The 144,179-nt window shown below is 46.6% G+C and overlaps 1 protein-coding gene across 1 annotated transcript; it reads left to right on the plus strand.

The window, feature by feature from the left end:
* Positions 1 to 49,216: 49,216 nt before the first annotated feature.
* On the plus strand, positions 49,217 to 106,601 carry DENR (density regulated re-initiation and release factor). Its single transcript, XM_069214957.1, has 8 exons — positions 49,217 to 49,476; positions 69,653 to 69,773; positions 78,981 to 79,000; positions 79,985 to 80,069; positions 90,644 to 90,727; positions 104,453 to 104,569; positions 106,082 to 106,221; positions 106,310 to 106,601. The coding sequence occupies exons 2-8, from the start codon at positions 69,653 to 69,655 to the stop codon at positions 106,352 to 106,354; spliced, it is 612 nt and encodes a 203-aa protein (XP_069071058.1). The 5' UTR covers positions 49,217 to 49,476; the 3' UTR covers positions 106,355 to 106,601.
* The last annotated feature ends 37,578 nt before the right edge of the window (positions 106,602 to 144,179 follow it).

Consider the following 144,179-nt stretch of genomic DNA (forward strand, 5'->3'; position numbering starts at 1 on the left):
AATTTGTTCTCACTAATACTTGAAAAAATATTACCAGAACGCCATGTCAAAGACCCTTTTAGTATCCAGTGTGGCCAGCACTAACTCCAAATCTACTTTTTTTTTTTTTCATCGCATGAGCTACTCTCCACAAATTCAGCTCTGACCTTCTATTGGGACAAAGCTGCCCATGGCCGGACCAGCTACAACATTGCTCAGCCTGCTTGCCATATCCTTCCCAAGGACTTTAGAGTCAACAGTTAGCATAGATAATTGCCTACATGCTTTATAATCTTGTGGATTCTTGTTAACTTTTAAAGGCCTTATGCATTACCTTGGTTGTTTTCCCTGTCAAGGCTTCATCTACTATGATGAGTAGGTTAGCTAATGGTATTCCTCCTAATGACTTGTACATTTTTACCTGAATGCCATCGCCATTCCTGAGCTTAGGTTCGCATCTGCATTTGATAATTCTATATTCAGCAGGGTTTTGAATGTGTAATTCTGTTTTAATGTGAGTATGGATAAGTGCATGTTGTCAAGCATGCTCTATATTCATCTATCAGGATGGTGTTTGACCTTAATATTGTTTTAAAAATATTGCTGGCCTTTAATATCATTGCAGAAATATACAGATGTCCGGAATATCATGGAACATAACATTGCAGGTAAGAATATATTTTTTTCTTACTTTCTTAAAAATATTAAAGTATTTGATTTTGTTTGATTTAATATAATACTATAAAATAAATTGGATTTTTGTAAATATTTTATTTGAGTGTTACAAGTTATTAGCATTTTATTGTTAATTATATTTGAATATTTGGATATATATTTTATTTAACTTATTTGTTTTAGTTCTTGGCAGGTTGTTGGATCTTTAGGGTAACATGGTGGTAATAATATATAAATATATATATATACATATATATATATATATATATATATATATATATATATATATATATTATATTTATTAAATATGTAAAGTATTGCAATTATTTTTAAAGCACTTAGGCCCTCATTATGATATTGGCGGTAAATCCCACTTACCGTCATGCTGACTGCTGCCAACATACCACCGCCGCGGATATCCATTCACCATAATATGACACACACACACCAATCCGTCACTATTCAGCCACACACACAAGTCCACCACACCAAAAGTCAGTGATAAACTGGCGGTATCAAAACCCACACCATACGCCAACAGAACTACATCCACCATATTATGACCCACGAATCACCACAGCGGACATTCAATGGCGGTAAACCATTGGTGGTACATACCGCCACGATCAAAATACACACACACATACAAAACAACACTGCATTGGCCAATACCAAATACACACTCCTGACACCCATACACACACCACACCCACACACCCACACCACTATAAAACACACACCCACATTACCCACAACCCCTTATGAATACAAACCATTGGCAAGAGACAGACACCACGACTACAGACAAAACCAGAGCCACACAGCACCTACACCTATACACCACCCACGCACCCCACATCACACACCCCAACACATCACCCTACACACCCTCACCTACACAACTCACACAACACCCATGGCACCACAAAGACACCCCAGATTCTCAGAGGAGGAGCTAAGGGTCATGGTGGAGGAAATCATCCGGGTAGAGCCTAGGCTATTTGGAGCACAGGTGCAGCAGATATCCATTGCTAGGAAGATGGAGCTATGGCGGAGGATCGTGGACAGCACCCAAGAACAAGGGACGACATCAAGAAGAGATGGACCGACCTACAGGGGAAGGTGCGTTCCATAGCAGCAAGACACCAAATCGCTGTATAGAGGACTGGCGGTGGACCCCCACCTTCTCCCCCACAACTAACAACATTGGAGGAGCAAGTCTTGGCAATCATGCATCCTGAGGGCCTGGCCGGAGTAGCTGGAGGACTGGACTCTTGTAAGTCAACTCTATACTACTATCACCCCTCTACCTGCATGCCATCACATACCCCCACCCTCACTCCCATCACTTCACCACCTCTCACACCCCCCACCATCACATCTCACTCATCCCAATGCCAAGCCCTGCATGCCATACCAATGCATGGACATCACCCACAGCCCTGCATGGACACCTATCACTAAAGCATGTACACTAGAGAGAACTAATCATCCCCCCATACACCAACGTACACAAGTGAAAGCTGCCAGGGCAAATACAACCAAAGAGGGCAAGCCACTGATGCAGAATATGTCACACACAGAAACAATAACACTTCATTTACATCCCCAAAGGTATCCCGGCCAATGGCAGTGGAGAAAAGGTGCCAGCAACATCCAGTCCCCCAACTGAAGAGGCCAACAGTGATGACAGCAACTTTGGTCGTCTGGATCTGGATGACCAACCTGGCCCATCAGGGACCTCTGGACAGTCGGTTATCCAGGCACAGTCACACACCACCACAGAGCCTCCCCCATGAGGAAACACCACCACAGCACCCACCCAGCGTACCCATACCTCTATACCCAGGACACATCAATCAGCAGTGTGTCCACCTCTACAGGGACCCCAAGGCACACTTCATACCCAAGACAATCAGGGACCTGGGGTCAGTGGGCACACGGTTCAGGGACAGAGGCACAGGACAACAGGGAAACTGGGAGGAGTGCTGTGCGCCAGGGGGAGGACAGGCCCAGGAAACAGACTCTCCAGGAGGCACTTGCAGAGATCCTGGGAGCCTACTAACATTCCCAGCATACTGGGAGTGGACAACATGCAGGAGTAACAGTATCAGGGGATCAGGTAGGACTTGCAGGCCATCAACACAACCCTGGTCTCCATAGAAGGGGTGCTAGCAGACGCGGCCAACATTATGAAGGAGGCAGCCTCACAACAGCAGGCACATGCCACTAGCCAGACATCTGAGCTGCCTTCCACCTCTGCTGCCGCTAGTGGACAGGAGGCCCCGCCACAGGACCAACAGGCCACCAGCACCCCTCCCCTGCAGAAGGTGAACCACCACGCAAACGTTCCCTGAGATCAAGGCAGAAGCCAGAGACTATTGCCAAGACTCCCACCAGAAAATGAGACTCTCCTGATTGTCACTCTTGTGTCCCACCCTGTCACCCTGTCCACCTTGAACTGCCATTGCTCCCCTTCCTATGTCCCCTTGGACAATGCACATGTGCACCAAATAGACTGGAACAATACCCTGGACTTTCCTCCATCATCACTCCATCCCAATGCACTTGCCCCTCTACTTCTCAGCACTTAAATAACCACCCTTTGAAAAAAATACAAGTATGGAGTATGTCAAACTTATTTAAGTATGTATTCGTATAACCAGGTTCAAACATTGCAATTCAAATGTACAGTAATGTTCAAATATGAAAGACCTGTAGTTGGCTGCAGTGATCACACCAGGAGCAATAGTGGGTCACCAACATCTGCAAAATGAGTAGCCAAAGGGTACAGAGAGTGGGCATAGAAGTGGGAAATAACAGCATGCCAGTGCCAAAGATAATCTAATTAATGACAATGAAATGTGAAGTAACACTGTCTTACCTGTGTGTCATTGTTAAATCACTGCAGTTCTGTTGTCCTCATCCTCATCCTCTGCCTTCTCATCCTCACTGTCCACAGGGTCCACTGTTGCAACACAGCCATCTCCAGCCTACTCCTCCTGCAGAAAAGGCACATGGCATCTCAAGGCAAGGGTGTGCAACATACAGCATGCCACGATTATCTGGCAGACCTTCTTTGTTGAGTAGCACAGGGATCCCCTAGTAAAAATGGAGGCACCTGAACCTGGCCTTCAAGAGGCCAAAGGTCCATTTGATTATCCTTCTTGTTCGCCCATGTGCCTCATTGTAACATTCTTCTGCCCTTGTCCTGGCAGTCCTTACAAGGATCAGTAGCCATGATAGGTTGGGGTAATCTGAGTCATCTGCAAATATTGAAGGACAACATTTAGCCGCACACTATCCTATATGGCCCACACCATTCCCATACACCAACATCTACTGGGTGGGAACCAGGGCTCACCTATTAGCCACACACGGTGCCTCTGTAGATGGGCCATCACATTTGGGATGATGCTATTCCTCAGGATAAAGGCATCATGCACCAACCCAGGATACTTAGCATTGACATGGGAGATGTACTGGTCCACCAAGCACACCATCTGTACATTCATGGAGTGGAAACTCTTCCGATTTCTGTACACCTGTTCCTTTTGCAATATTTGTTCCATCAATTGCCCCAGTTATGTTGGGGATATGTCCCATTGCATATAAGTCAGCCTTCAGTGTGGCCAAATCCTCCACATGGGGGAGTACAATGTAGTTGCACATGTGTTTAATCAGGGCAGACAACACTCTGGTCAGCACTATTGAGAACATTGGCTGTGACATTCCTGCTGCAAAGCCCGCTGACACTTGGAAAGAACCAGTTGCCAAGAAATGGAGCACAGATAGGACTTGCACAAGAGGGGGGATCCCAGTGGGGTGACAGATAGCAGATATCAGGTCAGGCTCCAGTTGGGCACACAGCTCTGAGATTGTGGCCCTGTCAAGTCTATAGGTGAGGATAATGTGCCTGTCCTCCAGTGTTGCCAAGTCCACCAGGGGTCTGTACACAGGGGTATGTCTCCATCTCCTGTTCATCCGCAGCGGTTGCAGTCTAAGGGACAAAACAGTGAGGAGCCTGTCACAAACTGAACATCAGAACCACAACAGTACAATGCATGATGTTAATTTGTAATGGGTAAGTGGTATTTGTCATGTATGTCCAATTTTTAACCCGTGATACAGTTATTATCAAGGGCCTGCCCACTTGAGATAGCGACCGCCTGTCCTGTGTGGAGGGATAGGTGGAAGTGAGGTAATTCTGCTGACGTTGTGCGCTGTTGTGGTAGGCGGTTGGGAACTACAGTGCAACTCCTCAATGGTTAACATTGGGCCCTATGGGGTACAGTGGCCAATGGTGATGTACGCCGGCAGTGACGGTATGCACCGCCGCGGACGTGACCGCCATTTTATATCTGATCACTCACTTGGTACCTGACCTTCCAAAGGAGAGGACCTATACTGCATGTGCTGCTGTGACCTGTGTCTGGAACCTACCATGGCTCATGTGACTGGGGAAAGGGCCCCATGCCTACACCACGGCGGAGTTGGAGTGACTAGTGGATGGGGTCCTACCCCATTACGGACTGCTGTATGGGCCTCCAGACCAACAGGTGAGTACACTGTGAGCACCATGAATGTGGCGTGAATGCATGGGGTTGGTGGATGTCCTCTGGGCGGCGTACAGCTTGTGTGCTGGGCCATGTGTGTGTAAATGGCGATGTGAAGGGGTATGGTGGGTCATAAGTGTAACAAGCAGGACGGTCTGACTGATACCATTTCTTGTGTGTATTTCTCTGCAGGTCAGCGCCCATCAAAAGAAGGGTATATGGCATGCCATCGCCAAGGACGTGCGGACCCTGGGGGTCTATGGCAGGCAGAGCACTGACTGTCGGAAACTGTGGGAGGACCTGAGACGCTGGGCATGGAAGACGGAGGAGGCCCAGCTTGGGATGGCCTCCCAACGAGGAAGGGGTGCCTGTCGAACCCTGACCCCCCTGATGGCTCGCATACTGGCGGTGGCCTATCCGGAGCTGGATGGGCGTTTGAGGGCATCACAGCAGCCACAAGGGGGTGAGTACAGTGCCCATCATTACACCTTACACATGGTAGGGGGTACACAGGTGGGGGATGTGTGTCAATGGGTGCCCCTAGGCTAGGCCAGGCCTGACATTGCAGAGTGGGTCCCATGTTGACCAGGGTTCTGAAGTGATAATCCTGCTACCTAGCTCGTAGGCATCCACAACTAGTCAGGGCTATGTGGATCCCAGGTGGGTTGCATTTGGCGGTATGTGCCCCTCCCCATGCCTTGGTGGCTAGCATTATAACTGGTAGTGCATTGCATAGTGCGTAGGGCTGTTCCCTGTGTGTGACACCCTGCCCATATGTGCATTAGCATCATCTGGCAGAAGAGCAGAGGCACACCGATGCTGAAGGCACCAGTGGGAAGGAGGGCAAGGGGAGCACCACGGCAGAGACAGGAGGGGACAGTTCAGGCACAGATACCTCCTCTGATGGAAGCTCCCTGGTGGTGGCCGACATCTCTGTGACCACCCCAGCTACAGGTACAGCCGCCACCCCTGTACCAGCACCGCCCTCCCAGCAGCCCCTCATCGAGTTGCCCCTGCCTGCTCACCCAGGAGGGTGGGCATCTCCTTCTCCCCAGGCACCTCAGGCCCTGCCCCCGTTAGCCCTGCTGCCCTCAGTAAGGAGGCTATTGACCTCCTGAGATCCATCTCTGTAGGGCAGTCAACCATTGTGAATGCCATCCAGGGGCTGGCAGCCCAGATGCAACAGGCTAATGCATTCCTGGAGGGCATTCACACTGGCTTGGCGGCCCAACAGAGATCAATCCAGGCTCTGGCCTCCTCTCTGATGGCAGCCATTGTCCCTGTTTCCACCCTCCCCCCTCCAACTTCCTCTTCCCAATCCCATTCCCCTCAACCCCAACCTATCCCAAGCACACAGACAGACGAATATGCACATAAAACAACACACAAGAGTGGTTCAGGCAAAAACAAGCACCACACATCCTCCCACAGGCCCTCACACAAACACCATCCAGATGCAGACATCCCAACATCCACAATTTCCACTGTGTCCCCCTTCTCCTCCTCCTCCTCCACCTTTCTCCCAGTTGCGTCTACACTCACACCTGCATGCACTACACCATCATCCACTACCAGCATCACCACCACACCAAGCAGAACACACACCTCACTGGCAGACACCTCCACAATAGCCATGCACATGTCCCCTGTGTCCTCTCCCACTGTGTCTGTTACCCCCCCAAGGTACACAGATCCAAGCACTCAGACACCCAACAGCCATCCACCTCACGACAGCACCCACCCCATGCACCTGCACCCAAACACAGCAGACCTCCTACAACCACTCCCTCTTCCTCCACTCCCAAACCTTCTCCCGCTTCCCGCCCCAATGTACCTAATAAGTTTTTCCTCTCCACCCTTGACCTCTTCCCTACACCTCCCCCCATCCTTCACGTCTGGCCAGGGTGGCAAAAACCCAGGCAAACACCTCAGCCACCCAGTCAATGGGCCCAGTAGTCTCCACACCCACTTGTGGTGAGAAAGGATCCAGGGCACTAGGCAGCATCAAGGAAAGGGTGCCTTCCCCATCTGCTGCCTGGAAGGGCAAGGAACCATCCCCAGCTGCTGCTAGGAAGGGCAAGGAGCCATCCCCAGCTGCTGCCAGGAAGGGTAAGGAGCCATCCCCAGCTGCTGGAAGGAAGGGCAAGGTGCCTGCCCCAGCTGCTGCCAGGAAGGGCAAGGAGCCAGCACCAGCAGGGAGGAAGGACAAGGGACCTGGTGCAGGGACTCAGACGGAGCCCCCACCACCAACCATGGTTGTGCAGCCGTCCGAGGCTGCAGGGGAGGGGCAGAAGCCTCCCCCCTCCAGCAGCTCCAGCACCGCCACCAGCAGTAGGCAGCCATCCGAGGCTGCAGGGGATGGACTTGAGCTTCCCCCCACCACCACCAGCAGCAGCAGCACCACCACAGCCACCAGTGGCCAGCCATCCGAGGCTGCAGGGGATGGGCTGGAGCCTCCCCCCACCACCACCACCAGCAGCACCTCCAGTGAACTGCCGTCACCGCTGTCGGACGGTATGTAATCCTGCATCCATGGGCTGTTGTGTTGCCTGCCCCTGCAAATCCAGTGGGTATGACAGCCACCTGAGAGACAGTCACCTTGTACTCCCCAGGATCAAGAGCACAGGGCACGATGCCCCCTCCAGAACCAGAGGGGAAGACACTCACCAACCCCAGCCTCCCCAGGATCAGAAGCATAGGGCACGATGCCCCCTCCAGAACCAGTGGGTAAGAAAACCACCAACCCCAGCCTCCCCAGGATCAAGAGCACAGGGCACAATGCCCCCTCCAGAACCAGTGGGTAAGACACTCACCAACCCCAGCCTCCCCAGGATCAGAAGCACAGGGCTCGATGCCCCAAAAATAGAAGGTAAAAGCCCTAGGACAAAAAAAACCTCCTAGTGGCAAGGACTTGGCGCTGGATGTGTTGCCAAACACAGGAGAAGAAGATTGCTGGAATTGAAGAAGTGGAAATAAGAGCACTAAGGAATAGAAAAACAGTAGGATAGGGTCTAAATAGAAACTACACAATCACTGGAGAAGCAGCAGTGAGAACACTATGACTGAAGTACTCAAAGCGTTGCGACGCAGTGTTAACTTGCATTCTGCTCCTTAAGTAATGAAAAAAAAGAAAGTGATTATTACAACATCTATCTTACAGTGGGCAGCTCCCTTCAAACCCATTTGGAGAGAGGCCATCTTGGATTGGAAAGTTTTAAATCTCCCCAGAGGTTTGCGTGAAGCACTCTGGTAAGAGAAAGCACTGAGGAGGGAACTCTGTCCCTAAACATGGCCCCAGGGAGAGAAATGCCAGATAGCACGGCAGCACGGGCAGGCCAGCCACCGTAAGATGAGCCTGTCAGCACGCTTGCTCTCCCCATGGCCCCTGGTAAATGCGATGCGATGCGACCCGCCCACAGCAGGCTCCCTCTACTGATGGCAAAGGGCAAAGCATGATATTTTTGCTTATGTAGTTATAATTTTAAGGTATAGCTATATTTTTTAATTAAGTAGTATTTTGAACTTTAATGCAGTTATTTTGCTTTATATTGTAAATGTATTTTTGTATTGATACTTTTTTATCATTAATTAATGTATATTTATTTGTTTTTAAAGTAATTAATGCATTGTGTCTGGGATAACTTTAGCAGGATTCATTTTTTATATTTTAAATGTTTATATATTATATATATATATATGTCCAATCAATATGCCACTCCACGCCACTCTGCACTGCGGCACTGCACTATACTCTGCACAACTCCACACTATGCCACTCCACTCAATGTACTCTATGATACACCACGTCACTTCACTCTACACCTCTCTACTCTACACAACTCTACTCTATGCCAATGCACTCTACCCCACACTACTCTACTATGCACCACTGCTATCTTCGCCACTGCACTCTACGCCACTCTTATCTACTCTGTACCACTGCACTCAATGAAACTGCACTCTACATCACTCTACTCTATGCCACTGCACTCTACGCCACTTCAGTCCATCTGGAAATAATCTACACTATACCACTCGATTCCACTCTGCATCATTCCACTCAATGTCACTCCACTCTACACCATTGCACTCTACATTACTTTACTCAGCACCACTCTACGCAACTACGTGCTACACTAATGGACTCTACTCCACTCTACTCTACACCATTGCACTCTATGACACTCTACAACACTGCACTCTCAGCCACTCTACTCTGTGCCACTTTACTATGTGCCACTGCACTCTATGTCGCTGCACTCTACACTGCACCACTCTACTCTACACCACTCTGCGGCACTCTACACAATGCACTGTATGCCAATATACAGTACTCTATGCCACTACTCTCTATACCTATCCACTCTACGTCACTGTACTGTGCATCACTGCACTCTATGACACTACACTCTGCGCCTCTCTACTGTACTCTGCACCACTGTACTCTATGCCAGTGCACTGACACCACACTACTATGCTCCAGTAAACTCTTTGCCACTGCAACACTGTACTTTGCAACACTGTACTCTATGACACTCTAGTCTGCAAGACTGCATTCTCCACCATTGAAATCTATGCCACCCTACTTTATGCGACTGCATCTACTTTCCACAACTCAACTCCACTCTACTGCACTCTAGGCAAATGCACTCTAGGCCACTCTGCTCTGCATATTTCCAGTCTATGCCACTCTAAATTTTTTTGCACCACTGCACTTTCCACCATTCTACTCTATGCCACTGCACTCTGAGTCAATCTACTCTACACCTCTGCACTCTAACCTGCACCACTCCACTCTAGTATGCACCACTCCACACTACACCACTTCACTCTACTCTGAAACAATCTACTCTACATCACTGCAATTGACTACACTCTGTGCCACTCCACTCTAAACCATTGCACTCTGTACCACTGCAATCTACTCTGCACCACTGTATACTCTACGTCACTGCACTCCATGCCAATGGACACTACACCACTTTACCCAAAGCCAATGCACTCTACATCAATCTACTCTGCACCACTGTACTTTACGCCACTTCACTCCGGTCCACTCTACCACACTCCACTCTACAACACTCCACTCCATGATACTCCACTCTATGGCACTCTACTCTATCAAACTCTACTCCATTATATGACACTCTGTTCCACTCAATGCTACTCCACTCTACAAAATTGTACTTCACTCAGGGCCACTCTACTACACTACTCCACTCCACAATGCTCAACACAACTCCCTCTACACCACTCCATGCCACTATACTCCACTCTATTCTATGACACCCTACTACACTCCACCACTCTACGTCACACCACTCCACTACATGCACTCCCCTACACTCCTCTACTCTATGCCATTCCACTACTCTGCTCTATGTCACTCTACAACATTCTACTCAACTCTACGCAACACCCTCTACGCCCCTTCAATCTGCACTACACCACTCCACAGCACTTTATGTCACTCCAATCAACAACACTCTACTCCGCTCTGACACTCTACGGTACTCAACTCTACTCCACTTTATGCCCTTCCACTCTATAACACTCTACTCCCACCCTGACACTCCACAACACTCTACACCATGCCACTCTATGCCACTCCACTATATTCTACACCGCTCCACGCCACTGTATGTCACTCCACGACTCTCTACGCCACTCTATAACACTCAACTCTACTCCACTTTATGACACTCCATTCTCCTTTACCTCACCAACTTTTAGCCATGCTGAACAGGAGTCATGCTGGTGCACAACATGGCTAAAACATATTGGCAAAGCCAATAGTTCTTGCATGGGCAAGACCTAGTAGCTTTGCCAATGCTTGTTTTATATCAAACAGTGCTAGTGTATCATTGCGGTATGATACAAAAATAAATGTGCTAAGAGCAAAAATATTATGTGGGATGAACTAACACTGATCTGTATGCGCATAGGCCCTCATTACAAGTGGCTTGGCAGTAGATGCGATAATTATCCCACCTTTTCAAACAACGATACTCTCAGGGATAGGAGCTTCAAAGCTTCAAAATCTGGCATAACACACAGAATTTGGTGCTTTGCATACCAAAATACATATGTACTTTTATTTACCAGCCATTTTCCCCCAGTAAATTTTGGTAGGTTTGACCAGCTGAAGTACACCTGCTGACTACTACAGGAAAGCGATAATTGTCATGAAATTTGTGATTCCAATTGAAAAAAGGGCCCACTTCTAATGAGAGCCATAGACTTCTGTTATTATATTTAGGGGGTCATTCTGACCCTGGCGGTCCATGACCGCCATGGCGGAGGGCGGCGGAAGCACCGCCAACAGGCTGGCGGTGCTTCCTGGGCGATTCTGACCGCGGCGGTAAAGCCGCGGTCAGAAAAGGGGAGCCGCCGGTTTCCCGCCGGTTTCCCGCTGGCCCAGGGAATCCGCCATGGCGGCGCTGCTTGCAGCACCGCCATTGGGATTCCGACCGCCTTCCCGCCAGCCTGTTTCTGGCGGTGTCCACCGCCAGAACCAGGATGGCGGGAACGGGTGCCATGGGGCCCCTGGGGGCCCCTGCACTGCCCATGCCACTGGCATGGGCAGTGCAGGGGCCCCCTAACAGGGCCCCACAAAGATTTTCACTGTCTGCTGTGCAGACAGTGAAAATCGCGACGGGTGTCACTGCACCCGTCGCACCCCTGCAACTCCGCCGGCTCCATTCCGAGCCGGCTTCATTGTTGAAGGGGCTTTCCCGCTGGGCCGGCCGGCGGTCTTCTAGCGGTCGCTCGCCGGCCCAGCGGGAAAGCCGGAATGGCCGCCGCGGTCTTTCGGCGGGAACCGCTTGGCGGGCGGCGACTGCCGACCGCCGCGGTCAGAATAACCGCCTTAGTCTTTTTGCAAGGATCTTAGGGCCAGATGTACTAGGCTTTTTTGTGTTCGCAAATGGTCAGATTCGTAGATTCAGGCTGTTTGCAACTAGAAAAAAGCATTTTAGAATGTATAAATCCCTATTTTGCGATTCCGTAATGTATTACCGAATCACAAAATCCGTAGCAATTCGAAATTAGGTGGAGCTGTGACAAGGGGATCCCTTCCTAATTGCGAGTCACACTGGTATGTAGGAATGTTTTGCAACCTGGAATGCAGTCGCAAAATATTCGCAGTTACCACCAACTTCAAGTTGGTAGTACCCATTTGCAAATGGGGGTGCAATTTTTTTTTCAAAACAGGCAGCAGGCAGTGGCCCCACGAACCACTGCCTACTATTCAAAAATTAAAAGAAAACTTTTCATTTTTCTTTTCGTAATGCATCCTGTTTTCCCTTAAGGAAAATGGTACCTCACTTGTGTGGGTAGGCCTAGTGCCCGCAACAGGAAATGCCCCAAAACACAAAGTGGACATATCACATTTTCCCAAAGAAATCAGAGCTGTTTTTTTGCAAAGTGCCTAGCTGTGGATTTTGGCCTCTAGCTCAGTCAGAACCTAGGGAAACCTACCAAACCTGTGCATTTTTTTAAACTAGACACCTAAGGGGGTCCAAGATAGGGTGACTTGTGGGGCTCTCACCAGGTTCTGTTACCCACAATCCTTTCCAAACCTCAAAATTTGGCAAAACAAACACTTTTTCCTCACATTTCGGTGACAGAAAGTTCTGGAATCTGAGAGTAGCCACAAATGTCCTCCTACCCGGCGTTTCCCCGAGTCTCTCAGTAAAAATGGTACCTCACTTGTGTGGGTAGGCCTGGAGCCCGTGACAGGAAATGACCCAAAACAAAACATGGCCACATCACATTTTCCCAAAGAAATCAGAGCTGTTTGTTGCAAAGTGCCTACCTGTGGATTTTGGCCTTTAGCTCAGCCAGCATGTAGGGAAACCTACCAAACCTGGGCATTTATGAAAACTAGACACCTAGGGGAATCCAAGATGGGGTGACTTGTGGGGCTCTCACCAGGTTCTGTTATCCGCAATCCTTTGCAAACCTCAAAATTTAGCAAAAAATACACTTTTTCCTCACATTTCGGTGACAGGAAGTTCTGGAATCTGAGAGGAGCCACAAATTTCCTTCCACCCAGCGTACCCCCAAGTCTCCCGATAAAAATGATACCTCAGTTGTGTGGGCGGCCCAGGTGCCTGCAACAGAAAAAGACCAAAACCCTGTAGAGATTGAGGGGATAGCACAGCGAGTTGATAAGCACATATTTTTCTTTTATACATCTTTAGGCTGACTCTGCTTTGGGGACCCACACAAGTGAGGTATTATTTTACTTGGGAGACTGAGACTGGGTGGTAGGAAATTTGTGCTGGAGCGGTGAGGAAAATATGCTTTTTTAGCAAATTTTGAGGTTTGCAGAAGAGTCTGGGTAGGAAAATGTTGGGGGGTCCATGCAAGCCACACCTCCCTGGACTCCTTGGGGTGTCTAGTTTTAAATAATGTCTGGGTTTGATAGGTTTCTTTAGATGAAGGCCACACCTAGGACCAAAAACATAGGCCCCCCCCCCAAACACAGGTAGTTTTGTAATAGATCATTTTGATGTGTCCATGTACTTCTGTGATGTTCCAAACACTAAAATTGTGAAAAGAAACGCACTTAGGTTATGTTAAAAAGACCCCTCACCCACCAACCAAGTTGGTGGCATGCTTCATCATCGGGGTCCCAACCGAGACACCTAGCGTGACACGGGTGTGCTGCGACGCCTGATTACAGAGGAGCAGGTTTTGTCATTTTTACCACCCATACTGGTTGGATTTGGTACGAGGGTGAGTGATGGTTCAGTCGATCAAATTTTATTAACAAGAGATTTCACAAAAATGAAATGCACTGTTAATAATAGAAAGGCCAAAAAACTGAACCAATGACTCACAGCTCATGAGCTGTAAAGCCGCGACCAGGCACCAACCGCTTTACAATCCATTCACACACCTTTCATACATGACATGCACAAGAGCATTCACGCTGCCAGCCATGGGCCCAGCACATTACAACACTCTCATCGACAGACAGCGCCACTCAAGGGCCCATCACTTTCATACGCCCACATGCCTGATACAGCAATCACACCAGCTGATGGGAGTGTGTGGACTGGCGTTTGGCTGGCACCACCAGCCAAGCGCCACTCCACACACACCGCCAGCCAAGCGCCACTCCACACACACCACAAGCCAAGCGCCACTCCACACACACTGCCAGACAAGCGCCACTCCATGCACACCGCCAGCCAAGCGCCAGTCCACACACTCCGCTAGCAAAGCGCCACTCCACACACACCGCCAGCCAAGCCCAACTCCACACACACCCCCAGTCAAGCGCCATGCCGGCCAAGTGCCATTCCATGCACACCGTCAGCCAAGCTCCACTCCACACACACCGCCAGCCAAGCGCCACTCCACACACAGCGCCAGCCAAGCGCCACTCCATGTACACCGCCATAACTTTTTTTTGTTTTTAAACAACAAAGAAACCACTAACTAATTATAACTAAGTACAAAACTACAAACACAAAAGCTCTAACTGAATATATGACAGTAATGCCAACAGTGAAGCTGAACATATGAAAATATAAAACGGCAGTTTATGCTCACAGTAGTTCCCAGTATATCTTCTGTGTGTGGTAACTCCTGAAACAGCCTGCCACACACAGCCCAGGCTTTGAAGGACAGTCCCGGCAGTACATCCGGCTTTCCCTCCGGATACCCCTTCGGGCACAGACTCTTCATTTCTTGGCGGGAAAGTCTTTTTTGGGAGTGCAATGCATCTGATCAGGAAAGTGGCGATCTTTCAATCTAGCCACATCCTCCACAACTGCTACTCTAGGAACTCTTGCATGATCCACCATAACAAGGCTCTCTATCACTGACTACTAAAATTTAACAAATTTCATTCTTGACTCGGGCGAACGATCCTTAAACACGATAAAAGCATTAAGAGTTGCTAGATTGAACAAATGAATAGCCAACTTTTTATACCACACGTAAGACTTACGAACAGCAGTGTAGGGTTCCAACCTTTGATCTACTCTATCAACCCCACCCATGTGCTTATTGTAATCTAAAATGCACACAGGTTTGAGCACTTCAGCAACTTGACCCCAAACAGCCACAGGTGAAGTACTCTCATCATGGATGGTAGTTAGCATGCACACAACCCTCCTGTGTACAAATTTCAGAGCTAGCAGCTCATCATTGCGCAAGGCACTGCGCTGTCCCCTCTCAAGTTTTTTACAGACAAGGTCCCTTGGATAGCCTTTCCGGTTAGAGCTGATTGTGCCACAAGCAACAGTGTCCACTCTGAACAACAACTTTACTTAAACAACTGAACTCCAGTTTAGAAGTTATCTACATACAAATGGTGACCTTTGTTAAATAGTCGTCTACCAAGTTCCCACACAATTTTCTCGCTAACTCCAAAAGTGGGCGGACAACTAGCCAGGGGGGGGGGTCAATACTGGAATCCAGTGTAGACCCGGAAACTATAAACATATCCTGTACTACTTTCAGATAACATATACAATTTAATTCCATACCGTGCCCTCTTGCTAGGAATGTACTGCCTAAAAACAAACAACCCTTGAACAGGACCAAAGACTCATCCACACTTATTTCTTTGCCTGGCACATAGACCTCTGAAAACCGATCTACAACATGATCAAGGACAGGCCTAATCTTAAAATGACAGTCACAATCGGGGTGATCTCGTGATAAGGCTAAAGCATTGTCAACAAAATGCAGCATCTGTAGAAGAAGAAAATACCGATTACGAGTCATTGTTGCAGGAAATATAGCGGTTGTCATCAAGGGACTAGTAGACCAATAAGAAGCCAGTGACGGCTTCCTTATCAACCCCATCAAAAAAGTCAAACCCAAAAACTTTTTCATCTCTTCGAAATTTGTGGGGATCCAATGGGTAGCTCTAGACTGAGGCCTAAGTCTGGAAACGTTGTCTCTCAAATACTGCTCCACATACAAGTTAGTCCGCTCAACAATCTCTTCCAAAATACATCATCCATAAACAACTCAGAGAAATTGACAGGCAAAAAGTTTTCCGTATTTACTCTACACCCTGGGAGACTAGTAAAGGCAGGCAACTGTGGCTGCTCCATGTTTGGGGCAATCCAGGTGTCAGGTCTTTCAATGAGAAGCCTTTCAGCCTTTGGCTGCTGCACCATTGGCACATCGATGTCCTCCTCGAAAGCAGGCCCTTCATCTGCACTTAGAGTGGCTTCCTGTAGGAAAGTACCATCTTGCCTGGCATGTTACCCCCATATTTCACTGTATATATGTTTTTTTAGTCTATGTGTCACTGGGACCCTGCCAGGCAGGGCCCCAGTGCTCATAAGTATGTGCCCTGTATGTGTTCCCTGTGTGATGCCTAACTGTCTCACTGAGGCTCTGCTAACCAGAACCTCAGTGGTTATCCTCTCTCTGCTTTCCAAATTTGTCACTAACAGGCTAGTGACTAAATTTACCAATTCACATTGGCATACTGGTACACCCATATAATTCCCTTGTATATGGTACTGAGGTACCCAGGGTATTGGGGTTCCAGGAGATCCCTATGGGCTGCAGCATTTCTTTTGCCATCCATATGGAGCTCTGACAATTCTTACACAGGCCTGCCACTGCAGCCTGCGTGAAATAACGTCCACGTTATTTCACAGCCATTTACCACTGCACATAAGTAACTTATAAGTCACATATATGTCTAACCTTCACCTGGTGAAGGTTAGGTGCAAAGTTACTTAGTGTGTGGGCACCCTGGCACTAGCATTCTCCGGACTTTGTGAGTGCGGGGACACCATTCCACGCATGCACTATGCATAGGTCACTACCTATGTATAGCGTCACAATGATAACTCCGAACATGGCCATGTAACATGTCTAAGATCATGGAATTGTCACACCAATACCATTCTGGTATTGGGGGGACAATTCCATGATCCCCTGGGTCTCTAGCACAGAACCCGGGTACTGCCAAACTGCCTTTCCGGGGTCTCCACTGCAGCTGCTGCTGCTGTCAACCCCTCAGATAGGTTTCTGCCCTCCTGTGGTCCAGGCAGCCCTGGCCCAGGAAGGCAGAACAAAGGATTTCCTCTGAGAGAGGGTGTTACACCCTTTCCCTTTGGAAATAGGTGTGAAGGGCTGGGGAGGAGTAGCCTCCCCCAGCCTCTGGAAATGCTTTGATGGGCACAGATGGTACCCATCTCTGCATAAGCCAGTCTACACCGGTTCAGGGATACCCCAGCCCTGCTCTGGTGCGAAACTGGACAAAGGAAAGAGGAGTGACCACTCCCCTGACCAGTACCTCCCAGGGGAGGTGCCCAGAGCTCCTCCAGTGTGTCCCAGACCTCTGCCATCTTGGAAACAGAGGTGTTGGGGGCACACTGGACTGCTCTGAGTGGCCAGTGCCAGCAGGTGACGTCAGAGGCTCCTTCTGATAGGCTCTTACCTATCTTGGTAGCCAATCCTCCTTCCTTGGTAGACAAACCTCCTTTTCTGGCTATTTAGGGTCTCTGCTTTGGGGAATTCTTCAGATAACGAATGCAAGAGCTCACGAGAGTTCCTCTGCATCTCCCTCTTCACCTTCTACCATGGATCGACCGCTGACTGCTCCAGGACGCCTGCAAAACCGCAACAAAGTAGCAAGATGACTACCAGCAACATTGTAGCGCCTAATCCTGCCGGCTTTCTCGACTGTTTCCTCATGGTGCATGCTCTGGGGGTAGTCTGCCTTCACCCTGCACCAGAAGCTCCGAAGAAATCTCCAGTGGGTCGACAGAATGTTCCCCCTGCTAGTGCAGGCGCCAAAAGACTGCAACACTGGTCCTCTGGGTCCCCTCTCATCCTAACGAGCGTGGTCCCTGGAACACAGCAACTCTGTCCAAGTGGCTCCCACAGGCCAGTGACTCTTCAGTCCAAGTTTGGTGGAGGTAAGTCCTTGCCTCCCCACGCTAGACTGCAAAGCTGTGTACCGCGTGATTTGCAGCTGCTCCGGCTCCTGTGAACTCTTCCAGGATTTCCTTCATGCACAGCCAAGCCTGGGTCCCCAGCACTCCGTCCTGCAGTGCACAACCTTCTGAGTTGTCCTCCGGCGTCGTGGGACTCCCTTTTGTAACTTTTTGTGGACTCCGGTTCACTCTTCTTCTAAGTCCCTGTTGGGGTACTTCTGCGGGTGCTGCCTGCTTCTGTGAGGGCTCTCTGAGTTGCTGAGCGCCCCCTCTGTCTCCTCCTCTAAAAGGCAACATCCTGGTCCTTCCTGGTCCTCAGCAGCACCCAAAAACCTCTACTGCGACCCTTGCAGCTAGCAAGGCTTGTTTGTAGTCTTTCTGCGTGGGAACACCTCTGCAAGCTTCATCGCGACGTGGAACATCTGTCTTCCAAAGGAGAAGTTCCTAGTCCTCTTCTTTCTTGCAGAACTTCAAACTTCTTCCAACCATTGGCAGCTTCCTTGCACCTTCAGCTGGGGTTCCCTGGGCTCCTGCCCCCCCGGACACTGTTGCGACTATTGGACTTGGTCCCCTTGTCTTACAGGTGCTCAGGTCCGGAAATCCGTTGTCAGTGCACTGCTGGTGTTTGTTCTTCCTGCAGAATCCCTCTATCACGACTTCTGTGCTCTCTAGGGGTAGTAGGTGTACTTTACTCCTACTTTTCAGGGTCTTGGGGTGGGGTATTTTTCTAACTCTCACTGTTTTCTTACAGTCCCAGCAACCCTCTACAAGCTCACATAGGTTTGGGGTCCATTCGTGGTTCGCATTCCACTTTTGGAGTATATGGTTTGTGTTGCCCCTATTCCTATGTGCTCCTATTGCAACCTACTGTAATTCTACACTGTTTGCATTACTTTTCTTGCTCTTACTTACCTAATTTTTGGTTTGTGTACATATAACTTGTATATAGTACTTACCTTCTTACTGAGGGTACTCATTGAGATACTTTTGGCATATTGTCATAAAAATAAAGTATCTTTATTTTTAGTAACTCTGTATATTGTGTTTTCTTATGATATTGTGCATATGATATAAGTGGTATAGTAGGAGCTTTGCATGTCTCCTAGTTCAGCCTAAGCTGCTTTGCCATAGCTACCTTCTATCAGCCTAAGCTGCTAGAAACACCTCTTCTACACTAATAAGGGATAACTGGACCTGGCACAAGGTATAAGTACCTCTGGTACCCACTACAAGCCAGGCCAGCCTCCTACACTTCCTCATCAGAAGACTCCTCTTGGACAGAAATCTCACTGCCAGAATCTCTCTCTTCCTCCTCTGCCTCAGATGCCGAATCCATCTCATAATCATGGTCAGAAGACGACTCAAAAAGCATGCCAACAACCATCTGAGCAGTCACTCTGTGGCTAGCCATGAATCCATCTCATAATCATGGTCAGAAGACGACTCAAAAAGCATGCCAACAACCTGCTGAGCAGTCACTCTGTGGCTAGCCATGATCCTTTCTAAGAAGTGTAACGTGACAAATGAGCCAACAACAACCAGCACTCTCTAAAATAAGTAATAAACAAAGTGGGGCTTTATCACAAAGAGTTATGTACTCAAAAACTATACCACTCACTTGCCTGAAAAGGCTAGACTCACCAGCAACTAATCTGCACAGACACAGCAACCACCAATGATATCCCACTAAAAAGAAAAAAGAAAATCATATTAGACATAAGACAACACAAATATCATTGTGCACAAATCTAAGGAGAATTTCACACACAATCCTGCATTTAGTACACCACCTACAAACATATCATTCATGCATGGCAACAACACTCCTTTGGAGTAAATTTACTTACCTAAAACATGCAACTACGTAAACCCCAGGTCAACCACTGCCAAAATGAGCCACAGCAAAAGAAGCAAAAGCTTTGAACTAGAACAAGAAAGAGAAATAAACTGTTATAATCACAAATGCAAATACTTCACCAGTTGAGAAACACCCCGCCACCAAACATTTAGAAATTTTCTCTGGTGTCTAGTGGTCTCCGGGCAGATGGGCCTAAAAAAACTAGGCCGATCTGCACCCAAGGGGGCAGAATTGGCCACATGTACTGTGCTGAATCCTTTGCCCAGGGACCACCACCCACCCCCACACAAAGCACACACACAACATCCCTGTTGGGAAGTGGATTCTGCCCCCCTTGGGAGCAGATAGGCAAAAAAAAGGCTGATCTGCCCCAAAGGTGGGCAGAACTGCCCAAAAGTGTTTCTCCCCCTTTGGGGGCAACCCTTGCCCAAGGGGCCACCCCCCCCCCACACAAACAAAAAACACAGAACATCCCTGGTGCCATCGTGGCTTCTACCCCCCAGGGGCAGATCAGATTAAAAATAAAGAGCTGATCTGCCCCCAAGGGGGGGCAGAAACAGAGCAAAATATCATGCCCCATTGGGGGAGCGGCCCTTGCCCAAGGGGCCGCCCCCTGCTCAAAAAACACACACACACAAAGAAAATCCCTGGTGCCTGGTGGATTCTGCTCCCCTTGGGGCCAGATGGGCCAAAAAAACAAGGCCGATCTGCCCCCAAGGGGGGGCAGAACTGCCCAAAAGTGTTTCTCCCCCTTTGTGGGCGACCCTTGCCCAAAGGGCCACCCCCACACATAAAAAAAAAAAACAGCAGCACATCCCTGGTGCCATCGTGGCTTCTACCCCCCGGGGCAGATCGGCTTAAAAATAATGAGCCGATCTGCTCCCCTTGGGGGGGGGGGCAGAAATGGCGTGTAATATTATGCCCCCTTGAGGGAGCGGCCCTTGGCCAAGGGGCCGCCCCCGCACAAAAAACATACACACACACAGAAAATCCCTGGTGCCTAGTGGATTCTGGGCCAAAAAAACAAGGCCGATCTGCGCCCAAGGGAGGCAGAACTGCCTAAAAGTGTTTCTCCCCCTTGGGGGAGTGGCCCTTGCCCAAAGGGCCGCCTCCCTGCACAAAAAACAGACACACACGCACACGAGCAAAATCCCTGGTGCCTAGTGGGCATTCCTGCTGCCCGATCGTCTTGTGATCAGGCAGCAGTAATGCTAAAAGAGGACTCGAGGGAAAGGAAAACCCTTTCCTTTCCCCCGATACCTCTTTGAAGCAACACCCCCCCCCCCACCCCCCAGCTGGAGGAGAAACTTACCTCCTCTTCTGTAGACGCGCTGGAAGCAGATGGCTTCCAGCGCATCGGGCGGCCTCTAATGATGTTAGTGCGCGATTGGGCGCTGACGTCATTAGATGGGGGAGGGGCGGGAGTGAAAGGGGAAGGGGAAGCGAATCCCCTTCCAGCCGTGCCCCGGGGGGTGGGAGGGAGGCCCTTGGGGGGAGCACCAGCGCTCCCCCGAGGGCCGGGAGCAGGATGTAATGGTTACGTCCTGGGCACCCGAGCGGTGCTGCCCAGGACGTAACAGTTACGTCCCAGGCATCCGAGGGGTTAAACATATTGGACAAACACAATCCTATTATGATTGACAGACTGGAGTCTCTTTTATCCCTAGATTCCTTGCTTCGACTTAGTTGTTTGGTGACGGCCTATTTGCTGAGGCCATATTGTTGATGGGTGGTGTTTGATCCATTTACTGCATATGGATGCTTCAGTTTGTGACATGTGTTTTTTGCTGTGGTCAGATATCATCCATTATTTGACTGAGACATTGTCAGGTTGCATATGAATAAAGTCAGATGGGATTTCATAGTTAAGTATGATTTGATTATTACCTGCCTAACAGTAACACTTGAGATTGAAGGAGAAGATTGGGTGCAATAGAGAGCTAAGGTGAATGTTAAAGAGGGGGAAGGATGGTTGGTACATTACTTGTAAAGTGAATGGAGCTGACCTGAAGAGAGGAGTGAGATGATGATCTGTCTTAAAGAAAAGGTGCAATCTGCTTCACTTATGCACCCTGCACTCTGAAGATGTCAAGTCTCTGTAGAAGAGATTGACTTTCTTCTGTTATGCCACTAGTCCCAAACAGGTTACAGTTCTTTTTTCAACTTCCTCGTTGGTGATTCACCAGGATCTTTCTACGTTTAGTAGTTGAAATGATGAACAATATAAAAGCCAAGGGAAAGTTCAAGTAATAGATGTGCCAGTAATCCATTTTTAAGCCACTGTATTTTAAAATCATCCCACATGAAAAGCACTGCTGCTTGTATGCGTCAGCCATTCCAGAATCTGTTTTGGTAGTCTGAAAGCAGGTTATTTTCTTTGAATGTAGGTATATGTTGTGAGGTAGATCTTTCAATTGTTCTATCGTTTTAACTAAAAACAGTCTGTTATTATAAGGGGTTAGAAGGCTCTGTTGGCTCAAAGCCTGTTTGGTTGAGGGATGGTTTTATGTAAGACACTTAGGGGGTCATTCTGACCTTGGCGGTCCATGACCGCCATGGCGGAGGGCGGCGGAAGCACCGCCAACAGGCTGGCGGTGCTTCCTGGGCGATTCTGACCGCGGCTTCAGAAAAGGGGAGCCGGCGGTTTCCCGCCGGTTTCCCGCTGGCCCAGGGAATCCGCCATGGCGGCGCTGCTTGCAGCACCGCCATGGGGATTCCGACCGCCTTCCCGCCAGCCTGTTTCTGGCGGTGTCCACCGCCAGAACCAGGATGGCGGGAACGGGTGCCATGGGGCCCCTGGGGGCCCCTGCACTGCCCATGCCACTGGCATGGGCAGTGCAGGGGCCCCCTAACAGGCAATCGAGGCGGTGCCACTGCACCCGTCGCACCCCTTCAACTCCGCCGGCTCCATTCCGAGCCGGCTTCATTGTTGAAGGGGCTGTCCCGCTGGGCCGGCCGGCGGTCTTCTGGCGGTTGCCCGCCGGCCCAGCGGGAAAGCCGGAATGGCCGCCGCGGTCTTTCGGCGGGAACCGCTTGGCGGGCGCCGACCGCCGCGGTCAGAATGACCGCCTTAGAGTTCCTTCGGGAAAATACCTATATTCAATGAGTTGCCGGCTGTTCTGGTTGGACTGGCTGCAGAGCTAGTCATAAGAACATTGGTCTGCAGGTGATTCTGCTGGCCGACAGGCATTTGCAAAACTGAGGAAGGATTGATAAAGCCTTGATAAGATTAAAGGTGAGTAAATATAGATGTTTGTGTGTTTGTTATATGGTGAACTGTACTGAGCCTCTGGAATTGTGGTTGAGCAGTGGGAAGGGATGCAAGACGAGTAATATTGGTGGATGGGAAGTAATGCAGCCTTGCCTCCAAACAGCTAGAGCCACTTGTGAGGAGGTATTGAGCTGTTCTGCCAAGGAATGGGAATGTCCTAAGATACTACCCCTTCAGATATTATGGCTGGCTGACAATTTTTCCTCTGAAATCTTCTAGCGAGGCTGTTTGTGACCTGGAGGCATCTCATCAGGTCTGAAGGCCTCTCAACAGCCCCCTTTATTCAAATCTTCTGCCCCTGTTAAGGGCTTTTGGCCACTCTCAGCTCTTCAGGGAGAAGGTAAGCTCTCCAGGACACAGGGCATGTCCCTCTTGAGCAAGACAGACACCAAGTCACGAGAATCATTCACTTTACTGGCTCCTGTCAGCTTTCCTTGCTACCACCTCATCAGTCTTGTGAAGAAACAAAAACATCCAAGCTACTCACCATTTAGAGGGTGAGAAGCGGCTACTCCTGATTGCATGCACTGTATTGCTATGAGCAATGATTGGAAATAATGTATATTTATACCAATGATTATACATTGAGACACAAATGTGCACTTGTTTAGTATCCACAATATGGCATATTTTCAGGAGTCAACTAGATATATATGCAGTGAAAAGACCATAAGATAAGCCACGTAATTTAGGAAAAACATAATATTGCCTGAACATGCTGTTAGACTGGGAATGTTCCCTGTGGGGTGAGAAGTCATGGCACAATGTTCTGAGTGCCCGATTGTGACTAATTTGTGTCCTGGTTTTTGCTTTTGGCTCCCACTAATATAACAGGTGCAGAGGCTTACCCCTGTCCCTGACACAAACAAAGTTCTGTAACTGTCCTGTGAGCTAGAGGAGGGTGCCAAGCATGCCCTCATTTTGCTGACAGTGCACTACCACCCCTGGCATGGGTTTAGCATGTACAGTGGTGCTTGCAACATATCGTGTTTTGTGAATCCACAGTCATGATAAGACCACTTATCTGTGTTGCTGACCCCTATTGTGTAAAGTTCTGCATCAATGTGTAACCTAGAGTCTAGTACTAACAACCCAAGTGGATTTTGTATGTTTGTGGCTTGTGTAGTGCATACAGTATGTGCATGAGTGTGCCAGAGTCATGGAGGCCAGCGGGTCCCATTTTGAAAGCCCCTAGCTTGCTCTTGTGCACAAGCTGTAGATGAGATTGTTTTCACAGACAGTGGAAGAGTATTACTGTCAGTCCTTAAAATAAAGGGAGGAGCCAAGGCTCCTTTAGAAATTCACGTAAGCACTTCTGCTGAATGGAGCTGCTGACTAGTGTTCCTATGGTACTGCCATTTGGTAGGTGGTCGGGGTGGGACTCGTGTCTCTGTTGATCAGGATGAGAGAGATCTTTTAGGTAAGTTTAGCTTTTTGTCTTCATCCTGATCACTATTCAGCGTGACTGGTAAAAAGACAGTTTCAGAAACCTCATGCCTCTTTGGGCCTCTGTTGTACATACTCATGGCTGGAGAGTACCCTGCTGTGAAGAGCATCACTGTACACAAAGGCTGTGTCTGAAGAACAGCCTAGAGAGGACACTTCACAGAAGAACCGCCGTAAACCTGTTTTGAGATTGCATACAGAGAATCCACAATCATTATCTGCATTGATTGCATAAAAGTGGGAGCTATGTACATCCTTGTCGCTCCAGTTCCAAGTCCTTTCACCAAAGAAGGGAGTATTACGCAGCATACTCTGAGAACTACAGTACAACCAGAACTGGTGTCTGTGTGACAGTCAGCTTCCCTGAGGAGCGGGTACATCACCTGGAGTCTTTACTTGTTGGAAGAGCTGTTCCCCTGACCTTAAGCACCTGGAGGACAGCCTGCCTGCTTAGAGAGTGAAAGAGCTTGCCAAGCCACTAACACCAGACTCTAGTGTGGAGGGTCTAAGAGGAAAAAGAAGACAGAAGAGATCGATCTGCGAGCCAAAAGAGGGTGGGTGCAGTCTCTTCAAAAGTGAAGATCCAAGAGGGAATCTCAGGAGGACAGTCAACCTTGCCTCCATGCAATAGGATTAAGCATGGTTGACCTCACTGCTTAAATCAAGGGCTGTGCCCATAGTGAATATAGGCACCAAATCCCAGAGCTGTTCCTGTGGCTGACATTGTCACAGAAGTCAGGACATGTGTCCATGGTGAACATCGCTGTCAAAGCCAAGTCTTGGTACAAGGAGGCCACCACTGCAGTATCTACAAAGTACATCCCAAGACTGATACCATGCCGCTGTGAAATCCGTGTAAGTGGCTGTCCATCTGCTGCCCAGTGACCCAGAAATGGGTCTGATGCCTGCCATGAGACCTCACTGACTCCCATTACCTTAATTCACGAAAAGACTTATGGGTCTGGTTCTGGCTGCCCCATCCTGCTACAGGCTACTCAAACTGACGGACACGTCTGCAACCATGCTGTCTCAACCTAGAAGCTCACACAATCATAGACATGTGATGGTGAAACACACAAAGACCTGCATGGTGGTGAGGCTGTATCTAGAAGACTGTACTGAACTGTGCACAACCATAATTGAACTGGGGTAGCTGCACCTGAGACTTGATTAATGTCTCACAAAACTAACCTAACAGGGACCTGCCTACACTCAGAAGAGGAGGGACACACAGAAAAGAGAGAAAAGGAAGATAATAAAGACTGTGGCGCTCATTACAACATTGGTGGGTGGCAACCGCCGCCCGCCAAGCTGTAACCGCCGGATGGCCGCCAATACAGCCGCCCTCCCGTGGTGGCCATTTCGAGATCCCCGCTGGGCCGGCGGGCGGAAACCAAGTTTCCGCCCGCCGGCCCAGGGGGGTCTCGGCTGCAACATAGAAGCCGGCTCCAAATGGAGCCGGTGGTGTTGCGGCGGTGCGACGGGTGCAGTTGCACCCGACGCGATTTTCACTGTCTGCACTTCATGGGGCTGTGCCAGGGGGCCCCTGCATGGGCAGTGCAGGGGCCCCCAGGGGCCCCACGACTCCCCTTCCTGCCAGCCTTTCCATGGCGGTTCCTACCGCCATGAAAAGGCTGGCGGGAAGAGGACTCGTAATCCCCTGGGCAGCGCTGTAAGCAGCGCTGCTCTGGTGGATTACAACCGCCGGGACCACTGTGGCGGAAAACCGCCGGACCCGGCGGTGCGACCGCGGCCTTTGTACCGCCAGCCTGTTGGCGGTACAAACTCTGTAATGAGGCCCTGTATGCATTAGCCCAAGTGGCAGTGCATATTATTGTACCTGCTTCAGTATATTATTTTAAGCATGTCTATTAAAGTATGTTTCTTATCCAAATAAGGCACTGGTTTGGACAAACATATATTGCTCTGCTGGGTGATCTGAGTTTCCGTGCTCCTACACTTCCTCCCTGAGAAGCATGTGACTGCTCCAAAGTGCTAACACTGAGAGTCAAGTGCTGAACGGGTTGTAGTTGCCGAGTTTGTGGAGCCACAGTAGGACAAACTCTGGGTCATCCAAGACAAACCACCCATGCCCTCATGACTGAGGCCCAGTAGCTCCTGCTTGCCCCATGCCCCCTTTACTGGACCTGACACATGCCCTCTGCCAGAAGGTCTATGTATTCAGAGTGTCCAACTATACACTGTATGGCACCTAATTCTACATTACTTAGTTTTCAATGAGAGTCAGGGCACAATGGGTGCGGGTAGGAATGGTGCAAGAGTCTTAGCACTAAAGTCATTAAAGGAAAAGAATAAAAACAGAGTGGTTTTGAATAAAACTAATATTGTTATAAAACCCTCATTACAATCACTGTACCCAACAACACATGACAGAAATCCATTTTTTATTCTTGAAGCGTTGATGTCCTTAAGTTAATGTGTAGTGCTATGATCTGTGTTTTTGAGCAGCGTACAGGATGTGTTCAATACTTCTTTACTTTAGGTCTGGCTTGACTGCCCAGCTGTCGCCATACCTTGTATGATCAACAGAAAAAAAGCTTTAAGAAGCAAAACGGTCAGAGAGATTTTGGCTCTGTCCACGTTTACCCTAATTACAGCATTTGATTGGTTAGAACGTGTGTGGTGCTGCCAAAGAGGAGTGCATTGCTTCTTGCACTCCTATTGACGCCTGATTAGTATTCCCTCTCCTTGCAAGGCTGTGCCATTAAAACACAGTAATGTGGCAGTGTGCAAGAAAAAGACCCTCCACAATGATGTGATAGTACTGGCTAAGAATATTGCTCTGTGAGCAAGCAGAAGTATAATTGGTAGAAATACTGGTGAAAAGAGCTTCCCAATAAGGGATTTCCCCCATCCAAAATGGTTGCTATTTCCACCCTAATGACGCAGTGGCATCTGAGTCTGTTTGTTTTTTCTTCCCCATTTTTATTAGTGACATTCAAAACAAAAAAGTTTGCTTTGCACAACCTTCCTGGCACTCCAGAGGTTCTGCTCACTGCAGCCTTAGACTGTGGCCCTGTGTCGCAACAGCCGCATGCCATTTCCTCCTGCTACACCAACCTACAGCCTCAGTTCACTCTCCCCAACTTCACCTGCTCCCCCACGGACTACTCCCATCTCAAACAACAGCTGTAGCCTAAGTAAGCTCTCCCCTCCGGTACCAGCCCCTCCAGAGCACGGCAGCCATTCAGGCCAAAGGGCCCAGATTTTGGTCTAAATCGTGGCTTCAGAAGAAGCAAAAACAGCATGTCTGGCCAAAGGTGCCCCCCTCCCTTTCTTCATACCAGCTGTGATGAAGGCCAATAGGGCTCAGTGCAGGGCCAACAAGTGACTCTTGAGCTGTAGTTTCTAGCCCCATCTGCACCACACCCTTAGCCTGCATTCCCAGTCAACTCCCACACCAGCTCGCAGCCACAGTTGCAGTGCTTCATCCTTAGCCTGTTGGGTGGATCCCTCTCCTGTTGCCTTCGGCTGCTTTCCGCACTCCCTCTTGGCTGAAACCTACAACCTAAGACCGATCCTGCCGCCCAAACCAGCCTAAGCTGCAGTTTCCCCCCTTGCACTAGACCTGTAGTTACGGATGGAACTGAATAGGCATCTCACACTGCAGGAAGATCGGGTATTCTTTGGGTGCATTTGTGGGCATGTGTGCATGTTCGCGTGTGTTGGGGAGTTTAATGAGTGCTGTGTTGGAGGTGTGGTGTGTACGTGCCGAGTGACGGTGAGTGGTGTAAGTGCAGTGTGAGTGCAGGGTGAAGGGAAGTGCAGAGTGAGAGGTGTGAGGGGTGTGAGAAAATGGTGGCCGGGGTGCCCCTCTGTGTGGATTGGGAGATTAAAAGGTGAGCCCATGTGAGGGCAGGATGACTAGTGGACCTGTGTGAGTATAGTCTGAGCTGTGAGAAATGTAGGATGATTTATCCCTAGACGCTCCAAGTAATTCACTAAGACCCATATTTATACTTTTTTAGCGCCGCTTTCGCGTCAAAATATTTTGCAAATGCGGCGCTAAAAAAGTATAAATATGGGCCTAAGTTTTTGATAGTTGGCAAGTTGGGATTCAGGTGTAATTTGAACTATGATTATCATAGCTAATCCTGCACCAAAATGTCATACTTTGGACATGCGGAACCTTACTTTTCTAGAGAAGAGAGAACCATTGCAGGTCAGAGCCAGATGCTGAGCTCTGGAAAACGTCCTCTTGGAACTTTGAGCCAAGACTTCATGTGCCTTCTGCTACCCACGCCCTTATGTCAGTCATCAATATCCTTCCCCTTCAACTAGAGGCTAAATTATGCATCTAACACCAGGAAACCAGGTTTCAAACACTGTTTACCCGATAGGCAAAATGTATTTTACCCTAGGCAATGACCGTACTTCACAGCGCCTCCATATCTTTTATCATACCTTTTAAGAGTACCTTAAAAAAACCTCAATTTAGGATGTGCTCTCTCTAAAAACGTCACTTTTAGGTTTTAATAGACTTTAATTTTGCTCATATGTTATAAGACTCTAAGCAGGGTTCACGTGACAACCTGCTTTGCTATTGGTTCCCTAACAGCCAGAGCCACTGGAATTATTCGGCAGAGGGAGACCACATTATGCAGCAGTTTGGATTTAAATATGTGGCAAGAAAAGGCAAATTTTGAGGCTTAATGCAGTGCACTTTATGATAGTATTTTTTTGTGATAGTACTACGCCATTATTTTGTCATTTTTACACATGGTTACACTGTCTCTAAAAAGATTTCACCTTTTTGGCACCAACTTAACACCTATTAAAACCATCCTGGGCTACTGCATACTATACGTGAAGGGTTTTCAGATTTCAGTTTGAAACCACTGTTTATATATAAAAAATAAATCAAATTCCTGTTTAATCGACATATACAGCAGTCACCCAACTTCAACACCTGATGGAGCTAGAGCACTATAAATGCAGGCAGCCACGCCACCAATCCACCCGTAAATTCTTGCACATTACTCTGATTAAATAATTGCATTCCTTAAAGTTCTAAATGTCACAAAATGTACGCCCTGCTGTAAATATACTAACTTTAGGTGCTGTCTTTTGTAGTGAACCTCTCTTCAGTCATATAGGGCTGAACTTTAGGAATGCACAACAATTACTCCAAATATATTGTTATATATTGTTAACCACAACATACAGACTATTAGGGCCTGATGTAGGGCTTGGCGGGCGGGTTATTCCGTCAAAAACGTGACCGAAATCCAGTCAGCCTTATTACAATGGCCATAGGATATAATGGAATCGTAACAAGGCGGATGGTATATCCATCACGTTTGTGAAGGAGTAACCGTCCACCAACCTTTAAATTGGGCCATAAGTGAGCAGCGATTTTAGAGCTATAATGTAACATCAATACAGTTGTTTTCGTGGCACACTTTACAGAGTATTCATGGACACCTGCACATAGATGTTGATTCATTCAAATGCCAGGGGTAGTGGAAGTGACATCTCATACCCTTTGGCTTTAATGACATCACAGGAAGTGAAGTCATATGACCCTTGACCCTGTTTATTTCCAGCAAGGCATGTCACAGGCCCCTAGCTATTGACAATACTTAAGTTCTATAATGACTGCATGATTAGCCTAACAACATACCACAAACAAATGTCTATTTTAGATACCACCAATATTATGGTGCTGACTTGATTTGAAAGCTTTGGGGCAAATGACTTGTAACGAGCAACCAAAACCATTTACCTAGGCTTCTCCTCTTGAGAAAAATCTGAAAAGAATGGGGTGAAAAAGTGCGTCTCAAAGCAAAACTTTCATATGAATTTACTAAATGTCATAGGCGCTGAAAGGTCACGCATTAAATATTGAAATCCTTTCATGGTGTACCAAGACAATGAAACCTGACATTCACCAGGCGTTGACCCAGTGATTCTGCAAATGTGGTATGGGTGCCCCCATGTGTCAACAATTGCCTCCATTTTGTCAGGACCATCATTTTGCCATGGGTATTCCCTTATTCCACAAATACCCTCTTACATAACTAAAAGACATAAAATATGCCAGAGCCAGAATTTAGCAATTTATGCAGTCCATATACCATAGGTGAACCTGCTGTATACTTAGGAATGGTAATGGTAGTTATTGAATAGATTGTCTGGAATGTTAGATCTGTATGAGAATGTCACCATTGGTGTTCCATGATGGTTGTTTTTAGAATGTCTTAGTGGCAATTGCTGTCTGGCGCCTGGCCTTGTGTGTCACAGGGTTGTGTTGCTTAACAAACTTTCTCTACAATCAAGATCTGCCTGCATCCTGCCATTTTTTACTACATATATTTGGCAATGAGCTGGTCAGGAAATGAAGCAGTTTAACCCTCATGAAAACTCTCTAATCACTGTAATTTCAGCACCTAGCACAAAACTTCAACAATTTTCAGTTTAAAAGACTTTCAACCCACTTCAAATGCTATTTCCTCTTCTGAGCACCTGTTCCTTGCTCCTTGTGCTACTGCAGCGCTGATGTTTCTGCTCTCGTGTTTTAAAACAGAAAAGGAACTGTAAAAATATTTAGGAACTTATAATTAACACACAGCACAGTATCTTCTGAATACTGTCACTCCTCCTGGGATTTCAAATCACAGAGTTAGCTTCTTTATTGAGGCAGTGTGACCTCTTTTGTTTTTCCTAACTATAGCACCACCTGGTGGACTTATAAATAATTACAGCATTGTTTTCCGTTAACACTGCATGAAATTATGTTTACAATTACAATTGAGATTTTCTTAGCCTTGGTGGCTGAAAGGCTGGATTTTATTAAAGATATGGAGGCGAGTATTATGCTTTCTTTTCCTGCTTTAATTAATACAGCAGCCAAGAAACAACAACACCCAGACACGCCTGGGAGAAAAACTACGACATTGCATCAGAATAGATAAACCAATCATACGTCGAGTAGGAACATAAGTATCTTGACTAAGAGCAGCAAGCCCTCTTTTCTTGCTGCACGCAGTCAAGATAAGTACACTGCTCGGTTTATGCGATTTAATTATTATCTGTATTTCATGTATAAATGTATAATGTATTATTAGTATTGTTGTAGCTTCTTACTAGTTTTATTTGGTGTGCGTCCCTTGCGTGCGTGACACTTCCAACGGTTCTTTCCCTTCAGTTGGCAGCGATACAGCACTGCGTTTCAGGCTTCCTTCAGCTGCCCCCTGCTTCTTCGTTGATGACTGACTTAAACAAGGTGTGACAAAACATGTATTGGCTGTTAGTGTTTATGAATTTGGAAAGAACAGATACTCTCACATGACAATAATGGAGTTGAAACTGATTTGAACCTCTAATTTGATCTTCAACTGTTATTTTGGACTCACATTGAGTGTTGTGGTTCTATTCGTTACATGGTTTCAAGGAATTGCTATGCTATAGGCAAAAGGGCTGGAAGCACTGAAAAAAGGGACACTTTGGCAGAATGTGCAAAGCTGTGAACAAAGGACATGTTTCTGTGGTGAATGAAGTGAAGGAGGATGTGAAACACAAAATATTAAAGGTCGATGCCCGCAAAGTCAGTGAGCTCAGTAAGGGGAAATAGAAAATCCATCCAAGTACCATTTTTAATATCAGTGGCACAGATGTCTCGATGACGGTGGATTTAGGAGCATTATTTGCCATAATACTGAAACAGATCTGGATGTCACCTGGCCTGATGTTGGACTGAACTCAAATGATGTGATTCTGAAAGGCTACCAAAGAGCAGACTTAGGAGTGATAGGTTTTATCCTCACAACAATTAAATTCAAAGGTCCAAGATAGTGGGAAAGGTCTAGGTGGCAGATTCTGGGCCACTGTTTTGACATGGTGAAATCTTGTTGACCGCCAGGGTGGCTGGGAGATTTTGCGTGTAGCTCAGTTAGCCATTTGCTACACCACTGATGTATTAGGAAAGCCTGTGTGGGTTTTTCACAGTATTTCATTAGTGTGGAATGTGGATTGTCTGCTTAGTGGATCTTATCCATTTTTCATTTGGTGTTACGCTTATCCTTATGTTTGGAGTCAGCGTTTTGTGTCTATATTGTAGTTGGGTGTTACTTTTGTTTTCTTGGGGAAGAAGGGTATGTGTTGTAGACTTAGAAATGGTAATAGTTGTTTTGTAATAGATTTTCTGATGGATGCACTTACCTGTGGATTCCTCACCTAAAGAATTTTCCCTCACGCGCCAGCCTCGACGGAAATTTTCTTCTAGCTCTGCACGTCGACGATGACGTCACAATTGCCCGACTCCATGTGATGCCGTATGACGTCATCCAGGCAATAAGAAACCCTCGTCGACGTGCAGACGTCAGTTCCCTTTTTTCTGTGCCTTTGAGTAACGTTTTTTCTTCGAGGCTAACAGGGAGCTACAGTTTCACTTCAGGATTACTATGTCTCAGCCGAGAAAATCAGGCTTTAAACCTTGTAACCAGTGTGGGGGTCGGATGTCGGTCACGGACCCCCATGAAAATTGAATATGGTGCCTTAGTTCCGACCATGAGGTCGAGTTATGCGGCTCATGCCAACGCATGAATCCTAAGGCCCTTAAAGAACGGGAGGCAAAGTTATTTCTGGCCCGTTCAAAGAAAAGGAAGGAGAGGCGTCATCGCAGAGAGTCTTCTTCGCGATCTTCAATGGCTCATTGACGTCATGGAGACTCTCGGCGTCGTCACGAATCACGGCGGGAGGTTAGCCTTACTGTCACGCCTCCGACGACTCTGGCTTCTCCGACATCTCCTTTGTCAGTGTTTGAAGTCAAGCCTCATCAGGAGCCGACGGCTTCTCCGAGGCAGGAGATGCCTGGTCCATCATCGGCTTCTCCTCCGGCGCCGGTTCCACAGACTTATCTGGCAATCCCGGCGCCCGGTACGGATCCCGCTGCATTTTTAAATGCAATGTTTAACATCTCTTCCACAATGGCGCCTGGTGGAGGGCATGCGAGTCCGTCAGGTCCTTTGGCCTTTAACTTGGGTGCTCCGGCTCCTTACAAGCCGACAGCCTTTATGCCCTTCCTTCCTTCTGGAGCCGCTTCGGCGCTGATGCCTTTGGCGTCGCCGAGAAGGCCTGTGATGCCGACGACATCGGCTGTCCCGGCGCCGATGGATTCACCACAGATCCAGTCTACAGTGAAGTTGCCTGTGGTGCCGGAGGGTCCGTCGTCGGATGGATCTGAGGAGCGGCGCCAACGAAGATCTTCGGCGTTGGCCGATGCCTTATCGACACCTGGGCTCGAATCCAGACTCCGATCCAGGAGATTGGCTTTACGGCTCCTGGAGGAAGAGGAGTATAGCAGACAACATTTGGAAGAAGGTGAGATCATGGAGCCTTTGGGAGATCTACAGGGCTTGGACACAGCAAGTGGCCCTTGACACTCCCCCTGAATGGGATCTGGCCTCCCCAGGGGAGTATACAGAGGAGGCTGCGTCATTTCATGCGGTAGTAAGGAAGGCTGCAGACTTTTTAGACCTTCCTCTTCCTGCTGCAGAGGTGAAAACAAACCTTCTGACTGAAGTACTGCATCCGGCGTCGGCGTCGGCGGAGCCTCTCTTGCCCTTCAATGAGGCTCTTTTGAACCCCATTAAAGATATCTGGAAGAAGCCAGTGACTTCGGAAGCCGTCAACAGGGCGGTAGCGAGACGCTATCGTGTGGCTCCAGGTGATCCAGACTTTCTCACCAAACATCCAACTCCGGAGAGTTTGGTTGTTCAGGCGTCGTGCTCCTCCCGGTCAGCTCCTGGTTCGTTCCCTGGGGCCCCTACGGACAGGGAGTCTAAGAAAATGGACCAGGCATCAAAAAAGGCCTTTTCTTCTTGCAGCATGGCCTTGAAGTCGACCAATGCGACTTGCATTTTGGGGCGTTATATTCATGCCCTTATGGAGGAGGCTAAGGGTCACCCTGGTTTGCCACAGGCGGTATTGCACCTATTGTCGGACGCTCAGGAGGCGGCGACCCAGGTGATTCAATCTGGGCTGGACACCTCGGATTCAGTGTCAAGAGCTATGGGCACATCCATAGTGACGAGGCAACAGGCTTGGCTGCGTTCATCAGGTTTCTCCCCAGATGTGCAGACTACTCTTCTGGACCTGCCTTTCGACGGAGATAAACTCTTTGGAGCAAAGGCCGATTCTGCTCTTGAACGCTTTAAAGAGAGTAGAGCCACGGCGAGGTCGTTGGGACTTCAGGCAGCCACTTCCTCTGCTTTTCGATCTTTTAGAAAATTTAGAGTTTTTGGTTGTGGCACCTCCTTTTGTGGCAGGCTCCATGCGACAGGGCAGCAACCTGCAGGAACCCTACCTTACAGATCCTTCAGGGGTACGGGTAGAGTACGAACTAGAGGGGCCACCCAGCAGCACTCTGCCTCTTTCTCTTCCTCAGGAGGGGTGCAGCAGGGAAAGCAGCCTTAGTCCTCCACCACTCCCTGCACACGTTTCTCCGGTAGGGGGGAGACTTGCCCGCTTTCTTCCCATGTGGGAGTCCATAACATCAGACTCCTGGGTCATTGACATCGTGAAGAAGGGGTATGCTCTTCCCTTTCGGGAATTCCCTCCTCCCTTCCCTCTCCGTCCCTCCTTCTGTTCGGATGACCATCTTCTGTTATTGCAACAGGAGGTGATATCCCTTTTGTCGAAAGGCGCAGTGAAGTTGGTTACAGAGCAGGAGAGGGGTCAGGACTGCTATTCAAGGTACTTCCTGATCCCCAAAAAGGATGGTCGGTTACGTCCAATCTTGGACCTGAGGATTTTGAATTGGTTCCTCAAGCAGGAAAAGTTCAAGATGCTGACCCTGTCAGAGGTTCTTTTGGCATTGAACAAAGGAGATTGGATGGTTTCTGTAGATTTGCAGGACCCGTACTTCCATATTCCGATCCTCAAGTCGCATAGGAAGTATCTCCGGTTTGTGGTGGGGTCGCAGCACTATCAGTTTGCGGTCCTCCCGTTTGGTCTTACCTCGGCACCTCGAGTATTCACAAAGGTGATGGTTGCAGCAGAGCTCAGAAGAAGGGGAATAGCGGTATTTCCCTATCTGGACAATTGGGTGATCAAAGCCAAGTCTCCGGAGCTCTTGCGGCGTCACCTGCAGTCGACAACTTATTTGTTGTTCGACCTGGGTTTCTCAGTCAATGTGCCCAAATCTCACCTGGAGCCCTCTCAACGCCTCCTGTTTATAGGGGCAGTACTGGACACAACATTGAATCGGGCCTTTCCTCTGCCCCAGCGGGTTCAGGACATTCAGGCGTCGATTCCAATGTTTTGAAATGGGGCGGTAGTTCCAGTCCTCAAGGTCCTTCGTCTGCTCGGTCTGTTCGCTTCTTGCATTCTGCTGGTCACTCATGCACGCTGGCACATGAGGGCTCTTCAGTGTTGCGTCTGCAGGCAGTGGTTTCAACACAAGGGCGATCTCAAGGATTCGATCAGGATCTCCAGAGACACTGCCGCGGATCTTCAATGGTGGACTGCGGTCGGCAACCTGTCGCAAGGAAGGCCGTTCTCGCTGCCTCCGCCAGTGGCCACAGTTGTGACTGATGCTTTCACTCTAGGGTGGGGAGCTCATCTGGGGGACCTGGAGATCAAAGGTCTTTGGTCTCCAGTGGAACAGAGGTTTAACATCAATCTGTTAGAATTGCGGGTGATACGTCTGGCTCTCAAGGCCTTCCTCCCTTCCCTTCGCAGTCAGTCAGTTCAGGTCCTGACGGACAACACTACCGCAATGTGGTATATAAACAAGCAGGGGGGAGTGGAGGTTGTATCTTCTCTGCAGAGAAGCTCTTCGACTCTGGTCCTGGCTTCAGGACCACGAGATTTGCTTGGTAGCAAATCATTTGGACGGAGTTTTGAACGTACGTGCGGATGTTCTCAGTCAGTGCATCTTGATCGATCACGAGTGGCGTCTTCATCCGGATCTGGTTCTTTACATCTTCCAGATGTGGGGATGCCCGCAGATCGATCTGTTTGCTACTCAGGAGAACGCGCACTGCCTGTTGTTTTACAGCCTCCAGTATCCGGTGCAAGGAGCTTTGGGGGACGCGTTTCAGATGCCCTGGAAGGGTCAGTTGCTTTACGCGTTTCCTCCCATACACTTGATTCCTCGAGTTCTGAGGAAGATCCACCAGGACCGGGCCCAGGTCATCTTGATAGCCCCGGGTTGGCCGAGAAGGGTGTGGTATTCAGACCTTCTCCAACTCTCTCTGTGCCCTCCGCTCTGTCTCCCTTACAGGGCAGACCTCCTCTCGCAGTCGCAGGGGCAGATTCTACACCCCCACCTCCAGAGCCTGCACCTTCATGCCTGGAGATTGAACGGGGCAATCTGAGTGCCTTTTCTTTCCCGCCGGAAGTGGTGGATGTTATTTTATCGGCCAGGCGACACTCCACTAAATCGATCTATGCAAGCAGGTGGGCCAGATTTGTAGGTTGGTGTGGAGAGAACCAAATGAATCCCTTGAAGGCTCACTTGTCTGACATATTGTTATTTGCTCTTTCCTTGGTACAGAAGGGTTGTGCAGTTGCCACGGTTAAGGGCTATTTATCAGCGCTGTCGGCTTTTCTGTGCCTCCCAGACCAACCCTCCTTGTTTAAGTCACCTCTTGTATTGAGGTTCATTAAGGGTCTCACTAATAGGTTTCCGCACACTCCGTTTGTTATGCCACAGTGGGATCTTAATTTAGTATTGACATTTCTAATGGGATCGCCATTTGAGCCGATGCACTCTTGTTCCTTACGTTTGCTGGTCTTAAAGACTGTGGGGGTCATTACAACCCTGGTGGTGTTTTGGCGGATTTCAGGCTGGCGGTGACATCCCTGGTATTATTCCCACCACTTTAGTCCCGGCGGGAGTAATCCTCCAGGGCAGCGCTGCCTAGGGGATTACGAGTCCCCCTCATACCAGCCTTTTCATGGCGGTTTGCACCGCCATGAAAAGGCTGGCGGAAAGGGGAGTGCCGGGCCCCTGGGGGCCCCTGCACTGCCCATGCCACTGGCATGGGCAGCACAGGGGCCCCCCTCCACGGCCCCGTGCAGCTTTTCACTGTCTGCTTTGAAAAGTGCGGTGGGTGCAACTGCTACCGTCGCACGGCCGCAACACCACCGGCTCCATTTGGAGCTGGCTCCTGTGTTGCGGCCGAGATCCCCTCTGGGCTGGCGGGCAGAAACCAGGTTTCCGCCCACCGGCCCAGCAGGGATCTCCTGATGGCTGTGGCGGGAGTGCGGCCGCATTGGCGGCCGCCCCAAGGTCGTAATGACCCCCTGTGTTTCTAGTGGCCATAACATCGGCCAGAAGAGTGAGTGAGCTCCAGGCTCTTAGTGTAGAGTCTCCATACCTTTCCTTTTTTGGAGACAAAGTGGTGTTAAGGACCAAGGCGGCTTTCCTCCCGAAGGTTGTTACACCCTTTCACTTGGGGCAGTCTATTACTCTCTCTTCCTTTTACCCTCTGCCTCATCCATCCAAGGAGGAAGAGAGGCTTCACCGATTGGATCCACGAAGAGCATTGAGCTTCTTTGTCGACAGGAAGAGGGAGTTCAGGCAAGACGATCAGCTCTTCATTGGATACGTGAGGAAGAAGAGAGGCAGAGCAGTCCACAAGAGAACGCTATCCAGGTGGGTCATTCTCTGTATCAAACTTTGTTATTCCTTAGCAAAGAAAGAACCACCTGTGGCGCTTCGAGCTCATTCCACCAGAGCTAGGGCTGCTTCATCGGCCTTGGCTAGGGGTGTTCCTGTGGTTGACATCTGCAAGGCGGCAACTTGGGCATCCCTCCATACTTTTGTCAAACATTATTGTTTGGACTCTGAGATCAGGAGGGATGGCCGTTTTGCACGCTCAGTGCTGCAGTATTTCTTGGTTTGACCATTCAGGCACCCACCTCTGGAGGTAGTACTGCTTTGGGACACTATTCTTTAGGTGAGGAATCCACAGGTAGGTGTATCCATCAGAAGAATAAGTTACTTACCTTCGGTAACGCCTTTTCTGGTCGATATATTAACTACCTGTGGATTCCTTGCGGTCCCACCCGCCTCCCCGTTGCCTGGCTGGTCTTACCACGAAATCCGTGGGTGAGCACCGTCTTCCTGTATATTTGTATATAATGAAGACATGTATATAATGATGGCATGTATATATGTATTTCTTTCTCTATTTGCTATATTTCAAAGGAAACATGGTTGAACTTGACTATGTATATATGTTTCCATGTGACGGTGATGTTGCCATTAGTTTATTTTTATTTTTATTGTAATAAATGTTGCGGTTTCACTTTACTTGATGCGATTATATTTCTCTTCAAGGTCAATGTTCACCTGTTCGCCTCAAAGGCACGTAAAAAATGGTGATAACTGACGTCTGCACGTCGACGAGGGCTTCTTATTGCCTGGATGATGTCGTACAGCGTCGCGTGGAGTCAGGCAATTGTGACGTCATCGTCGACGTGCAGAGGTAGAAGAAGATTTCAGTCGAACCTGGTGCGTGGGGGAAAATTCTTTAAGTGAGAAATCCACAGGTAGTTAATGTATCCACCAGAAAAGGCATTACCGAAGGTAAGTAACTTATTCGTCTAGAATGTTAGCTATGCATTAGAATGCCACCAGTGGTGTTCCATGTTTGTTGCTTTTGGAATGTTTTAGTGGCAGTTGCTGTGTGGTGCCTGGCCTTTGGTGTCGCAGAGTTTTGCTGCTGAATAAACTTTATCTACCTTCAATATCTGTGTGTATCCCGCCATTACTTATTGCAGACCCTTATGTCAGAAATTACCTCAGTGCATCAGAGACAGAATTTGATCATGGTTGCTACCCTCCCATATATCAGGTTGTCCATCTTTATGTGAGGAATTACCTCCATTGCGCTTGTACTGGCATTTTGCCACTGGTGTTCGCATACCAAGAATTTCCACAAATATGCCAGTATTTGTCGAGGGGTCCCTTATACAACATAAATTACCTCTAGCATGCCAGTACCAGTATTTTTCTAGTGGAGCCTTTATGCCAAGAACTAACCCCTGTGTGCTATTGCCAGTAGTTTTGCTATAAGTATGCCAGATCCAGCATTTTGCCCTGGATGTCTCTATAAGAGAATTAGCTTCATTGTATTGGGTCAAATGACAAACATGCAAGCATCACATCGCATTCTGGCTCACACTCTCACTCACATTCACTCACTCACACTCATTTTCTCACACACACTCACTCCCTAATAGCCCTTACAATCATTTTATTAATTATCAGTCAATTGCATTCACTCTTAACCTCTCTCATTCTCACTCATTCATACTTACTGATACTAAGGCCTAGGTTTACTAAAGCTTTGCGCCGGGTTTGCAACACTTAACTAGAGCGAAACTGGTCCTGGGTTGCTTGTGTTCTGGTTCAGGGAGGGCCTGGCCAGACTGTTCCAATTAGAGCCAGGTCAAGAGTGATATGCATATGGCTGGGTCCAAATAACAGACTGTATGTAGGTGGGCCAGCCTCATTGGTAGCCAAATCGTCTTTGTCCAGAGTCATGGCAACTTTCCATGCCAAAGTGGCACGAGGGCATCCTGCCCAGGCTTCAGTTACAAACTTCTTCAGCTTCTTAAAAAAAATGTTTTCCGCAGTCTGTTTTGCAGATAAGCTGCAGTCGTTAGGGATGGCGTCCACTCCAAAGAATGGGTATGAATTATGTTTTAGGGATCAAACATGTCTTCCAGAATGGAAGGAGTGACCTGTGATTTGGATATGCCATCTCCTGTGTCAGGGTTTTCATGTGTCCTTTTCTTGGGCACCAGAAGCCAATCACAGGCATTTTCATCCTCCGAGGCATCAGATTCAAAATCTGCCTCTAAAGTATCAGAGAAAGAGGTTTCACTCTCCGCTACCATTTCCTACCCCCACTCATCTGGGGTCTCAGCCAGCGATTCCAAGTACACTTTTTTTAATTCTCTAAAGCGTCTAAAGCTGTTTCTTTCTTTTTCTCAGGAGCAGGATTGATATCCCTGAACGCAAAGTCAAAGGTGGTTCAGGAAGTCCCATCAAAAATGTTTTTGTTGTTTTGCTAAAAGGCCTAAAGAGGAACTGATATATTTGTATGCATAGTTTTGAAGGATTTGATCCAGTGCCATACGGTCTGAGCCGAGGACATAGTCATGGATATTATCAGCTGTATGATCATCAGGAACATTTATAGGTTTGTCCTGTGATATTAAATCAGGTAGAATCAATTTAGGTCACCAGATGGAATGACACTTTAGTAGTTTAAAGGGTAGTGCTCACTTCTGCATCAGAATGTACTGAATAATCAAGGGGGGGTTTCCCTTAACGGGAACATTAACTACAGAGACATATGAATGCATGTACACATATATAAGAAATATAGATATGTAGAGCTAGTGTTGGTTCAGGTAGTAGGTAGAAAAAGGCAACACATTTGTTAATAATAGCATAGGTATAAGAAACCCCTTCAGGAAAAAAATGGTTTTCAATCATTATTATAACTCAAATAATGTTGGAGCATTCAAGATTCAATAGTTATTGTAACCCATAAAGGATGTCTAAGATATAGGAGAGGAAATGGTTATTGTGAGGGGGGGCGTGAAAAAAGTTTAGGGAGCCACCTCTGAATTAAGAAGCTAGGCCAAGCAGGGATGGCCTTCTGCCGGGGATCCAAACAAGGACCGTCAGAGAGGGCTGGTTGAGAGAGGGAGCAGGGTGGAGTCAGAATGTTGCAGAAGTTTGGGCGGAGAGCGCTCTCCCTGGCACACACACAAAACGGCCAAAGCAGTGGACACAAGCCTTACACTGGACAAAAAAAACATAGCCACTCTGTGTCTGCTGACAAATTCTGTCAAATTGAGAACAAAATGGGGACAGCGCAGAAGCAAATAAACTGCCTCAGGGTCTAAACCACCTGTACCAGCAGCAGTGGCGGCTGATTGCTTTTGTAAATGGTTTGTAAGTGGCCCTTATGTGCAACCCCCAAAGCCACGAGTAAGAGCTCTGTAGTTGAGGCTGAAGGCAGTGCGAGTTTCTCACACTTCCAGGCAGTGTGTTGAAATAAATAAAACAGTATATAAAACTTTAAAAACAATTACTACTCCTCTCCGGTCCAGCAGTCCGTCACAAAAAGACATCAAAGGGTCTCTGAGCCAACTCCACTAACCAATCCAGATGCTGCTCTCATGCTGTTAACCAACATGAGAGAAGCACCAGGATTGGATGGAGTGGGCTGGCTCAGCGCTCCCATAGGCAGTGGTGACCTCTGCCTGCTCTTCACCCAGCTGTCTAAGACAGCTCGGTTTGGAGATGTTTAAAGTGCATGTTAGGCTGGCCGTTGTAAGACAATCGGCCAGTGAAATGCACACTTTAAACTCTAAGTGTGCACCACTCCTCCTCCCATGCTGCCAGTCACCAGTAATGGCCCTGACCCAACACTTGGCTCGATTTTATTACCATTTTATTTTTCTGGTTTGCTGCTCTGGCAGCAGAGTGGGCAGCGCTCCTCCGCCATAATGGAGGCATCGCCGCTGGCGGGGACAACAAAAAAAAGCTGCTGACCAGAGAGTCTGTGCAGCAGAGTTGAAACAGAAAAGCTAAAAAAATGTGATGTCAAGCGTAGATTTTTTGTGATGCATCAATCAAGCTGATTGGCCTATAGTTCCCAGGCTCTTGCTTAGACTGGATACTATAAAATATTGTGAATATTTCTCTGTACATAATATATGAATATGCAGCCACACTATTACCTCATTATGGAACTGTGCCATCTGAAGAGGGTGCCACTTTGCCAAAGATAAATGTGAATACAAAACAAAGATGCAGACAATGGGCACAATGGATATGCAAGGTGCGCTATTTGATGATGCTGACGGGGAGTTATGTTATGAATGGATGAACTCATGCTTGTTCATGTGAAAATGTTGAAATAATTTTAACAGTGTGCAGCAAAACCATAGTTCTCAATTCATTATCAAGTTAAGATTGAGGATAATATGCATAACCAGAATACTAAAGTAAAACAATATGTTGTTCCAATCAGAATATATTGCAGTTTGGGAATAGGAACTCGACTGACATCGCTGTTTCACAGGGCTAAGTTATGTTTCAGGAATATTTTGTATTGTCTGGCAGCTACATAATGTATCACTTTTGTATTTTTTTGTGCTCCAATTAGTTGCATGAATTAGTAGGCCATGAAGCTTTGTTTCCCCTTGACATTTTCTACCATTAAACAATTGGGTATTTATGAGATAGAAGTGTATAACAGCCAGTTTGGTAGGATTTTATTTTGTTATGTTACAATTCCCTGAAAAATGCCAGAGGTATGCTTCCCAATGTTGTACACATGTAAAATGTTTTTGCTTCAGTGTATGAGAAAGAAAAAAGCAAATAATTATGAAAAATGAAATATAACGCTTTTCACATTCCCATCTATACTTGTCTGTTACAAAAGGTGTTTGCTTAAAGGAAATATATATAAGTGCATGAGATTATGATGGGATTTAAATTTGCATTCAGAATGGCAAAGTTCAAAGACATGCATAATTGTGATACAACTTTCTGGGCCATTTTATATGTGATTTAAGAGGAAAATAGGTTTTACAATAACTTCGAGCTGTAACACAATTTTTGGTTGTAGGACAGGTCACAAATACATTAGAAGGGATGAAAACTTGCTTCCAATATATAAACAGTTTGCTATTTCACAGATTTAGTTGGCTTATCAGGCAACAGAAAGTAATAATGATTCTGTTTTTACACTGAGCGAAATATATGAAGAGGTAAGCAGTTCTGTCATTTCTAGAGGAGGAAGGTATGAAATACAAGTAGACATAATGCCTCAGTCACAGTACAATTTTGTCAGTAGCATTGTTATAAAACAGAAATACCTTTCCACAGTACAAGATGGTGTATTACCAGAAAACAAATATGAATTCCTTCACCTGCATTTTTTTTCCTATTGCTTTGTGTACTACATTTGACAATGTGAGTTTCCTTTGGTAATGACAGTTCTAATATAACTTGCGTAAAGAACACAAGAAGCACTGGCAGTAATAATGGGTCAATTGGCGGGAGGCAACAATAGACAAAATGACTATTACACTGTGCACAATGTTAGGTTTTTAAGCAAATGTTTTTTGTTATGGTAGGTGAATGATTCTTTGGGAGAAGAATAGTGTGTTATCCCATTCAATTCTCACCTTCTAGATGTGACACCTTTGAGAAACTACTCCATTTCAAAGAAATACGTGGCCAATGTGGATTTTTTATCCAGGACCTTGTGTGTATAATTAGGCATTTTGAGGTAAAGGTTACCCTGGGTGGAATAACACATTAAAATACCCTGCATCTGATGAGGAGAAAGTGACCGGTTACAGAGTTTCCCCAGGAGCAAGTAATAGTGACCAAGGTAATGCTATCATGTTGCCATGAAGAATAGAGACTTGAGGTTGAAGGAAACCCTCCTTGGATTTCTTTTCCTTTACAGTATTGCATTTTAGCATTTATAATGACTCTAAACGTGATTAGGAATGGTTTCGCCTTTTGCAATTCCCTGTGCTGATTTCCGTTTTTGTGTCAGAGGATATAGAAGAACACTTTGAGGAGATTTGTGGAGAGATAATGGACTTGGAGGTAAATGACAATAAGTAATAAGGAAGGAAAATAATTTGGATAAATACTCACATCTATGTTGACAGCAAAGTGTGCAATGTGCTCAAGTCAAAGACAATGGTTCACCTTTTCAAATGACGTTATGGAACTTTGCGCCTAAAGCTTCAAGTGTAATGATCTGTGATTGACACACATGATTTAATAAGAGAAAACAAGGTGAAAAAAAAGGCAGAAAAAAGTATCTTTACCCAGTGACAGTAACATGACACAGACGGATGCAACAGTGGGAATGACCTTGTGAGCTGTATGGACATGCTTTGAGCTCACAAGAATATTAGGAAAAGTGCAACAAAGATTTTGCAGAGTATGTATGGTGTGCAGTGCTCTAGGTAAGGGACAAGCCACTGTATCTATCACCCAGAAGCAATGGGTGTGGTGGGAAGGAAAAGTAACCTGCTCAGAATTTGAAAGTGTAAAATATGTACAGAAAAATAACTGACATGGATGGACGCTTTGTTACTTGCACTTGTGAGCATGAGAACAACACCCAATGTGAGACAAAACAAAAATTAAGCCCAACGGAGTTGTTGTTGATAGACCAATGGTCGCTTTGCAGAGTGGCAACAAGGAAAATGACAACTGTCATGTCGACGAACTAATGAGAGACTTTTGTTTGCGGTGACTAATATATTTTGCTTCATTAACCCGCAGGTGAAGAGCACTGTTTCCAGAGCCCTGACTGTCTCATGCCCAGGTGAAAGAAACAACTGTATGTCGTGCTGGCCACCCAGACAACTGCGAGATGCACCAACAACAAGAACTGGATTCATGCATCCCATCTGAAGAGGGTGCCACCACAAGTAATGCTGCCACCATCTACCACACCCACAGCAGAGGATTTTCAGCAACACCAACCACCCCTCAGCAACAAAACAGCACCATACAAACTGAGATAATTTAAGAAGAAGAATGACTAAGAGACTTGGATGAAATGTTTGGGCTGAGACAAGGGGACGAGCAATCAACAGGAGAAGACTTAACCCCAGCCCAACAGACATCAGAAACAACAATCTACTCTTTCAATGGGCAGATGCGTACCTGTTCTACACTTACCACAGATGGAATAAAGGTGGTAAATATTCAAGAAAATGATGAAGGTACACTAAGAGAAATACTGGACGCATTGGAGCTAAACACAGTCCTCTGTACTGGCCTAACTGTTACACGTGTAAATATTGATGAAGTAACGGAAAGGAAGTAAAAGCTGCTAAAAGTCCATCTTGGTAGTTCAACCAACAGTGTGGTATCTGCAGCAGTGCCCCTGAATTACTGGTTGGTATGTGCTTGAATCTCTGCCAACCATTGTGATGGTGAAGAAAATGTACTCTCTTTTCAACTCACTAACGTACTCATTGACAGAGCAAGCTTGTTGCGAACCCCAACAGATTGCACCCCAAGCAACCTTCAGTACAAATAACATCCCCAGACCCAACAGCGGTGGACCTGTTACAGGTACTGGGTCTCAATGACAATGGCCTTTAACTGTGTGCCTAAAAAAACTGTCACTGGACATGGTACGCTGAGGAGACGCGCAAAGGATGTTTTGTCTACGAAGAGAGACTCAAGTAGAAGAACATTTTCTGCACCCCACTTGTTTTTGCTCTAACAGGTGTACTAGACAATATTGCCATTTTTGCATGAAATGTTTTATCCATCTGTACAGAGCCATGAATATGGTACAGAAGACAAAAACGAAAGTACACTGTTCCACGTCAGGAGAACTAGGGAGACCTGAACATTCAGGAGCGAATACCCTCAAGCATCACAGTGGATGACTAGCATCATCATCGGGTAATACTCCACGCCAGGCTGGCAGTGCAGTGCCTGACGGGCTCCCCAATAGGGGAGCAGCAAGCCGTTTTGTTCTTGATAGTAACTGGTAAGTTCCAGCTATCTTAAGCGAACGTGTCTGCATTCAGGCACAAACGCGCAAAGGAGAGAACAAAAGAATGAAATAAAATTGGTTGTTCATCACTACATATTTCATAATTTAATCAATAGTCAGGGATGAAACCAAGATTAAAAACAAGGGAAAGTAATCAATTGAGTATCAATGCTCAATTACTTTCAAAAACAGTAAACTCAGAAGGATGTCATTCTGGAAATCCGCTAAACTAGGTCAACATGTTTCGCGTCATGCGGTCCTAACGGATCCAGTGACGCTTCATCAGGACCAAAATATACAAAAAGGTGAGTCAGCTCTTCTCCTAAATCAAAAATATATGACAATGCACAAGTTTAAAAAGGTGTCAGCCGGTCACTTACATTGCAGTATACAAGCTTAGTTGTTGTCAGGTCACCCTAGGAGAAAGAATAAACAATAAAACACAACACCACAATGTACCCAACAGTGGTCACAGGTGTAAACATGCAAGCAGGTGCATCATGAAAAATACTGTGGTGGAAAAAAGGCCAACAATACACATGGGCTTACCGCCCCCAAGTTGAGATCGGGCTCCTTGGTAAGTACGTTCCGAGGACTCGGACGATTACTAAGTGTATGAATGCCAACTAGCTCAGTAAGGTATTGGTGTGATGGATGAAACATGTTGACCAAGGGTACTGATGAATAAACATATGTACTATCTACCTTTTCATAGAGTGTCCTTTTTGCACACAAATCCAATTCCCTCTACATATCTCATTCTTGTCCCAGTCATTATACCTTGAGGTGAGACTCCACCTCCAAACAGAAAAATGCAGGAGAATTCTTGGTACGCCCTCCCACTTTCCTTGGTATTATATATTGGTAGCCTTACACAGAATCCTCCTGCATGTTGTTTGTGCCATAGGACAAAAACGTGGGATGCAGAGGAATTAGGGAGAGGTAGGGGCCGCCTGCTGGGCTTGTTGGCTTTCCCTCTCCCTCACAGGGGATTTCTGAGGGACTTACTACACTGGGTGGCAATGCAGGGCCTTGTCTATGCCTCCCTTTCCATGGGTTTGGATCGTGAGGATCAGGGAGAGGGACATTTGTGTGAGGACTTCAATCTTCATTGTCAGGGCGCTCCGCTGAAACCTGTATAATGGCTATGAGCCCAGGGGCACTGGCACAAGATCTGTGCATGCACACGAACCACTGTTGCTTCTGTGCGTGAGTTGGCGTCCGTTTCTAAGGAGGAGAAAGAGCGCTTATTCTGGCAGGTTATAAATGCCAACCTGACCAATGGTAAGCATTTTGGGCCATATTTAATGAGAGGTTTTGCTTTTGGTTCTGATTTTCTGGCTACTGGGTGAGAGATAGCGTTGAAGGTACCAGCCCCTTATGGGAAAGCTCTAGGACTTGGCGTTTCTGATTCCAAGAAGTTCCTAGCAGAATGGGCAAGCACTCTGTCAAGAGGAGGCTTCTATTTCCCTCCACCTGCCAATGCTCCATTCATTTATTGAGGGGACCCTTCTCCCTCTCCTAAGGGGCATAGGAGGTGAGTATGAGGGGAGAGAACATACAGAATTGTTCTTGAGACACCAGTTGCTTTAAGGACACTCCTGAAAAGGCTTCAGACAAATGATAAGTGAGAAATATCTTTCCTCACCAGACATTTTGTTGAATAGCGATAATCAGTCCTCCCCCAGATTGTAAGGTGTGCTCAAGTCAGTTTTGGAGTAATGTATTTCTAATTTTACGAATGGTTGTGCATTAAAGATTATGGTGTAGGCATACTGGTGTTACAGTGTTGTATTTTGACTCAAAGGTATATGGCTGGGTATACCTTGGGTGTGATGACTGAGACAAGGGACATGGAAGTAATGCCCCAATTACTTACAGGTAATCTTCATTACTCTTAGTCCTACTTCTCCTTACCAGAGTCATTACAAAGCCACTTACCTTGCTTTCTTGCCTTTAATTAGGCTTAAATATTTCTGAAGGATTCTGGGTAAGACTACCAATATATAGTAAGACTTACCAAGAAGTGTTTTCTGTCTGGAGATGGAGTCTCACCTAAAGGTGTAATAACTGTGACGGGTAGGAACAGGACTAAGTGTAAAAAGATTATCGTAAGTAATTGTGGCATTGTAAGTTGTGGTATTTGGAGAGGGTGTGACATTACGGCCAGAGCTGCCAAAATTGGAACTGGGGTACAGTTTTTGAGCCTCTGCGTCGGTTCAACGTCCTGTGATTCTGAGGAAATCACTTAGTCTCCGCGTGCCAAAAAAAATAGAATCTGACCTTGTGTAGTGTAACTGACAGCTTGCAAGAACAAATCCCTGTTAGGTACAAACTACAAGGGGCAAACGCAAAGGAAACGCTGACCCTGACTGTAGTCAAATGTGTTCCCACAGTAATTTAGCGCCCCTTGCTGGTTAAATCTGAAAGTTAGAACTTCTTGCCTTAACGACAGTACGTCCTCTTTTTACTTCAATGAGAGCTCTACAAAACCCATGCCCAAGCAAATGTCGCATTTCTCGAGGTGGTTTTATGTGTAGTAGTTAGGAAAAATAAAAGAGAGACGACAAAACAGATTACAGCAGCATGGCCGTAGGAAGTCCTACCTAAAGTGTGTCGGCCATATTGGAATGGCAATATTTATATATATTTATTAACTAAATACAGATATTTACATATTTAGAACACATTCAGTTTAAAATAGTGTATCACACTAACTTGGAAAAAATATCCATAAAAAGTGACTTACTTTCACATGATAGCTTAGTTTTAATTGAAAAAACTGAAAACAAATTCTTAAATAGCTAAAACGGCGCTAATTTTAGAAAATGAATTTAAAATGCTCATCTATTGTACTGCATTCCAGTAACTGAACGTCATGATAGTGAAACATAGGTATTGGAATATGGCCACCTACTTTGGCTGCTGAATTCCCAACTTCGCACTCCTAGTTTTTCGTCTTCTTTCTGTTTCTATGATAGAGGTCTGGGTACCGGTAGCCCGTGGTCCGAGAATAGAGTGAAGCACATTTGCCCCGTGCGCCTACCGTTCCCACCGGAAGTACCGAATCTTAGCACGTTTAGCTGTCGCGATAGTTGGTAGAAGGCACACGAGGCAGCTGTTCCGTAGCAGCCTTCAATCGTGGGCTCCTGCATGTGCCGGTTGGAGTTCCTGGGACAACATTTTGCAGAAAGCGGAGGCCCTCCACTGCCTACCGGTAAAGTCTACAAATAGTTATGGGTGGGGTAGAGAGTATTAGGAATGGCCTTTTAATCAACCTGTGTTATTATCCCTTAGATAGATAATGGCTATATCATGACGACCTCCTGCTGTTCCCTTCAGGTAGTCATCACCAGGCTGGCTGGGCAGTAGATGTTACAGCACCGCAGTCCCCGCTCCACTTGTGTCACTGGGCATGGTCTGCTTATAAGTGTGTGGGGGCATGCAAGAATGAGAAATGCCACCACCACGGTACTATCAGCTTCTAACCATAGCTGTTAACCTAATTGGTTCGTGGATGAGGGTAAAGTGAAATATCTAAGGGGTGATCACATTAAAGCGAAGGAAGGATTACAAAAAAAATAATTTATAGGAAAATTGTTGTTTTGCTAAGACAGTGAGCATATTGGATACTATGGAGGCATGGCGATCTTTAGGATGAAGCATGCCACTGAAAAAAGGGCCACACCCTTGAAATGAAGGTAAGTTGAGACGGGTATGAAAGACCGTCCTGGGTAGGTAATTATCAAAACCCCGTAGCTCGGGCACATTTGTAATTGGAGACTCGTATAGTAGTTGGTAACTTGCCGATATTTGTCCATCGCGACTTCTGCCAGGGCCTTAGCATCTTACCACTGATGCATGCCCAGCTTATGTTAAGTTAGAGTGCTGATCTTGTGTACTGCCTTTTTAGTCAAGGCTGCCTCGCGTTGTCATGAACCGTTTTAGATTGTGTTCCTGTAAACAATGGCTCGTGGGAAGCATTGGTCAGTGGAAATATTTTCAAGCATTCGGGTCAAGTATTTTCAATTCAATTAAGGCCACAGAGGCGAGGACTTTGCTACTTAATTTTTCCTGCAAAATTTCAGCAGCCAATCAAAACAGTAAAAACATAAACTACATTTCCCATAACTAATCGGGGAACATCACCCCTTATATTAGGGCTAGCACAGAATGACTCCTCTTTATTTGCAAGAACCAGTGACAAAGTTCCTGGTGCAACACTGTTCATGAAACAGAACAAGAGGCCTGACCCAGCCACTAACTCCACTGGAACCAGAAGGTATGCCAACAAATTCAGGAGACTCAACGTGCGGTCCGTCAAACTGCTCCTGGACGGCAACGCAAGCTTGTCAACTAGATGTCCATGAAAGATCAGCCTGTAAGGCGCTCAGCCTTGTTTCTGTTCGGAACTTGCATAATAAGTACAATAAAGGTAACTTCTGCTAGGAAAATACCATCTAAATCATTGGTGTGATTAGTCTTTACACAGTACTTATGAGCAGGTCAATACATGCAGAAATACGAACAGGGTGGATAATCTTCTACTCCGTACCCTTATTAGAATTGAACATTTTTGACACACATGATTTAAAATGTTTCATTAAATGTCAGGACCGGATGATCACATTATGCTTATTTAAAACTTGTCCACCACCACAAAAGCTACACAAGCCACAGGCTTACAAGTGACTCTGATGCAGTAGCTCCCCTCCCCCAACAAAGTGGGTACCAAACACACTTGCATCCACACCAGCCTCAGCCAACAGCCACAAGATCCATCAGGCTAGAGTGACAGCTCCGGCCTGAATAGCTTTTGCAACACAGTTAAAAATTGCCCTACAGAATCACGTCTAACCTGTTAAGTAACCCTTTCGTAAGTTTGATGGCATTGAACCATATAGTTGGGACTTTTCTAGAAAACCTGTAAAAGAAATGCATTTTGAAAAAGTCTTTGTCTATTCATTTGAAAAGAGACTCCATCAGGAGTAAATGCTCTAACTGTGTTGGGATGGAAAAGTCCTCTGCATGATAAGAGACGTGCACTCCTGCCCTGAGTGCCCAACTGTACTGTTGTCTGGATTCCTAATGTGCTTTTTTTTTTTTTGTCATAGACAAACACAGGTCATGCCTTTTCCCCATGATGTAGGCCTGTCTCACGGATTACAGTCTTGTTGGCCCAGGAGGGGCATCCAAAACGCTAACCTTAAAGTAGTGGAAGGCTAGCACCTTCACCAAGAGTTAAGCAGTATCAGTGTGGTGGTGGCAGCATACTGTGTAGTGATCAGTAAGAATGAGCAGGTCCTTCTTACCCTGTCACTGGAGTGAGGCCTACAGACTTGCTCACTTTATTGAAGCGTTGTTTCTGTGTGCTTAACTCACCCTTATTCTACATCAGAATAGTAGTACTTGTGGGATTAGTGCATCTGCTGAGCACATGAGCGATAGCATTGATGTAAGATTTTAAAACACCCATTTTATCTTTTGAAACATTTTAGACTTTGCACTGCACTTTTTGGTATTTTACCTCATTAATCTTGAACCCGCCGCTCTTCGTCGTTAGACTGTGCCGATTGCTTGCTTGGAGAGATGCACCATACTCAAATTCTTTTGGATGTGGGAGGGAATCAGGAGACAAGGGGCAGAGTCAGAGCTCCGAGCCCTTGTAATGTGGCCTGCAGCACGGACGCATGAGAGATACCACTGATGTAAGACTTTAAAACACCTCCTTTACCTTTTGAAATTTGTTTTTTAGTCTTTGCACTGCGCTTTTTGACATTTTATCTTGTGAATCTTGAAGCCGCCACTCTTTCGTATTAGACTGTGGTGACTGCTGCTTGGTTGGAAGGATGTGCTATGCACAAATTCTATTGATTGGGAGGAGAGCTAGTTGGGAGGCAAGGGGCAGAGTCAGAACTCCAAGCCCTTTTAGTGAGGCCTGCAGAGCAGACCAGTGGTGGACATGCACCCTGGGCGTTCCGATGCCAGGCCCAAGACAAGCACATCTGAACCATTCTGCATCCAACTGGGGCTAGGGACCAGGAACCCTGGTCAGACAAAAAGATTGGAGTGCTTTTTTTTGTCAACTACTGGCGCTTCAGCCTGCCTGTCCATCGAATTGCAAGTTATTAGATCTTTGGGTGAGTCAGCCTACATGTGATTTCTGAGATTCATATTCCTCACCAGGCGACATAAGTACTAACATGGGGATAAGCCATGCTGCCCACCATGATCTAACTTCGCACCATCGGACCAGAGGCATGACTGAATTTTACTTTTTCAGCATTTACTGCAGTTCACTTCCGAAGCACCAACAACATGTATTTAACCTGCTGTGGGATCACAGCCCGGACATTCTTCTTCCCTTCTTCCCTTCTTTCTTTTTTTTGTTTTTTGTTTTTTATAGCGTCCTGAATCCACAACAGCTAGCTCTATGCCTGATTCGATCACCTTATTACCAACCTAGCTACTCCATGGTTAGAAGAGGTAGGACAGGTCTGACAGAGGGTAGGGGGGGTGCTATTGTTTTGAAGAAGGGATATAAATGTAACATAAGAATTTTCCTTCCCCGCCTGTGAGGTCTTAATATTTTCCCACTCTGCTTACACCCAAATTTACACTTTCTGGAGCATCGATCTACTGTCTATGCTGGGGATTGGTGCACCACCATTCCTAACTTATTACCCCCCCCCTATGTTTTGCACTTTGCAATTTCATGCTTTTGGGAAATCTCCACGTCCATTTTGATGACCCCCAAGTGCAGCTTAGGATGTGGTCTTGTTGAAGTTATGGGGGTCCTTAATCTGGCCCGCTGCAATACAGCTCCTATTCATGAGGCCAGACATCTTCTGGACACAACTTTTGCCAATGTGAAGGACCTGTCTACAGAGCCCCCTATTCCACTACTTTGGTCATATCACCTAGCAATTCTTTTACTATCAAAATCCCAAAGTGCTCATGGTTTGAATGATCTATATAAGCTAATATGTCTAGGATCTGGTGAAAGGTGAATGTTTCAACCTTAAACCAACAGCTTTTCAATAGTCACCCTGCTCTTAAGCGCACACTTGCGACAGACTCAGGGTTGATAGAGCAATGGATACTGAATGGTTTGGATGTAGCTTTGCTGACTGCGTCCAATTATTTGACTAGATCTATCCCTCAGGCTCCTTGGTTTAAATAAACTCTATGTCTGGAAAACAAAAATATTGCAAGGTCTTGGAAAGACCTTGTAGGAGGTGTTACGATGAGGAAGTCAAAGCTAATTACAAACAAGCAATAAAAAAAAAATCATGAGATTTGTAGGAAAGCACAATTGTTCTCTCATAAAATCATAAATGCCCCAAACTGTCTTGACACTCTACTATGTGGTGGAAGAACTTTCTGACTCTGGCATATTAGCTCCAGCGCCTTTGCTTTCACAGACTCGGTGCGAAGAGGTACCCCTCTTTTTATCAAAAGGTGGCAGATAACTAGGCCCAGTTAACCAAAGACCCTAAGGAAAGTATAATTGCGTCAGATCCTGCTGTTTTTGACTGTATTGTCAAACCCTCCTGTGGGGAGCACAATAGTAGCACTCCTATGTCGGACCTCACCTCTAACTTTAAATCATGACCCCTGTTGGATATCTCTACTTTTCGGGCAGTCCTAAAATCTATGAAATCAGACTCCTCCTGCCCCCCCCTAGATCCCTTACCACCTGCCAAATTTGGCCTAAAGGACCTGAAGCTATTAAATCTTATTTCTTCTCTTGAGAAGGGCATCGTTCTGTGAACTGGAAGCAAGCTATGGTTAAAAAAAAAAAATCTGGACCCAACCATTTGGTCTAATGTCTGTCCTATCTCCCCACTGCCCTGTCTCTCCAAAGTTTTGGTGAAACATTTGAATGCATGCCTCACATCTTAAGTTGAGACCCACAGTTTTTTTTACACTCCTCACAGTATGGTTTCAGGGCCAGGTATAAATCAATCAGAGATTTGTAGAGCGCGGCTAATCACCCATTGAGTCTCAAGGTGCTGTTCGTGTGTGTGTGTGTGTGTGTGCTGCTTAGTTGAAGAGCCAGGTCTTGAGGTCCTTCCTGAATTGCTTCAGTGATGCAGTCAGCTGGAGCTTGAGAGGTAGTTTGTCCAATGTCTGGGCTGCTAGGTAGGAGAAGTATCTTCCTCTTGCTGTGCTTTTCCAGATCTTGGGGACGGTTGCAAGTGCGAGCTGGGAAGAACGGAGATTCCTGTTGGATACATAGAAGGCAAGGTGGTGGTTGAGGTATGCCGGACCTATGTTGTGCATTGCTTTGTAGGTGTGGATCAGGAACTTGTATGTGATGCGCTTGTTGACTGGGACCCAGTATAGGTCTCTGAGGTGGAATGAGATGTGGCTGTCTGGGATGTCCAGGATGTGTCCGGGTGCTGCATTCTGGATCCTTTGTAGTCTTGCTTTAAGTTTCTTGGTGATGCCAGCGTAGAGTGCATTGCCGTAGTCCAGTTTGCTAGTGATGAGCGCATGGGTGACTGTCTTCCTCGCATCAGAGGGAATACATTTGAAAATCTTGCACAGGAGTCCGAGGGTGTGGAAGCATGACGAAGAGACGGCGTTGACTTGGTGGGTCATGGATAGAAAGGAGTCCAGGATGATTCCCAAGTTGCGTGCGTGGTCTGTGGGGGAAGGGTCGTTTCCCAGAGTGGTGGGCCACCAGGAATCGTTTCAGGCGGAAGGGGTGGAGCTTATTACGAGGATCTCTGTCTTCTCCGAGTTGAGTTTGAGGCAGCTGGCTTCCATGCAGGCAGTGACTGCTCTCATCCCATTGTGGAAATTTCTCTTGGCGATTGCAGAGTCCTCAAACAGGAAGAGGATCAGTTGGGTGTCATCGACGTAGGATACTATGTTTAGCCCGTGTTATTTGATGATGTTGGCAAGAGGGGTCATATAGATGTTGAAAAGCGTCGGGCTGAGGGAAGATCCTTGGGGCACTCCGCAGCATGTGTCTTTGGGTTCTGATGTAAATTGCTGTAGTCTGACACTCTGTGTTCTTCAGGTGATCCAATCCAGTGCTTTATCTAGAATGCGTCACATAGTCTATCGCAGATGATGGCATGGGAGACGGTGTCAAACACAGTGAAGAGGTCGAGGAGGATGAGTGCGGCCATGCCTCCCACGGTCCAGTATGATGTGTATGTCGTCAGTGGCCGCTAGGAGTACGGTTTCAGTGCTGTGGTTGCTTCTGAATCCAGATGGGGACGTGTCTAGGATATGGTGTGTCTTGAGGAATTTGGTGAGTTGCTGGTTGACGGCCTTCTGCGTTACCTTGGCTGGGAAAGGGGGCAGAGAGATCGGTCTGTAGTTCTTAAGCTCCCCTGGGTTGGTGGTCTGTTTCTTGAGTAGCGGGTTGATCTCAGTGTCCTTCAGTCTGCGGGGAAGGTGGTGGTCTCGAAGGATCGGTTTATGCTTCGGCAGAGCTCCTGCGCTATGGTGGCGCTGGCCAGGTTGAAGATGTGATGAGGGAACAGATCCGAGGGTGTTCCAGAGTGGATGGAGTTCATCAGTCTTTGGGTGTCCTCCTTGGTGATGGGGTCCAGGAGTTCAGGATCTGGTGAGGTGCTAGGTCCATGGTGGTGAGCGATGCTCACAGGTTTTGGTTCCTGAAGCCTTTGTAGGTGTCTTGTATATTTTGGTGAAAGAAGGTGGCAAGGTCATTGCAGAGGTCTATGGAGGGAGGGGTGGACGAGGCGTCTGTTGCTGTGTTTGTGAACTCTTTGGCAATGGCGAAGAGCTCTTTGCTGTTGTGAGTGCTGGTGTTGAGACATGTTTGAAAGGCAGCTTTTTTGGCAGCCATGATGTTCTGGTGGTATGTGGTGACTGCATTCTTGATGGCCGTGCGGTCTTCGGTTGATTTGCTGATCCTCCATTTCCAGTCCAGTCATCTGCAAGAGCGGTTGTATTCCTGTAGGTCTGCTGTTAACCACTTAGGTGTTTTGCTGTGTCGATTTCCTGCTGTTTTCCTTGGGGGAGGGGGGCACTACTTTGTTGCTGCAATATAATAGCCAGCGGTGTAGATTGCGTGCAACTTCATTAGCGTCCGCTGCAAGGGAGTGGTTGAGAGCGTTGTTGAATTGTGCTTCTTCAACTTTGCCCCAGCGTCAGCCGAGGGGATAGGGGCAATGGTGCTCAAAGGTGTGGGGGATGGTGATGTTGTCCCCTGCTGAGAAAATGGGGTCGAGAATGTGTCTGGCTCTATGGGTGGGGATGTTGACGAGTTGTTTGAGGCCAAGAGTTGTGAGGTTGTCCAGGAGGTCTGTGGTGTTTGGGTCATCATGGGTATCAAGGTGGAAGTTGAGGTCGCCAACTAGGATATAGTCAGAGGAGGTGAGGTCTTGGGGGGGGAGGGGATGAGGTCAGCGATGACTTCGCAGAACTGGTGTCGGGGTCCGGGTAGCCTGTAGATCAGGGTGCCATGGAGGGGGGGCTTTTGGGTTGGTCTGGATCTGGAAGTGCAGGTGCTCGTGGGTTGACTGAGACTGCGACTCGCTGGTGGTTGTCATGCGAAGGTTGTTCTTGTGCCTGTGGCAATGCCTCCTCCAGGCCGGTTGACTCTCTCCTTGTGGATGATTTTGTAGTTGTCCAGGATGGCTGTGGCGATGACTGGAGTGGTGGTGGGGGTGATCCAAGTCTCCTCAAAGATGGCAACGTCCGGGGCTGTTGAGTCAAGGAGGTCCTTGACTTCTACTGCATGCTTAATGAGAGGGCATGTGCTGAGGAGTATGCACTTGAGGTGGCCGTTCGTGCTTGGTGCGGGATCCTAAGGGGGTCTTTGGAGGGTGCTGGAGCAGGTGCTGCATGAAAAAGGTCCATCAGTGTTCCTGGGGTCGGTTAGGTGGCAGGCTGAGGTTCTTCCCGGGTTGAGGACGCTTAGAGTGCTGGCGTTGTGCTGGCAGATGGGGCGACGAGTGCATGGGTGGGCTGGGTGCGGTCCAGGTGCAGATGGGCTTGCCTTTGGCATGCCAGTGGTGCACCTGTTGGGCAGCAGCAGCCATTAAGGGGAGGGAGGCGGGGGGTCCAGTCAGCTGGGAGGTGGGATGGTGGGAAAATCGCTTTGTGGGGTGCAGGGGCAGCTGCAGTGTGGGGTATAATGCAGGAAAGGAATGACAGAGAATAAAGAGTAAAGGACCAAAGTAAAGGCAGAAGTAAAAGGCAAGAGTAAAAAGAGACAGAAGATACTTACTTACAGATGGCCACTAGGGATGAGGTGCAGACGGGACCCTCCGGGTGAAGGTGGGTGTTGAACGGAGAGTCAAGCAGGCTCTCAGTTTGCTGAAGGCAGAGGCAGCAGCAACAGGTAGAGCTGCACAGGGGAGGACAGCAGACGCTGACCAGGAGGTTAGAGGACTCGCCCTCTCACTGGGCAGCGGGCGCCATTAAGAATGGGAGGGAGGTGGAGGATCCGGTCAGCTGGGAGGCAGGAGGGCAGGAAATGCGCTTTGTGGGGGCAGGGCCTCAGGGGCATCAGCAGCGCAGGGTATAACACGGGAAAAAGACAAGGGTAGAAAAAAAGGAATAACAGATAGAGAATAAAGGACAGAAGTAAAGGCAGACGTAAAAGACAGGAGTAAAGAGAGACAGAAGATATGTACGTGCAGATGACGACTAGGCCACCAGGGATGAGGCGCAGGCGGGGAGCCTGCTGGTGAACGTGGACCTCCAACTGAGAGTCAAGCAGGCTCTCAGTTCACTCAAGGAAGAGGCAGCAACAGGTGGAGCTGCACAGGGGAGGGCAACAGGTGCTGACTAGGAGGTCAGAGGAGTCTCCCAGCATAACACGGAATCCGCTCTGGAAGCCATCGACCATCTTAGACACCTTCTGGATGAAGGTGGCACAGCTGCCCTTATTTTATTAGATCTTAGCACGGCTTTTGATACAGTGTCCCATTCCATCAACATTGAGTGACTGGTGGTGCTAGGATTAGAAGGAACAGCCTTAGCCTGGGTAACATCTTTTCTAAAAGATCGAACGTTTCAGGTCTTCTCAGCCTACCTCAGGTCAGAGACACAGTCCCTAACTTCTGCAGGGCTCTGCTTAGTCCGATGCTGTTCAATATCTTTGTCTGTCCTTTAGCAGATGTATCGAGAGTTGTGGTCTGATCCTCTTTTCTTATGCAGCTGACACACAAAGTATCTTCTCTCTGTCATCCGCGCAGGGCCAGGGGCCCTCGGAGTTTAGCCTGAGCTTGATCTGCATTGCCATTTGAATGATAAATAACTCTCTCGAGCTAAAGGGCGATAAGACCAAAGTCGCGATTCTGGGTAAGAATCAACAACTCTGGGGCCCTCCGCATTGGCCGATTTCTTTAGGGACCCTTCATGCCTGGTCTTCAAAGGTCAAGAACTTAGGCTTTGTATTGGAAGAAAATACCTCCATGAAGCCTCAGATGACAAAGGTCGCAGCCATATGTTTCACTGTGCTTAAGTGGCTGAAAAAGATCATGTGGGTGATCCTCACATCAGTCCAAAGGCTAGTGATTCAAGCCCTAATCTTGTCCAGATTAGACTATGGCAATGTTCTCTATCTAGGAATAGACCAAGCCTCCATTCGCCTCCTTCAGACAGTTCAGAACGTGGCGGTGAGACTTTTGTTTCTGCTCCAGAAACATACTTCGGTCTCCCACCTTCTCTAAAAGTTTCATTGGCTCCCAGTCACAAAACGTATCCAGTTTAGCCAGAGCTGGCACAGGTCCTCGTTGCATACAGGAGTTGGTGCGGCCCTATCACCCCACTCGTATGTCTAGATCACAGAACCTGGCCCTGTGCTCTGTTCCCGGGTTCCTTTTGGCTCTCATGGAGGAATGCTTTCTCTATTTTGGGCCCTCGACTATGGAATACCCTCCCAGTTGCTTTGGGAAAATCTGCATCCCTTCTTGCATTCCGTAAAAGCTTGAAGACCTGGCTTTTTGAAATTGGTAATTTGCTCTGCTTTCTCTTGCTCAGTGCCAGGAAACCCTGTTTGGGTAGCTGTGCACTTTATAAGATTATATAATACTATTTATGCCTGCCAGGAATACATTACATAAAAGATGCAGTGCTGTGCAGTGTGTGCGCAATGAAACATGTGCAGGTAATATGTGTGCTTGCAGTACATTACATGAAGGATGAAGTGTTGTACAGCACACTCAGTGAGTGTGCTGGCAGTGAGTGTGTCTGAAGATGGCACACCCTGGTTCAATACAGAGAGGCTACAGTACTGAACAGTGCACCTAGATTTAATGTGTGCTGAATGTAAGAGTGTCTGCAGTGGTAAAATGCGTGGAGGACACAGTTATGAAGAGTATGTGTGCTGTGACAGTAGACTGAGTGCAAGTATGCCACAATGGTACATAACATGGAGAACTCTGTGTTCCATTTTAGGAAGCCCAGGCCTGCTTGTTTGAAGACCTGAGGAGTAGAGGAATCCATCCAGAAAGATTTGTAAATTGTTGCATTCCTGTGAGCTGGGTGGGACACACACTGGAGGAAGGAAGAAAGAGAACCCCCACCCTTTACACTTAAAAATACTTCTTTTTGATTCATTGATAGATCACAGTGAAGGGGTCTGGACACATCTCAGGAAGGAGATGGGGCTGAATAGGGAATCATAAAGACTGGGGCTCGGAGCCCAGGATCAACCTTTTGATGCATGTATCACCGTGGCTGACATCAGGTGTGAAATCTGGTCATTCCCATGAATTGTGTTAATGGACAATCATCTTTGGAGTCTTGCCTGTCGTGACAGTCTTTCATGCGGAATGAAGAGAAAGAGAAGTGTCCACTTCAAAAGGAGCAGAACCCCAACATAAAACTTCAAGGACTCGGGCTCTAAATAATATTTGGTGTCTGCAAAAGGACTATAAGGAGGGGAGGCTTAGACCCCCAAACATTGTCAGCAGCCAGCCAGCCAGACAGGCTGAGAAGGGGAATCTCTGTAAGACTTCTTTCTGTGGCCAGGACTGGGAGCAAAGGCCTGCTAGCATCCCTGCCGAGTGAGGGGACATTGCCCAGGGAAACCAAGATCACCTGACTTGAAGTTTGTAGCACTAGCGCTTGCCAAGACAAATGTGCCCTATAACAAAGAAGAGAGCATAGGAAGGAGTGAGGTCCAGTGGTGAGCCATATCGAGAGGACTCTCTGAGTGAGCTGGGAGGAAACGGCTGAGCACAACTGTATTCCAGGAGAGGGCTGCCATGTAATGAGTGCCATGTGGGGAACACCAGGCCTGCACCGCCTCGTTGAGGTGACCCCGTATGCCAGAAGGAGCCACCGTTGAGTTTATTGTTTCCAGATCGTCGAGACTTGTGTCTGCCTTAATCAGAGACCCCATATGGAAGAAGGGCCCGCTGTGGTGTGGGTGAGGAGTCTGCCTGGGTCTGAAAGCACTCACCAACCACAAATGCCATAAGGGGCTGTCAGTACCAACATTGGCAGGTGTTTGTGTCATTGCCCGGAAAGAAGATTGCGGCTGTGACCGGTGCGTCAAGCCCACACACCCAGACCTGCCTCTGACTGATTCCTACACTAGGACAGTGAAGGACATTGCAGGAGATGTCACATCCTCGCAAGACTCTGGTCGGACGCTGGAGGATCGAATCCTTCCCCCAGCTCCCTCTGGGGAAGAGTGACTTACCTAATCTTCACGGATTGGGAGCTGCTTTGTTCACTAGGAAAAGCCTGCAGTGCCACTTAAAGGAGAGAGCCGGAGCCTGCCAGGTGCTGCCCCATCAACTATGAGAAGCCTGACTTCCCGAAAAAGATCAAGACTTCTGAGCGCCCATGGAAAAGGCACTCACTGCACTGCTAAAAGACTTGAACTGGGCCTGTGGGGCTTCGGGGAGAGGGCTGGCTGCAAAGGTGTTGCAGCACCATAGACACTTTTGACTAATTCTTAAAGAGTCAAAAGTGGAACTCTTGAATACAGCTTAGTAGTGCGCATTTCCTGGATGCGGGCACCAGTTTATGGGAGATAACTCCAACCACGTTAAAAGGAAGAGGATGGGACAGGGATTTTGCTTACCCAACGCTAGAGCCCGACCTCAAGGGGATTGTGTTATTGATGGTTATTCCTTTGAATGTATAGAGTTAGAAATAAAATATTTGTTTTTCTTATAAAAGTATGTCATGTTCATTCACATGTCTATCCCTTTCTTTCCCCCACCCCCTGGGAGCCTTTGACTCTTTGCACGTCCATAGCTACCACTGACAGTCAGTCAGGTGCAGAAGGGGGTACTTGACCCCGTTGCTCAGGATCCATAGTAGGTCGGACCCCGGGACATCAGGAATAAAATGCCTCGACCACTGCGGTTGGGCCCAGTAGCCCCTGCGTGACCCGTGACCCTCCGAAAGCAGCTCTTACAACTTGCAATGTCCAGGGCTTTCACATCTGAAACTCTTTGACTTGAAATGAGACCCTGGAGCAGAGTCCATTTTACCAACAGTTGTTTGCGAGCGAGGGCCTGATTTGTCAGGCCAATTCTGCATAAACCTAAGCACCACATTCACGTCCCTCAATTGGGAATAACGAAGAAGAGGGGTTTAGCGATGTGAATACCATTCATAATCTTACATACCAAAGGATGCTCTCCAGTAGGTTTGCCCTCAAGGGGAAGCTGACCAGCAGAAATAGCTGAGAGAAAATAGTTCACAAATATATAAGCTGGACAATGAGCTGCCAAAGAGAAGAGGAAATTGATTACCTGTGGTGAGTCTGAGCCCAAAGGATCAATGTGTTATAAATCACACCAACTAACCCATCGACACCACACAGCAGCATAATATTTGTGGGTGTTATGAACCAGGTTTGAGAAAAAAGAATTCAGCCTGTTGCAAAAAGCAAGGAAATTGTCAACGGCCCCTGAAAGTCACCATGAAGAGACTTCTGCAACACTAGAGGGTGGGAACCCCCCTCTGTATCTGTAAAAAGACCTGGAAAAGACAGGAGTCTGACCAGCGGCTTGCAAAAGTGGTCTATCTGGGTCGGAAACCAAGATGAGCTCTCCACAGCAGTGTCACAAGGACCAGTTTCACCCTCTGAGTCCTCACCTTCAATCAATCAATTTGTTAAGCACGCTACATACCCGTGAGGGTTTCAAGGCGCTGTGGGGGGGGGGGGGTGTTACGGGGTTGCTGCTATTGCTCGAAGAGCCAAGTCTTGAGTAGTTTTCTGAAGGAAAGAAGGTCCTGGGTCTGTCGTAGATCCGGCGGGAGGGTGTTCCAGGTCTTTGCGGCGAGGTACGAGAATGATCTGCCGCTGGAAGATTTGCGTCTGATGCAGGGGACGGAGGCGAGGGCGAGGTTAGCGGAGCGGAGATGCCGGGTGGGGGTGTAGAAGCTGAGTCTGTTGTTCAGGCATGATGGTCCGGTTTTGTGGAGTGCCTTGTGTGCGTGGGTGACGAGTTTGAAGGTGATCCTCTTGTTGATGGGGAGCCAGTGAAGGTCTCTTAGGTGGGGGGTGATGTGGCAGTACCGAGGGATGTTGAGGATGAGTCGGGCGGAGGCGTTTTGGATGCGTTGGAGGCATTGGAGGAGTTTGGATGAGATACCGGTGTAGAGGGCGTTGCCGTAGTCGAGTCTGCTGCTGACGAGGGCCTGGGTTACTGTTTTTCTTGTTTCTGTTGGGATCCATTTGTAAACTCTGCGAAGCATGCGGAGGGTGTTGCAGCAGGAGGAGGAGATGGCGCCGGCCTGCTTTGACATGGAGAGTGAGGAGTCGTGGGTGAAGCTGAAGTTTCGTGCGCTGTCGGTGGGTGTCGATGGGGGATCCAGCGTGGACGGCCACCATGAGTTGTCACAGGCGGATGGGGTGCGCCCAAGGATGAGGACCTCTGTTTTGTCAGAGTTCAGTTTTAGCCGGCTGTCTCTCATCCAGTCGGCGATGGCTTTTAGTCCCTTGTGGAGGTTGATTTTGGCGGTGTGCAGGTCCTTGGTGAGGGAGAGGATGAGTTGGGTGTCGTCGGCGTAGGAGATGATGTTGAGGTTGTGCTGACGGGCCACTTGTGCAAGGGGGCCATGTAGATGTTGAATAGCGTCGGGCTAAGGGATGAGCCCTGGGGTACGCCGCAGATGATGTTGAAGGCTTTGGATTGGTTCGGGGAGGCGGACTCTTTGGGTTCTGCCGGCGAGGAAGGATGAGGTCCATTCGAGGGCCTGGTCCTGGATTCCTGCTGCGTGGAGGCAGGATTTTAGGGTGTGGTGACATACGGTGTCAAAGGCGGCTGATAGGTCTAGGAGGATGAGGGCTGATGTTTCTCCATTGTGGAGGTGGCTTCTGATGTCGTCTCTGGCGGCGAGGAGGGCGGTTTCGGTGCTGTGGTTGCGTCTGATGCCGGACTGGGAGGGGTCGAGGATGTTATCTTCGAGGTACCGAGTGAGCTGTGTGTTGACGATTTTCTCGATGACCTTTGCTGGGAAAGGGAGCAGAGAGATGGGCCGGAAGTTTTTCAAGTTCTTGGGGTCCGCCTTTGGTTTCTTGAGAAGGGCATTGATTTCGGTGTGTTTCTAGCTGTCCGGGAATCTTGCAGTTTCGAAGGAGATGTTGATGGCTTTCCGTAGGTGTGGTGCGATGGCCGTGTTTGTTGAAGATGTGGTGTGGGCAGGGGTCTGATGGTGATCCGGAGTGAATGGAGTTCATGGTCTTGCGGGTTTCGTCGTCGCTGATGTTGGTCCAGGAGGTCAGTTGGCTGGAGCGGGTGGAGTTCATGGTGGGTGGGGTAGGAGCGTCCGGAGTGTGAGGGGAGTTGAAGCTGTCGTGGATTATCTGTGATTTTTTGGTGGAAGGCGGTTGCTAGGGCGTCGCATAGTTCTTGAGAGGGGGTGATGTTGACGATGGCGTTTGGGTTGGAGAGTTCTTTTATGATGCTGAAAAGTTCTTTGCAGTCGTGGGCGTTGTTTTCAAGGCGCGTTTTGAAGGAGGATCTTTTTGCTAGCCTGATGAGTTGGTGGTGTTTGCGTGTGGCATCCTTGAGTGCCGTGTGGTTGTCTGGAGTGCTTTCGAGTAGCCATATTTGCTTGAGTTTTCGGCAGTTGCGTTTGGAGGCTTGGAGGTCGTCGTGAACCAGGTGGATTTTTTGTTGATGTGGTTGTTGGAGGGTTTTCTGAGTGGAGCAAGGCAGTCGGCGCAGTCGTTGATCCATAGCTTGAGGTTGTGTGCCGCGATGTCGGGGTCGGTGGGGTTGACGGGCGGTTTCTGGGCTAGGGCGTTGGTTATTTGAAGTTCGGTGACTTTGCCCCATCAGCGGCGTGGTGGTTGTTCGGTGATGTGGTGTTCTGTCTGTTTCTTGAAGGTGAAGTGGATGCAGTGGTGGTCGGTCCAGTAGAGTTCGGTGGTATGGTTGAAGGTGACGTGGTTGCTTGTGGAGAAGATGGGGTCAAGGGTGTGACTGGCTGTGTGGGTGGGTGTGTTGATGAGCTGTGTGAAGCCTAGGTTGGCGAGGTTTTCGGTCAGGGTGGTGGAGTTGGTGTCATTGTTGTTTTCGAGGTGAAACTTCAGGTCCCCGAGGAGGATGTAGTCTGTGGAGGCGAGTGCATGGGTGCTGGCCAGGTCGGCGATGGCGTTGTTGAAAGGTGTCCTGGGGGTCTATAGATTAGTGTTCCTCCGAGCGTGGTGTTGGGGTCGGTGCGAACTTGGAAGTGAAGGAGTTTGGCGGCGCTGAAGGAGTCGTCCGGGGTGGTTTTGACTTCGTCGGTGGCTTTGTGGACGATGGCTATGCCTCTTCCGGTTCTGTTGGTGCGGTCTCGGCGAGCGACGTTGTATCCGTTCGGGATGGCTATGGCGATGTCTGGTGCTGAGGAGTCGTTCCACCAAGTTTCGGTTAGAAAGGCCACGTCCGGGGAGGTGGAGTCGAGCAGGTCTCAGACTTCGATGGCGTGCTTGCGTGCTGAGCGGGTGTTGAGGAGTATGCAACGGAGGTGGTTGGTCTTGATCCTGGGAGGTTTGTGGGCTCTGTTGCAGGTGAAGCAGCAGTTGTGGCAGGAGAAGGGTCCGTGCGCGCTCTTTGGAGAGGCCTGGAAGCAGGTGGTGTCTCGGCTGGTGTTGAGTGCGTGGAGGGTGTCTGCGTTCTAGCGAATGCTGAGGGGGTGGCTGTTGCCGGAGCCAGGGGTTCTGGCGCTGGGCGCGGTCCAGGCCCGGACGGGCGCAGACGGGCTTGCCAGCGGCGCACCTGTGCCGCGGCTGCCATAAGAGGAGGGGAGGGTGGGAGTGGCAGCTGGGAGGAGGGAGGGCTTGTCGAATGGGAAGGCTGGGGGGTGGGGACGCAGCGGCGGGAAAAAAAGGCATGGACAGGCAATCTAAAGCAGGGGGGAGGTGGGAGGGGACGCAGTGGTGGGGGAAAAAAGGCAAGGACAGGCAATCTAAAACTGGGTGAGGCGGGAGGGGCCGTAGGGGACGCAGCGATGGGGGAAATAAAGGCAAGGATTCACCACTACTCGAGTAATCAGCAGAAAATGGGGAAAGGCATACATCAAACCCTGACTCCAGACCTTCAAGAAAGTTTGCATTGCTAAGGGCAGAGGGTCTGTCTGTCTTCCAACTGAAGACCCAAGGAAGCTGTTGCAACAAGATGCAAATAGACCGATCCGACATGGGCCATACGTTTGTTGAAGCCATTGAAAGGATGAAGCCCTCAAGAACCTGGAATTTCAATTTGCCGTTTGCATTGGATCATCCAGAAAGATGTTCCGCAACCCCTGAGATCTTCTGCTGAAAACAAAAATGCCAATAATTTTTGGCAATCTCTGTCAACAGACGGGACCTGGTACCTCCCAATTTGTTGACCTAATGGATAGCTGACTTATTGTGAATCCGCAGGAGGATGCAACAGGGTATCTGGGTGGGCAGGGCTTTGATGGCAAATGACCAGGCTAGTACCTCCTGGCATTTGATGTGGACATGAAGTTCTTCCCCGGACCACCAGCTGTCATTGGAGATCAAACCTCAACAAGCTCCCCATCTGCTCATGTCCGATTTGATGATTACATGCGGCTGGGACCCAAAGCTTGCATTGCAGTTCCAAACCTCCATGTGGTGTATCTACTACTCCATCTTCCCCCTGGTATCCTGAGTCAGGGGCACTACGTCTGAGTAGGGCAAACCCTTGTGCAAGTGGTGGATTTTTAGGCATTGAAGTTCATGGTAGTGGAGGGGAGCTGGAGAAATTTCCTTGATTGAAGTGGCTAGTAGACTCACTATATATGCAGTCTATCTCAGGGACAGTAAATAGTTGGAGAAGAGGTTCCTCAACTCCCGCTTGACTTCTGGGATGGCAACAATAATTGCGCTGTCACAGAATCTGTCTGGAAACCCAGGAACTCCACTGACTGCGAAAGACTCATTCTGGTCTTCTTTACATTCAGGAGAAATCGCAATGTTTGACGCAGGGAGATAGTCCAGCTGAGTGACAAATAGATCTCTCTCCTGTGCCAGGAGAAGATTGTCCAGATAAATTATGAGGCGGCTCAGTGAAGCACCAAGGGAAGATGATCGCATAAAGGGAAAAACAGAATACTCGAACCATTGATTCCTCCATTGCAATTGGAGGAAGTGTCTATAAGGAGCATAAATTGGCAGAGTCAAGGGAGCATCCTTGAGATCCAATTACCTTCTGTCAGCAGACCCCTGAGAATATGGATACCTTCCTTCTTGAATTGATGGTAACAGACTCAACTGTTGAACTCCTTCAGGTTCAGAAACAATCATAAACACCCTCCCCCCCCTCCCAGGTCTTGGGAACCAAAAATATAGTACTGCTGTAGCCCATCAGGTGTGGGTGTGTAGGGATAATGGCCCCTTTTGGCAGGAGAGCTGGAATCTCCCTGTCTATAACGGCCTGTTCTGGAAGGGAAATGGTCAATAGACTGGAGGGGCACATTGGATGGGTGCCCCATAAAGCATATCTGGTACCCTTGCACTGTCTGGAGAACCTGGGTGTCCTGCGTAAGTTGGATCCAGTTGTGAAGGAACATGTGTATTCAATACCCCCAAGGACTCCTCCAAAGGAGAAATCAGTTTCCGAAGTTGAGATCTGCTGCAAGAGCTGGCATGGTTACCGCCTCTGCCTTACTTGCCTCTGCTGAAGCACAAGCATTTGGAGTAGAAGGGGGTGCCCGTGCCATAATCCTGCCAGAAGGCTTGGCGTAGATCATAGAAGCCAGGTTTGGGGGCCTTGGAAGAAGACACGGTTAGGCACGCGGTTAGGCACTCTGCCTGATAACGTCTGAATCTGGCAACAAGGGCAGTCTATAATACTTTTCTTAGTGATGACTGGGCCTTGTAAAGGGCTGTGAATATGTTGTCCTTTTACTGGTCTTAAAATGCTTTGTTTGGGGAATTAGAAGAATTTGTCGAGATCAGCAAAAAACAGGAAAGTAGTGGCCCCTTTGAGATCAGTGGCAGAGTTCGTGTACAATTTAGGCCCTCTAGTGGCATCCAAAGATGCAGTCCAACTCTTTTAGGAAGGCATTGAAACCAGGGCAGCCTTTCCCTCCTAAAATTACCCCTGCTTTTTTGACAGCATCAGAAGCATGACTATCTGCCGGGCATTCAGAGAGATTAGAGACCAAAGACAGGACAGTTGCAGAGTTTCCTTCAATTCTGCCAGGCTGGGTAAAGCGGAGTGCTTCAAAGAATTCAGGAGGGTTCCAAAATTCAACTCGGAACTTCCACAGTATTTTTTCCATTCAACTCCAGCACCTTGGCCAACCTCTCACAAAGGGATACATGATCTCTTCTCAGAGGCGGCAAAAGAACCGGTGTCTATCCAATTAGGCAACGGTACTACTCCCTTCTGTTTCTGGTGGACAGGCAGCTAGGGGAGTTTTGTTCTTTCATGAACTTCAAGAGAGTCGATATCTCTAATATTCATTCGAAAACAGTATCTCTATTCTTCTGATGTCACCAAGACAATTGCTGCCATCACTGGAACTTAGAGATGCTGACCTGCATATTCATATCTTCCTAGTTCTTTTTCCCACAGAAGGGGTGCTTCTGTTTTCAGACTTAAAGCATGTCCTCTTCTCTTATTTGAACATGTTCTGGGTTTAATCCAGATACCTTTTTTTTGTGCCTGAATTGTACTTTTGTACATAAAAAGTAACATCTGTGAATGCAAAAGTGTTTGTTCAGTTGAGTGTGGATCCACAGGGATTTTCTCTTGCAGGGCTTCTTTAGGAGAATCAGTGAGAACTGTGTGCCTAGAGCTGTGGAATGGGGTGGGTGTTGAGAAAACCCTTAATCTTGGTAATGCCCCCACATTTGGAACTTTATGACTATCCATAGATATTCTTAATGCATTTTCCCCTAAAATTCATATGCAAAGTCCTCTAAAAAGGGGGAGAAATTCCTGCATCTACCCTCTTATTTTGAGTGTTGTCAGAGGGATTTTTCAACATGGAAAAAATAAGTTTTCAGGTGGACAAAAAACGGGACTGGATACTTCTGTGTTGCCCACCTGCAGGCATATAGTTACGGGAAGTAGGCTTATGGGTGGAAATGTACAGTTTTCCTATATTTCTAAGCATACTTACTTAGGCTTTTTCATTAAATGTCCTAAAGTATTTACATGTATATAAATCCTAGATGTATGCCTACAATTCGTAGTCTCTGTTTTTCATTTTCACGGGCGAGCTCAAAGCGCTCCGCCCCATGCTGTAATCTGTCTTTGGGTTTCCAACCACTCCCATGTCAGTCACTTTCATTGGTTCGTGGGCGTACCTTTTAAAATCCGCTTGCTTTAATTTGTGAAAGGCATGCGTACGTCATGCCTTTTCCGGTGTTTAGCCCACCTACACAGCACCGGTAAACTACTAAAAACATACGAGGCTCGATGTTTTCAGCACTGACTATTTTATTTGTTTATTTTCCACCAAGCGCGATCGCGACTGTGTGACAGGAAAAGTCTGGTTAGGAGTTTACAGCGCTAATAGCTCTAACTCAAGCAAATGTGAGACCCGATGCATTGAAAATGCTTTTTTCAAACTGACACCTAGTGTATCTATTTTTTTAATATAAAATTGGCAGTTTGAACTGGGCCCTTTAAAGATGGGCAGGAATTTGAACTGTCTTGAAATTCTACACACAGTTTGTATGTGTTTTAGTGTGTTCCATCTTACTTTGTCGCCTATTGTCTCGACATTTCAATTGTAAATTGAAAAATGTCCAGCATTGAGACATAAAATGTCTGAGTTTTTTCAGCTTTGTAATGTGAGTTGGGTCAGGTTATGCTGTGTCAGATTTCTTTGAGGCCTTGTATGCTGTTCCTTAAATGCTCCCTCTTTACCATGTGTTTTTCCATCACTGATACAGCCACCATTTATGTATTGCTTCTTCACTATGAAACCTCTTGGTCCTTTATAGCTTAACATGCTTCCTTCTGCTTTGTCGTCAGATGACCACCGAAATGGCTGCTGCTGAGACTGCAGATCCCATCCCCGTAGACTGCAAAGGAGACCTGAAGACCCCAAAGATAGAGACTGGCGACTATCCGCTTAGGGTGCTCTACTGTGGAGGCAAGTCTGGGGGAGAGTGTACATTTATTACTACTTTCTTACTGCCTACTAACTGCATTGTTTTTGTGAGGAACAGAGGCGAAGGGAGGGATGCTCTTTCTTTTGCCATTTCATTAAAGAGACAGATACTGATACTGGTGCTGTTGTCATTGTAAAGGAGCAAGAATGGTACACTTCTGTTCTGCAAGTGTACTTCCAGTATTTAGATTAGTATTTTTATTGGTAATCTACGACTGCAGGCATTTTGCAACATGGCTTCCTTGCAGTTGCTATTTGATTACAGTCCTTCCTAGTACACCACGTCACAATTATTATGAGTGTGCTGGCACTTCTCAGCAGTCCTGCCATATTAATGTGTTTTGCGTTCGTATAGCCTATGTTGAAAGAATTGTTGTGCCTGAGGTTTCTTGGTGAAATTGTCATTTGTGCAGCTAAGTGTGCTTGTGTTTCAGAGTTTTTAGATGAAGGGGGGATGGGCACCCACACATACCCATATAATGATTGTGGTTACATTGGAACTTTGACTCTGGACCAGTGTTTCTAGCACAGCCGGTTGCAGTTAAAGCAGTGGTCCAGGAAACAACCAGTATGCTGTTTCAGAATCTGGACTCGCATAGCTCTCTGTAATAAGAAATGACCCTCAGTTTTTCACATGCTCACAATGTGGCTAAAACTTCAATTTTCAGTTGCCTCTTGGAAAAAAGTTTCCATCTTGGTTTATAGCAGCCCTGCTTTGTATTTATTAATATTGGTCCCGTTGCACGGAGAACATAATGTACAGTATGCAAAGCCTTAAGGAGATTTGGCCAGCCGCTTGTACTCATTGATGTGTTTCTGTTGCTGCTGTTAATTGATCCCTAGGTCCCAGATGAAGCAGGTGATGCCTGATCCTCCTCTAGCTGCATCATACGTATTTACAGTAGTATAGCGACTGGATATTGGATCATTGAAGTCCATGAAGGATGTGTACAGGGACACTGTAGTATAAGAAAGAACAATGGTGGCATGAATCTGACAGAGAAAATTGTTTTGATGAGTCTTAAATGTGTAAGGAGGATTTCACAACTAAATTTACCTATGGTGCCATAACCTGAGTTTCGGCATCCAGTATAGTGTTCTCCAAGGCTTTTAGGGATTCCAGTGATGTAGGTGGGTGACCCAGTTTCATGGGCGACTGAGGTGGAATGTCATAATTAATTACTGTAGCTTAGGTGAGGATTCCTGTTTGCTGGCATTTAGTTTTTAGTGGGTTCGGGTTATCTAGTTGTTGACTGCAAGGAGGCACATTGTTAAGGTGCATTAGTTGCTGTTGATAGATGGCAAGTTTCAGGGTGACTGGGCTTTCTGTGCAGCATTTAGCAGGTAAGGTCCCAAAGTTTGATCAAAAGTTTAAGGGCAATCAGATAAATATTTAGAATGAGGGGACTAAAAGTAGACCTCTTTCTGGGCCCGGAACCCTCTCTGTGCCACCTTTGGAAAGTAGTACTGCTCCTCTTGTAGCATAATGGATTGTGCTCTGCTGAAAGTCTTGCTGATCGTGAATGATTTGTAGGACCCATATGGATCACTACCCTGGGGAACAAGGGAACAAGTGCTGAATCCTGTCCCCCACAGGCTGGATGTGCTGCAAAGGGCAAGGCACCTTGGTTGTTGTTACTGCAGGAGAAGGGGACTGGAAGGACCGGTGCTCCGTTACCTATCAGACCACATCCCCTGTGACTGATGCTGGTTGGGGAGACTCCTTGCCTATACTCTTGCAAGAGTAGTCTCTGAATTTTCTGAACAGATGAGGGAATCTGCTTAGCGGGGGTCAACAGGCCTTTGGAAGCACGCTGTGGATCTACTATCTATATGCGCTCCAAGGCAGTAATGGCTTTTTCACTAAAAAGTTATGAGCCATTAAAGGGCAGATCCATGAGAGAGGCTTGTACATCTCCAGAAAATTCCGTGGAGCGCATTCTCATGTGTCGGCAGAGTACAATGCTGGTGCCGGCTGCCCTTCTCAGGCAATCAGAAGTATCTAGGCCAGCACGAATCACATAATTGGCAGCGTCGTGTCTATCATCAATTGTCTGAGCCAGAGAAACCCCAAGATCTTCTGGGACCAATGGCAGAATTTCTCTAGTTATGCCCTAGAGGGCATGCATGTGGCAAACCTAATAAGGCCACAGCATTGACCGATCTCAATGCCAGGCGAGGAGAAGAGAACACGTTGTCTGGATGACTCAATCCTCTTGGTCTATCCCTACCCAGAGGAGTCATGGGGAATACATTGGGGTCCGTCTTGATGGGTGAAGCCTGAATCACCAGACTCCCTGGAGTAGGAAGTTTAGTGTGAAAATCAGGATTGCTGGGAGCTGGTATATGAGGCCTGGCTACCTGCCTATTTAGGCAGGAACAGAACTTTGACCAAGTGCCCATCAAGGTATTGGTTAGGGGTTTGTTAAAAGGGAGCATGAGCAGAGGCGGAGATGTGGCTGGCCCAGCCTGCAAAAATTCCTTAAAGACGTTTGTTTTGGTCTTGACTGAAGACCGCTGTAAATCCAGGAACTGAGTTACCTGTTAGACCACTACTACAATACAAATCCATTGATGCTCCAAGTAGTGAGTATCAAGGTATCCTGTAAGTCCATGTAAAACTTGCCATTATCTCTTGCATGGAGAAGTACCTTGTTCAGAGTCAGAGCCAAAAAGATAATGGGGCCTTTTCTGGTGCAAACCCCCCAGTAGAGGCACTGGTTCAGAGAAGACTGTATAGCAAACAATTGAACTTTTGTAATCTCCTGGCTCGACATTGGTTGAGATCGGACAGAAGTCAGTTTGGTGTCGGATTTCAGAATCTCTGAGTGCACCAGAATCAGTTGGGAAATCTGCTCCATGACTGGAAGCTTAGATGGAGACTAACTGACATTGTGACAGCCTTGTACTTTTTCTTTAGAGACAGTGGCAGAAAGGGTTTGTGTCTCGCTTTTTTTGTGTGTGTGTTTGAATTTGGATTTACTGACGGACTTTGACTGCGATGAATTCCGTGTGACTTGGAGCAGAACTTATGCGAGGGCCACAACATCTTATGTTCTGCAATGTATAGCTTTACTTCTCTGTCCTGGATTGGCTTCGGATGCATGAGGTAGCATTTGTCACACGACTGAGTTGAGTCCCAAGCCCAGATATTGGAGACCCACCTCATGTGGATCTGTGACTGACAGCTGCTGCATAGTTTGAAACCTGTACTTGAAGGAGGAGATGTCATTCTGTAGCTTACTTATTTAAGGCTGAACTTCTCGAAAAAGGAGTGGAACTCCAGATCCGCAGCAGAAAGAAAAGAACTGACTTCAGCATGTAGGGGTAGTGCTTATATGCACCTGGTCAGGCAGTTCGGGCTGGGCTGTTCCCATGAAGAATAGGGTCAAGACTGATTTGCATATGGCTGGGTCCATAGTTGGGTGGCATGATGAACAAAAGAACGATGGGTTAAACCCACATCTGTGACTTGGGGGGTGGGTGTTTGCATTGTTCAGCACTCCGTCCATCATCCTTTTGTGTTGCTAATATACGCTGCTCCACTGGATCACTCCTAGTGGTACAGTCAAGTTGGAGCTGCACAGTGCCACCTAGTGGCATGCAGGGGAACTGCTGCAAAAATATTTCCTGAGACTGGTGCCTGGGGAGTATTCGAAAGTGAGAAATCTGCAGTTAGAAGTATCCATAGAAAAGAACATACTGACAATAATAAAAATGTAATGAGATCTCTGGCATTGTTTTCACTGACACTAATTATTAATGTCTGCTTGGACACGTTCTATGACAATGTGGGGTGTACGAATAAGAGAACCATTTGTTAAAAGTGATCTCAATTTTTTAGACATTTTCCATTCTTGCAAAAAGCTGTTGCCAGCTACACGTGATCCCAAAAAGCACAATAAATAAAAGTGCATGTATTGAAATATCTGGGAAATGTGATGCCACATATTGACTGTAAAAAGGCAGTAGGTCATACTCCGCAAATAGTCCCTTCATGGCAGTGTTACATTTGAGGTCCATTAATTCCACCTAGAAAATGTTACGGGAGTCATTTTAAGTTTATGGGAGTCTAATTACACTTGGTTTTTAGGATGACAATGAGCCCAAGTATTGAAGCATCAGGAGAGTGACTAAACAAGAGTCAGAGTAGCGGAGACGAATATGTTCAACATCAACATGAGCCGTCCATCTTAAAACATAATTCTGATATTGAACTCGTGGGATGTGAGCTCGGTGTTGCTGTATTTGAGTTCCAATCCCTTTACCACTTCCTGGCGTAAGCATATCCTGCCTGCAATTGTCAATTTTGAAATACAAATTAAAAAAATGAATAACTTTGTTAGAGAACTAGTCTTAAGCACTGAAACACTAATTGTAAATATTGATATCCACCAAAAGTACTGTACAGTAACCACATACACTAAAGTATATAAATTCCATACTGCCACAGGATCAAAAGAAAATGTTTCACAATCTACTTACATCTTTTTTTCATTGAATGGAAATATCGGTGAAGCTTTGAAACCAGCTCAATACAGTGTGCTATAAAAACATTGAGTGGACTCCTAAAAAGGTGGGCAAGTCGCACACCGGGCAGGTACCAGACCTAGAGATGGTCCAGTGGGTATCTTTTAGCCATGGAACTAGGACACCTAACATATAATTTAAAAGCTAACATATAATTTAAAAGCTAAAGCTTGGGCCTCGCTTAGGGTTATGTTAAATATGGTGGAAATAAACACAGTAGCACGTAGACATTTCTTTGAGAAGGGGAGTAGGGGTAGAGCATTGGCCTTGCCATCCAAGTCACTGCCACCTGATTTTGGGATTGTTGGAAACTGTGGAACTAGGATACTTTTTATTTTTTAATCCAAGACTCCCTAAATGGTGTGCCCTAGGAAAATCACTTTTTTTCAAAGATAATCCTTTTAGCTAAAGATTGGAAGTAAATCAAACAGCTTCTAGTAAGCGTTCGTTTAAAAAAAAAAAAAAAAAAAAAAGACTGGACATTATCTAGAGGAGGGGAAGTTCCAAATAAGTATATGATGTAAGTTATAATATGGTTGTAATCATATAGCCTTTGTTTGGACTAATCTTAGGTGTCCCACTTTAACTAACTGCTTAAGTTTGTACAAATCATACTGTCCCTCCCCCTTTGTCCACTAATCTGACAAAATGTGAGCAATATAAAAAAAAGATCAGAGGAAGATATAAGCACCAAAGCACATTCCTTGTACCCAACCCCAGTATGATTTAGTCACCTTCTTAGGACTGAACCTTGTAGTTACACCTCTGAAGCTGAATGTGCGCCTCCTGTCCTGTAGCTACCCCTTCCCGGCACCAATAGGCGCTTCTTTTCTAGGTTATATAGGGCTGAAATAGTGACGGATGGGCCTCCTGCCAGGCCACTCGAGCTGTCTCTCTCGGCAGATCAATCCTTCTTTTTTGCTCGTCCTGTGAGTGGAGGCAGGCTGGCGGCAGGAGTGGCTAGAATCAACATGTAGGACTGTTGTTACCCTGGAGTGCCTTTGGGCAGGCAGTAGGACAAGAGCAGCAGTGAGGTACAAAAACATGCAAAATATGGGGTGGTCGTCCACCTTATCTGATTCTTGTCTTGACACTAGCAGACAGATCAACAGCATCGCCTGCCTGCCCAGCACGGCTCCTCTGCAGACTGGCTCATTTGAGGTTGGGCAGCAATGAACTGTGAAATTGCTCATTGTTGAGATCAGAGTGAAACAGGAAAATATTTGGCTGCATACAGGTGGAAAGCTGCTGAGAGTTCAGGGCAACCACTTCCCAGAATTTCCACGCCACCATTGCCCAGTGAGCCACAGACACTGTAAGCAGTACTGTTGTCACGTTCCACAGCAGGCACGTAATGCATGGGCCGGCAGCCCCTGTTGTGCAGATGGCCCCTAAACCTCCAGTGGCCCCCTTAACCCTTCAATGGGGGCCCTATTTAGCCCAGACCAATGAATATCCGTGAGAAGGGGTAGACTCAGGAGCCTCTCATCACGTTCTGTGGGTTGGGGGCATCATTTTACGTTATGCCACTGGGTTACAGTCAGACATTGTGAAACATGTCGCACCCTTTGGCTTTCGCTTGCCTCCTAGCGCCAACCATAGGATCCATGCTTCATTGTCTGCAACCAGTAATTTGTTGGCAGGACCATTGTTGATTACTGCTGACTGTAGTTTTCTCTTTGCACAGGTGCTGGATATGGGCCCAGACCAGAGACATCCAGATGCTGCATATTTGTCCACGCGCCCTACGCTGGGCAAATCTAAACTGATCATTTTTGGGACCTGTTCACTCCTTTCCCAGCCTTGGGAATATAAACAACAATGTCTTAGTTCAGCTATAGACTCGAAGCTCATGTTCTGATACATAAGACCCTCTTACCTTGTAGATTTTGTGCAGAGCAGATCTAAGGGGTGGTAGCACGCTTATCAGGACAGATCCTAAATGCAATTTTTGTCATGTTAATTTGCACAGGAAGGTTTATGATGAGCCAAAGGAAACAAGGGATGGAAGGTCCAGCGCAGCAGACTCTGGGGCAGAGGAACCAGGCACAGGAGATACTTTGAGCAGGGGCCAAAGTGTAGTTTTACAAAACTCTGTCACTAATTTGGTGGCTCTACCATCCACCTTATTACAAGTATGAAAGAAAATCTGTCTGGGAGGGAAATAAGTCATTACACTGTCATGGCGATCCACAGAAGCAAACATTTGTTTGATTTAAGCCCGGGGGTAGAAACATACACGGAGGGCATTCTGTTGTAAATATTTCATCTTGCTCAAGTTGAGATGCTATATAAATATATGTGTTTGAAAATTCACTGCTTTCCATTCTAATCGCTAACTCGTTATTGACGCACAGCTGTGGAGTGGAATCTTCAAAAAAAGGCAATTACATTTCAAAAGGAAAGATAAGTCTATCAGCAAAGCAAATATACAGTGACACCCAAGGGGTCTTTTTACCTCAGTCTCAAGTCTGTTGTTTTCATTCCAGGCCTTCTGTAAGGTGCATCTAGGTTACATATCGCAGAAGCCATAATTCCAAGCATATGTCCCTCTTATCTAACCTAAAAACTACTATTCTCACAAGTGAGTGCTCTGGCAGGATGTTCTTTGCAAAATAACCAATTATTTTCTTGGGTTTCATGGTTACAAAGCATACACAGACTTGAAATAAGATGGCCTTGTGTGCCTACGCTCTTGCACCTGCATTTTATAATAAACTCAGCAAGACGAAAGCTTGGCATCTTATCTTAAGTGGCCATTTTCACAGAGACGTGAGCAGGTCTTTGAAAACTATTCTAAAAGTACAATTCTAAATGGAGAATCGATGGCTGATGTTTAGTAGTGGTTCAAATCTATATGTCTATATTGTTTTCTTCTTTCACACAAGTGCCATAGGCTATAATGCACTTGTTTTATGGTACACAAGACATCTGCAGTGTTTGTGACGGAATATCCTATCTACCAAACTCTAAATAAGGCACCTAGTTAAAGAGAAATAGTTTTTTTTTTTAAACAGTTTACATTTTAGCAAACTCTTTCCTAAATTTTTACAAAGGAAACACCTTTGCAGACCTTAATTGCTCGAATCTGGAGGAAAGAGAAGAAAGCACCACGGATCACGTATTCTACAGTAGAAACATGGAAGGAGCTCTTACATGACAAAGGGTTTGATTTAGAGTTTGGCGTAGGGGTTACTCCGTAACAAACGTGGCAGATATCCGGTCTGCCGTGTTGCAAGTTCCATAGGCTATAATGGAATTGTAATATGGCAGATGGGATATCCATCAAGTTTGTGGAGGAGTAACCCCCCCCCCCCCCCCCCCCACCCCGTCTGTCCATGCACCCTGATTTTAATGAGAATAGATCAAAATGATGTTCAGCAGATGTTGGTGTGTGTAGGCTCGGCCCAGTACCCAAGCGGGCAGTGAGCGCTGAATGGAGCGTTTCCATGCGGTGGTGGGCAGTGCATGCGGAGTGTGAGGCCACAGCTGTATTGCTATCCATAACTGGTGAATTTCAGTGTTGTTTAGGATTTAGAGCATAATCCTAACTCCCTCCGGTTAGTGTTATAGGGTACTTTATATATGTTCTTTCTTTTTCTTTATTTTCAGAATGTATTATTTTGTATGTTAGGTCAAAAATAAAAACTGGACTTTCCTTCAACCATGTTTTTGGCAAATCGCTGCAATCTGTCTGCCTGCTCCTCAAGCCTGTAGGGCGAGCCTTGTGGCTGACACCAGGGGCTAATGGCATATGGGAATGTTTGCCATGGCCTTTACCCTTCTTCCCCATTGCCTACTACACACTGCATGGCCGTACGCAACACCAGTCATATAAAGCTTAACGCCCGCTGGCCATTCCGCGCGCCCACTCCTCCCAATCTGGGTGACCACACAACCTGGACTTCAGTTAGGCCTTATACCTTGTTCCCCACCGACTTCTAGGTGTGTGGTGTGGCCATAACCCTTGCCCTGTAAACACCAACCTTCGCTGGGAGTGTACTGCTGTCTGGTGCCCAGTAACCCCGGGACAGGGCTTTTAGAGATATCCTGCACCCACACCCCCCTACCCGGTAAGTGCAGAATTTGGTGCTTGTCCTCATCATGTGTGCTAGCTGCACATAATGCCATGACCTGTGGCCAGCACTACACTCCCAGTGCCCACTTAGCTTTATCTCCACATATACAACTCAAAAAGCTCTCAAACCACATAAGCATTCTGAGCACAACAGAAGTGATGAAAAAATGTCTTGTTTGTTCACGTACTCCACATTATTCAGCTTCAGCGGTTCAGTAACTTCCAGACTTTCCCATGAGAGCTTCCTGTCGATTTATAAATGTGCAGCAGAGGGAAGGCATAGTGAAAGGATTTTTGCCTTCTCTCAATTTGTGTTATCTTTACATTGTACATTAATCACGCAATCAACATTACGGTATCAGAATATTATTTCATCGTAATTGCAGTATTTTCAAAAACCTGCTTATATTTTGTAATCACCATCTTAGTTATTTGTCCAACATCACTGACAACTAGGAAATCGGCAACCTAATATTGAAGAACTTGTAAAAACAATTGTCAGTGTTTGGTGGGCAATGTTTTTAAGTAGTGTGATCAAATGCACCACTATATGGTCTCTAACCTTCTCTCTTTCTTTTCAGTTTGTTCGTTACCAACAGAGGTGAGTTTGTAAACCGCCTTTTTGTTGTGCTTTGAGAACTTCTATGGTGTTGTGCTGATTTTGCTTGTGCTTGTTGTTTGCCAACCTGCAGATAATGCAAGAACTCCAGAGACTCTCAGTATCATGCCCTGCATTGCATTTAACTAGATTAATTAAACTTTGGTATTTTTGGCATTAGAAAAGCTATGACCAATAACTGTAAATATCTCCAGTTATTTATTCAATATTTTCCCTATTAACTGCTAATGAAAAATATAAACCAAAGACAGCTGCTCGTTTATTGCTGAGAATCAATTGCAGACGCCCTGATAGAATAAACCTTCACGCAGAATGCACTGGGAACAAAGAGTTCTTATTAGCATTAAGAATCGCACAAATGGATAGTTTGCATCTGTTATTTTGTATACACCAGGATTCCCACAGGTAATGGAGGTTTCCAATACTTGTGGTCTGTATAGGAAATTCTCACTCCTGTGTGTTTGTCTTGATGTAAATTATCTTGGTTCACAATAAACCCAAGACCCTCAAACCGTTCATTTTTGATTCATTGTCCCTTTACGCAAAGCATGCAAAAACACTTTATTTCATAAGTGACATGGCGCAGCCAGTGTTGCAAATTCTGTAAGTGGCAGCTAGCTAAATGTATGTCACTGATGCAATAGCTCTTGATCATCAGGAGCCACAAGACCCTAAACCACAGGCTAAAGAGAAGTCTGAGTTTCAAGTTGAAGCATATTTTTTAATCAAATGGTCACTGCTCATTTTAAGTTGACGTTGCCAAGGGTTGGGTCACTTAAAGCATGAACTAAACTTGTTTGTTTTTGTACAACTGCTTCAATTTCATCTACATATCCCCTCTGCTGTTTGTGCAGTGAAATTGGCAGCACTTGATCCATATGGATTTTTTTTTTTACTTACCTTGACACCCACTGTGCTTTCATAATGTTTCATTTCAACTAATCCCATTTTTTGTTTTTATTTTAGTACTGTGAATATATGCCAGACGTTACAAAGTGTAGGCAATGGTTAGAGAAGAACTTTCCCAGCGAATTTGCAAAACTTACTGTTGGTAAGTACATGGTTATTTGCCCTTCTTGTAGCCTACCTAAGTTGCAGCACTGTCTTACCTGTTTTTATTGCAGCTTTGCTTAAAACAAATCAGCCTTACTTGCTTTTGTTGGGGAGCCTTCTTTAAAATAAAATAAAATTCCACTGGCAAATTGAAAAAAATTTTTTAGTGGCCCCCATTAAGGTCATGTAGGACTTTAATGTGCTCTGTAGTTGTCTTGGTGGCCTGTTGTGTTAGTCAGAATCTATGATTATAATTTTTGGAGGCGTGCTCAATGTGCAGACTATCACATGCATTTCTTAAGAGGGTGCATCAATCTGTCAACATTGTGTCTGTAACTCTTTAAAACATGAACAGTACCACCAACTTGGCAACATTCATAGAGCAGTGCAGATATTTTTAAAAGCTCCCTTCGAGCTTTATACAGGCTTTTCCATAAGGACTCTCAGCAGAAAACCATGTTCTCTTTCAATTCCACGCCACATTTAGCATGAATTGAAATCCAACGTTGATATAATCTGATTGGCCAAATGTAGTGGCTCCGCTGGGACAAAATCACCATGCCCTGATTATTTCCTGTTTTTCAGTAGTGGCAAAATGCCCCTTGAATATTGTCCCATTATTCATTTTAAGATAAGTCACATGTCACATGACCTTTATAATTACTTTTGGAAAGTTTAGCAGTTTGGTCAGTTTAAGCATCTCGTATATCCCTTGGTTCTGTTTTGTTAAATGCATTTTATTTATTTACCCTTTTTGTAGCACTATGCCAACTAATTTCCTCCATGCCGAACGAACATCATGAGTACAGCAACAAAAACTAAAGAAGAACTCTTATCCTTTAGCACCCAAGGAGCTGAAATACCTTTTAGAATTATGGCCTTGATGCCAGTAAAATAATCTTTGCTGGGAATGCTGTTTATTGAAAGGTATTTGGGCTGAAACTCTGGCAAGAAGAAAGAGAAAGCCTTCCTTGAATCCCCTTCCAAGTAGAACAGAGCAAATGGGGCTTTAACTGGGAAAGACTAAGGACAAGACCCAGTAATTGGGGCATGGTCTGGAGAACCTGGTCTGCTACAATGTAGGGCAGTGGTGAATCCCAGTGGTCTGAAAATGTTAGGGCCAATCTTGGGTCTTTCGGGTTTGAGTTTCCTGTTTTGAAACGTTTACCATTTTAGGTGGAAGCTGGGTTTATCTGCATATAGAAAGTGCATAGATAACAACTTGACGGTTTTGCACTTTAACTCCACCATGAGAGTCATTCCTTCAAGATAAAACAATATTGTTTTGGCAGTAATCACTCGTTTTTTCTACTAAGGCTTCACTAAATATATCACCATAGTGAGAGCGATTGGTATTTTTTTTACTGCAGCAGACAAATTTAAAATGAGGGGCATGGTAAACCACACCCTCGAGAGTCCTGAACCTCTTTGCGTCCTCACTTTTTCACCAAAAACTAAGAGCAAGCTTGTTCACATACTAGGAACAGATCTACCTCATGCTATTTTAGTAGAGACTGCTTATAGATTGTGGCAAGAGCTCTCCTCATCCCACAGCGCCTGCAAGTGCTCCCTGGCCTCTGACCTTGTCGTTTTTATGCCTCTCGCTCTCTGCCTCACTCTTCCTTATCGTGACCTGTCTCTTTTCTATTACATTTTTGCCACCCTCTTCCAGTCATGATTTCTTGTCCTAGTCAATCACTTTCAGTGTTCTCATGTATGTATATGTGTATGAATATGAGATTTCTATAGCGTAATCATGTCCAGTCCAAATGGCAGCAGAGTGCTCCTCTTCCTACACTTGTGCTCCCATCCCCCAAGTTTCCTCTCATTTGCCACAAAAAAAACCTTCCAATCCCCCACCCTTACCATAAAGTAAACCTAATCTCTGCTGATGCATGAATCCCCCACACAACATATCTCCTTCAGTATGTGTGAAATGTGCAAATCTCTTTGTTTTTAGCTCTTCATTCTACCCCCTCGCCACACTGCATTGCAATGAAGATATTGGGATCCACCACAATGATTGTGACGCAAGAGTGTGCCTTTTTGCGGTCTTGGCAACGTTTTATTCGCGCAACATCTTGGAGGGCAGTGGTTGGCTTCATCCTTCGAAAAGTCCTCTTTATTTTCCCTGTCCTTTTACCTGAAGTTACTGTGTCTTCATTCAAGTACATCACCGTCCAATAACCCTTCAATATTAAACGCTTCTTCTGCTGTCACCCCATTAATCACTGAGCACTTTCTCTCTGAAGAATTTGATTGGTTCTCTAGTCATCTTTTCACTCCCACATACAACATATCTCCTTCAATGTCTGAGAAATGAACACCTCTCTTTGACTTTAGCTCTTCATTCAACCTACTCTTCACACTGCATTGCAGTGAAGAAACTGGGATCTCCAATTTTGTGTTTGTTTGCTCCTGGTAGGATCAACAGTGACTAAATTGTCGGTGAAGAATGTCTTGAGTGTGCTGGTACTGAGGAAGAAAAGGGAGCATGGACACTGGTTACTCCAAATGTAGCGACCAGTTAGGAGAGAGAGTCTGATTAAGCCTGAGGACAAATATGATAAACCTTCTGGTGAAGTTATATAGAGAATTAGGTGTTATTTTAAAACCATGTATTGTCAAGTTTTTCCTCTAAAACTATAATCTCTGGGAGGGGGGGGTGTGGAGCTAGCCTGCTGGCAAGAAGGCCGTCACATCGTGAGGCTCTGCCGGACTTAGGGCTGCATTCTTTCATTTCTCCTGGCTTGGCGGTGTTGGAGGGGAGCCCTCCGGTTTGCTGTGGTGCCCCCGTCTGCTGCTTTATTTCTGCTGCGGGTGCTCCCGCGGAGGGGAGACGTGGGGCGGGCTGAGCCGGGGGTGGGCCTGCAGTGGAGGCCTGCCCGGCTGTGTGTGGCCGCCGATCGCCTGCACGGGCGGCCAGAGGAGGTCTTTTTATCCCGCTGGAACGGGGTGCGCAGTGGGCGATTCCGCCCCCATAAAACCCCCCGAGTGTGCTCTGGCTGGACCCGAGCTCTGAGCGCCCGGCCTGGTGGTGACGGCTGTGTGGCTGCTGGCCCTATTCGGAGTGTCGGCCCGGAGCGGCGTTTGGCTGCTGCCGTGCTCTGCTGCTGGAGGAGGTGGCTGGCGGAGAGGCCTGTGGCCCCGCGGAGGAGGGGTGAACGGTGAGTGGCGCCTGGGGGGGACATTCGGCGGTTGTTTTTGGGCCACTCCCCCCCCCCCCCCCCCCCCTCTTTTTGAGTTATTGCTTGGCCGTCCCAGGCTTGGGGGACGCGGCTCAGAGGTGGCCTGGGCGGCTGGACCTGCCTCCTCTTGCGGCTGCGCGGGGGACTGCTGTGCTGTGCTGTGCTGTGCTGTGCTGTGCTGTGCTGTGCTGTGCGGGCCCCTAGTTCGGCGCTCGTGTCTGGGTGCGGGGGCCCCCTGTCATTTCAAGTTGCGGTGCTGCTCGGTTGGGCCGTATGCTGGTCATGAAGATTGACTGGACCGGTGTTTTGGTCTGCCTGGCCCTGGGTGTCGACGCTGGGTCTTGAAGCCCTGATTGACGGGTGATTTGGGCCGGGAGGAGACGCTTGAAATATCTAGTGCTGCACTGGCCTTTTTTTGGGGGGGTTATTTTTTTAAGCCTTTTGTCACGGTGCTACGTGTGTCCTTGGATGGTGGTGCTGACGGAAGTAGCCGGCGATCTGGTGATAGAGATGGTTGCGTTATGGAGCCCCTGGTTGACCCTCAAGTTTTTTGCTGGGGGCCCTGGCTGAGCCTTGCGCTATTTGTTTGATCTGTAGGGCCCCTGGTACTCGGGGGGCTTACTGGCGGCTGGCTCCCTGGTGCTGTGCGGTATGAGCAAGGCGGAGCAGCAGCAGGCGGAGCTCTCTTTTGATGGAGGCAGACGGAAGGGGGGCACTCCGGGGCCTCCGGCTGGAGAGGCGCAGGTGGAGGAAGGGTCCTCGGATACTTCGGTTCGGTCCATGTTTTTGGATCTCAAGAGCAGCTTGGTGAGGATTGACGCCAAGCTGGACCATTTGACAGAGCAGATGGATCGTATCCGTGCCCGGGTGGATGAGCATGATGCCCGTTTTGAGCAACTTGAATCCCGCACATCGGAGCTGGAAGACCAGGGACATAGGGGGAGAGAGCGCCTGTTGCAGATGGAGCGTGTCCTGGAGGTTATCAGGAATAAGAATGAGGATTTGGAGGCGCGCTCTTGGCGCAATAATATTAGGATGCTTGGTTTACCTGAGACTACAGCCATGGGTACAGCCATGGGTAGAATGGAGAAGCTGCTTGCTGACTTGTTCCCGGGTGAGTTGTCTCGCATGCTGGTGGTGGAGAGGGCTCATCGATCGTTGGGCCCTCGGCTGGCCCCTGGGACCCCCCGCGCCCTGTTATTTTTCGCCTCTTAAACTACAGTGACCATGATACGGTGCTGCGCCTGGCCCGGGATCGCCGCCCAGTGTTATACGGTAACACGGAGTTATCTATTTTTCCTGATTATACTCCGACTGTGCAGGCTGCATGCAAGGCCTTTTTGCCAGTGAAGCGCTCCTTGAGCTTGACAGCGGCTCGTTTTTCGCTTATCTACCCGGCGAAACTTCGGATTCAGCATGGTGGCACTCTGCATTTCTTTACTGACCTGAAACTAGCGGTCAGGTTTGTTAAAACGCTGCCACAGCGCTCTGTGTCTGATGGGGCTGGAGATGCAGGACCGGAGCGGGTGACTCTCAGCGACACTGATTGACTGCCTCTGCGTTAAGGCGCTGTTGGAACCGGGCTCCTGCCTGGAGTGTTTGTTGTATTGGACTTGAGATCCTTTGAAGCCGCTATGTCTGCATCTTGTTTGTTCTTTAAGGCCCTTCGTCCTTTCTGGATTGTCTGTTTTCGGATGGTCTGGATGGCTAGCTCTCGACCCTTGGATGAGTCCTGTATCTATGTTGTGGGCCCTTTTATGTTCTTATTGGGGGTTGGGTGGAGGTGTGTCTGCTTTGACCCGGTTGGGGGGTCGGTGTGTGGGGGGGGGGTGGTGAGGTTTTTGGTTGGGTGTTTCACTGTTGAGTGGAAATATTGTTCGTGTCTTCCTGGAGTGAATGAGTTCAATACGCGGCGGTACGTGGCACGCTGGTGGGGCATAGGGTGTGATTGCTAGTTTTTGGTATGGATAGATGAAGACAGTAAACTGTGTTACATGGAATGTGCGTGACCTGAATGATCAGCGTAAAGTGCGACTCATGTCTGCTTATCTTCGGCGTCACCATATTGATATATGTATGCTGCAGGAGACGCACTTGGATGGCTCCTCGATGCATCAGCTGCGGGCTGGGTGGATTGGTGAATGTCATGGTGCGGGGTTTTTGCGTTATGCTAGAGGAGTGTCGATTCTGATACGTAAGGGGCTGCAGTGGCGTACTCATCGTGTGATTGTGGATCCAGAGGGGCGTTATGTGTTGTTGAATGGCACCCTGTTGGACCAACCCTGTCGGCTGGTGTCTGTGTATGGCCCGAATGTTGATGATCCTGATTTTTACTGCGAGCTGTGGCGTCTGATTGACTCATTGGGGCATGGATCTGTGATCTGGGGGGGGCGACTTCAATGTTGTTCTGGATCCTGAGCGGGATCGGGAGAGTGCGGCTAGACCTCTGCATTCAGCTGCTGCTGCGGCGTTAAAGACTGTCATGTGTGATGGTGCCCTGGTTGATTTATGGAGGGTGAAACATGGGGATGAGAGAGAGGGCACCTGCATTAACTATGTTCATAGCAGCTGGTCGCGCTTAGATCGATGGTTGGGCACTCGGGATGTTGAGATGTGGACGTGGTCGGTGGATCATCTGGCTCGGACCCTCTCTGACCACTCCCTGGTCCTCTTGCGGCTTTCCATAGCTGGAGCCCCGAGTGCTGCATTTGCCTGGCGCTTGCCGTGTGGGGCGCTTCGGGACGAGGCATTTCGAGAAGAGATTCATGAGGCCATTATGAATTTCTTTGCTGAGAATCGCGGGTCGGTTTATTCGGCGGGAACGCTCTGGGAGGCCTTTAAAGTGGTCATTCGGGGAGAGTGTCTTGCTAAGCAGCATGGGTGCTTCGTGAACTGCGGAGGGAATTGGCCGAGCTGAAGAGGCGGATATCGGAGTTGGAGATGAAATTGGTGACAGACTGGGCGAGTGAAACAGTGGCGGCTCTGCGTGAGGCGGTTTTTAGATATGAGGAGGCCGCAACAACGGGAAGTTTGTTTTCTGGGCAAATATGCCAGAGCCCAGCGTTATGGGGAAGGAGAGAGGGCCAGTCGGACACTGGCGAATCTGCTGCGCAAGCTTTGGGCGAGTGGATATGTGACTGGCATCGATGGGCAAAGGGGTGAGCGGGTGCTGGGCACTGAAGGTGTAATGCAGGTTTTGCACACTATTTTGCGGACCTATATTCTGCTCCCTCGGAGCACAAGCTTGATGCAGCACAGGCTGATTTTTCAGAGATCAGTTTGCTTTGGTTCGAGGAGGCTCACGGGGCTTATTTTGATGAACCTTTCTCAGTGGAGGAGGTCAAGGCAGTTATTAGCGGGCTGCCTGGTGAGAAGGCCCCTGGTTTGGATGGACTAACCCCTGCCTTTTATAAGGAGTATGCTGATATTCTAGCTCCTTATCTGTTAGAGGTTTATGCTGAGGCCCTGGAGACCGGTTCTCTTCCTGCATCCTTGAGGTAAGCGTTGATTCTCAAACCTGGCAAGGACCCATACAGCTGTGACTCGTACCGTCAACTGTCTATGATCAACGTGGATAATAACATACTTGCTAAGCTGTTGGCGCTGCGGTTGCAGCCCTTGATGGCGCGTTTGGTGCTCCCGGACCAGTCTGGTTTTGTGCTGGAGCGGTCGACGATGCACAATCTTGGCACCTTTTTCGTGGTGCTGAGTGGCCTGGCGACAGGTGACGAGGCTGCTGCTGTGTTTTTGGACGCGACAAAGGCGTTCGATTCTTTCGCCTGGCCATATCTGTTTGCGCTCTTGGGCAGGGTGGACATGAGTGCCAGATTTATTAAATTGAGCCGCTTGTTGTATTCCGGCCCGGTTGCGCGGTTGAGGTTGAACGGTTGTATTTTGGAGCCCTTGCCTGTGGCCCGGGGACCCGTCAGGGATGCCCTTTGTCCCCGCTCCTATTTGCTATTGCCATGGAGCCGCTGGCAGCTTATTTGTGGCAGCATCACAATCATAGGGGTCTGCAGTTTCGGCAGCAACCAATTTTAATCTCGCTGCATGCAGATGATATCACGCTGTATGTGCGGGAGCCGGGTGTGAATATGGATGTCCTGTTGACTGAGGTCGTTCGCTTTGGCGGCTTCTCAGGCATTACAATGAATTGGTCTAAGTCGGTGGTGCTTCCCCTCACTAGTGGTACGGCACGCTGCTCGTCGCGGTATCCAGTTGTATGGGCGGAGGGTCCGGTTCTTTATTTGGGATTGTGGCTCAGCTGCGACGTAGAAACTTTGTGGCTTGCCAATTATGGCAGACTGATGGCCTGGCTGGAAAATAGACTGGAGGTGTGGCACGCGCTGCCTCTTTCGCTCAGTGGGTGCATTGGCATCACTAAAATGGTTGTTTTGCCAAAGTTTTTGTATCTCTTCGTTAACCTACCACTGGTGCTTACTGTGGCTTTTCTTAAGAGGCTTCGATCCGCTTTGGTGCGTTTGGTGGGGGCGGGCGCGCAGCCTAGGATTGCTTGAGAGAAGCTGACGCTGCCATTTGAAATGGGGGGGCCTTGCTGCCCCGGATCTGGAACTTTATTATTATTGCACGCAGGCCCACTTTGCGTATTTCTGGATTCATCCTATACGGTATTTACCTGACGTTGCGCCTGAGAGTGATCTGGTCTGGCCGGATCGGCTGCCGAGAGTTCTTGGATGTCTGTCTCGAACTCGTGCGAGAGGGATAGATACTGTGGCGTGTACTTCCAGGGCTTGGGCAGCTCTGGGGAGTAGATCTGGGACGGGGCTGCTCTTTGCCCCTGCGATGCCGGTGCTGGACGTGGCAAATGAGCAGATGCTCTTGATACTCGCCTGCGTGAGTTCCTTGAAGCATCTGAGCTGTCATTGCTGGGGGCTTGGTTTGTGAATGAAGGTTTGCTGGAGGCGGAGGAGGCGCTACAGGCGGGAGCTGACAACCCGTTGCATAGATTATATTTGTTGCAGGTTTATGCAATGCTTCGTGCGCGGTATCCTGGTCTTCCGGCTGTGCCTGAGACTTGTCGAGCACTGGAGTTGTTGTGGCGTGCGCGGTCTTCTCGGAGGCTTGTTACTCGATTGTATGGGTGCATGCAGGAGCTGCGGAGGGAGGTGGTGGTGGCTGCTAAGACTAAATGGGAGCAGGATGTGGGGGAGGAGCTTACCGAGGAAATGTGGCGGAGCCGTTGTGCGCATATGCGAATGTTGTCGCCCAATTATAGGCTGCGGCTCATCCACTTTAAATTCCTGCATCGGTTATATTACACCCCTCGTAGCTTGTGTGCTATGGGTTTGCGGGCTGATGCACGTTGCGAACGTTGCTGTGCTCTGGACGCTGACTTCTTGCATCTAGCGTGGAACTGTGCTGAGGTGCGTGCCTTTTGGGAGGAAGTGATGCGTGGCATTGCTGGAATGACGGGCCTGGTTATGCCTTTCTCTCCTGTGATGGCGTTGCTTGGCATGCTGGATGGGGTGTCACCGGCATGTAGACGACTGGTGGGCATGCTGCTTCTTCTGGCAAAACAAAGGGTGGCGATGTACTGGGGGCGGGGTAGGGTGCCGCGTAGAGCTGACTGGCTGCCAGATGCTGCGTTCTGTCAGGAACAGTTGTCAATTTTCTGGGAGTTTGCCCCTGCGAAATTCTCGTCCTAGAGATATCTGGATGCCTTTCCGTGCTTTTTTGGACTCTCAGGATGTCTTTTTTCAGGTCCCATCACATTATGACATTGCTCGGTTTGGTTGGGATGTTCTGTGTGCCATGTATGTAACGTCTGATAGTGGACCCTTGCTGTACGTGCCTGCTCTGCCGCCTTTGTTTTTGTTGGTTGGTTTGTGTTAGTTATGTTTGTGCCCAAGTGAATACTCACGGGATTTATACTTGTGGTGTGCTCCTTGTGGTTGTGCTGCTGGATGGCTGGGAGGCTGCTGACTTCGGTCATGCTTAATTAGCTGAGATGTTTGATCATTACATTTTGCCTCTAATCGTTTCATGCATTACATTTGGTACACCACTGTATTTCCCTTGTTTGTTGTATGACTCACGGGGCGGTTATGGTGTTGTATTGTAAATTTTGCATAAATAAATAAATAAAAAACTATAATCTCAAAATGATTTTTTTTCTAAGTTGGAATATGATGCTTCATTAACCCAAATCATGGGAGCTGTTTTCACTAGAGGAGTGATTTATGTCCTCTAATTAGCATTAGAAAATGGTCTGCATTTTTAGGACTCGTCAACAGACAGCTTGCAACTCTCCTTTTGTTGAAGACCGATTGTGAACAATACAAGTACTTAGAGGGGGCTTTGGGTCAACCCATTGCTTACCATTAATTTGCTTTCTTGTTTGTCTCACTTGCTTGCACCTTACTCAGTGGTTTTCTTTCCTCTTCTTTTGCTTGTCCGTTCCCTGGAGCATACCTTCTTTACCATGCTTTTGATTAGATGACTTGTATCTTTCTACAGCTATACATCTGGGAACTACCTTTTCTTTTGCTGCACGTGGGTGTTTACTTCTTTAGCCCCCCACCCCACAATCCTATGACAAAGTGTCAGAATTTAAAGACAGACTCTTGACATTTAGGTTCCACTTGTTTACGAACTGGAACAAATGCTCTGGCCCTAGCCTGAGGAGCAGATCTGGGAGAAGAGACCTCTTTCTAGTCACTGTCTATACACCTCCTGCCTCAAACACATGCAGAGGGAGTGGAGCATCCTGCTCCTCCCCCAGCACTTTAAATGATACTTTTGTGTGCCAAGACCTGAGCTTACAAAAATGTAGAATGCTGGAAATAAAAGAAAAACAACCCAATAAAGTCTGCTCTTTAAGTAAGCCTGGCAAAGATATACCTGCAGCTGTATTTTATGGATGATTTGGGATGGGCATGGAGCAACAGAGGGGGCACAGAGGGGTCAGGATGTCAAAGAGGGGAAACTGCACCTGGGAGAGAGCAAGAAAACATATGCGCTCCTATGTAGTGCTCAAAGAAAAAGAAGAAAAGCTGTTGCCTGGTGTGAGCCAAGGAAAGATACATGACATCCAATCAAAAGGATGGCCAAGAATCTATAACAGAGAGGCGGCATAACCACAACAAGAGAAAGAAAATCCATTAATAACTGAGAAAATGAGACTGATAAGAAAGCCAACACTTGATAAGCAATGGGCTGACCCAAAGTCCACTGTAAGTATTGGTATTGCAGACAATGGCTCATCAAAAACATACTGGTAAGCGCTGAGACAAATACACACACCTATTCGGAGAAATACCCATATTTTAATGAGCGCTGTAGGTATCTTTTGGACAAAAGTGTATGTTCACATACCAGTACAAATTAATATTTTAATATTCGGTTGCTGTTGCTTCTTTTCAAGGACCGGCACCAAAACAGGATCCTGGTTTTGGAGAAGGACCAGCATCTGCAGGAGACGATGATGAAAAGAAAAAGCAAAAAAGAGGTGAATTTTAACTTTTTTAAGTATTCGTCTAAGTAACACATTTATTCTTAGGAGAGCATGTATGTATTTATGAAGGCCCTCATTGCACACAAAACTGAGTGCTTTTCCCATCGCATTTGACCACTCTAAACAAGATGATGTCACCCTCTTTATGTAAGGTGATCCTTGATAATCTGAGGTTCTTGTGGCAGGAAAAGTCAGAGTGGCCACTTTAACTTATAATGTATTTTTCTATCAGTTCTTGATCATTAAAAACAAGGAACTATCACGGACCAAGACTCCAGACATATGACCTTTCTTGAATGGAGTGCCTGACTTGAAACCAATTTGTATCAGTCTTTCCTAATTAACCAGATTCATGGATCACAACACGCAGCTTCTGTAGAAGCATTTAAGGGAATTGCTCTGGGGAATATGCCAGGGACATTAATCATGCAACATCTAAACCACACTATTACAGAGTGTCAAGCCACACCAACGCAGCAGACAACAAGCACCAGAAATATGACATAGAACAAGCAGTGGAAAGGCTCATCTACTATGTCAATGATGACACAGTTAATGAACTTCAACCAAGTCATATGTATAGTACAGTGCGTCTCATACCTTTTCTGTCCTGAGAGCTACTTCTGATCAGTGAAAATCATTGGGAGCTACTGAAGGCTACTCATGCATTGTTTCCAGACACTCCCACTCCCAGCTTCATTGATATTAAGGCTAATTTCCATAGATTCAGACAATATGGGTTGGAAAAATACTTCGACTAAGGGCACTATCGCAGCCTGCCATGTGTGTCACTGAGAGCATGGTCTTTGGGGATGTATTAACGTGCGTGCGTGTATGTATGGGATACATGTGTATGGGTGACTGAGAGCCTGTGTCATATTTACTTGTGGCATAGGATATACCATTTGCATTTGTGGAAATTTTGCACGTATACACATACGTACGTACAACAAGTGCAGAGAAATGTTCTGCAAAAATTTTCATAATATGGAACGTTTTTCTGCACTTTAAATTTCTCCTGTTTACAAATAAAAATTTAAAAAAAAATGTTTTTTTCAGTTCTACTTGTGGTACAGTGTCTGCTGGCCACTGGGAACAAGAAACCTGCTGTTTGTAAATGGGACACTTTGAAATGGGAGGAAATTATTAAAATGAAGAGTCATCTTTCTCATTAAGGTAACTTTTCCTTTTGATTTGCTTCCATTTAAAAGCATTCAGAAACATCTTGTTCTCAAGCTCCAATATTGAGTTGACAAGGTCTTTTATTTAAGAGTTGAATACCTCAGTGCTTCGGTTATTCACCTCTGTGTCCCATCCTAGGTCATAAATCTGACTGAGCACTGCTCATTATTAGTCCCTGCTATCTGCTGCCTGATGATAATAATGTAAAATGAACACATCCTTCCTTAACTTTAAAAGGAAAATGTGACCCTCTGCTTATTTAAAATGAAGGTGTCTGCGAGCTACTGGTAGCTAGTGATCGACTGGTTGGTTAGAGACACCTGGTGTAGGGCATATTGTGTACAACATAAATGCTGTAAACTTGTATGGTGCAGTAAATGTCTTTATGGCATCCTTGGCCCAGACAGTGCTCAGTGAGGAAGACTATTTGAGAGAAGACGAATGAGTCACTCTCCGCCTCACCCCACTCTTGTATTATGGAGGCATTATGTCTGGTGACATGCATAGGTTGATCATTCTTAGATAGTCGTCCTGAAGATCCAAAGAGGGGTAAGAAGTGGCAAAATAGTCTTAAGGCACAAGGTCACTGCAGTGTTATGGGTACCAGTCTTGCAAGCAGAAAGAGACTGTCTTGTGCATTTTGGTGACATTTGAGTTTGAGGTGGCAGATGAGGAATTCTACCACTTTCCACATTTAAAAATCCAGCAAAGGACCAACCACAGAAGATGAAGCTGCTGATACATCTTAACTAGAACAGGTTGTTGCTTCTTCTGCTCCACCCTAAAAAAAGAAATTATTTCGAAGAGAGGGTAGGCGATTCATTAAGCATCCCAAGGATTCCTTCTTTTGGCGATAGAACTTATTGGAACAGCTTTTCATCATGCCTTGTGGTTAAGAAGTGGGCTCTGCCCATCAAATCTTTTTGCTTTTTAATCACCTAGTTTTTTACCTTTATACTGTAGGTGAGCTTCACAACTGGTGACTCATGCACTGTAAACCTATGGTAAATGGACTGTATATGTTTACTGTTGGTGTCTTCCTTTTATGATAAGGACGCTGCGACTCAGCAAATGTAAGGGGCACTTGGCTGGTTACACATGTGCGCACATGTGTGAGTTCTGCGCATGGGAGGCTCCCGTCGTGCACAGCTCGGTAACTGCGCACAGGTAAACTGGTGCAGAGGGGACTCTGCAGGATTGGATATTGACATGGAGTAGGCCTTATAATGTTAGTGCACACTCTTAAGGGAAGTAAGTGTGGTTTACTGTTTTGTCTTCAGTGACTCTCCATTATACACCTATAGGGAAGATTTCCTTAAATTGCAGCTTTACTTACCTTTGTCATACAGAGACCAGTGACATAACAAATTGGGGTATAACCTTTGCAGGAAAATCAATTTAGGAAGTCCAAAAAGATATCTGCACAGTTTATGGGTCATCCAGGACTGTCTTATTTCTCTGGCTCGGCTCAGGATCAGAGCCTAGGCCTTTTGTCACCCTGCTGTCAAGTTAATTACATTTCTTTCCAGCAGCAGGAACAAAGGCCTCCTCACACAAAGGAAGCAATTAACAGTGCTTCACTCAGCTCCTGAGGAGGAAAGGGGGGAGGGGGAAGGATCTGCATCAATCAGTTGCAACAACCGACCAGGATGGACAAGCCCACTGAACGAAGAAGGGAGCCCAGACTTTTGAAGAACACAAGAGGGGGCTTCTTTTGAAGATTTGGTGGGAATTGCCCTTTCAGTGATGTCAGCAAGGGGCAGAGCTGAGGCCCCCAGAGCAGATGTTAACTAGTGTCTCCTGGGTGACTCAATTTGAAATGTCCCAGCAGGCTGTGAAGGACGGCTGGGATGGGGCGGACAGATGAATTGGCACCTCAGGATATTCCAGAAGTGCCTCACTTCTGGAACCTTTCACCCGCACTTAAAAGGTCTTGCTCAAAGAGGCGAGCTCTTCTCTTGGTTGTGATTTTCTGCTGGACACTGGATTGGAGGTCAGTTGGAAGGAGGAACCCTCTGATGCCCATCTGGACTAAGGATTCTGACTGCAGTTGACCCCAGAACCAGTGGGGCTCCTCCCAAGACCAGGGAAGCTGGTCCCCTTACACCCTCTGAAGACTAGTTCAGAGAAAGACTGGACTTATGCACCAAGGAGGAGACAAGCCCCAGAGAAGAAAAAGGAGAAAGGCTGGCGCAGGGAGTCAGTGAAAACGGATCCCTGTAAAGTATGTCCCCTTAGAAGCCAGGGGTGCTAGGGAAGGTGCTCCAAGTGGCTAGGGCTCACCACCAGGAGCAATACGAGCCCAAGATGGAACAAATAGTCCAATGTGGCCTGAAATGTCAGCGTGATTGGAGTGTGTGGAGAGCTCCACTGCCAAAACTCCACAGGGGTGGGCTAAGTCCCAAAGGTCACCACAAAGAACTTTTTTATTTTCCAGCCCTGGTAGGGTGCATGTGTGGGGACCCCAACACAGTTTATTGATTGGGGAGGAGTGGGAAGCCCAACTCTGGGCCCCGAAGTTGCCAAGAGCGCAAAAGAGCACCATTGAGCTGCCCCTGCTTTAAAGAGAGGAGGTCCTGGGATCCCCAGCTCGGGTTCCCAGAAGAGAGGAGGACATAGAGGGAGTGCAGTCACACTCCCCCCTACCCTTCTGCCCAAACCCCTCCACCCCCAAAATAAGCAGTTAGCAAGCCTACCCTGCTCCCCCTGCCTGTGTCTGGGAGGAGTGAGCGGAAGCCACTGGGGCAAGCACCATGCCCACAGTAACGGACAGGGAAGAACAAAACTTGCCCACAGTAATGGACAGGGAAGAACAAAACTGTCAGCTCCCACAGCAGCATGGAAGAAAGCTGCCTGTGTGGGGGAGCCGGCTGGCTGAGGGCAACTAAAGGGTGGCCTCATTGGGCCACCCCCCAACAAAAGAGGTAAACGGGGGTCCCCAGGTGGGTGAGGGCAGCCCCTGCAGGTAAGAAAAATGCATACTGCACAGCTGCAACAAAGGCAGCACCTTCCCCGGCTCAGCAGGAGAGGGGCTAATAAAATATTCACTGCTCCAGTGTAGTGCCCTATAATGCCCTATAATGCTCTGCCCAGTGAATGGTGATTAATGGCATGCACTGCCTGTCGTGAGTAGGCCTTGGACTGCTCTGCTCCTCTACCCTGATTGTCAAGCGCTACAATGGGGTGTTGGGTTCCCAGTGGAGGGCAAATGTGGACCCTTTACTCGTGCAGGCCACACAACAGTTGGCCCACTCCTTACAAATTCTTTGCAATGTAAAGTACTCAAAGGATTAAATGAACAACAAACCATAAATAACCTTGCTTCGAAATCTGTAGTTTTGTAAAATATACATCTCAGTTTAATTATTTTTTTATTTCTCTGAAAGGTCACCATTGCAAGGGTCAGATGAGTCAGATGCCATAGCAGTGCCTCTAAAATGTTACCGGAGATAGTCAGCCGCCTTACCGCATGATGCTGTAAGATGTACAGGCAAGTGTAAGAAAGGGGACATAGGGCGAATGCAGTCCAAAATGTAGTCAGTGTTTCTCGACTGTTTGCGGGGCTTAAGCGATCAGTTGCATGTCAGGCTAACAATTGTGGGACTGAAAGGCTGTGCATAGACAACTTGCTGAACTGGTGTTTTCAGAAAGGTTAGAATGGGGTCGGTCTAAAATTAAGGATTTCTCCCTGCAAGGCTGATAATCAGTCAGAGTTGATTTGCTACTTTGTTGTTGTCTCTGTGTAGGCAGCAGGGTAAACAAATTGCTAATCACCTCTCAGCCCAATACGTTTGGCAGGTGACTGAGTTTGAGAGTCAGTCGGTTGGGGCGTAAGGGTGAATAATTGACCACTGAGGCACAAACATTTGTAGTACTAGATAGATGGGGGAGGGAGGACCTTTAGTCGGTTATGAGTGGCCCTTGGAACGGCTGTAATTCAGGTAGTTTACCTTGATTATATTGTTGGTTATCAACCCGAGATAGACGATGTTTCACAGAGGTAGTATGGCTTCTTTATGAGCACTGACATTTTTGTTCTCATAGGTACTATAGTTTCTTTAGGAGTACTGCTTTTTAGATAATGTATTGGCCTTTGAGTGGGGGGTACATGTTTAAAGAGCTTAGAGGGAAACAGTGTGGTTCTTGTAGAGTGACTGAGGGTGGTTGTAGGAATCTTGCACTTTCTATGATATGTCAAAATACAATATATTGTGCAAAGAGACCAAGGGACAGGGGCTTGCTCTAGCAATCCCAAGGTGCTCTTTTTAGGGGGGCAGTGTGGTCGAGCAGCCTTAGGCTTATCAGAGAGGAGTGTTGGACATCTGCAAATACACACAAGTCAATAAATGAGACACACAACTCAATAAGGAGATCCACACCAATTTACAAAAATAACAAGTATCTTTATATATATTTAGGCACCAGAATCAGTACGATCGGGGTAAGTACATTTTGCAAGAAAAATACTTTCAGGTTTCAAAAGTCGACTGCGTTTTTCATATGTGGCGATGTTATTCTATGGAGGAAAAACGAGTACTGCATACAGGTATAGTACAGTGACTTACAGGACCAATCTCCTGGACTTAAGGTAGGTTTTCCGCCAGGGTCAAGGCCACACCACCAGGTCTGACCTAGCGGCACTGGGGAGGCAGGGTGCAAAGGTGTAGTATGCTGTGGGGTGGCCAATGTTAGTCAATGGGGATCTGTCCGGTTGGAAAGAGGATGCAGGGTTAGACTGGGAGTCCAATCCAGGTAAACCAGCAAGTGGGTTCCAATTGCGAAATGTTTGGGGACACCTTGGATCCTCTTCTCCACAGGCCAGGGGCGACAGGTGCAGAGGTGTCTTGAGGCATTGTGTTTTCTCCATCGAGAGCACTCATGGTTGAAGGGGCATGCGGGCAGAGGCTGCAGGCAGCGTTGGTTAGTCCACAGTGGGCAAGCCGAAGGTGGGCTTTGTCTCTGGAGGGCTGGGGGACCACAACGGTACCGTTGGCCCACTTCAGCTCGGGCAGCTAGATGGCACCGGTGCGTTGGTGCTTTCTGATGTCGGGTTTTCAGTGGTCTAGAGTCCTTGTAGTTCTCTTGGTTGCCTGCAAGATGGAGCTCCGCTGCTCCATGGGAGTTCCTGAATCTTTGTTTAAAGCAGGCTGTCCTCCTAGGCTTTGGAGGCACAACAGCTGCAGTATGAGACGACACTGGCACAATTTAGAGGGAGCAGCAAACAGGCCGGCAGGACTAGGTCCGGGTCAGGTGCTTCTTCCTCAGTCTTTGCTTTTGTGGATCTTGAATGTCCTCCGTAGTTCAGCAGGAATCTAATTTCCTGGTGCCAGGGGCTTCCCTAAATTCTGAAATTAGGGGAGTGTAGGGTAGTAGCCAATAGGCTACTTAACATTGGGGTCACCATAACCCCCTATATGATCACTTCCTGCTGGAAGTGGGCATAACCCTGTCCCAGAGTTCCTAATTCTGCCAACAACTAGATGGCAGATTTCTAAATGTTGTGGAACATCAGGCAGCTCACCTTCGGGTGGGACTGACCTGAGGGGTTGACAATCCTCCCATTAATACTAAATCTTCCCCCTGTCCTGGTGCCAAATGGGCCCTGGGACAGGGGGGTGTCATCATCTCTCCTTTGAGCAAAGCCAAACCTACATACCAAGGGCACTGGGCTTCTTTGAAGCTTCCTGCCTTGGAATGCAGATTTGGAAGCCATATTGTAGGGTGCGGTGTGTAAACACCTCTCCTAGAGCAGGCTTGGTTCGTGACCGCTCGAGAGTAAAGGCTCTCACCCCTGGGGATCAGAAGCATGTCTGATGGTGGCAGACTGGCTAAAACTTGTCAGTCAGCACACTAGTAGTTGATAGGTTTTCAGGAGGCACCTCTAAGGTGCTGTATGGGTGCATACATTAATAAATCACTGGAATCAGTGGAGGATCATTAATACAAGATGTTTGATACCTAACATCCCTCTTTTCAGTGAAACCATCATGTAGCTGGGGAACTCGTATTGACCAGTGTCCAGCACATGTACTTAAAATGGCTTCCCTGTTCCCTCACTATGTCCAAGAATCGACAAAGACAGTTCAGGGGGCATATCTGCTCTTGCAGGTATGCCCTCACATGTAATATAATGCACCCTGCCTTAAGGCTGGAAGGTCTGCTATAGGAGTGACTTGCATATCTGGCACGCAGTGTTAAGGGACATGGCACACAAGCTGTGTGTCTGTTGTGTTTTCACTTTTTAGCTGCACCAAGACATGCGCCTGAAGTGGCAGTCTGCATGCGCTAGGTGAGGGGTCCCTGAGGGTGGCACAATACATGCTGCAGCTCTTGGGGACCCTCTTTGGTACGCATGCCCTAGGTACAGTTACTAGGGACTTACTTCGGGCCAGTAGTATTGCCAATTGGGGAACAATTGCACAGTTTAAAGGGAAAGATCTGGGGACCTGATGAGCAGAAACCCAGCACACTTTCAGTCAAAATTGCATCCGTTACCAGGCTAAAAGTGTGGGTGACCATGTCAAAAAGGGATACTTTCCTGCAGTGATGTGGTGAAATGTAATCCTATCTTGTGGTGGGTGTCAACAAACATTCTAGTGTACAGGGTGTTTTTTCCCTATCTTTGTGGATTAGGGTACTCGCCTGGACTGCTAATTTGAAGGAATGTGCCACGAATAAAGCTTATATTTTTTTTATAGAATTTAAGGTTTGAATAGTGGAGCATTAGGTAATTAATTGTCCTGCTCTCACTTCTTCCCAACTTATGTAAAGGAGTGCTAATGCAAAATAACTTTGCACCCAGCCATGTGTCAAATATCCCCACCTTGTTTTCCATGTATGAGGCAGTATAGTACTGTTGATTAATCTAAATGGACCAAGTTGTCTTCTCTCACCACAAAGAACTAACATAACATCTAAATCAGGGGTCTCCAACAGGTAGCTCGGGAGCTACTGGACGCTCACCAGTACCCTGGAAGTAGCTCCTTAAAGTGCAGCCCAGCAGAGTACTTAATTTAGAGGGTGTGTTCTATCCATAAAAGAAAATCGTGTCTGTTTCTTTGGAAGAAACAGACAAGATTTATTTGAATGGGTTAACCCAAAAGGCAGAATGCAAACTACATATTTGATAGAAGAGTATGTATTCTGAGTAACTGATATCCTGAGGTTTTAAACAAAAAGATTGAAAATCCAAAACAGTACTTAAACGGCTACTTGAATTAATGATAGTTTATTCTGAGGTGTGTAGATTTAGAACTTTTTTTGTATTTCCTTTAAGCCAATGTGCATTTACTTCTGTGACTGTTATGTCACTTGGAGGCTTTTTATTATGATAAAGCTTTTCCTGCCACTAGCAACCCCATCATATGCATCGGGTGGATGGTGCTTAACTATAGTTTTGAATTCTAAATATCGTCCAGACAAAATATTGCATGCAGTATGTAGATTATTTTTAATATAAAGTATATGGTCAGTATAGTTTTAACTCCACATCTTTTGTTCTTGAAGATATATACCTTTGAGGTACGTAGATGTAGAGTTTAGAATTGTAAATCTATACTTACCTTTATATGTTCATTCCTGATGTGATATTAGTAAATATTCTGTATATTTTATCACTCAATATTTTAACATACATCTGGGTGGCACCTACTTGTAATTCTGCATAGTGTGGACACTTTTGCGATTGCCTCCGATGTGATCAATGCTGTAACAATTGCCAGTGTCATTAGTAGGTCGAACTGTTTTCATCAGACGTAGCTCTATTTATATAAGAGGTTGGCGACCCCTGATCTAGATGTTTAGGGCAGGGCTTTATTTCTCTTTTTTTCTTTGGTTTCCCTTCGATCAAGAGGTGAGGCTTTCTAATGTTTGTGCTATCATTTGTCTTTCAAAAAAATGCACAACATTTCTTAGATCAACAAGGTTTGTTGGCTCTCTCAATAGCTGTGTATCATGTTTAGAAAGCTATATTCTTGTAATGTTTTCCCCTTTGGGCATGAATTCCTTTGTTATCACTGAAACCTACCTTCTGTGTCGTCTAAGTTGCAGCGATGGAAGAAGACCAAGGACTTTGTAACTGTCCACAAGTTGCCTAGTTTGGTAAGAGGGATTTAGTACCCGGCATGGCCAATGGGCTGTTAACTTTTTTTGGTGCTGGCCAAAGCAAAACGTCTTCTGTACCATGATTCTCTACTACCATTTAAGAGGACAATTCTCCAGGAAAGCATAGATCTGATTTACTCTGAGACCTGCGCAACTAGGCATTCTTGTAACTGGATCCGAAATGGAAAGCATTACATTAGGATGGTACTGCTTGAAAATCACACTGCACAGTACTTGAATGCCCTTAAAAATATCAGCCTCGTAGAGACAAATCCCTGTCGTCTGAGGCTGGCAGTCTCCGTTCTGGAACCCTCTACTAGTTGTTCAGTAGTAGTAGGTTGTATCAAGCATCCCAAAAAACCTACTGTGCCCTAGTTCTGCATAAAGTGTTTTAAAGAAGGGGCAGTGTTTTAAACATAACTGGTACCCAAGCTGATACAGAACATGGTTGGCAATCCATCCTTCGACTCTCAACCCTCGGAAGAATCAAAATGAGACCGAGAAAAAAAAAATCTGGTATTTTAATGTGTATCAGACACTGTGACTTTGAATACTAACCAACAAAAAATGTATTTTGTTTCCGTTCCAGTACTGTGGTTGCACCCCAACCTTTGGTACCTTGTCTTGTGTCCTTATATATTTCTGCCTCTGAGGAGTTGTTTAATGGTTTAGATATATTCTCTGTGCACCCTGATTAGGGAATTTTCCCACCAGCAAGGAGGGATAGAAGTCAAAAAGCTAAGCAGCTATTTTGAAAAACATGCCTAGATTTTTTTGTTTTTAAATCAAACTAATCTTCCTTCTTGCCTCACTGAGTAGCAGAGATCGAGTTCTCACACAGGTGTTTGCTTTGTAAAATGAAGCACACTGTAGCACTGTTCTCCTGAATTTTCTAGATGTACACAAGATTTACAATTCTAATTGTTTTGTTTCATCACCCTTATCTTAAAATGTGCCATTATGTTTTTGGGAAAAACTACATTTAAAGGAAATACTCAGCTAGACCTGTTCAGCTGTCCAAACAATTTCTCATAGCCTTTGGGAACAAGGGTTACCCCTCTGGAGTTTCAGATGCTTGAGGCATTATTTAAAACCCAAGTATTTTCCCTAATTCAACATCACATAACAGATCATTGTCTTGCAGAGTTAGGAGGCTATTTTGGTATCACTACATGATGTTGCACTGCATACCTAATGGTGCCAACACACTCAGCTAATACTGTGCTGCACAAGAGCAAAAGCTGCACTGTCCACTTGCCTGCTGTTTTTATATAGTCCTTAATACCACTCTTCTGCTGCATCTAAGCTCTGTACGTAAAGCTTGTTAATATTAGTAGCAATTTTGCCTCTGAAAGATGGAAGACTTGGTTGACTTTGTTACGATGTACACATCTGACCTGCAGATCCAATGAGATATTAGTAGCAAGCATCTGTTCCATGAGCCTTGTGCAGATTTATCTGGTAAGTGACTAGACTTTTAACGCAGCTCTTTGTTTTCAGATCTAAATAGGGTTCCTGTGGGGCATGGAATTTGCTACTGTCCGTAGTAGTGCTCTGGTACTTTTGCATCTTACATCCTATATACAGCAGTTTGACTCCGTGTCCGGACCAGACCTGCTGGAATTAATTTGGAGGTGTTTTGTTCATGCTCTTCCCATAAGAGGATGATCCATTGACGCCTCCTCTTGATTTCATTGATCACCGTTTACAAGATGACACTACCAAGTTCCGTGTGATGCCTGAGCAGGGCCCAGCAGGCAAGGTGGATGGAGGGCTGGGCAGCCTGGACCCCACTGCGAATTTGGTGTTAAGGGAGACATGCTACTGATCCCCAGTAAGCACACTGGCTCAGAGGGGATTATGGCAGCTGATGTGTAGCACAGAGAAGAGGTGGGTGTTACAGGAGTAGGAAAGGGGCTGAGGGGCAGAAACCCCGAGTAACAGTCTGAGCGCTGAGCAGTGCAAGCTTGACCTGTGCATATTCTTACCTGATTTGAGATGAATGGTCCACCCATTATTTCCTCAGGAATATTTTCAGAGTCTGGAAGGAGCAGCAAAGTTCCCTGACTACAAATTTTCATAACCACTGTTGATAACTTATGGTGAGCTTTCTTTAGACAGTAAAGGAGCAAAAGTCTCTTGTATATAAGCATTCTATGCCATTCTCTCTACCAGAGAAAAAACAGCATTGGTGCATTTCCAAAAACACGTTCCTATGGGAGCAACCTGGGCCGCTCAGTGTGTTTTTTGCAAGCATTATTCATTGGACGAGATGTTCTATTGAGGTTTACTGACACAAAACCTGACCAGGGAAATCCTCTGCCCCCTTAACTTCCCTCCCCTCCCCAATGTTTTAGACAGTGCAATCGAATTCATAGCCAGTTGAGAAAGACAGGGAGTAGGATGGCAAAGCAAGAAAAAACATTTCCATATTGGTAATAGGCTGCCCTCCGTCTTTTTTCTCCCTGCTTCAAAACACTCACTCCGCTAATCTCTTGCAGCATAAGGTGTGTTTCAAACTTCCCTGTTGTAAAACAAATAAAAACAAAAAAAAACTGTTTGAACTTGGTCAGAATGGTTGGTGTCTCATGAGAGGGGATTCTGGCTCAGTGACCATTTCTCAAGGAGAGCCATATGCACAGGCCTAAACAGGATTACGATGTTTTAAACCAGTGGTTCCCAACCTTTTGGCTTCTGTAGACCATCACTTCATCATTAATAGAATCCAGGGACCCCCACTGAACCCCGATTCCCACCCTCCCACTCTAACCCCCCCACCCCAATAAGTCATTACTGGAAGCCGGGGACCCCGGCCTAAACATTGGCAGATTTCAAACACAAAACAAAACATATAAAATACAGAAACAAGCCTTCATCAAACAAATGACAAAACATTGTATTTACCTTGCAAACAAATATAAATACAAAAAATAAAAACAAAAATTTTAATAGGAAGGTTGGAGATACTTTGATGCACCTGCACTGCTCCCAAAAATCAGTCTGAAGATACTAATATAATTTGTAGCCTCCATTTTCAGATTCCTTGACTCTTACAGTACTTTTACGAAATTTCAGCTGTACATTCAACCACTTTATTTATATCTGTTAATATTATTTAATTTTCTAAGCAGTCACGGACCCCCTGAGAAGGCTTAGCAGACCCACAGGGGTCTCTGAACCATAGGTTGGGAACCAGCATTTTATAATATCTTTCTGGATATGCCTGTGGTACACAAGCAATTCCTAACAACGTTTATCAGAATACCCATGACTGTAATATTCACATTTGCTGTCCTTGGTCAACTATACTCCGTTGTAGGATTGTCTGCTGATGCGGGTTTCATGTTCTTCGAGCAGGTCCCCGCACCCTCCCTCATAGTTTCCTTATAGAGGTTAAAGGTCTTTGGTGAATCGATCAATCCCTGGGGGACAGTGGTGCAAATCTGCAGATCTCAATCTGGATGAACTGAATTTTGTCAGAAAGGAAAATAACCATTTTGGGACTTTGTGTTCAAAGGCAATTTAAGGTGAAGAGGGCCTGGTGTGCTGTATCAATTACATGTGCTCCACACTTCCCGAAATTTGCCACCTGTTATGCAAGTTCTTCAGTTTCCACCTTCTAAAGGCTCTTTAATGATTTGACCAGACTTTTGGAAGCTTAGTACTCTGTTAGAGAATTGCCTTGTGGGGAAACAAAATGTAACTGCTAGTCCTTCGTGGGACGTGGTTTGTGTTTCCACAGTCTGGTCATCTTTTGAGACAAAGTACGGCATTGTTCATTCAGCAGGCTACTTTTGGGACAGGAGTTGGTAATCTCTGTATGTTTGTCACTGAGAATCACAGAGTTGGTGACTGCTTTGTATTGTGTGTAATTACGTTGTAACCCTCCATCCCTGGGTCAGGCTCGCGTACCTATAGTATGAGCATTTAGCAGCTGTGCTTGCCTTCTCAAGTGCAAGATCACTAATGAGGTAAATTCTTGGATGTAGCTTGGGAGAGGCTGACTCAGTGAAATTTGTAGTCCACATTTGAGTTGTGCCCGGTACGGTACTTTAATTGAGAACTTCTGGTTTGCCTTTGCATATGGGCTCTGAACACAATTCGTAAGTCATAACATGGAAGGATGTTGGCAAAAACATGCACTTATCACCCTGATCTTGGATGGCAGTGAAGAGGTAGTGTTCGACTTTTATTTGTGAGTAGCTGACAATGTTCCCACTTTAAATGCAGCATCTGTTGCCAGTTCTAGAAGTCGTGGTTTAAACAGTCTACAAAAAATACTAATCAAATGCACCAAACTTGTAATCTAATCTCTGTCTGCAGAAAATTGAAGTGTTCTGCAGTCTAGTACTTATCTTGTTCTTCTTGAAGCTCTGTTTAAAGATTTACTTGACATAAGCAAGCACCGTTTGTTATGTATCTCTCTTTTCATAGGTGGAAGAGGTCAGATAAAACAGAAAAAGAAGACAGTACCACAGAAGATTACAATAGCAAAAATCCCAAGAGCAAAGAAGAAATATGTCACACGAGTGGGAGGGCTAGCAACGTTTGGTAAGTTTCCACGTTGTTTGACACTCCACGCTGCAGCCAGTTAACATCAGTTAGCTCTGCGAATAGTCTATTCTTCCCTCTGTGTTCTGCTGAGATTCCGCATATTACAGAAAATGCATTTAAAAAATCCCTTTTCCTATGCCTCAAGTCAGAGGAATGAAGGTTCTCAGATTAGCTGTGTACTGTCAAGTTGCAGATAGAGGTTTGCTTACATAGCCCTGCAGGAGAATCTCAAAGCCATTCCGCCCAGAAAACGTAAGGGGGGTGCTCAGTAAAATCACTAAATTTCCTAAATAAAATGAAGGCAGCAGTTAGTGAAGCACTTTCAAAATAGCAGAAAAGTCAGAAGAGTGAACTAAGGAGAACATGTTATGGGGTAATAAATAATAAACTTATCTGCCCAAACACATACATTGTAACTTTATTAGATAGAAGTTATGGAAAATCAGCCTGGTCAGTGCAAAATGCTCACAAATGATGCAGAGAGCACTTGCTTTCTTCTATTATATGCAGCTAGTTATAGAGCTCAGTATAATGTCATTTTGGATGAGATCCAGAGTCTTTGCTGTAGGCTTTATTGAAAGTAATGTGCACACCTAATGCAGTCTTACACATGGCTGACAGGATACTGTTGCTTTATGTAGCATTTCATAGCAGGATCTGTAGATAATTATCAGACCATATTACAAATTAGAAGCACCGCACCGCTCTGCTCTCTGCCTGATAGCGAAAAAAATACACTGTTTCCGGTGCAGGCCCAACCTCTTGACAGTTTACATCTGCACTGAGGTGGGCGTATCCGTGAAAGACACAGCTTAGTCTGAAACTGCAGCTTCCACTGCCAGGGTACCCACCCTCATTTTGAAGGGGGGAGGCCGGGGGGGGGGGGGAGGAGGTTGGGGGGGTGGGGGGGGGGGGCAAGTATGTCCTCTCCATAACCCCACCTCTGGTCCCCACCCCTAAAGCCAGTGCATATGTAGTGTAGTTATGCGTAGTGCACAATCCGTGGGCCTTTTTATGGCTTCTTTGCCTCTGTCCCTCATGTCCAAAATGTGGCACAGGTACAAGTGTGATCCCTCAATGGAATGAGGCCATGCCTCCCTACTAACAGATAAATGCCCGCTTGAGACTGCGCTGGCGCAAAATGTGCTACGGTGCAATCCGTATTCTAGATTGTGGTGCACAAATGTCTTTATATCCTTTTGTAATACCCTAAACAAGTGCCATACCTGTTACACTTTGGGGCACCTTTAGTAAAATTGCCCCAGTATCGCCTTTTATCTAAAAGGCTGACTGGTCATTATTTTGCACGAATCAGCTTTAGAATGTTTTGGACAAATTAGTGTTTAATTCTTTTACATTTGATGTGCATTGCATATATGCGCTAGGCTCTTTAACCTGTTGATTTGTATGCATGTGACCCTTGGAGAGAAGGTTCTTTATAGTGCGTTGCCAATCATTATTCCTTCACATATTTGGCATGGTGTTGAACTGTAGTCTTTATCCTCACAGAAATTGATCTCAAAGAAGCACAGAGGTTTTTTGCGCAGAAATTCTCCTGTGGTGCTTCAGTAACTGGTGAGGATGAAATCATCATTCAGGGAGATTTTACAGACGACATCGTTGATGTGATTCAGGAGAAGTGGCCAGAGGTAAGCACTAAGCTGGCATGGATGAGCTGATTGTTTTATAGACACTGTTTATTATTTGTAGTCATTTAAAATCATTTTTTTATTTCAGGTGGACGATGAATGTATTGAGGATCTGGGGGAAGTCAAGAAGTGATTCAACAGCGTGCCTGTATTTAAGTAAAGTTGTAGTCGATGCAGCCAAAGCAAGGAAAGCTTTTGAGGACTTTGTTTTTACCGGTCTACACTAATGTGCACCGATCTTATCATTGGCACTTTCACTATTCTGTAAGGATTTCTTTGTGATTTTTTTTTTTTAACTGCCAAATGTTACTGCTAAGTTTTCCATCATGCTGCTGCATGGAGTAATTACTTAGTTTAATAAACTATTACTTCTGGCCGTCGCTTATGACTCTGTCTGAGGTCGTCTGTGTAACACATTGTGGTCTCTCTTTATTTTTTTTTTTTTTTTTTTTTAGGACTTCGGAAAGACACATTTTCATTAAATGTGTGTTTGAAATAACTTTGCCGACTGAAATAACAGCACAACTATCTTGATAGTTTCTTCTCCAGGTGTTAGGAAAGATAAGATGGGCACTATGGCCAATGTTACCCTGTGGAATAGTGTTTATGGCCCTTTGGCTATCATCAGTACTTCTCACATTTGCTCTGGTGTTGGTGAATCAAGCCTTAGTCAACAGGATATGGGCACCTTCTGATATGTCCATCCTTCTTCCCTATGTGCAAATTGTACAACTTGGTGCACTGAAGCCCAATTTATTCCACTTTCAGTAAAATCATCTAAAACTAGGAATCCTATCACCAAAACAAGAATCCTGTAAACATTAAGCAATTTGAAAATTTAGGGTGGCAAGAATCTTGTTGTGCAGTTTAAGGTAGTATGTTATTTAGTCAAAACACTTCAGGTGGAGTCCAGTTAAAAACACAACAGGGCTCTCGGTTTTCGGAATAGAGACCAGTGCTAGCAGTGTGCAGTCTACTGGGAGTATCAAAATTTCGAGGCGCCATATCTCAGATGGTCAATTTCAGTCAAGGTCGTCTGGTGCCAAGGGCACTGACGGATCTGAGGGAACCTAGTACATCCAAACACATCACCTATGCCAACAAGGAACTGGATTTCAGGGTTATGCTTCAGCATCAAGAGCTTTAATGAACTCTCTGGAACGGTAAGACTGGAAAAGGAGTACCTATGACCAACCTAAGTGGATCGGGGAAGTTGCAGGCTCACCAGAGTTGAAGCAAACACACATCTCCGTGGCTCCAAGACCTAGGCCTTTATTCATGCGCTGGTCATCTCAGCTGTTGGGGGATGGGGTGGGTGCCCTACTCCTTTCCTCCCAAGGTAATAAATGTCTTGTTCACTGACTGATATCAGCAACAAGAGAGGACAACAGTCAGAAAAAGTTCTGCGCAGCACTGATGTGAAGTGTTTGAGCCAATTGAATGTAGAGGTTACAGACTCAAGAGTTTATTCCACTTTAAAGGCACAAGCAGGAAACCTGGGCAGACAAAACCTTTCCTTTATCAAAGTGCAAATTCTTCCTGTGTTCCTGTGAAAGTATATTTTGTACTTTTGTAAAAAAAAAAAATGCAGGCTCAGTTATGCCATACGGTACAAATCAGAGCAGTCCAAACTGTTCAAGTTATGGATTTTACCCAAGTCAGACTGGTACAGCTAGAGTTCATGTTGCCAGGCTACGGCCAGCAGCTCAGGAAAAGGAGGAAGGAGATTGAGCGAGTTAAGGGGCAAGGCAGTCCTCCATCAGGTAATAGGTTTTGAGGAGTTAAACCGCGATAAACAGAACATGCGCATCCTTCCAGCACAAAGATGAAAGCTCAACCTGCTAGAAACAAAGTATCTTGCACAGCTGTTATGTTGACTCGTATATTATGGAGAAGTTCTCCTTAGTACCACAATGAAGCGTATCATTTTCAGAGAAAAGGATAACCGACAGGTGCCTCATGCTTCTTCTAGTAAATTATGCTCTGTTAGGGAGTGTTAGGTGTCAGACAAACCTAACAGTCTTTTACATGAAGGTGATGATAAAATGCACCCCCTCCACCATACCACTAAATCAGTGGTTGCGCACACACGTATTGGTGTTTTACATTTATTTGATTTGTTATGCTGTATTTGTTTACTTATCGTGCATCAGAATGGTCATAATTATAAACAACTCAGTAGATAATATGCAAATTTGGACAGATGTGATCTAGGCCACAATTATATTTCATCAAAATCTAACCTATTCGTTTACTCCCAACCCAACGCGTTAAAATGTTGTCAGCAATACAACTGATACGGCTGCTTTAGTTTACTTAGCACTTATTATGACCATGTATAGTTTTCCTTTATACCTTATGCATTTATTAGATCATGTGAGAAAGTCATTCTTTTAGCATGTTCACCCCCATTTTTTTTCTGATACTGGTGGTAACTGACCCTGACTTTGCCCTGGTCTTTGCTAACCAGGCCCAGGGCCAGTGCCCTGATCAAAAGGTATATGGTAATCTGGTACAATTACAGTTGGCAATGACAGACTCCTGTAAGTCCCTAGTATATAATGGGGCAATGGTATTCAAACGACCTATAGGTCCCTAATATATAAAAGGGCAGGGAGGTTTAGAGGAGGCCCAGCAGATTTCCTAAACTGGAGTGTGCACTGCTGTGCTGCCTGCTATCATTTTTAAGAACAGCACTGCCTTGCAGACTGTCTTTAAAAAGTAAAATGTGTACAAATTTGACTTTAGAATTAGGGGTACTTCCAAAGTGATAATCTGCCTTATTTCTACGTATAAGTCAGCCCTCCATCAATCAGTCAGTGATTTCTAAAGCCCAGATAATCACCCGAAGGGTCTCAAGGTGCTGTTTGCGGGTGTGCTGCTCAGTCAAAGAGCCAGACTTGAGGTCCTTGATGAACTGCTTAATGATGCAGTCTGCCTGAGTTTGAGAGGTAGCGTGTTCCATGTCCAGGCTGCGAAGTAGGAGAAGGATCTTTCTCCTACTGTGCTTTCCGGATCTTGGGAAGGGCTGCGAGGGTGAGCTAGGAAAAATGGAGTTGTCTGTCTGGTACGTAGACGGTGAGGTGGTGGTTGAGGTATGCTGGTCCTATGTTGTGTAGTGTCTTGTAGGTGTGGATCAGGAGTTTGTATGTGATGCGCTTGTTGACTGGGAGCCAGTGTAGGTCTCTGAGGTGGGAGGAGATGTGGCTGTGTCGGAAGATGTCCAGGATGAGTCTGGCTGCTGCATTCTGGATTCTTTGTAGTCTTGATTGTAGTTTCTTGGTGATGCCGGCATAGAGTGTGTTGCCGTAGTCCAGTTTGCTAGTGACAAGTGCGTGGGTGACTGTCTTCCTCGTGTCAGAGGGATCCACTGGAAGAACTTTCGAAGGAGTCGCAGGGTGGGAAGCATGACGGTGTTGACTTAGCGGGTCATGGATAGAGAGGAGTCCCGGATGATGCCCAGATTGCGTGCGTGGTCCGTGGGAACGGGGGCGTTTCCAAGTGCGATGGGCAGCCATGAGTCATTCCAGGTGGATGGGGTGGAGCTGATTACGAGGATCTCCGTCTTGTCTGAGTTGAGTTTGAGGCAGCTGGCTTCCATCCATGCGGCGACTGCTGTCATCCCATTGTGGAAATTTCTCTTGGCCTTTACAGGGTCGTTGGACAGGGAGAGGATTAGTTTGGTATTGTCGGCATAGGAGACTGTTTAGCCCGTGTTGTTTGATGATCTTGGCTAGCAGGGCAATGTCGATGTTCGAAAGTGTCCGGCTGAGTGATGATTCTTGGGGCACTCCGCAGCATGTGTCTTTGGGTTCTGACGTGGAAGGCGGTAGTCTGACACAGTGTGTTCTTCTGGTGATGAAGGACCTGATCTGTTCCAGTGCTTCATCTCGGATGCCCGCGATTTGGAGACTGGCGCAGAGGGTGAAGTGGGAGACTTGAATGCAGCAGAGGGGGTGAGGAGGATGAGTGCACTGCCTCTGTCTTCTAGTATGGCACATATGTCGTCAGTGGCTGTGAGGAGTGCTGACCAGTGCTGTGGTTGCTCCTGAATCCGGATTGAGATGGGTCTAGGATTTGGTGTTTCTCAAGGAATTCGGCGAGTTGCTGGTCTTTTCCATGACTTTGGCTGGGAAAGGGAGCATAGAGATGGGACTGAAGTTTTTCAGCTCACTTGGGTCGGCAGTGGGTTTCTTGAGTAGCGAGTTGATCTCGGCGTAAGTCCAGTCTGATGGAAAGATGGCAGTCTTGAAGGATTCGTTGATAGTTCGGCAGAGCTTGGGTGCTATGATGGCGCTGGCCAGGCTGAAGATGTGATGAGGGCACGGATCTGAGGGTGCTCCTAAGTGGATCGAGTTCATGAGTCTTTGGGTGTCTTCTTTGGTGATGGGGGTCCCAAAGTTCAGGATCTGGTGTGGTGCTGGGTCCGTGGTGGTATTTGTGGGCAGTGCGGATGGGTTTTGGTTCTTGAAGCCTTCGTAAATGTCCTGGATTTTTGGGTGAAAAGAGGTGGCAAGGTCATCGCAGAGATCTTGGGAGGAAGGGATGGATGAGGTGTCTGTCCTGGGGTTCGTGAACTTTTTGACGATGGCCAAGAGCTCTTTCGTGTTGTGAGCGCAGGTTCTGAGGCTTTCTTAAATGGCGGCATTTTTGCCGGCTCTGATATTCTGGTGGTGCGCGATGACTGCGTTCTTGTAGGCTATGCGGTCTTCGTTGATTTTCTCTTCCTCCATTTCCATTCCAGTTGTCTGCAGGAGCGTTTGGACTCTTGGAGGTCTGTCACAAACCATTTAAGTGTTTTGCTATGTCAGTTTCCAGCTAGTTTCCTGAGGGGGGGCTAAGTTGTTGGCACATTCCGATAAACAGCGGTGTAGATTGCGTGTGGCTTCATTAGCGTCCGCTGCATCCAGCGGAGGGGAGTGGCTGAGAGCATTGGTGAGTTGTGCTTCTGTAACTTTGCCCCAGCATCTGCTGGGGAGCATAGTGGCGTGCATTGTTCTTCGTGAAGGTAAAGTTGACGCACTTGTGGTCTGTCCAATTGTGTTCGAGGGTGTGAGAGATGGTGATGTTTTTCCCTGCTGAGAAGCCTGGGTCGAGGATGTGTCCAACTCTGTGGGTGGGAACGTTGACAAGTTGTTTGATGCCAAGTGTTGCGAGGTTGTCCAAGACATTTGTGGTATTGGGGTCATCGTGGATATCAAGTTGGAAGTTGAGGTCACAGAGTAGGATGTAGTCGGAGGAGGTGAGCACTTGGGATGGCGACAAGGTCGTCAATGTCTTAGCAGAACTGAGGTTGGAGTCTGGGAGGCCTGTAGGTAAGTGTGCCACGGAGGGAGGAGTTGGTCTGAATCTGGAAGTGTAGGTGTTCATTGGTTGGCTGAGACTATGACTCGTTAGTGGTTGTCAGGCAGAGGGTGGTCTTGTAGACTGTGGTAATGCCTCCTCCAGGCCAGATGGCTTTGTTTTTGCGGATGATTTTCTAGTTGTCCGGGATGGCAATGGTGATGTCCGGGGCAAGCAATCAATCAAAAAATGTGTAGAGTGCGCTACTCACCCGTGAGGGTCTCAAGGCACTGGTGTGGGGGTGGGGACTCAAAGGGGGGCAGGGAGGGTCACTGATCAAACAACCATTTCTTGAGGTTCTTTCTGAGGAGCAGGAGGTCTTTGGTTTTGCGAAGGTTGGTGGGGAGGGAGTTCCAGGTTTTGGGGGCGAGGTAGGAGAAGGATCTGCCTCCTGTGGTGGTGCATTGGATGCGGGGGACTGTGGCTAGGGCGAGGTCGGCTGATCGGAGGTTGTGTGTGGGAGTGTGGAAGTTCACTCTTTCGTTGAGGTAGGTTGGGCCGGTGTTGTGGAGGGATTTGTGTGCGTGGATAAGGATCTTGAATGTGATTCTCTTGTCTATGGGGAGCCAGTGAAGGGATTTGAGGTGTGGTGAGATTAGTTTGTGGTGGGGGAGGCCAAGGACAAGGCGTGCTGCTGTGTTCTGGATTCTCTGGAGTTTGCGTTTGAGTTTGAGTGTGGTGCCGGCGTAGAGGGCGTTACCGTAGTCCAGTCTGCTGCTGATGAGTGCGTGAGCGACTGTCTTCCTGGTCTCTGGGGGAATCCATTTGAAGGATTTTTTTTTTTTTTTTTTTAGAGTGCTGAGTGTGTGGAAGCAGGAGGAGGTTAGAGCATTGATTTGCTGTGTCATGGAGAGGGAGGGGTCCAGGATGATGCCGAGGTTGCGTGCATGGTTTGCGGGGGTGGGTGCGGGGCCTAGGGCAGTGGGCCACCAGGAGTCGTCCCATGTGGTTTTATTGGGGCCGAAGATGATGATCTTGGTTTTGTTGGAGTTGAGCTTGAGGTGGTTAGTGGTCATCCAGTTGGCGGTGTCGAGGGGAGCAGCGTGTAGGTTGGTTTTGGCGGTGGTGGGGTTGCGGGTGAGGGAGAGGATGAGTTGGGTGTCATCTGCATAGGAGAGGATAGTGATTCCGTGCGCACGGAGGATGTTTGCTAGGGGGATCATGTAGATGTTGAAGTGTGTGGGGCTGAGGGAGGACCCTTGGGGGACTCCGCAGGTGATCTTGGTAGTGTTGGAGTGGAAGCGTGGAAGGCGGACTCTGTGTCCGGTCAGTGAGGAAGGAGGTGAGCCAGTCTTAGGCTTTGTGGCGAATTCCTATCTTGTGGAGGCGTGTGCGGAGTGTGTGGTGGCAGATGGTGTCAAAGGCAGCGGAGAGGTCTAAGAGGATGAGTGTGACGGCCTCGCCTTTGTCAACTTTGGTCCTGGTGTCAGTGCATGCGATGAGGGCAGTTTCCGTGCTGTGGTTCTTGCGGAACCCGGATTGTGAGGGGTCAAGAGTGTTGTTTGCTTCGAGGAAGTGGGATAGGCGGGCATTGACTAATTTCTCAGCAACCTTGGCGGGGAAAGGGAGGAGGGAGATGGGGCGGTAGTTGGAGAGGATCTCCTGGTCGGCTTGGTTTTTTTTTTTTTAAGGAGAGCGGTGATTTCCGCGTGCTTCCAGGGGTCTGGGTAGGTGGCAGAGTCGAAAGAGGAGTTGATTCTGTTGCAGAGTATGGGGGCGATGGTTGATCTGGCTTTGTTGTAGATGCAATGTGGGTAGGGGTCCGGAGTGGATGGAGTTCATGGTTTTTTCGGTTTCTTCGTGTGTGGTGGGGGTCCAGGTGAAGTGTGTGGTGGGGGGGTCAAGAGTGGGGGTTGGGTTGGGTGAGTGAGGGTTGGGTTGGGTGAGTGAGGGTGTGTGTGGTGGCTGTGTGTGGTATGAAGCTGTTGTGTATGTCCAGGATTTTGTGGAGGAAGTGGTTGGAAAGGGCGTCACATAGGGGCTGTGTGTGTGAGGGGTCTATGTTGCTGGCTTTGGGTTTGGCAAGTTCATTAATGATGGTGAAGAGTTCTTTGCTGTTTTGAGAGTTGTTGTCAAGGCGTGTCTTGTAGTGATCTCTTTTGGCGGTGCATATGAGTTGGTGATGGGTGCAAATGGTGGTTTTGAGGGTGGCGAAGTTGGTTGTAGAGGGCACAAGTGGGGGGGGTGATCCATTAATCGAGGAAGTCTGAGACTTCTACTGCGTGCTTGACGAGGGAGTGTGTTGAGGAGTATGCACTTGAGATGGTTGCCCGTGCTTGGTATGGGATCGTGTGGTGGTCCATGGAGGGTGCGGGAGCATGCGTGGCACAAAAAAAGTCCATGGGTGTTCCTCGGAGCTGCTAGTTGGCAGGCTGAGGATCTTCCAGGGTTGAGGGCACATAGTGTACTGGAGTTGAACCGGGGGAAGGAGCGAGGACCAGGGTCCATGGTGCTAAGTGTGGTCCCTGCATCGACGTGCACAGACAGCCTTGCCTTTGACGCACGCCATCTGCTTGGCCACGCAGCGGCTGCCTTTAAGAAAGGGAAGGAGGTGGAGGGTCTGGTCAGCTGAGAGGGTGGGAAAATCACTTTGCAGGGAGGGAGGGGTCAGGGCAGCAGAGGCGTGGAAAAAGGCAGGGAGAATGAAGGGAGAGAGAAACAGACAGGAAGAAAAGAAAAGGGATGAACTGCAGGCGGTAGCCTGCAGGTGCAGGTGGGCCTCGAACTGGAAGTCAGGCAGGCTCTCAGTTTGCTTGAGGCAGAGGCAGCATCAGCAGCAAACAGGTGGAGCTGCACAGAGAAGGGCAACAGACGGTCACATAGGTGCTCCAGGGGGTGGGGTGCCATGTAACTATAAGTAGGAGCATTATAAAAAGGTGTGTTGAAGGGGAAAACTTCCCATTTCATTTTTCCCATTGTAGATACTTAGCTCCATAGGCAAACAGGAATATTTCGCATAAGCATAAATATTGCTAGGAAGGAGCTAAATTTGTCATTCAAGGGCTCAAAAGATTGGTAATGATAAATCCAACAACTTGCCACTGTTGAATATTTCATAACTAGTACAGAAAATAAGTTATAAGACTTTCTTTTCTGTGAGCCAAAATCCAGCCTGCTAGTGGCCTCGTCTGAGTGGTCAGCCTTAACAGGATTAGCCAGGCTGCTTTGATGTGATAAGTGGCCTGCATAGAGTAGAGGTTATCTGTGGGAGGGAGCGCTTCAGTTGCAGGGCTTAAGCCAGGAAGGGGGCTGGGCAAATCAACCTGGGCTTCAAAGAGCACAGAAAGGAATGCCAGCCAGGCTTACCCCGTCACCCTGTAACCACCAGATAGATGGCAGGCTTAAGAATGGAATTTGCGGATGGTCCGAAGGTGGCATGTTAATGGAAATGAGCCACACCAGTAGGTTGGTTTGGCCAAGTCTTACTCTGCTGGAGAGGAATTCTCCATCTTGGAATTTAGAAGTGCAGTGTATGGTGGGACAAGAATATGCCAAACCTTAGAGGAAGCTGTCATGCTTTTGGGTAGCACTGTGCATTTTACTGGACAGGGGTGCCCCCATGCTTGTCCCTCCCCCCCCCACCACTGAATAAATATGTAAGAGCTGTATAGCAACTCAGATCTGCTGTCTGAAACCACTAGAAGAAGGACCGCCCTGCTAGAACCCTGGTCTGCAACCAAAAGGACTGCACTATGAAGGACTGCCCCTGTTGCACACTGGAACAGCAGCCCTAAGGACTTTGCCTTGCTTTTAAAAAGGCTAAGGAGTGGACTCCCTGAAACCCACAGTTTAACAGAGCTTCCTTGCACCAACTTCCACAAGAAGTCCCCAGCCTGGCTTGTCCAGTGGACTTTTAAGGGTTTGGCCTGGTGCATTGTGGGAATTGTACGCCAAACTTTCAAAGACCTTCTCAAAGCTTCTGGATCCTTGGATTTGTGTTTTGGACACTTTAAACACTCAAGAGGAACTTCAGGAAGAAGTTCCAGAAGTTTTGAGCAACTTTTGGAAAAAGCTCCATAAGGTGACTGACCTGACTATGAGAGTGAAGCCGCCGCCGCCAACAACGAACCACGAGCCGGCCTGAATTTCCAGTTCGTCCTGCTGCAGCTCCGGAGCTTTTCCCCGACGATGAGACTTCCAGGATTTGACCAGGGCTTCGCAGAAACTTATGCCGACAATGCCTCATCAGATCCCAGCCTGACAAGGAGCCTCACCTGACGACGAGAGAAAAAGCTTAAGAAAAACAACTGAGACCAAAGGTAAAACTTTGACAGAGACTTCTAGCTCAGTGTATCCGAGCAGGGCTCCTTCGTGGTCGGCCTCTAATTGTGACTTGGTCTCTGTCTAGCATGACCAGATGTCCCCGGTTGGTGCTATTGGCATGTAAGCACTAGAAAGCATATTTTTTATATAATCTGTAAAAGTTCATATTTTCACTTCCTTATATTGGATTTTTGTTGTTTAGGTGTCATTTTAAAGATAAACATATTTCCTATTTTAATAAATTGGTGTGGGATTTTTGTGTGTTGTCATACTTATTTACTGTATTGGTGTATTTAAATGCTTTACATATCTGTCTCCTAAGTTAAGCCTGCCTGCTTGTTGCCAGGCAACCAGGAGCTGTTTTGTGACCTTGACTGGACCTTATGTTGGCAGGGTTGCCTTGTTGCTAGTGGTAGGTGTGTACTTGTCCCTATTAACAATCCAGCCTCCAACCGGTCAGCAGTCAGAACTCAGTCATTCAGCATCTCCCCTAAGCAAATGGTTGATCTGTCTAAACCCACCTCTTTATCAGCACTTTATATACCTTTATCACTGGTGATGTCTTATGGAGTGACTGGGTAATAGGTACCTCTCTCTGAGGACTCTGTTTTTAAAAGAAAACATCTTTTAGGATTAAATACATCGTTTTTATTCATTCGGTGGGGCTTTTAAGGGGCTTTTTATTGGGGATTATTTCTCTGTGTATTTTAAAGTGTGTTGAAATACGGGCGTGTAACTTGCTGTTTTCTGGTGTTGCGAGGCGGAAGTGAGGGTCTGTTAGAGCCCTTCTTCCAGTCCTCATCTACACACGCTGCTAGGTATAAACCTAAGAGGCATCTTAGATCATTGTCAGCTTACTACATTCATGCTCCCCGCACTTATAGAGTGAAGTGGAGTGATAAAGCCTTCACTGTGGCTGCAGCTAAGTGCTGGATTTCCCTCCTTCTAAATATCAGGGCTGAAACATGTTATTTACGGTTTAGGAAGTTGATTAAAACTTGGCTCTTTCCTAACTTTTTTTTTTTTTTAATATATTTTTACTATTATTTCAACAGTGAAATACAGAAATCAAATGGCAGTTGTGATACATAATTATACAATTATTTTCATGTTCCAATGCTAATTCTTCCATTGTCCATGCATTCTTAGCGGTGTGGTTATGATTGTGCGATTGGAAGAAGATTCTTGGAGACATTATGTTCACAAAGAGTGCAAAAGAGGAAAAGAAACATACCATAAAAAGTGCTAACCCAAAAAAAATTGAGGATTGATTGAAAGAGGAATAAAGTAAGGTCATGATTGAGGCCAGCGCGTGCAGTGGACGTTGGGGGGGGGGGGGGGAGAAGGGCGCCGCCAGGCACCCCCCACCAACAGATTCCCCCGGAGGCAACTGGAGCTACGCAGCATGTGCTCTTATTATGATCAAGATTCAGGGCAAGCGAGGGGGACCCAGCAGTTGCCCATGCTCCAGGAGGGGACAAGGAAGGATAACCGCCCAGGCGGGAAGAAGCCACGGTAGCAGGGCCATACCAATGTAATCAGCATGCCCAAGTGCGTTTTCTCCCTTGGTCTGGTTTATTACCAGCGAGCGCCTGTTACTCATTATGTTTGTGGTTCATATTCTTCCAGACACCACTGATTCAATTATTTCTTGCTGGTATGCAATTTTATTGTATTTACTGGGTTAACCTATTGTGTCCATATTTCAAACATGACCTGTCAACTGCTAGGTATTGCCTATCATTAACATTTGATTATTTATTTAGGGGGTTGGTTATCGTCTTTGCTTTCCATGGTAATCACGAAGGAGTTCCATGTGTCCACTCCTTTGACCCGGATCCCTTTTTCTTAGAGTGATTGTAGTGTCTGTGCTTCCGCCTTGGCCCAGCGCAGCAGCTCGGCTTGCCACTGATTGATACTTGGTGCACTAGGCGCTTTCGAATGCATGGCTATTAGCCGTCTCAACATCACTAGTGCTAGTGCTATGCATCTGTGAGTCTGTTTCTGCCGTTTAGATCTTACCCCTATTCCAAGTAGGCATAGTTCAGGCTTAAGAGACAGCGGAATGTCAGTCCATTTGGTTAGCATAGTTAATATGTCGTTCCATGCGCGCAGAATTGGAGGACTCTCCCATGTCATATGAAAAAAAGTGGCCACTGTGTTACCGCATCTGGGGCACTTCTGTGGTGTCTGGGGGAACATATGCGCTAGACGATGGGGTGATAAAAATGTTTGATGTACATAATTATACTGGGTATAACGGAAACGTGGGTTACGTGATACTTCATAAATCATTTTCATAGCCTGGTTCCATGCGTTCTGTGAGAGTGGTTCTGGTAGTACCTGATCCCATCTGTTTTTTTTGCTTGTTCCTGTCCATGTTCAATATGTGTAGTCAGAATTCTGTATGTCCTCAATACATTCATTGGGGTAGCTAAGTTATCAATCAGATCGTGTAATATAGGGGCCGTGTTTGGTTCCCCATTTCCCCAATTCCAGATTGAACGTACCAAGTGTCATATTGCGCCGAAAGCAATAATACTTCCTTGTCACAGGGTATATGTGTCCGCCAGTGCCTCATATGTTAGAAATTGCCCTTTGCTGTAGATATCACCTACGGTAAGTATGCCCTTCTCGGGCCATGTACTCAGGCCTACCTTGGTTGCAATCTTTGCAGTTTTTGAGATGGCCAATAGTGGGATCTTGGTGGAGTACTGCGGTTTTTTGTCTCCTGTAAGAGCGTACTGTCCCCATGCCCAATGAGCTATATTCAGTAAGATGTTTTGTGAGTGTTTAGATCCATCTCGATTCATCAGGTGTTGCAAAATATCAGTATGTCCTAGGTCCGAGTGTATCGTCTGTATTTCTACACCCATAGGGTTTCCAAGCCATTTAGATATCCATTGCAACTGGGCGGATGCATAATATAATTCAAATCTTGGTGCCCCTAGCCCTCCTAATGTAAGTGGTTGATATATTTTGGATAATGCCACACGCTGCCGGCCATTGCCCCAAATTAAGTCTATTAATATGCTGTTCAGTGGTCTGAAAAAGGAGGAGGGTAATGCCAGTGGGAGTGCCATAAAGAAGTACAGTAGACGTGGTAGTATTAACATCTTTGCTATAGCCACTCTACGCATGGGCGAAAGCGGAAGCGAGCACCAGAAAGGCAGAGAGCCCCTAATGGATCTAATCACTTTTCCCAGGTTGCCGTCTCTGAGGTCCTGGGAATCATGATACACATTTATTCCTAAATATTTAAAAGTGGTGTAACACCATTTCAGGTCACCCGGATTGGAGGTTAAATTATATATTTCCAGGACCGGTTGCATAGGGAATAGGCATGATTTAGACCAGTTCACTTTTAATCCGGATACCGAGCCAAATTGGTGCAGTAGTAAGTCGGGTAGAGATTCTGTGTGATTTTGTAGGAATATTAGTGCGTCATTCGCGTATAGTGACACTATACGGTGTGTGTCCGTCCGGGATGCCCCAAGCCGGGGCTAGTGTGCAAAGCCGGGCAGCTAAAGGTTCTATGGCTAGAGCAAATAACAGTGGGCAACCCTGTCTGGTGCCTCTTTTGATGCTGAACTTCTCGGATATCATGTCCCCTGTTTTGACCCTCGCTGTTGGGTTAGAATATAATACCCTCACCCAGTTAACGTATGTCCTGCTGAAGCCCATGCGGTTGAGAGTTTCTATCAGAAAGGGCCATCCCAGCGTGTTGAACGCTTTTTCAATATCTAGTGATACTGCTACCCGATTGTGTTCGCCCACAGTGGAGTTTGCCATAAGGCGTAGTAGATTCCGTATGTTTATGGAAGTGTTGCGGCCCGGTATGAAACCGGACTGGTCATGATGAACCAGATCTGGCAACCATGGGAGCAGGCGATTTGCTAGAATTTTACCGAGCAATTTGCAGTCTGTGTTTAACAGTGAAAGCGGCCTGTATAAGCGAACATCCAGTGGGTCCCGGCCTGTTTTAGGCAGTACCGTTATCAACGCCTCGCGTAAGGTGTCCGGTAGTTGACCGCATTTTAGAGCCTCATTTAGCATTGCTAGGTAAGGTGTTAACGTTTGTTTCGGGAACGTGCTTTAGTACTCTATGGGAATGCCATCGCTGCCTGGTGCTTTACCATGAGTTAATTGTTGTAGGGCTTGTTGTATCTCTGCTAAATCGATCGGTTTCTTCATGTCCACCAACTGAGTAGCAGTTAGGTAGTTTAATTTGATGCCACTGAAGAACTCATTTAACTGTTCTGCTGAGGGAGGGGGGGGGGGCTTGTATAATGCACTATAATACTCTCTAAAGGCGCTGTTTATTTCCACTTGAGTATTCACAATTATCCCTGTATCCAGGCGAATGGCCCCAATAGGGGGGTTCTGACGTTCATTTCTTAATAGCCATGCCAGTAGTTTTCCTGATCTATCCCCTTCCGCATGTGTGCGGACCATATAGTGGTGATAATCATAGTGCCTTAGGCGCCTATCCGCCTCGCTCCATTGTGTGCGTAATCTGTTGAGCTCCGCGACAGTGCCCTCTATTTGTTTGCATTCTGCAATGCGGACGTCCTGTTCTAATTTGCGGAGTTCTTGCGACAGTGTATGCCGTACTCCCACTGTCATAGATAATCATGTGCCCCTTATAACTACCTTGTGTTAATCCCATTAATTTGCCCTGGAGCTAAAGGTCCCGGTATTTAAGGTAAAATACGAGGAAATGTGTGTGGCTATTTCATTTCTGAACGGCGGATCTTGTAGTAATCGGGGTTGAAGACGCCAGGTAGGGATGCAAACATGTGGTCTCCCCCACCTAATGTGAACAATAAGTGGGCAATGATACGAGATTACCTTACCTTAGCGGTGTAGTCTGCTGCTGTGAATCTGTGTGATAGGTCCTGCGAGGCGAGAATAAGATCTACGAGGGTATGTAGTAAATGCACAGGGGAGTGGTAGGAGTATTCCCTTTCTTGAGGGTGTAGGTGTCTCCATACATCTATCAGGCTGCGGTCTGTTATCCACGTTTGTAACATCTGTGAGTTTTTCGCTACTGGGGCAGCTACCAGTGGGGTGTGTGATCTATCCATGTCTATTTGTGGGACACAGTTCATGTCCCCGCCCCAAATACTGGGTATAGTTAAATCGTTTGATAAGTGAGAGATCGTTTTTTGTAAGAATTCGCTCTGTTGAACATTTAGGACATATACCCCGTTTATCACTGGCGTTTCACCATCTAGTGAGCCTACTAATTGTATGTACCTGCATTCTTTATCCGTAGTGCTGCGTTTTACTGTGTAGGGGACCCTTGGTGCTATCCAAATCAGTACTCCTCTGGCAAAAGTCGATGTTCCAGAGCCATATATTTGTCCCGCCCATCTTCTCTCAATCTGCATAATATCTTCTGGTGTGACGTGTTTCTTGTAGTATGGCTATGTGTATGTGATGGCGTTTTAAATGTGAATATATTCTATTGTGTTTAAATATTCCCGCCATGCCTTTCACATTCCATGTTAGTATGCTGTAAATAGGTTCCTTGTGCGTTATATCGTATGGTATTGTTTAAATCCATAGGGAATCACACAGCGGGTCGCAGCCCTACTCTCCGATCCTCCACCTAGCCCCACCGCGTGCGCGCCCCAGCAGTCCGCACCCCAAGCCCTCGCGCAATACAACATTGACCCTGGAGACCATGATATAGGGAGAAAAGAAAAGATAATCAACAAAAAAGGATATTTGGGGCAAGGTCCTATTGGAAACGAAGTGGCACAACAGGTGCCTAAACTAGAGTCTGTACTGTTCAGTTCCATTTGGGTACCGTTCAGGTGGTGGGGGGCGTGGATTGGTTGAGGTGGGCGTCCTCTTGGCCCACCTCCAATATGCTTCTTTCCCTGCGTAGATCAGAATGCGATTATATTGTCCGGTGCTGGTTTCACCGTGGCTTTATAGGATCATCGTCGGATCAGCCGTTATCCTAGAGTGACCATTTTTATCAGTGTCGACGCTCGGGGAGGGCGGAAACCCCCTTCCGGTTGTTTCAGTACCAAATGACTTGATCGCGGTACATCCTGTGGGCTCTCAAATTTCATCTGCCAGGCGCGGGGTGCGGTCCGGTCCGACCAACAATTGGGACAAGGATGAACTGGACCTGGTGAGCCGCTATCGTTGATATCCACTTTGCTCGTGGTGGCTGATAGTGATCGTGCAAATGTGCTGGCTTCTTTTAAGATTTGCGCCTGGTCAGCAGCCATCTGTGACCTTGTTGGGCGCACCGCTGTGTTTTTCTTTTTCTTTCTCTTGGCACTGGAAGTGATCCATTCCTCTTTTGCTGCATCGTCTGCTGATTGAACAGCCAGGCCTTTGGCGTGTATCCATGTCCAAGCGTCCTCCGGTGTGGAGAACATAAGAGTCTTTTCGTCAATTATTATTCGGAGGCAAGCTGGGAACATGAGTGAATAAGTAATTTTGTGTTCACGCAGTAGTTGTTTAATTTTGAAATATGATGTTCTTTTACGTTGTACTTCCATTGTGTAATCTGGGTAGGCTGATATGTTACTGTTTTCCAAGCTAATTGTGCCTGTGGTTCTGAAGTGTTGCAGAACTAGATCCATGTCTCTGTAGTTTAGGAACCGCACTATCAGAGGTCGGGGTGGGGCGCCAGGCCGGGGGGTCTTGTCGGAATTCTGTGCGCTCTTTCTATCACTGGGACCTTGGTGTTGTCCTGTATTTTCATTATGTTTTTCAGCCAGTTCTCTATAAATTCCTCTGCTTTGGGAGTCTCTGAGCGTTCCGGGACGCCCAGGAATCTGATGTTATTATGTCTGGAGCGACCCCCCGTGTCCTCAGCCCTGCGTTGCAGTTGCGTTAGTTCCAGTTCCATTTGTTAAATTTTGGTTCTCATGCTTGCGACCTCTGGTTGAACTGTTTTTAGTGCTGATTCTGTAACGTTAACCCTGTCAGTAAGCTTGCGATGATCTGCACAGAGTAATGAGACTTCTAATACTGCAGCATCAATTTTCTAGTGATGTCTTGGTGTCTATTATTGCTTGCAAGAGTTTGTCGAATTGCAGGGAGTGTGTGCGCAGCGTTTCGCTCACCTGAAGAAGTGTTGTGATTTGCGTGTCGGAATGGCTTGCGGGGGGATGCCACCGTCCATGTGGGCCCCCGGTTTGGGGTGTTTTGGCTTAACCATTGCATCACGAGGCGATAGTCACTGCTGGGCTGCTCGCTGAGGCTGGTTTTGGATAAAGTTGCCAAGGGGTGCAGGGTAGTCCCTTAAGGTTACTCACGACTGAGCGGCACAAGGGCGCAGGTTACCCGGAGATCCGCGTGAGCCTCTGTAATTATGTCTCCGCTGGGTAACCTTCGAGTTCTAGTTTATTATTGTTTCGGATAATTCACTTGACGAGATTCCCGAAGGGAGACTCAGCCTGCCGCAGTGTTCCGGAGAGCGCTAGTTTGCTGTCAGGAGAGTGGAATAGTTCTCAGTCAACTTCATTGGAATTTTGGGAGTCAACGCCGGGAAGTACTGCCTTTTAATCGTTTGTGGCTGTTGGGTGGGTGATTTGACCAATTTCAATGTTTGGGGAAACTTTGTGGGATCCTGTTGGGCTTCTTGTCGGTTGATTCGCCTTTGCACCAGTTCACTGTGCTGCCTGTAACTTCCTGTAGGCGCATGAGGAGTTTTCAGGTTGGCCTTTGTGATCCGGTGTAATGCGTTAACAGGGGGGAAAGCAATTAATGAGTAGCACTGTCAGTTTGTGAGTTCACGCTATGACTCTGTTCGTGGTGCCCTGTGTGGTGCCACTGGAGGATTGCAGGTGCCTTGCTTACTTGAAATCTTGCGTTGATGAACGTTACGAGCTGGTGTGTTAATTGTGTTCTTTTTGTTGCCAGCTTCGCACATGTTCCACGTTCTTCGTTGCTGGTAAATATACAAGCAGGTTCTCTGTGACAAGCCTTGTTTGTGGTCTCACTGTTGATTTTGCTTTCCTTGTTTCCCTGTTATTGCTTCTTTGTGTGTTCCTTTTTCTCTATTTGCCCCTTTTAATTTTTTCCCTGTTCTTTTCTTTTTCTCGTCCTTTCTATATATATTTTTTTTCTTTTTTACCCCTTCGCCTCTGTGCCAATGGCCTTAAATCAATCGTGTGCACCGACTGTGCACTGTACTTTACGGGCTAACGCCCTCCTGGCTTAGCATGTTTTAAGACCCCGTCATGGGGGCCAGGACCAAAAAGAAGCAGAGGCAGGCCGCCGTCCCCGGGTCCGCGCACACAGGCCCGGCACCGGCCCACTCGGCCCAACCCCAAGGGCCCAGGTCCAGGCGCCCACGGCGAGGAAGCCCAGCGCGACTCACCACAGAGGTTGGGGCCGCCCAGGCAGAGGCCCGAAGGATGGTTGCTCCGACGTGGTCGACGCGCTCCTGCGCAATGGTGCACACGGCCCGACTCCCCTATCGCGGGTGCGTGTGGGAACAGCCGCGGTCTCCGCGGACCCCAGCCTCAGGGGGCCTGGCTCGGGTGCCCGCGACAGGGAGGGCGTGATACTCCTCGTCAACGCGGCGAGGGAGGCCCCGACCCGGGACCCAGGGAGGCCGCACCCGGCAGCAAGCGGCTCCTACCTCCCTTTCACTGAGCGCAGAGAGGTCCCTTGGGCCCAGGCGTCGCCTGCGGTACCTCCCCGGGGCCGGGGAAGCCGCGACCCGCTGGGCAGCGCTCAAGTTCTTCTGGTCACCGGAGCACCCCCGTCACGGTTGGGGGTCTCCATAGGTCACTGGTGTGGGAGAGAGATGCAGCAGGGATCAGGATAGCTGCTGCATTTGGTGGGCCGCGAGCGGAGCTCCTGGATCAAGCGTCCACTCCGGCTGCCATCTTAGCCACACCCCCGGCTCTTTCCTAACTAATCTTTTCTTTTTTTTGTCCTTGTGTGGGTTGGGGCTTCCTTATGAGTGTAGTGACGTTTTTACCTATGTTAGCGCTTCGATGCTCTTTGTGAGCCGGAATGCGCTTTATAAATATACTTACATACATACATACATACATAGATGCTTAGTTCCTGCTTTGCTACAAAAATATACACACAATGCCCTTTTTCAGAAGCATACAGAAGCTAATTTCAGTTTTTTTTCTTCTTCATTTCAAGGCTGATCTCTACAATGTCATCTTCTCTCACAGCTGTAGTTACAGCGCTAGGGAAGTGGAAGGTTTTCCACCTCTACCATATTAATTTGAGCAGGATCGTAAATTATAGGTTCCTAAACAATGGAGGTGGAGCACACATTTGGTAGTATTACCATCCCAACAGTCTGCTTTTCCTAGCCCCTATGTCCATTTCACTTTTTTTTTTTAAATGCAGTCATGTTTACATATACTCCGGTCTGTCTTGAATGTAACGTATTATCATACAAAATCCTTGCCACACAACACAGGTATATAAACTCTGTTGACCTAAGTGGAAAACTCCCACTTAGGTCAACCCAGTAGAGCATTCAGAAATAGGACACACTTTCCTCACATGTTCCACACACAAGGCTACCCAAGTGGCTCACATATAAGGGACTAGATTGATCTTTAGAATGGAATGTCTGTAGTCAATCATCACACACAGGTGGTAAAGGCTCTAATCCTGAACTAACATTCCAGTGACAACACCTTGTAGCCTGTTCTGATGGCTCAGTGGTCAACCCCACTTAGGGAGAAGCATAGGACATGTCAGCACAGTCTGCATCTGTTGAAAGTCAGTGATGTAGTTTGTGCACCTCAGTGGAGCTCGTAGATTGTCAAGTTTATTGTGGGCAGGAAAGAAGCTTAAGACAAGTCAGAGAAAACATAGGAAAAGGGTGGCACTGCCTTGCATGGCTATGAAGAGGCTCTGTTTACAAGAATCAGCTATGTTTTAGACTTGAATTCAACATATTGTGTATATTCAGCAGTTCTGATTTAAGAAACATGAAAATTGACAGACCTTCCCTTTGGTTCTCCCTTCACTTAGACGCTGTTTTGATCTCCTGGCGCATATCATACTGGCAAGACCCAGCAGGTTATGTGCCAGACATGGCAATGATTAGGCCCTGGTGACTTTGTTGGGTAAACCATACTATTCTTGAGGTGGTAGTCTACAGGTAGAGCTTGCTACTTACTTGCTCTTCTCCATTTCACAATGTAGATCATTCCATCCTGATCAACAGTATTGCAGTAGTGGGGGGGGATAGGTGGCTTAGCACTGCAGTGGTTCAATTCCTTTATCAGTGACCTAACTAGAAGGTCTTCATGCCTCTTTTACATTAATCTGTAATGGCAGCTATCTCTAGGGAACCACATGGGGCTGCATCCATTTTATTCAATCTATATGTGCTGCCCTTTGGTGACCTGGTCTATTCTTTTGCGCACAAGCTACCCTGTTGTTGCTGATATCAGTTTATCTTGTGATTTAGCCACTTTATGCCGAACTCTATTGGACACAATGACTTGTTGCTGTCCATAACTGATGACTGCCAACTTTCTCAGAATAAATGGGGGTAAAGCATATGGAGAGAATCAACATGATGGTCCAGTAAATTGCCTAAATCTACTGGGTCCTATGTCCAGCTATCTTTAGGTCCAAGAATTTGGGTATTACTTTTGCTAACAAATACTTCTTTAGAGGCTTGTTTACAACTCCCGTTGATAATGCTGCCAGTTATGCCTCCTCAGACTTAACCCTTTGACATTGGCACTTATGTCCTGTTGTGCTTTAAATATGGCAGTTTCTTGTAACTCTTGACTTAACCACTGTTAGGCTGGTTTGAAAGATGCTGAAATGTGACCACTTAATTAGCAAAAGGGAGGGATGGCCAAATACCAACCTCAGCAAGAATGCTTCTCTAATATGGGATGTCCATTACATAACACAGAATATCCCCACTTATCAGCAGGGTCCTGGGACCACCTTTTACTGGGAAATATTATACATATTATGACTTTTTATACAGGGTTTTTATTAAATGCTACAAAGGTGGCCTCCTAGCATTTTAGTAGTGGGAACCAATGAGAGGATTGGAGGATGGCCAAATTCGCCAGGTTTTCAACAGGCCTTCCACCCCATTCATTTTGTCTCACTAATGAAGTCAATGTTATGTAAAAACCTTCTCTACAGATATCCAGAACTATTGTGCTCTGGCAGGCCCATCTTAGATGTCTAACTGGTGTACTGGGATAGAACTGTAATATATTGATTCAAGGAATTCTTGAATTTGAAGTGTAGAAAGCTGGCTATCTATGCAGTGTATCATTGTAGGGGTACACTATGCAGATAGTACAGGCGAACCTTATTGGCTGACAAAGGTTAAAGTGATAACCCTTAATGCTCTCTTTTGTGGTAGTGTGGGCGAGCGGTTTAGGTCTATCAGAGGTTAGTGCTAAGCATTTGTTTTACACACAGCCAATAAATGAGACACACTCAAAAAGAAACTGGGGACCAATTTAGTAAAATAGCAAAAGATTTTTAACTTAATTAGACACCAAGAGATATGCAATCAGGTAAGTACTTTTCAAGTTAGTGATTTTAAGAAATACAGAAAATACAGCTGTCAAATCTGAGGCATGAGCCTGGAATGCAGTAATGTTATCCAATTGGGAAAACATGCACTGCACAGGGTCACTTGCAATCGACTTACTGGACTGTTCATGTGGACTCAAGGTAAGTAGGGGCCAAGGTCTCTAGAACCGCCAACAGTTTTGGGTTACCTGCCTTGGTGTGTACAGAGGTGATGGTAGCCTCGGACAGTGCGCGTTTGTAAGGAAATGCCTCCTTGGCATGGTTACCCCCTGACTTTTTGCCTTTGTTGATGCTAAGTTATGATTTGAAAGTGTGCTGGGACCCTGCTAACCAGGCCCCAGCACCAGTGTTCTTTCCCTAAACTGTACCTTTGTCTCCACAATTGGCACAACCCTGGCACTCAGGTAAGTCCCTTGTAACTGGTACCCCTGGTACCAAGGGCCCTGATGCCAGGGATGGTCTCTAAGGGCTGCAGCATGTCTTATGAAACCCTAGGGACCCCTCACTCACCACATACACACTGCCTCACAGCTTGTGTGTGCTGGTGGGGAGAAAATGACTAAGTCGACATGGCACTCCCTTCAGAGTGCCATGCCAACCTCACACTGCCTGTGGCATAGGTAAGTCACCCCTCTAGCAGGTCTTACAGCCCTAAGGCAGGGTGCGCTATACCACAGGTGAGGGCATATGTGCATGAGCACTATGCCCCTACAGTGTCTAAGCAAAACATTAGACATTGTAAGTGCAGGGTAGCCATAAGAGTATATGGTCTGGGAGCCTGTCAAACATGAACTCAACAGCACCATAATGGCTACACTGAAAACTGGGAAGTTTGGTATCAAACTTCTCAGCACAATAAATGCACACTGATGCCAGTGTGCACTTTATTGTAAACAATACACCCAGAGGGCATCTTAGAGATGACCCCTGAAAACATACCCGACTTCCAGTGTGGGCTGACTAGTTTTTGCCAGCCTGCCACATACCAGACATGTTGCTGGCCACATGGGGAGAGTGCCTTTGTCACTCTGTGGCCAGGAACAAAGCCTGTACAGGGTGTAGGTGCTTCTCACCTCGCCCTGCAGGAACTGTAACATCTGGCGGTGAGCCTCAAAGGCTCACCCCATTTGTTACAGCGCCACAAGGCATCCCAGCTAGTGGACATGCCCGCCCCTCCGGCCACTGCCCCCACTTTTGGTGGCAAGGCTGGAGGAGATAAAGAGAAAAACAAGGAGGAGTCACCCCCCAGTCAGGACAGCTCCTGAGGTGTCCTGAGGTGACTCTTACTTTTACAAATCCTCCATCTTGTAGAAGGAGGATTCCCAAAATAGGATTAGGGATGTGCCCCCCTCCCCACAGGGAGGGGGCACAAAGAGGGTGTAGCCACCCTCAGGGCCAGTAGCCATTGGCTAGTGCCCTCCCAGACCTAAACACACCCCTAAATTCAGTATTTAGGGGCTCCCAGAACTGAGGAAGAGAGATTCCTGCAACCTAAAGAAGAAGGAGGACTGCTGACCTGAAGCCCTGCAGTGAAGACGGAGACGACAACTGATTTGGCCCCAGCCCCACCAGCCTGTCTCCCTACTTCGACGAAAACTGCAACAGCGACGCATCAAACAGGATCCAGCGACCTCTGAAGCCTCAGAGGACACCCTTGCATCTAAAGGACCAAGAAGCTCCCGAGAACAGCGGCCCTGTTCAACAAACTGCAACTTTCTGCAACAAAGAAGCTACTTTTAAAGACCACATGTTTCCCGGCGGAAGCGTGAGACTTTCCACTCTGCACCGATGCCCCCCGGCTCGACCTGCAGAAAACTAACACTACAGGGAGGACTCCCTGGCGACTGCGAGCCCGTGAGTAGCCAGAGTTGACCCCCTAAGCTCCCACGTGACACCTGCAGAGGAAATCCAGAGGCTCCCCCTGACCGCGACTGCCTGTAACAAGGAACCCGACGCCTGGAACCAGCATTGCACCCGTAGCCCCCAGGACCTGAAGGAACTGAACTCCAGTGCAGGAGCGACCCCAGGCGACCCTCTGCCTATCCCAGGTGGAGGCTACCCCGAGGAGCCCCCCCTGTGCCTGTCTGCATCGTTGAAGAGACCCCCGGGTCTCCCCATTGATTCCTATCTGAAACCCGACGCCTGTTTGCACTCTACACCCGGCCGCCCCTGTGCCGCTGAGGGTGTACTTTCTGTGCCTGCTTGTGTCCCCCCCGGTGCCCTACAAAACCCCCTGGTCTGCCCTCCGAGGATGCAGGTACTTACCTGCTGGCAGACTGGAACCAGGGCACCCCTATTTACATTGAAGCCTACGTGTTTTGGACACCACTTTGACCTCCGCTCCTGACCGGCCCTGAGCTGCTGGTGTGGTAACTTTGGGGTTGCCTTGAACCCCCAACGGTGGGCTTCCTTGGACCCAACTTTGAACCCTGTAAGTATTTTATTTACCTGTGAACTTAACATTTACTTACCTCCCCCAGGAACTGTTGATTTTTGCAGTGTGTCCACTTTTAAAATAGCTTATTGCCATTTGTGTCAAAACTGTACATGCTATTGTGATTATCCAAAGTTCCTAGAATACCTGAGTGAAATACCTTTCATTTGAAGTATTACTTGTAAATCTTGAACCTGTGGTTCTTCAAATAAACTAAGAAAATATATTTTTCTATATAAAAACCTATTGAAGTTAAGTCTTTGAGTGTGTGTTCCTCATTTATTGCCTGTGGTGTGTACAGCAAATGCTTAACACTACCCTCTGATAAGCCTACTGCTCGACCACACTACCACAAAATAGAGCATTGGAATTATCTCTCTTTGCCACTATCTTACCTCTAAGGGGAACCCTTGGACTCTGTGCACACTATTTATTACTTTGAAATAGTATATATAGAGCAAACTTCCTACAGCGTTTAAGTCAATGGGAGAAGTATGTGGAAGAAAAGGTCTGCAGGTAGGGAATGGGTGACCAGTTTGGCTGAACCCACTTGGGGGGCTCGGTTCTTGAGGGTCTCAGCTCTGCAGAAACAGTTAGTTTCAGTGGCCCTAGGCTGTGGAGCTCTGGTGCATAGGTGTTTTGTCCGGCAGGTCAGCAAGTTAGAGACTCTAACGGTTCTTGGGGTGCCTTCAGAAGAGAGGAAAGAAGCACAGCAGAACAACTTCTGGCCTGGAGCTGGCCTCTGTTGAAGTCTCTTGACGTGCAGGTAAATTTTTGTGACAGTGGTGTTCCGGATGAACACAAACAAGCCTTGGTGCTTGCAACTGTCATCGTTACCCTGGGTATTGGTGCTGGGAGGCTCCCGGCAGGCTCAACGTTGCAGGCTGAATGGGTCGACGGGGCTGCACTCACAGACACTCTGGACCCTCTTCCTGGTAGGATGCTCACACAGTGGATCTGATGGTCAGCAAAACACGGAACCGGACAGTTGCAGTTTGTCCCTGCAGGTACAGGGAAGTGTCGCCTCCACTCCAAGAACGATGCTGGCTGGTTGGCGATGCTGGCTGGTTGGCGATGCTGGCTGGTTGCTCAGCTGCAGGACAAGTCGGGTCTTTGCAATTGTCGGGACTGGAGCAGGTAGGCAGGGTTTGCTGCCAAAGTCCTCAGCTAGTCCACAGTTCTTGCGTTGTTTGGCTTTTCTTTGTCTTTCTTCTTTAGTAAGTCAAAACTATGTCCCTGGTGTCAGGGGACCACCTAAATATTCAATTTAGGGACGTATGGGGGAGTGTAGGGTAGTAACCAATGGGCTACTTACCCCTGAGGGTGACTACACACCGTATTTGACCATTTCTTCTGGGGAGTGGACATAACCCTGTCTCAGAGTTCCTAGTTACACCAGAAACAAGATGGTGTAACCCTTTGTTCATGGAGCACATCACGCAACCCGCCTTAGAGGTATGACTAGCCTTGTAGTGCAATACGCCTACCTGTATAGCTAATTTCCTGCCTGTCCTAGTGCCAAATGGGCCTCAGGGCAGGGGGTATCATCCCTAGATCTGTGGGAAGCCGGGCTTACATATCAAAGGTGGCAGGGTCTTTGAAGTTCCTGGCCTTAGTATGCAGATTCACTAACCCTCCTGCTGGAAGAGGTGATAACACCTTCCTGGTCCCTGAGAGTGTTGGCTCTCACCTCCAGGGGGGTCAGAAACTCATCTGTAGTGGCAGGCTGGTTGATACCAGTCAGCCAACAACCTAGAGGACTAGTAGGTTTTCAGGGGCACCTCTAAGGTGCTCTCTGAGTGCTTGTATATAATAAATCCAATACTGGCATCAGTATGGATTTATTAAGACTGGGTGTTTGATACAAGACATCACAGGTTTCAGTGAAGCCATTCTGTAGCTGAGTAATCTGTAATGACCAGTGCCCAGTACATACCTTAATATGGCTTCCCTGTTCACTTGTAATATCTAGTAATCGAGCTAGACATCACGGGCATATCTGCTCATGCAGATATATCCTCACATAAAGTATAATGCACCTTAGGGCTCTAAGGCCTGCTGAAGGAGTGACTTAAATATATTATATGTAGTGACACAGGCATAGCATACAAGTGTGCCATGTTGTGTTCTCACTCATGGTTTGCACCATGTCACGCAGCCTGCAATGGCAGTCTGCATGCAATTTGTTGGAGGGGGGGTCCTTTAGGGTGGCCTAATACATGCTGCAGCCCTTAGGGCACCTCTTTAGTACCCATGCCCTAGGAACCAGGGTTACCATTTACTAGGGACTTACAGGGATGCTAAAGTGTGTGCCAGTTGTACACAATTAGTTCACTTTACCTTGTTTTTGGGAAACGGCACTGGGGATCTGGCTAGCAGAAACCCAGTGCACCTTCAGCTGAAAAACCTCAGAACCAGTGACAGAGTGGGGGTGACCATGTCAAAAAGGGGACTTTCTTACATGACATAGTCATTTTCAAGTCTCAAGTGGGTGGGTAGGTAGAGAGTTCCAGTGGGAGGTGTCCTAGTTTAAAAAGTGTGCAGCCTTCATATTTTTAAATAGCTGAATTGATGTGGTGACAGAAGGCCTATTTTTGCAGACTTAAGTCTCATGGTGGCTTGATGAATGTTTAGTCTGGTATTGTAGTCCACAGTGGAGTTAAGTAGTGCCTTATGAATAATGCATAGACATTTAAATAACATCCTTTCTTTCAGACAGCGCCAGTGGAGCAATTTGGGAGCAGTAGTACCATGGCCATAACATTTAAGACTTAACACAAAATTAGCAGCACAGTTTTGTTATCATTGGAATTTGGTAAGGGATGTTTGGTAGACGCCTGTGTAGTGTTACAGTACACGGAGTTGCGTTGGGCAGTTGGGCGGCACCGGTCCCTTGACGAGTGTGTGACTACAGGGAGGTGCTCCCATCGAACTCTAGTTTTGGAGATTGACAATGATAACTCTGCAATCCTGAGTGTGTGTACTAAAAGACAAGGGGACAATTGAACTCAAAGGCATATTTGGTCACAATTTGGAGGCACTACAGGTAGGGTATGAAATATGAATTAAAGGGGATCGATGGTCCTGATGAAGGCCAAGTGCCCCGTAGGGGTGAGGAAAACGGCCGAAACATGTTGACCTTTGAACAGCTATTTGGTGTGTAGGGGTGATCATGTTCCCGTTTCACCACCCAATGTGGAATAAAGATTGAGTATGGTATCACCTGAGATAGTTTTAACCATGTGAATGAGGTGCTTTGTGTATGTGTTTGATCCCCGTTTGTTGGTCTATGTTGTTTGTTTCCTCTCCCTTTTGCTCCATTCCTTACGTTGGCCAGTGGGGGAATGTGTTAGCATTGCCCTATTATGAAGCATGCCACTATTAGTGGGTGAGGGCAGTTTTTCCAAAACGAATGTGCTGTCTCTCTAGCTGGTGGGACCTTGTTTGGGGTCTCTACCTTTAATCCTTGTCCTCTGTGTGTTACTCGTTCATTGATGAGGCGGTTGGACAAGGGTTGCTCCTCTAACCCCTCAGGTGTGTGTTGTTAGAGTGTTATAGTAGTCCATGTAGGACATGACCACAGTGAATATTAAAGTAATTTTCTGTAAGCTGTGTAATAGCAGCTAGTTTCTGGCATGTAGTACTACAGACCATTATTTATCCTTCTCATTTAAAACAAATGATTAACTAGCTGCAGCCTTTACTGTATTGTTTTTAAATATATTGCAATCAAGATTAATTTCAAAATACTACAGGATAGTGTCAGAAACTTCAAAGGAAAAAACAAGCATTTGAAAAACTAATAGGTTTCGTCTGTATCACTGTACACAGACTAGCTGGCTTTCCATTAGTTTTTTGGAAAGCATTTTGTTTTAACAAAACCCATTCCAAGATAGCTGCCAAGCATACGCACAGTGGTGGCTTGGAAAGTATATATATATTTTTTTGTGTGTGCCCGTGTCCGGAAGTGTTTACCTAAACAAAACACATTACATAATGGCTGCTGTTCATGTGCTATAATGTATAGTTTTGTTCTTACAAACCCATTTCAAAATGGTCACTGTGCATATAAGTACTCATCAGGACCACCAGAATGCCTTCTGTTTTGTAACAAAAACATTTAAAAATGACCATTGAGTGTGCATGCATGCATAGTGGCCATCTTGGAATAGGTTTTGATAAAAAAACAAAAGGCATTCTGATGTTCGTGGTGCATGCATACATTCAAATTCACAGGCAGCCATTTTGGAGTGGTATAATAGGTCTAAAGTGGCTTCTTACTGATACAGTTAATAGTGGCTAGCACAAAGAGCGAGGATGCTAAACGTCTGTAGAAGTCTTATTTTTTTTATTTTATTTTTTATAAAAGTAGAGGGCATGAGAAAGCAATGGAAACAGAGAAAACAAAGCAAGGTTGTGACACAATAATCCGTAATGCAGTGCAATGCATGACAGCAGCAGACGGATACATTCCATCAAAAATACTCCCCGAAATGCTCCTGGGTGGGGACAAGCACATTAATAGGTAGAAAAACTATTGTATCAGGAGCAAGTGAGTGAGACAGAGAATAAGCCATTCAGTCTTGAGTTAAGGGGTGACCTAAAGCACATGGTTTACAATAGGCCTTTGACAACATACAGCAAAAGCTTTCTGTCGGCAAGACTTAAAAGTGCAGGAAATTACGAAAGGTAGGCTGCACACTGCAATGGAGCTGAAATGTTTGAGAATGCCATGCAATGTTCGGCCAGTCCGTTCTTCAGATTCCAGATCCCAAACACTTGCTGAGCATTTCAAGCATTCATTCACTTAAAAGTTGATGTAAAGCAGTTTTCTAACTTTGCTTGGCATGTTTATCTTTCAAATGATTTTGAGGCGATAGAGGTTGCTTTCCATTTGTGAATTCCCTTGACCTATCTTCTCAATCTCCACACCAGCATATTTTGACAGATATGTCTCCGCCAGGTGTTACCAGAAGTCCTAAACATGTGATCATTCCATTTGTATTATCTGTATAACAGATTCTCACCACATGGAGAGGTGGTATAGCATGTGCTTCAGAAGTCTGAGGGACAGGCCCTTGACTCACCTGCAGATGTAACTGGGCTTGCTGATGAGCAAGGATGCCCCTCTAGAAGCAGTCTCGTAATCCATTTAGAAGGCCGTGCAGCACTGGGCTCACATTGGGCTTTGCTGAAAGTCCTTTTGATTTCTCAAGGGTTCCCAGAGAAGTTGGACACAATTGCTGCCCATGTTTGACATCTAGCAAATTGACGAGGCATACTTGAGCTGTGTGACGTTGAGCCCCCTGACTCCAGTAATGGCTTGTAATTTGTGAACAAACAGTGCAGTGCAATGGGTGTGGTGCCAACAAGATGGACTAGGCGCTCCACCCAGGCTCCAACAATCCTGAATTATTCCAGGGCCTCTCTGCCCCATCAACCCCCGTGACTGCCCCCCAGGAAGATCCTGACAGCCTGCTGCCGGTAATAACAGCCCCGGGGGCAGAAGATGACGAGATTGTGGCACGGGCCGTACTGCACAAAATGGCAGTCGTCCCCACTTGGAGTAGCTGGGGGGGGGAGGCGCCATCTCGCCACGGCCAGCAGAGTGCTGGCAGCCTCGGGGTGGGGGTAAGTTGGGGTTGGCCTCGGTCCGCGCCCACCCTCCCTCACATCCCTCCTCCCAACCCCACCCACACCCCCGTCCGGACCCAAAGTGGCTCGAGGTGCAGATCAGCACCGAGGCAAGTGGCGAGGAACAGAGATGAAGGCAGGATCTCCCGTGGCCTCCTAGTGCTTCGGTCGAGTGATGCCAAGCTTGGCTCCTGAGGGGATTTAGAGGTATAGTGGGCGGATTTACTCCGTGAACGGGGGAGTTGGAGCCTCCGTGCAGACCGCAACGTGTCAGGCCAGCATGGGTTGAGCTGCGCCGTTTCTTGGGGGTCAGAAAGGGATAAAAAGCAACATCGCCTACTCTGCCCTGAAAAGTACAAGGTAATTAACAAATTGTTCGGAAGCAGAGTGAGGTTAAACTCTGAATTAAAGTTTATTCTTACTAAAAATAGGAGCCCACAGCGTAACAATCTCTTCCTGTGCCCTCCGAGTGAAAACTGTCAATTTCACATTCGGAACGCACAGGGAGTTAAACACCGCGAGCCAGAACACATATTCAAACAATTACAAACATGAAAGATAACAACAGGAAATTCTTAACATGCACGTGCATGTGTACATGACCTCATACGAACCTTGACTGTGTATTACATTACATCTTCTTTCCCTTTTGCAAGCAAAACATTCTGTTTTATAGCACATTAGTACAGAAAGAAATCTTTGTATCTTGACGGTACAGAAACATTACGTGATGTCCTGCAAGCTTCATCATGAGGGTGAATACTTTCTTTGGCAACCTGTGAAGACTCTGCAACAGAGCGATTAAATTCTGAATCACAAGAACTTGAGTCTAAAATTTCTACACCATGCTCTAATGAATGAAAAGCTTCCGAACCATTCAGTACATCACCACCTTGCTTATGATTAAAAAAACAGATGAGATGTATCTTGTAAACCATCTTCCTGGATGTTTTTGTTATCCAAAATCTTTCTTGCTTGTTCATAAGACAGTTTAACTACACATCTTTTACTCCACCACCCCTTTTTATCCTTTTTATAATAAGGACCCTTTAGATACCTTCAATATGCGTACTGGTGAAGAATAAATAGAAGATCCTTTTTTTAACTCTAACAGGACTTTTGATTAAAACCCAATCACCCACTGTAAAACTCTGTTCTTTTACACGATGCGTGGCATCAAAATGACTTTTCTGCAAATTTTGTTTGGTTGTTGCATTAATTCTCATTCTATTTGAATCTAAACAAGAATAACATTTTGGTTGCCCTGCTAAGTTTTTAATCCAATCAGGTCAGAGTACAGTCCTAGGATCCCTTTTCCGTAACAGCCTAAACGGAGAAACCCCTGTAGTGGAATGCGGGGTGATCAAATAATACCAAACCTTTTTATTCAGAAAATTTTCCACTGAAGTATTAATAGCAAGCGCAGTTTGTATCCCCTCCTTCAAAAATCTGTTCATTCTTTCTACCAGACCATTTGAAGAAGGGGAATACAATGCAACTCTGAGATGTTTAATGTTATGTGAATCTAAAAAGTTTTTCATTTGAGTTGAAGTGAAATGTGAGCCATTATCAGTAACCAATTCTTTTGGTGCCCCTTCAATATTACAAATCCTGTGTAAAAACGTTATCACAGAGGTTGTGTTGGGCGTATAAGTGAACTCAAAATAAACCCATTTAGAATAGTAGTCAACCATTACCATAAGAAATCTTTGTTCATGGGGTAACAAATCAAAAGGACCTGCAATATCCAATGCAATTTTGTTTCAAGACTCAACAGGGACCGGAACGCAATGTAATGGTGTCTGTGAAGTTTTCCAGTGTTTATCAGATAACAAGCAAGTTTCACATTTGTTAATCCATTGAGACACCATCTTATCCATTGAAGGCCACCAAAAATATTCTTTTAAGATTCTACAAGTTTCTCCAATACCTAGGTGCCCTTGATGAGCAGACTCAATTAAACTACTGCGTAAAGATGCTGGTGGAATACAAAGGTCTGCACGCATCAAAACTCCTTCTACTAACGAAAGTTCAGCTGAAATTTGGGCAAAGGGTTTTAAAGAGTCAGGCAAAGAGTGTTCTTTTGGCCACCCTTCTCTTACATAACTTATTGCTTTCTGCAAAACTGCATCCTTTTGAGATGCATCCATCCAATCTTTATATTGAATACTACCCACAGAGTCCAAAACATCCTCAATGATTGCCACAACTGCTTCTGTTTCATCATTATCATCATCTCAACCAACACTTTGTAGTGGCATTCGGGACAGGCAGTCCGCCCTGACATTTCGACCTCCAGAAATATACTTAATTTCAAAATTGAACTCTTGTAGCCGAGAAAGTAACCTAACCAATCTGGAAGACGCTTTACCAGTTCCATTTCCATTTAACAAATGTAATAACGGTTGATGGTCTGTAAAGATTTCAAATTGAGTACCCCATATAAAAGTTTTTAACTTTTCAACAGCCCAAGAACACGCAAGAGCTTCTCTTTCAATTGTACTATAGTGAGATTCTGCCAGCTTTAAACTCCTGGAAGCAAATCCAATGGTACGTTCCTGCCCTGACACCCACTGACAAAGAACAGCACCCAACCCTTTTTGACTAGCATCAACCGTGATGGTACATTTATGACCCGAAATATATGATGATAAAACTGGTGCCTTTATAATCAATTGTTTGATATCATTGAAAGCATGATCGCAAGAACTGTCCCAAACAAAAGATATGCCCTTTTTAAGCAAAGACCGTAGAGGTTGTACTACTTGAGCATACCCTGGAACAAATCATGAATAATATTCTGTCATGCCCAGAAACGACCTAAGTGTATCTTTATCTTTTGGAGGGTCAACTTCAGTGATGGCTTGAGTAAGTGATACCTTAGGTTTAATGCCTTCTGAAGAAATGGAATGACCTAGATAATCCAACTCATTAGTTAGAAATTTACACTTTTTAAGTCCTAAAGTGATACCAACTTTTTTGAACAAGTTCAAAACTTTTCTTAGAATGACAAAATGTTCAGCAACAGAGTTTGAAAAAATGAGTACATCATCTTGGTAAGCCTGCACTCCCTCAATTCCTTTCGATATGTAATCCATACATTTTTGAAAGACACTGGCAGCAGAAGCCAACCCAAAAGGCAATCTCAAAAACTTATATGCTCCAAATGGAGTCACAAATGTAGTGAGATCAGTTGACTCTGGTGCTAAAGGTATTTGGTGATATGCTGATTTAAGATCCAATAAACTAAAATATTTAGCAGTACCAATATTTGTAAGAAGATCTTGAATCTTTGGTAAAGGGTGACAATCAACTAAGATATTCTTGTTAAGAGATCTCAGGTCAGCGCACAAACGAATCTCGCCACCCTTTTTGCGCACAAGAACAATAGGACTGACCCACTCAGAAGCATCAATGGTAGTAATTATACCTTCACGGATCAAATCATCCACATTTTTTTTAGATCCTCTCTCACACTTAACGGAACAGCTGTGACCTTATGAGCTACAGGAATAACATTCTGCTTCAATTTTATCACATGCTCAAACGTGTCTATTTTTCCAATTTTAGAGTTAAAAACATCTTGAAAATCATCTAGCAGTGATTTTAAAGCACAATCATCAATAGTATCACCAATGTAAGAAATCTGAGTGTCATTGACTTGTACAGATTTCTCAGAACCGGGAACAAGTTTCAAACCCATCTTAGCTAGGTCTTGCCAGCCCAAAATATTTTTGCCTTTGACAGCTACATAAATTTTAGACGTAATTTGTCTACCCAAACATGACAATGAAAAATCCTAACATATCGATATCATTGTCCCCATATGCCTTTGGAGAAATATCAGTTTTATGCAAGTGAAACTTATCAGACCATTGAGCGTAATAAAGCTGATCCGAGATAATAGAGACTGGTGCACCAGAATCAGCTATCATACTCAATGTGTAGCAATTAGCAATGATAACTTCACAAAAAGGACCTTTATACTTGAAAGCTGGTTGAATAGAAACAGCAGACTCAACGGTTAAAACCATCTTATCAAAATCATTTTGCAGAGTGACGATGTCATCATGCATTTGAACACTACTAACTTGAAGTACACTCTTACCTCTACACACAGATTGAAAATGACCTATTTTGTGACACTTAATACATTTTTTTCCTAAAGCCGGACATTTAGGACTGTTGCCTACATGCGAAGTAGAACCACATCTGAAACATATTAAATTCGTTTTTTTATATACCGGTTTGACAAAGTTATTTTTGAGCGCAAGCGCATTAATTGAATCAGAACCTTGGATGGAATTAATCACACAGTTACTAGAAGACACAGAAGAAATACATTTTGATGAAACCATTGCTCTTTCAATGCTTTTCGCCATATCAATTACTTCAGAAAGAAGAGGATCCCTGCAACTTAAAATCCTCTCGTATTTTCTTAGAGAAACAACTGTACACACATTGATCTCTGATGTAGGTATCTAGCGCTGAACCAAAATTACAATTTGCAGCCAAATTTCTCAGAGCTGAAATGTACTCCTCCACAGTCTCGTCCACTTCTTGTTTCCTTTTCATGAAATTTAAACGCTTCAGCATCACGTTTGGCTCTTCCAGAAATTTTTTATTTAACCTTTCTACTGCTTCCATATACACAGACCAATTATCTCCATCTCCAGATGTAGGTGTCACAACAGGTAAGTTATCAAAAATTTGTTGACCTTCTGTGCCAAGATAACCAAACAATACTGCCAGTTTTCTTTTAGGAGTATAATTTTCAGCATCAATAGCAATTAAATAATTTTCAAATGAGCGATACCAAATTCTCCATGGTATTTTAGGTTTCCCAGGTAGAGGTAAAAATGAAGAAAGTTGAATAACTTGTTGAGAAGAAGCCATAACTACAACTGTATAAATATTTATAAAATCTGGTTTAAAAAATGTAATGACTTCTTTAAAAAAAAAAAATGAAAATTGAGACTTCTTTTTAATACTGGATCCAACGTAAAGTGGCAATAAACATAAACGTCACAAAAGAAAACGCTTAAAAATGGAACAGACTCGCATTTGCTGATTCCTTGACATTTAAAATCAGTCTAAACCACTTCACCAAATGAATACTCCCTCATCCAATATGGCCGCTAAAGTTGCCTCACGATGTAGAGAGGAGTAAATCCCCTAATCCAGACAAATATATTGAAAATCACCTCACTTGAGTCCGCAATAGATCAACCGAAGCACAGGCTCCAACAAAGGTGGACAAAATCCTTGAAGCAAATGAAGTGAATCAACACCGTAGAGGAAAGAAGGGCTAGTGGGCTCCTGAACATTACCAAGTACCTCGCTCGTCGCCAGATGAAAAGTACAAGGTAATTAACAAATTGTTCGGAAGCAGAGTGAGGTTAAACTCTGAATTGAAGTTTATTCTTACTAAAAATAGGAGCCCACAGCGTAACAACCTCGTCCTGTGCCCTCCAAGTGAAAACTGTCAATTTCACATTCGGAACGCACAGGGAGTTAAACACCGCGAGCCAGAACACATATTCAAACAATTACAAACATGAAAGATAACAACAGGAAATTCTTAACATGCACGTGCATGTGTACATGACCTCATACGAACCTTGACTGTGTATTACATTACATGCCCCCGTAGAGCTAATGCTCCTGACTGTGTGGAGGTGCATGTGTGGACTCCTGGGTCGGGGATCTCCCTTTGCCTCCCTGTGACCTTTCTCATCCCAGCTGTGAATCGGAGCGCGAATCGTTGCTCGGACAATGCAAACCAGTGCAGACACGCAGTACTACCAGGAGAGGAGGCTGGACACCAAATTCCCTGCAATCCGGGCCTTGCAACATACTATAGTCACGCATGAACTTCAAGGAGGACAGAGGGAAGGTGTCCCTCTCATCCACCTCCCGGGACTGACAGCAGGAGATGCAGCGGTGGTTTGGTTGAATGAGACAGACCCGGGAGGTGATTTAATCAGCAACACCATCCCCACCAGTGGAACAGATGCATTAAAGTAAATTCACCAGTCCTAAGCCCAGCGGGGTGAAGACTCAGAAAGTCCTTCAGTGAACCTGGAGAGGAGCTGGATCCTGCAACAGAACGGGTGGAAGTGGACTGGCCCTTGCTCCTCAACACCATCTAAGTGAAACCTCCAACAGGATATATTGTGCCTCAGACTGTTATATCCGTGCGAGGTCTACCGAGAGTCCTCTGAAATGGCCAAAGACAAGGACCCAGGACCCTAAAAACGGTAAAGTAGACAAATACACTAAGGCAACTGAACCTCCACCCAGCTCCGAAACAGCAGCATCCATGCCTGACAATGCAGCCCTCTTACAGGCGATTCAGCTCTCTAGAACCTCTTTGGAAGGATAAGAGGGGAGAGGTCAAAATTGAGGGCAAAGTGGGTGAGTGAATTGGGAGAGCTATACAACACAGACTTGGAGGCAGCATTGATGCACCGGCGGGAAGTGGCAATTAAGTCACTCCCGAGGTTAATACATTTCAGTATATTGCATTGAGTATATTATGACTAAGTTAGACTACATAAGTTTGAGAGGGCAGATTACCTAGAATGCTTAAGATGTAAGGAAGACAGAAGGCCCTTTTTACACACAATCTAGGACTGCCGTACTGGAACATGATACTGACAGAATTAGGAAAAGGGTCTTCCCTATGGAACCTAAATATGTCCTACTGGGTAGTTCCACAAATGTGGATGTGCCATGTTCTAAGCTAAGCTCTCACTCTGCAATGTTGGTCTTGTAGTAGTGAGAAGAGCTATAGCTAAACACTGGGGGAGGGGGAGGCCTGAAGTCCCATCCCTGCAAGAATGGAAGAAAGGGATGGATTTGTACATGGCGGCTGAGACAGTCATCTACAAAGTGAGAGGGTGCCTAAGAAAATTCTACAAAATCTAGGGTCACTGGATTAAGTATTATGAACTAGGTTTGATGATGAATGGAGAAGAAACCCATGCTCCCCAGACTCTCCCTCACACATCCCAGCCACATGTCCCAACCTATTGCGATCTGAATGTCTGGACGTGTTTATGCACCTAAGTGTGCAATTGATTACTGTGCTGAAACTGCTACATTCCCTCTGCTTTGTTGTTTGTTGTGCACTAAGTGCAAGCTCACACTATATGTTGTTTAGCTCCAAAATAATTGTACAAAAAGAGCGTAGTGAGGTCTGACCCTCAAAAATAGGCACGTCATTAAGAAGCATTGCTTCAAATAGAGACATGGGGGCCAACCCACTGAAACTTTGACCTATGCCATCCAACGATTGTACTTTTGTGGAAAGAAAGGAGACCAGAACTAGTGATTCAGACTTTTCAACCTAGCAACAGCAAGAAAACAAGTGGAAAAAAGAAAAAAATCACCATGTTGAACTTGCACCAAAGTAGCCTCATTTATATAAAGGTGGCTCGGTGTGCGTATTAAACATACAAACATGGCTATTGTGGAAAACCAATCAAATTTGTTGGGATTCAAGATCTGTACTATCAAGGTTGTGTTTGCACTTTCAGTCTATTTTCACCTTGACAGGCGTTTTATTTTAGCAACAGAATGGTGGTGGGTAACCTCAAAAGGAATATTTTGTCTGATCATTCACATGCGGCTTCTCTAAGCCACAGCATTGTAATAACTATTAAAGTATTTCAAGACAACTGTATGTCTATTAAAAACTTTTTGTACGCTTATAAAGTAGTGCACTCCAGTGCAAATGTTTCAGTACTTGGGGGAGAATCATATACATAAGAGATGCAAAAGCGTATCCCCTAGTGGGGAAACAGTCATCTGCATTAAAAAACTATTTTACCATTAAATCGTCATCTGACAGCTAAAGGGATTTTGTCAGGGTTATGAAAATATTGCATATCACCATCTCGATCTGCAAGGAATCTATTTATCCCTGAATTTTTCACTTCGTTTTCACCATTAACTAGTGTGCTTAATGCAGACAACACTACAGAAATTTACTATCTGAACAAGCAGGATGTGACTAAATCCAGGAACACGTTGAAACAAGATTAAAACAACTGACGTTGGCCAATTTGCACATCACTGCAGTTCATCTCAAGTCTGGAAAATGTTAAAGTAAACAAGCTCAGTAATCTTGATTAGACAAATGTCAACATCAATAAAATGATAAAAAAATATAGTCACTGTGGAACACCTCAAAAGGGCATCTTAGCTAGAAAAGCAAATATGGGGGAGGTTTGAGTCTATGTGCCTTGAACCCATCTGTTAGACCTGGCAACTTTTTGGCGTGTCTCCCCTGTCTTTTTGCCTTCTGACCTCCTGTTTTTATGGTATACTGGACTGTGTTTTTGCTGGGTTATTGTTTCTGCACACTTTACCACTGCAGTGACTGGGTGTGTAGTTTTAAACTGCCAATTCGACCAGGCAAATGTATCCACTTGTCTGGCCTAAACCTTCCCTTTCACTACATATTAGGCACCCATAAGGTAGGCCCTAGGGTAGCCCCATGGGCAGGGTGCAGTGTATTTAGAAGGTAGGACATGTACTGGTATGTTTTACATGTCCCAACAGTGAAATACTGCCAAATTCGATTTTGACTGTTGCAAGGCCTATTTCTCTCATAGCTCAACAAGGGGGCTGCCTTTAAATAACCTTAAAGCGCAGTCTCCCTTTGAGAGCAGATAGAAATGTGGAGTTTAGGGTCTCTGAACTCACAATTTAAAAATACATCTTTTTGTGAAGTTGTTATTAGATT

Source organism: Pleurodeles waltl, chromosome 11 (assembly GCF_031143425.1).
Source record: "Pleurodeles waltl isolate 20211129_DDA chromosome 11, aPleWal1.hap1.20221129, whole genome shotgun sequence".
Lineage (NCBI taxonomy): Eukaryota > Metazoa > Chordata > Amphibia > Caudata > Salamandridae > Pleurodeles > Pleurodeles waltl.

Bases quoted from the DNA above. Each gene is read 5' to 3' on its own strand.
- DENR (XM_069214957.1), top strand. From the start codon at position 69,653: ATGACCACCGAAATGGCTGCTGCTGAGACTGCAGATCCCATCCCCGTA. The intron at 104,570-106,081 runs GTAAGTTTCCAC...TTATCCTCACAG, and splicing joins GGGAGGGCTAGCAACGTTTG to AAATTGATCTCAAAGAAGCA. The intron at 106,222-106,309 runs GTAAGCACTAAG...TTTTTATTTCAG, and splicing joins TTCAGGAGAAGTGGCCAGAG to GTGGACGATGAATGTATTGA.